Below are 121,896 nucleotides of genomic sequence, written 5' to 3' on the forward strand. Positions count from 1 at the left end.
CTGAGCCCCTGGTCCTAGAGAGCCCACTTGCCTGAAAGTTCTCAGAAATGGCAAGAGATGTCTTTCTACTTGGGAAAGTCAGCAAGGGCTGGCTGAAGGACTCCTTGTTCTTATGTACCCAGCTTTCTTAGCTTGTGTCCTTCCCACTTGAAAGCAGATCATGCCTACAGGCACATACCTTCTCTGCTCTTTTTCCTTGTGTGGTCTCCCTTCAAGGTCTTAGAGCCACGTAGGCCTGGGCAGGGACCAGCAGAGCTATTTTAGGTGCAGATGTGAAAATACCTTAATTCGTACCCAGTTCAAGAGCTGCATCCTGGGACAGGTGCAGCTATGGAGTATGAGCTCCCTTATGGCACGAATTTATTTCATGGTGAAGGTGGTACAGCTGTGTGGACAGAAAAGCTTCTCCAGACCCTCACATGCTCTTGAGCTACAATCAGAGCCTCATGCACTGATGGGAGAGGCTCGGATCTGCAGTAGTAATTGTCCCCATAGTGAGTCTTCTCACACCTGTGGAAATTCAAGGTTGTGAGAATGCTGGGAGGCTTTCCCAGCAAGCAGATGGGTATCTGGTAGCTATCACTGTTCCCCTTCATGTGTCAGTGTTGGCTGCTTGGACTGCACGTTGGAGGTGGGGTTGGCACAAGCTAATGAGCACCACTAGCCAACTGAGGGGCATCCAGCTTCCTGTGTGGCCACACTGCTGGAGTGCACCCGTGCTGGCACTTCTCCCGCAGCTGCGTTCAGCTGAGGGCTTATGTCAGGGCTGCTATTCAGGCAATAGAAAGGCTGCGTTTTGCTGGCTTACGTGAAAAGCAGTGCGTGGCCACATGCAGACATAGAGGCAACAAAAGCCACCCTTGCAACAAGGCTTTGTTGCACGGCCTCAGCATTGTTCTTGTAGCCCTCCAGCATCGTCCATGGAGCTTAGCTCAGCTTTGTGCTCCTCAGGGGGATGGTCTCAGACAGGAGGGAGGAGGGCTCCTGGTGTACCTGTCTCTGGAACCTTTCAGCCCCACCTAACCACACTCTCCTGTTCAGAGAAGAGGTGTTCCGAGTCCTGTTGAGGCTGTTTTGGTTGAAGATATTCATCACCCTGTTTGGTTTTCCTGGGAGAGGTTCTGTATTTGAGGCAAGCTGAGACTCATCTAGCACTAAATCACCAAACCTAATACATCTACAATGAACCTTTGTGCTCTAGCCCAGAAAATAAACAAGGGTTTGGGTGCCCTCTGGGACAAACTGCATCACTGCAATGTGAAATCTTCCCTCCTACATCTTTACCACCCTGGCTGAGCCTGTTCCAGGAGGTGGGGAAGAGGATGGGTTGGGGTAAGAAAGGGTTCATGGTCAGGTTACTGCTACTCTTGTGATGTTGGGGTAGTTGGGAGGATGGCTGAAGGAGGGACAAAGTTTTAGCAGAGGGGACAAACATATCCAAATAGTCACCCTCTCTCTGGAGTAAAGAGGTGGAACCTGCTGGTGTCTGTGCTTTCACGTGGGTTAAGGGTTAATTTGCTCCCATGTTTCTCAATCCCTGTTCCTTCCTCATGAAAAATCATGATCTAGTGATAAAACAGGCTCACTTGCTCTGCTTTGAGAAGGTAGAGCTGTTACTTGGAATGCCACTGAGGCTGTTCCTGTGTGGTGCCTTGTTGTGACTGCAAGACTGGATGGGAGTCTGTTGCAATACACTGGTTTTATTGCTCTACAAGCAGGTTCTAAGCAGCTTTAGTAGCTCTTACTAAATCTCTTGGTGAGGGAATTTGCAGGCTTCGTGAGAAAGCAGGCTGCTCAGGTCTCTTCTGGAAATGGTACTATGTGGCCTGCCTTACCAGTAAGCCCTCTCTGCTGTTTAAATTAATGCAGGATGACATTGAACTGTATTTGCTTTGGAGTATCAGGGTACAAGGCCACTGTCACCTACTGAACTTGCCTGTTCTGCACTAGGACATGCTATGAGGACTTACCAGCCTTCCCACTTGATGAGAAACATGACCCAGTCTGAGTCTGCATGCTGCCCTGTTCTCCTGTATAGTCTCCTAGACTTGTGTGGAGGTGCTTTGAGGGAGTTCAGAATGGAATATATGATGGTGATGGGAGTGCAGGGTCTTTGCAGGGGCTGGTAAGGGGATTGAAAGCCTCCAAGCCACCAGCAGGCTTTTGGGTCCATCCAGAATGACTGCAAAGTGTGAAATGTTTTCTAGCTACCTCTGAAGCTGTTGTTGCTTGTTCAGACCTTCATTTCCTTGCCTGCTGTGTAAAAGTAACTTTCCCATGCTGGCAGGGCAGAACAGCAGGATCTCAGATCCTGCTCCTTCAAGGAGATTCAGCTTTCATGAAACCTCAGTGAGAAGGCTTTGAAGGCTGCTGGCGTCTCTTGGAGTAGGTGGACAGTGTAATGTGCTTCCTACACTACAGGGATGCTTGTAACTCCTGAGCAACTTCCTTTGCAGAGATTAGAGAGAGCTGCACAGCATCTGTTTCACCTGTGTTCTGTTATCACTTGGCTGTGTGGAGGCCCATGGGAAGGAAAGCAGTCTGTATTTTAAATACAAACAAGGCAGTCAGTGAGCATCCCTATCAGAAAATAATCTACACATGGAGTCATTACAGCAATATTGCATTACAAAAATCCCATGGCACTTTCCCCACAGCTTTTCTATAATGTAGATGGTATAAACAGAATAAATAAGGAAATGTGATGACAGAAAAATAACCCCAAGCATATGCTGGTGAAGTATTTTTTTAATAACTAAGGAGTTGCCAGCAATTACTTCTGTGTCAGGTAATGATAGTTGTGGGAAGGAAAAAGTCTTACATAGGCCCTGGGTAAACTGCATCATGTATTTTGTGTCCAAACCCACTAACAATAAGTTAGAGCTGTTTGTTAGTGTGTTTTTAAAAAATGGGTTTCATTATGTGAAACAGGTGTGAGCTGCTTGTGTAATTTTTGTGGGCTTACAGTGTTTTCTAGCTTGGAGAATTCACATTAGCCATTCTCACTAGTTTTATATCTCTGTCCTTTGGTACTTGCTGTAGGCTTTTCAGGCCAGGTTTCTAATTACTAACCAGCAATAAAAGGGCTTGGCTTCTGAGTAAATAGGTGGTTTATATTGGCAAAACACTGTTGCCATCTGGCAGCTGCTGTTGGGTGCCAGGCCAGTTTGTCTTGTGCAGGACTGTTTTTTCCCCAAGGGCTCCTGAAAATGCCTGGACTTTCCAACAGCCTTGGTGTATAATGTGGGAAGCAGCAAGCACTGCACTACCTGTTCCTGTTGGTGAGACAGCTGTAGCAGCAAGGAGTGTGGGGGAAATCCTGTTTCTCACTAATATGATAGAATTGGTAATGTTAAATTGCTGTAGAGTATCCCTGCCTGTTGTCAGTGACCATTCCTGTTTAGCAGGTTAAGACAATATCATACTTGTATCATTTGGGATTTTGAAAGCACCTGGAAAGGCCCATGTGAACAACAGAACTGTATTAAACCAGCTTTCTCAGCTTCTGGATGTGCAGCTTCCATTGACAACGTGGTTGTTAATGTGTATATAATAACCAAGAGCTTGTGTGATTATTAACCACAGTCAATGTACTGTACACATTGCAAAAGTAGTAGGAAGACAAAAGCACAGTCTCCCAGCACATGCTATGAGCACAGGGCAGCCAGTCTGGATGGAGGGGAGGCTGGTGGGAGGCTAATACAGTCATGTCATTGCCTCTGTCCTCTTATGCCATGGAGCCTATGGACAGGAGGGAGTTGAGGACATCAAGAGAGATCCCTCCAGGGTCAACTGCTGAAAGCCAGTGGTCCTGGGAAAATGCTCACAATGCTGCTTTTTGTTCAGCTGCTTCTGCAAAGTTGTCATGGCATGTGTCCAGTTACTACTTGTACATCTTGAGATTTTTAGCAGGTTTCATAGCTAGGTCTTCTGAGGTCATTTTTCAAGCATCTTCCTGTGTTTGTCCCTTAGTACTGTGTTTGAAGGTGAGAGGTCTTTTCCCACCCGTATAACTAGTTTTCTAGTTGTTTTCAAGTTGTAATTTCTTCTGCAGCAAGACTAAGCCCAGTTTACTGCAGACTCAATTAAAAATATTTGGTACTTTGCAGGAAATGTCCTTTCTCATACAAAGTATGAACTAATGTGTAGAGACACTGGCCTCTCCAGAGCTCCTGCTGTAATGGACAATTTAGCCTTAAATGTATGGTTGCCTGGGTGGTAACCTGTCAGCTGAAAATTTACATAGTTTTCTGTAAGCTAGAAATAATTTTTAGAGTGTAATCTCTGACATTGGAGATAAATCTCTTATAAAGTGTTTGGATGCTGCTGTTGTGGTTGATGCTAAAGTGGTATGTAGCTTTGTAAATGGGTTTCTGTAATCAGTGCAACAGATGGGTTTTGATTAACACCTGATTGGGATTTTTCCCAAGGACTTTTTCCTTACAAAAGTGTTATTTCTTATTGCTCTGAATAATGCTTTTTTCATGATACTGGTTTTTAACTAGTTTCATAATCTGTTTGCAGAAGAATAAGGGGATGTGTATAGAGGTTGGTCCAGATCTCTCTTGCAGCAGGACTAGAGCCTGATAGCCTGTTGTTGGTCTCAGTCACAAGAATGTTTCTGCACAAGCAGTGCCATGGGGCAGAGTAGTAGGGAAGCTGCAGGATGATAGGTGTGGGGCTGTGCTACCCTCCTGGCCAGTATCAGACTTGAACTCCTGCCTGGACTCCAGGTTGAGCCAGAGCCTGTTGTTGTAGCACAGGCTCTGATGTGCTCACCACACCAGTGCTGAGTGATGAGTTTGCAGGTGCTCTGTTGCAGGCTAAAATCTTGCAGCTGCAGTTGTCCAAGCTTGAAGTGCTTTGCAGAGCTCTGGCAGAATGCAGTCAGTGTGCTTTCTGAGGGCGTTCTGAGAGCTCCAGACTTGAGAACAGATTCTGGTCCTACTTTGCTAAAACTGTACCTGTGTCATTGCTAGATAACCTGTGTCAGGGGACACTTTTTTCTTGGTTACAGCATTCTCCTCCCCTGGGAGCTTATTCCTTTGATTAACCAGCCCCGTGTGTTCCCAGATCTCAGCAGGACTGTGTATTAAAATCCATGTTGTTCAAACAAACCTCGTTTGCCAGGCAATAAAGCTCAGGCTTTTATTTCACTGTTATTCAGGTGTTTTCGCCTCCTGAGTTTTTTATCAATAATGGCTTCATTTATATCATTTTTTTCTCCCTTCACATAAAGAAAATCTGAAATGGGTAGCTCTCATGTCCATGGGGTTATTGTGACTGTGTCTTCAGATGAGTCATTATAAAGCTATATCTTGGATAAAGTGCATTGTGTCTTGTCTGCTGAGAAACCAGTCAGAGGCAACCCTGCCTATGGGAGGCATCACCCTAGGTTCTAAGTCTTCAAAAGCACAAGAAGCTCTTAAAACATTTTAACATTTTTGAATCTAATAAGTTAAATATTTTAGGCAGAAAAAAAATCCCTATTTTTCACTTGGCTGGGAAAATCCTGTTTCTGTTGCAACTGGTTTTTTTGTACCCTCTGGGACACAAACAGGATTAAACACACAAATCTCTAAGGTATTTGTATGACACCGGTTTTGGAAGCCTTGAGCAATAAAGGGGCCTTGCTGAGTAGAATGTGGGACTATTCATATGTATGGTGCTATTCATATTAAAACATGTGCCTAAATGCTTTGTCAAGGTAGAGCCTAAATCTGAATACTTCTTTTGATAAACAGATATGTTCTTCCAATTGGGATTCAAACGATCAAGGAACAAAAGATGTCTGAGGGCAATTCCCAGGTCATTTCCTGCAAAGAGCTGCATGCCCTTGTTTGCCATGCATTTTAGAAGAGTCAGACTCCTCTGATCTTGATGCATGACTCAGTTGAAGCTTAAAGAGAAATGTCTTGGTTGTATCCTGTGTGACACTGAGCAGAGTATTTTGATACATTATTACCGACCCCAGAAATCTAAATTTCTATTTGTATCTTGATTTTTTTTTTTCTTTGTGGTAACTCAAATCCTCCTGTCTTCCAGGCAACCTGCAGGCCACTCGGGCTTTGATGGTGGCTGCCATCGTCCTGGGCCTTATTGGGATATTTGTTGCTGTGATTGGTATGAAATGCATGAAGTGCATGGAAGACGACCAGGTGAAGAAGATGCGGATGGCTGTCTTCGGTGGGGTGATCATCCTCATTGCAGGTTGGTAACTATAGATGTGTTTAATGTTAAATGTGCAGCTTCCAAAATGGCATCTTTCATAGGATGTGAGAAGATGGGGAGGGTTTGCTGTTATTGCTCCAACGGCTTTTTGGGCTTGGAATTCCACAGTGGTCTTTGGCATAGTAGCTGCTGGGTATCTGAGGCATCAGGTGGGTCTCTTGGTACTAGCGTTATGCTTTCTATATGGACTGCATGCCTTCAGTTTCTACTAGCAGAGCTGAGTTTGACCTGTATGCCCTGCTTCAGTGAAAGGCAGTGGACAGCACTGCTTTTGGTGCAGTGTAACTGTGGGTGACTTTAAATACTTTCTCCCTGAACAAGCTCTAAGTAATGGCTCAGCTTCTCAGGGCAGCAGCTCAGCATCAGTCCAGATGCTGGTTTTGCTACACACTTATTTTTGCAGTGATTTTTGTGCCGTATTGTTTTTTCTTAATACATGACATTGTGTTCCCTTCATGTGCAGGCTTGGCAGCACTGGTGGCCACATCGTGGTATGGCAACAAAGTGGCTCGGGACTTCTATGACCCTTTCACCCCTGTCAACACCAGGTACTGACCCATTTGATACAACAGTACGGTATAGCGTACAAAAAATGCTCACAGGGTTAAGTTTTGAGTAACAGTGGCTCAAAACAAAGAAGAGGATTTCCTGAGCTAGCTGAGTTGACTTCATACTGTGCAGAAGGAGCATTAGAACCAGGTCTCATAATCCATGTACATCTTAAAGCCATGACTTCAGGAAGCATCCCTGCCGGAGACCTAATGGCTGTGACTTCTGCATTTTCCCTCCACTTAAAAGCTCAAAGGCTGGTTTGCACAGAGCTTGGCCCTGCTGCAGGTGTGCAGGGTGAGCTGACTGGACTAACCCACTGTGCAGAGCTCTGGGCTTTGAGGGTCAGTGGAGCTTCAGGCTGCTCCAGACTCCTGTCTTGCAGGAAGCCACTTCCATCCCAATTTCAGCTCTCTTCTGCTTTGCATGGACATGCTAACCCTGTAATCCAGAACAGTTATATGTAGTATTCATTTTCTTTCTTGTTTCTCCCCCAGATTTGAGTTTGGATCAGCTCTCTTTATTGGCTGGGCAGCTGCTTCTCTCACCATACTGGGGGGAGCCTTCCTCTGCTGCTCCTGTCCACGGAGAGAAACTTCATATCCACCCAGCCGAGGCTATCCAAAAAATGCCCCCTCCACAGGGAAGGATTATGTATAATGAAACAAAGAAGAGGAGCCCCCAGCACTGGTAGTGAAAACACTTTGGAGAGGACACTACAATGCCACTGTCCTGAGCAGAGTTCAGACTCTAGGTTCTGCCTTCCTCTTCTTCCAAAAATGTGTATATTTTTGTAATCCTCTTTGCTACTGGACATAACTTCCCCTTTCTCTCCCAGCCCATGGAGGAAGGCTAGCCTAGGTTCATAGGTGTTGCCACTGGAAATATGAAACCTCCAAGCTTGGGTTAAGTTTAGTATTTGGGAGTAAAAGGGAAAATGATACTGTTTTTTTAGATGGATGTTGGTGCTTTTTTTAGTTGTTTTTTTTAAAAAAATAGATGGTAACAATTCAGTCCCATATCCCACTAAGTTAGAGCCCAGTGTGAGGTGTGCAGAAATTAAAGGAGCATATACTATATACAAAGCAATGAAACCAATAGACTAAGGGGAAACATAATTTTAGGGAAAAAACTTGACATGTAGGAATGTTTGAAGAGATGTAAAATGCTCTTGTACTGTCTTACTGGCATCATCTCTAGCAACTTCCCTTCTGTGCAGATTGGCATGATAAAGGGCCAGACACAATTAAATTGCAGTAATTGAAATTGAAAGTTGTATCTGTCCATGCATATGCTGTTGGCTGACAGAAAAGGCAGCATAAGGTGACTTGGCTTCACAGGATGTCATTGCTCTTTTTGTCAAGATCTTGTAGGTTTATTGTGTCTGAGCCAAAGGCTGCAAAATTGAGACTGTAGAAGTTAACAGCTGCCTCCCAAAAAAGCTGCATGTTTCCCTGGTGCTGGGGAAGAGATCACAAAAATTATCTCTTTCTGTTTTCACTGGGTGTCTGTTTAGGCTGTTGCTGTTCCTTAGACACCAAGTGCTGCTGGTAACTATTTCTCCATGTTCCCACTCTAGTACCTAACTGAGCTTGAAGCTTTATCTCCTTGTGTGTCTTACAGGCCACTTTTTAACAAACTCTTCTATTTCCTTGAGTCTTTTTCATTTAGGCTTTGTTAGGGATCTTAATTTGCCTTATGCAGCTAAACGTGTTAAATTGAATGTACTGCTGCTCCCTGATGTTTCTCCAAGGATACCTCACATGTGGCCATTTGATCCTGTCTTTCTTGTAAACACTTTTATTGATGATATGAAGGCAAATTCCAAGGAAACTGACCCAAAGGTTATGGCATTTTATTTTAATCCAAGTTTACCAAAGAGGAAGTAACTAGCATTTTAAAGATAAAGCCATCTTTACCTATCAAGTAATAAAAAAAAAAAGCAGCTTGTCAAAGGTTCCCAACCCTTCCTCTGAAACACCCAGTCAGTCACTTGGTGTTTGACTAACACTGGCTGAGGCTGTCCAGGGTTAAGTTTTGTAATTCCTAGATGGATGGATGGTACTAGTTCTCCAAAGCTCAACCTTGCTTTTTCTACAGAAGGAAACTGGTTGCTTCTGACCAGGCTTTATAATTGTGTGTGTTCAGATGCATCAGATTTCTTGACTTGCTCCTGTAGATAGGGAGAATCTCTGGGGCTGAGCGATGTACAACCATGGCCTAGGTGGTTTGTAAAAGCCTTGTACCTCTGCTTGACCTGACTCTGCAACAACATAAATAAGTTACTAGAAGAAACCAACCAGAGCATTTGCTTCAGGCTGGAGTTATGTTGGCCTGTACTTGGAGCTGGGTCATGTGGCTTCCACTTCTCCATGGGGAACTGCCCGTGCACAGCAGCTGCCTCATGAGACCTTGTCTTACGAGATGGCAGCTCAGGTCACATTAAAGAGCAGCTGAAGCCTGTGCTTTTGTATTTGCATTAACCCTGAGCCAGGGAGCAGATGCTTGTATTGGGAACTTGTATAAATTGTTTAAATGATTTCAATAAATGGACTTTTTTAAGGAAAATCAGACTGCATTACTCCATTTCTTGTTTTTGAGCAAAACTTGGACAGTGTGCATGGAAGAGAAGATGGGGGCTTGGGGTATTGAAAGCCTGCCTGCCAGTGTGGAGCTTGTTTAGCTGTGTGTATCTACTGCAGACATAGGTGGGGACAGATCTTCTGCAGTGAGTCAGGCAGTTGTGGCCTCTGGCAGAAACTTACCCAGTAATCTGCCAGGGTTGCAGCCCGGGAACCAGAAGGTCTGCTCCTTGGCAAGGCAGGCTGCACCCTGGGTGGAGCAGGAAGGGGCAGGGGGGGCAGATGGCTCCTTCACAGGGGAGTGGGAGCAGCAGGAATGGGGAAGGGATGGGGTGTGGAGACAAGACACTCCCAGGGGAGGTGGTTTTACTGTCTCTAGCTTTATCTGGGGTAGGTATGTGCAGGCTGTGGCTATCTCTACAAGATGATCTGCCTCCAGGGCAGGAAGAGACCTGCTGATCTCTGTCTTTAAAAAAAAAAGAGGCAAAAAAAAAAACCCAACCAGACCCCAACAACAAGCTACCTGTTATGTGCAATTTCTTGACATTCTGGGTTAACAGGATCATGAAGAGATAGACCCTGGGAGGATCCACCTCACTAAACCCCCTTTGGGAGGGTACTGTGCTCCTCCCAGCTGTGACAAGAGCGCAACCAGGCAGGTATAGTTTTTGCAAGCCAGCTAGAGGATGGTTCCAGTTGGGGATGGTCTCTTCTAACTTGAACTGATACCTCCTCAGGGTAGTAAGGTTGTATCCCCATTCCTTCCACCTGGTCTATAACCCTTTTTCCATTCATTAGAGCTTTTGTGTTCATCCCTTTCATATTTTCAAGTACACGTGATGAGAGGCAAACTTCATTTAAAATATTTCTTAAGCTCAGTCAAGGAGCTGCCTCCTCTATTCCCTCTTTCCAAGGGCTGTTTGCTTTTGTAATTACAAACAAAAGGAATAGAGCTAATTAGGCCTTGTAAAGCTGGCAGAGCAAAACAGCCAGCCATGTGGCTGGCTGAGTGAGCTTGCAGTGCCTGGAGCAGACTGGTGGCCTGGCACAGTTTGGGGTCCATGGTCATTCTTATTCCAACCTGTCAATTAGTCAAGGATTTCTATTGAGATTAATTTTTTTCCCATGGTTTTGTGCACTCTCCAAGGCCTTTTGCAAAGTTCCAGTCTGAGGTGTCCTGGGCAGAAGAACAGGGAGGGAAAGCAATCAAGCAATCCCACTTATAAAATGGACAGCAGGACTGTCAAAAATAAGCTGACTGTAAGAAAGGTAGATATGTGTGTGAGGAAACAGGCAGAGAAAGGCTTGCTTGTTTGATATGCTTTTCATGTCACAATATTCACAGCCAAACTTATATTTGGATATGGTTTGTGGATTGCCAGCTGGCTGGAAAGCCAAGGATGAAGTTTGGGGGTAAACAATTTCATGTGACACATCTTAATTCTCGTCCAGGGTTGACAAGGAGCAGCGTATCTCTTGGGGGGGGCTGATGTCTTGAGATGACCCTGCTGCTGCTTAGGAGGGAGCTTTGCCTTTCATACATGATCAGCAATTCCACTTGGCTATGTTTTCTACAGCCCTTTGACTATCTCTGCTGTAGGTTGCATAGAAAAGGAGTAACAGGTTGAAAGCTGGGGGAGAGTTTCCCACTGTTTTCAATCCTTGCATGTGACTTTCCTGCTGCTCAAGCTATCTTGCAATGAAATTGTAGCATTTGTCTGTACAGACAATGGGAACTTTGCTTCTTGGCATCTTCTTCCACACCATTATTCACATGGTGCCAGAGCTCTGCATACTGTGCCAGGAACTTCACTGTTGGTGGGAATTAAATGCTTGTTTATATTGCTTAGGTATTTTGAAGAAATAAGAGAGCTGAAGATGTTTTTGGAATAGCATCAGCCTGCTGCATTTCTTGGCTTCTCCAACTCAAAAATTTTAAGAAACTGTGCTAATGTTTTTATCAGATTCAGCTCCTAATTTACACGAGTTTCTTATATTAAATTTGCCTTTGTTTTCTGTATTGCTCTGAGCATATAGATGTAGTATATTGAAGCACTGGAAGCTCTTTGGCAACTGAGATCCCAGAAGTAACCAATAGGGCTGGTGATAAGTGTTTGTGAAATGTTCATGGAAGCTCAGAATCTTTAAAATCTAAGGCAGAAGAAGATATAAAGGCATTACTGAGGGAAAGAAGTTAATAGTGCACTTAAGAGCAAACTTTAGCAATGCCAGTGACTTTCTGACATTGCTCAAATGTACCAGAGTTGAAAATCTACGTTAAGTAACCAGACTAAAAGAACTTGAATCTCTATCCTGAGCAGGGAGTCATATGGAATAATTCTGGGACAGCCAGTGAGTTGACAGTGATTTAAAATTGTCTCAATGTTTTCACAAAGGACATGCAAAAGATGCCAACAGTAGCAGCATCTTCCAGGGTTTTATACCAGTGCCAAGTTGAAAAGGCATCCCATGGAGTCAGCTGTTTGTACAGTGGCAGAGCTGCAGTCAAATCTTGCAGAGTAAGACCTCTCATGTGGCCAAACACAGTCCTGCCAGCAAGTACCACCCATGTACATGCTGTTACGATTTCTCCTCCAAGACCCTGTTGCCCACCACCTTAGCACCCACCAACTGGCAGAGGAGATATCTGATGTCACCCAGAGTAGACACAGGATTGCTCACCACAGGCCTTGTCCAGATGCACTAATTTTTGTGTTTCAGCCAAGGTGTTGCATCCGACTGGGCAAATGACCTGGACTTTCCAAACTGATCCTTTTATTGCAACAGAAACAACATCACAAGGACTTCCTCATTATCCCCATTTATTAAACTCTTCATTCCTCCAATCCCACTGGCTCTATAATTTGCCTGGTTGCTGTTTCTTGTCTTCAAGAAGCCTAGCCTGCAACAAGCAGCTTGTTCTTCTGTGGCACGTTGCTTTGCACCCTGTCTACTGTTCCTGCAGAAGTCCTGCATGCTGTGGCATCTGCATCACTGAGCAGAAAGGGAAAAATGCTCCTTTGTTGAGCCTCATGTGCTTGATTGGAAAACATCCCAACTCCTACAGCTTTTCTAGAAGAGCCCTGCCTGGATTCCTAGCATACTGTCTCAGGAACTTGATGTTTCTAGGGTCTACATTTTCTACAGAGACCTACAAAAGACACCAGGCACCCTCAACCATGACAACCTGTGGGTGCTTCTGCTTTGCTGCTTCAGGACCTGCAGGCAGCTGCCAGCTGGGGGGTCCTGCCCAGGCAAGGGGGCAAGCACCAGGCAACCCATCTGCTGGGTTTGGCCTGTGGCACAGAAACTGCCCTCCATTTCCATCCTGTTCATCAGCCAGGCCCAGGAGCAGGTTTCATGTCAGGAACCTGAATTTTGATGTTAAGTTTTGTATATTTAGATATTTTTGTATGTTTGGTTTTTTGCCCTTTGAAATTGAGTTCTACTCCTTGGCTGCCCCTCTTCTCTACAGTTGTCCAGGTCCTCCTCCTTGAAGAAGGACTTTCCCAAAGTGCTTGCATCACCAGGTGCACCTGACTGTACCAGACTGTTCCTGACGAGCACAGCCAGGCTGGGTTAGATGAGTTGGTGGCACATTCTGTCTGGGAACATTGCACAAGTCCCATTCTTACCATGATATTTTTGTATTTCACCTACCACATCATAAAATACCAGACCTGTGAAATGTACATCACTGGCTCTTGTCTGGGAAGGATGTGACTGACATAAAAACCCCCGACATTTCACATCAGGGCTGAGAACAAACTCTTTCATCACAGTTAAGGACCTCCATCTGCATTGCCAACAAGGATCTCTAGGTTTGAGGGGTAGAAAGGCAGCCTTTGCCAAATTCACCCTATAGTTTGCATGGTGGGAAGAAAGGGGGGGAAAAAAAAAATTGAGAAAGACTCAATCCCATGGGAGGGAGGCAGGCACACTACCTTGCCTAGACAGTGCCAAGTTTTCCTGCTCCCCTGGCTCCTATGAAAGATCCAGCTTTGTGGGAGCTACTCAGTGATAGTATTAGTGCTTTGTCCTGCCATGGATTCACCTTCCACTGCAGCCAAGGGCTTTTCTTTTTAATTTGGGAACCACCCAGCAACGTTCAGCAGGTGGGAGGGGTGGGATGCTGGTACTCTCAGCCCAGCACTCCTGGCTACCCTCAGAGCCAGCTCCCCCAGCAGGAAAGCAGCAGGGGAGCCATGAAAACAAGCTCAGCCAAGGAAAAAAAAAAAGCAAGAAATAGCATTCTTATTACAAGGTAAACAGCATTAACTCCATCTTGGGGGAGTTGAAACGCCACGGCAGTGACAGGCTTTTCTGCCCACAAGCAGTGGAAGAGCAGTGGAACGTGCTCCACCCTCTTCTTGTGTAACACTCCCCACACAGCAGCTGTAAATAATCATTTACCTGTGTGCTGCTCTTTTGCTGCTTTATTTAGGACCTTTCTTCTTAAATGCAGCTCCTGGAGGGGTGACTGCACTGAGTTGTTCATGGCTCAGCCTTGGCACTGGAGCTGGCAGAGCTCTGCCACACGCGACAGAAGCTGGAGCCAGTGGCCCCTGGTTACTCCTGCAAGCAAAGCTGCCAGCTGCAGTAAGGGGGGATGGGAGAGTGTGGGCTGCATTTGTTGTTTTTCCAGTGAAAAGAGCTCAACGGTTTAATTATTGTTTTTCCCAGACCTGCAATAGCATTTCTCCACACTTTGCAGTTCTCTAGAAAAGGTCTGGTAAAAATACATCGGCTGAAACACATCTGTCAGCGAGCCAGGTCTGCATGTTTACTTGATCCCAGGACTTCAAACCAGGTGCTCTGGGGACTTGTTCAAACCTCTCCTTACTTCAGGTGCTCAGAAGCTAGGGACAGAAAGGGGAAGCCAGCCCCTTCCTTTGTGCTCTTTTTTAACGGGTAAAAAAATGCCCTACCACTGACCCAGGCTGTCTCTTTTGTGGAGGTTTACTGGTCACCAGCATGGTGTAAAGGGACAGAAGCATCCTTGGGAGAGTATGCATGGGATGGATGCTCTGGGAGCATGAGCAGAAATGCAGCCATACCCATGTCCAAGCCCACAGCCCTCTGCAAGGAGCAGGGGAGCCAGAGGAGTAACGAAGCCCTCTGCTACTGCCTTCCTTTGGGAAAGGATGTGGCCTTGGCCCAGCAAGCAGAGTCTGCACAAGAGGGAGTCTAATTTACAGTGCCCTGTAATTTGCTGATGCTGTAATATGTTTAGCTTGGGGAAAAGGCTGTTGATATTAGCCTGTTCGCTCACATCGGAGCTGTGGTATGTTCCACCGACATGGAAAACAGCACATGGGGCTGTGGCCACATCATCCTTGTGAAAATAATGGAGCAGTAGCTCAGCTTGAGCTAAGCTGTCTGAGCTTCCATGAAGTGGGAGCAGCCCCCTGAACCCTCCAGAGCCAGGTAGGCTGTGCCAGTCCAGCATCTGCTGTAGTAATGCTCTCTTTTCATTAAGAACTACTGCCCAGGTTAATTAAACCATCTGCACGGGATCAAGCAGTATTTCCTAAAACATTTGAACTGGCCCTAAGTCACTGATGACAGTGCAAAAAACCAAAGCTCAGTCCCTCATCTACAATCTTTCCCCTAACTGCTGCTTTTTGAGTCCAGGCAATGTTGGTGAGGATATTGTTAGTACCAACAATGAAAGTAGAAATAATACAAATAATACAAATCAAGGCACAGACACTGAACAGACAGACTTGCACTGAGACTGAGTAATTACTCCTATGTGACCTGGTCCTGCTTTGGGATACAATATTGTCCTGCCTCAAACACACCTCCCTGTTTGCCCAGTAGATTTATTATTAATAATTGCTTACACCTAGGCAGGACTTGAGCTCATGGGACTGCTCCAGGCTGTCTGTTTTGTGTTTCAGGATAAGTCTGCAGGACTAAGCCCTGCAGATAGAGAAAAGACTTGTTTGAAATTCAAGCAGACTCCAGAGCAAGTATTTATCTCCATGGGATGTACATGGCTCTTTACAGTTTTATCTGCTGTCCTAAATTCTTCATCATCCTCAGAGCAGCCTGGTGGGTTAGGACAGTGTGTTGACTCTGCTTACAGATGGACAGCAGGCAGACTATAGCCCTGAACCTTAAATCCCTGAAATCAAGGTAGATGTCCATAGATCCATGAGGATTTGAACTTGAGACTCCTGTCATCTGTGCTGGTGCTCTAACCTTCCTTCTCCTCCTCCACAAATCCACCATGCACTCTGAGAGCTCCATGTGTTGGTTTGGGACTGACCAGCTGTGACGAGTTACTTGTCTGTGGGTGCAGGCACAGGCTAAAGATGGAGCATTTTGTTCTCAAGCTGCTCTGGAACAGGGGAGGTCTCCCTCCCTTCATCCTTGCTGGTAATGCTCTCTTGCCTCCTTCTTTTTGTCATCTCTGGAGCACATTGAGCTGAGCAAATAGTTCTTGGCCAGGTTTGTTGTGTGGGTGGTCAGAGCAGCAGAAGGCAGGGAGGAGGGCTGAGACCCTTCAGCTCTGAGGCGGAGGAGAACAGCGGAGCACAGGGGTAGGGCCACGCTTTTGGCACCAGTGAGCCCTGGGGCCCTGCAGGCCAGCAAAGCTCCCAGGCTTTCTGCAGAATTTCTCAGAAAATGTAACATAAATCAAGTAAGACTCGGTCTGCTGTTCTGTGCTGCAGAGAAATGACCAAGCTTTCCTTGCACACACTTGGTTCTCCTGAAGGCATAAATTAGCCCTGATGCAGAGCAGCTCTTATCACCACAAGACCATGCTTTGACAGGAATTTCCTTACGATTTTTCCCCAGAATCAGGCTCAGGCCAGTTTCAAAAGGTGATTACATCATGACCCAAGTTAGGAGCAGATGAAATTTGCGTAAACCTTTTTGCAAAGGAGTCAGATTAGGTGCTTCAGATTGAGTTTAAACCATTAATTACAGCAAAAGCAGCAGTTCAAAATGTGATGGGCCTTTTACAACTTGTTTGTTACCATGGATCACAATGTCAGTATTACAAAAGTGTATTTTGTTTCCATCATAATCAAGTTGTCTAGCACTGAATAATGGACTAGTGGAGGCTGCCTCTTTTTATCTTGGCATGCAGGGAGCTCAGCATTGTGTGTCAACACTAAGAACACTCAAAGGATTGCGTTGCTTTGTCTGCTTGGACCCAAAAACACAGGGGCTTTGGAGGGGATTCAAGCTGATTCGTAAAGTACCTGCTCTAAGCAAGTTTACCCCCTCCTAATACTGGCAAACTTGCTTATCTGTGTCCTGGCATTCCAGTTAGCCCTCCCTTTCCTCCTATTATTCACCTGGATAATGAAATCCATGCTGTGTGAAAGGGGCAATGACAAACTGCGTGCCAACTCTCAGAGGTTTCCATCAGCATTTTGCTAACCCCATTTTTTTCAGTATAATACAAATGTTATTGTTCCCCAACCCCTCTGAGCAGTGGCTTCAGTTTAGCTGTGCCAGGTGCCGTGTGAACAGCTCAGAGCCTGAAAAAATAATTCATGTGTTAAGGGTGGGACAGAACCAAGTACATACAATTAAATCAACTTGTTCATGCATGACAGCTGTGCAGTGATAGCTCTGGTGAAGCAGGCACTATCGCCTTTGGTGTCCCTGAGCCTGTGCCGGGAATTGCAGCACCTGAACTCCCCTGTGAGACACAACTTGCCTGTGTCCTACTGATTTTAAAGAAGAGATGTTTATGGAAATGACAGGATCAATAAAGCCCGCATGGCTGACCACAGTCCCTCCGCTGTTTTGGTAAGTTAAACAGTTCCTACAGAAGAGCTGCAGATGACACCTGAAGTGCTCCCTTCCTTCCAGGGGGTGATGTGCAAGGAAAGCAGCTTGAGTATTTCCATGAAGAGATTTAGAGAAAGGCTTGTTGGGGGCTCCCCTGTGACGTGGATAATTTTGATTCACATCTGCTGGATAAATGGGAGCTAAATGCAGTGAGTACAACATCCATGACTTCCCATGGGAGATTCTTGCAGAATGTTTGAGTTTTTGCTTTTTTGCAGAGCTGGAAGGAGCTCCAAAGAAATTCTGATAAAAGCTAAACAAACGTTTTTCCTTCTTCACTGGAATTTATCTGCGAAACAACTCACAATCCAGCTATCGAAACCAGAAAGATTCCTCTCCGAGTCCTGCTTCTTCCTCTCTAGAGCAAGTGAGGTTATTTCCTACCAAAAGCTGTTTCTGTAGTGTCTGTAGCAGTGTTTTTCTTCTCAGAATAGGTGCCCACATGCATTTGTGGAGACCACCAGGGCACTTGCTGATGGATGTGCCATGACACCCAGCCTGAGATGCGACAAGGTGTCTCTCCTCAGAATCGTGGCACATGGATCTGGTCCTAACACCACTAGATCCATACTGGCTCCTTTCCTTCCTTCCTGTGCTCTTTGGAGCACCCTTGGCAGTGCAAACTCTTCCACTCAGAGATATTTTTTCTCCTGATGGATGTTTCTCATGTGGATTTAATTCTGACAAAAGGCAATGAACTCAGGCTTGTGGAGGCTGCTGTATGCTCGGACCAGAGGAACAGGGTAGGGGCACTGTCAGCTTCCCATACATGATCTCTGGTTGACCAGGGCAGGTGGGAAAAGGAAGCTCTGGGCAAAAACCTGTGGGATGGCTAAGGATGATTACTGTAATTATGATTTCTACTTCCAGAGAAGATTAGAAGAATGTGGTGGGTGCAATCTGGGACACATTCCCACACCTGCCTCTGTATACTTACACTCATTCAGCTTGAACACCCAATTAAGCTTGATGGTAGCAATTAAAAAAGGTAGCAGTATCTGTTCTTACTGATCTGTGAAAGCCAATTAGTGAGATTCTGTTAGAGATGATCAGTCAAATTTTAATCTGACTGGTGAAGTCAGACTCTCAGGGTTATTCTGCCTTTTGGAAACACTGTGCATGTGTGTCAAACACAGCACAGGCAACCTTCCAGCAGGGTGAAGTTTAACTACTCATTGATGTGGAGAATGAGTGAGTATCTGTTCTGGGACCTGCAGGAGTAAGAGTGTGTTTGTGTGAGGGTGCACGTGTGGATGACGTACGCACAGGGGACTGACTTTGCAAGGGCAAAAGCTGGAACGTTAGAGAAGATCACAGCACCTGCCTGAAAAAGGCCTCTAGCAGCATCAGAAGAGTAGTGAAAGCTTGGGACTGCTGCCATTTGTGGGGCAATTTCTGTTATTTTTATATAGGGCTCCTACTGGGAAAAAGGCTAAGTTCTGTTTGTTGTAACAACACAGGAAGGGAAGAGGTTTTCCTTTTATCCTGCTATTACAGGAACCTCTGTCATCACATCCCTTTTCTCATCTGTATTGAGGCCTGTATTCAAACCAGCAAACACCTCGTCCATAGCTACCATTCAGTAAACAGCAACAAGCTACAGCCAGCTTTTATCTAGATTGAATTAAACAAGTAGCAGATTAAAGATGTAGCACATTTACCTTTCCTTAAGGTAGTGTAGGAAGGAGTAGATTGGAATGCAGGTATATTGCCCCATTAGGAAAGGGTTTAGATGATAGAAACTCATTACTGTGGCTGATTGAATAGAAAGCTCTTGAGTTCTCAATTGTGGTTGATGAGCTTCTGACTAGTGGTGAGCCCCTGCTTCATTGGGGTGCTCACATCGGTTCAAATCCAGAAATGATCCCAATCTCTCCAGACTGTTACTATTGGAAAATGCCATCTGGTTTTCAGATCTGGAAGTGTCCCAAGGCAATCCTCAGCTATCCATTCTGGACTCTCATCAGCCACCAAAACTCTGACGAATCCCTTTCTCTTTTGGATAAAGAAACCACCCTTTGACTCCCTGATCCCCATCCAACAGAACAATCACTCCCGAAAAAGAAAGCAAACTAATTTACTGATCTAAACTGCTCGTTTCCCAGCATGACTCATCCAGAAAGACTCTCCCCTTTTCCGTTAGGGTCAGAGGCAGTTTCACAGGGAGCAGGCAGGGCTGGCTCCTGAGCACAGCACCAGCCAGAGCTGGCAGCACTGGCAGCAGCATCCAGGTGGAGGAAGGCTTCCTGCCTCTGCCTCTGCCACAGCCCCTCCCTGGCACTGCTCAGGGAAGTACAACCTTTGCCTCCATAAATGTGACCATCAGTTTAGTTACACTGCACCAATGCCAGAATGACTCCGCTGGAATCAAGTGCCAGAGAAGCAGAAATAAAATCCAAAGTCGACTGTAATCTTAAAGAAGGTCAGGTGAACAAGACCAGTAGCATTGCCTGAAACTTATTTTTTAATTACTCTTTTTGGATGCAAATAACTCAGTTTAATAAAGGTAGGTGGTGCCCCAGGACTTAACCTAATTTGGGTGACAAATGAGGGATGGCTGGGAGGCTGGGAGCTTCCCCTAACTTTAGAAACAGTTTCATCTCTCCCTTGGAGCTTCAACAAGAGGACTTTTCTTTGTGTTTCTGTCCTCAGACAAACTTCCTTTGTTCTGGTGCAGTTTCTCCTCCCCCGGTATTTGCTGTCCCGACTGCCTCTCTCAGTCAAGCTCAGGCTTGCTCCAATGCCAGCTCCAATGCCAGCGTCTTAGAAGTCTGATGAAACCCTAATGATCCCCAGCTCCCTCTCATGCCTGTACCCAGCCACCCAAAGAGAAGCTGGAGACATTTCCTTGTGACAACCTGGCCCAGTAGCAATGTGTGGGGAGTGGGAAAGGAGGAATGGCACCTGCTGGAGCCCGACCTTTGGGTACAAATATTGAGTGATTCAGGTGCCCAGAGTGGTGGTTGACTCACCAGAAACATGGAGTCTTGTCTGAGTCCTGTCTTTCCTGATGAGTATTTTCACACCCAGGTATACCTCAACTGGAGCAGAGAGCAGGAACCACCCAGATCAGCCACCAGCCTAAGGGTAGGCCACTCCCTTGGGAGGACATTTGCAGCCTCCAAACTGACCAGAGCAGGAACATGAATGAAGTCTTCCATCCCTCATGTGGCCACCCCAACTGCCAGCTTTGTTCATGCTAGCCTTATGTTTTGGCTTTGAGACTGGGGCACAAGCTGGGAAAATGTCCCTGAGTTCTCTTTCTTCTTCCCTTTTCTCCATCCAGCTTGAGCTGATCCTTTGCAGGACCTCAGCTCTTCGGCACCTTGGCACAGCTTGGTGGAAGCTTGGGATCCTGCTGGGTATGCAGACACCCTTGAATGAGGCTGGAAACCCAGCCCATTCCCACCAGCTTAGTCCAGGGATCAGCAGTCTCGGTGGCTGACTCAGCCTAACTCTCCCATTTGATTTTACTGAGGAGCACCTCTTAAAATCATGATGTGACTTCAGACTGTGGTGAATCAGACACTCACTGAGGGAGTTACTCTAGGATTTATGGATTTGGGTGTAAGCTTAACTGCTGCCTTCAGCTGGGGTCATTGTCCAAAGGGCAACACACCACATGCAAAGTCCAAGGCAGCAAGATGGCTGCTGTAAACACCCTCCTCCATTTCATTGCTGTTTGCAGATCAGGCCTAGAGTGAAAAAGCAGCCCTGTGTTCAGCAAGGGAATTCTCCCTGCCAGTGTCAGAGCCATGTTGCTCGAAGGGCCAGTCTGAGGCCACACTAGACAGGAGCTGGCGTCATTGGAGAGAGCAAAGTTTCACCTGGAGAGGTGAGAGAGAGCGCCAGCGCTGCCTGCACCTGCCTGTGCGATGCTCACTTTGAATTTACAAGGAGGGGGAGCAGAAAGGGACTGGACTCTTGTCTCTGGTTGAGACTGTATCTACACCCTTGTCTCAGCTTCTTGCTTTATTCTAGTTTGCTTTTGCTCCCGTGCTTTGTGGGAGCAAAACTCAAGTTTCAGGAAGTATCTAATGAATTTTTCCATATTTTGAAATGGAGTGAGTCACTCTTACCGAGCCAGCCACTGTTTTGTCCTTGCTCTGTGTGCTGAACCGAGCACACAACTCACCTCTGCCCCTCAACTGGCCCCAGGAGCCCAGGGAGCTGAGGGTCCGGTCAACAGCCAATGCTCCTCACCTCCCCCTCAAAAAATGTCCCTTTGTGGCTTTTAGACACAAACATGAATGTACATGAAAGGGCAGTGGGTGGGGGTTTGTGCTGAATAATAAGCAGGTCTCATAGCAGTGGCCAAACAAGTCGAGCAGGTCTGTGGAAGCAATTTGAGGCAGGCAAGCCAAAAAGATCAGTAAGGTGAGATGTAATTATAATCTCTAAGCTGGGACATGAGGAGCTGAAGGATCCATGACACAAACATCAGCCGTGCAGCCATGTTACTCCAAGGGGAATCAGGCCCCATGTAACAACATGTTTACAACTTCACATTTGTCCAATCCGAGCCAGTCCTGTGATGTAAGTGTGAGTGTGTTGTACCTTGGCCAGGGCAAAATCTTTTTTGATTTTTGATGAGGAGATGGAGAATAGGGACAAAAGGAACACAGGACACTTTTTCCCACCCCCCACCCCCCTTTCTTGTGTCCTATCCTAAAAGTATTTAACTAGAGAACAATTTATTCAGGATTTTTCCCCTGTTTCCACTGTGTGTCATGTGCTTTGCTGGTGTTATCAATGATGAAGGGACTGCAGAGCAACAGCTCACATCAAACAAAAGTAAAATGAAGGTTCAGAGCCCAAGTGAATGGTCCCCAAACCTCTGCTCCCCTGTTAGATACCAAAGAGGCCAAAAAGTACCTTGGTTTTAATCAGAAAATAGCCTATGGAAGCATCCTGTTCATTGAGCTGTCACTCCTTCTCTTTCTTGAACTGTATGGAATTTGCAGTCTTGGCTTTACAGTGGCACAGCCTGAAAGGATGAAAAGGTGGCCATCGTCAGCCAAGTGCCTAACCAAAAGCTAAAAGAAAACCCTAAGCTATAGCCAAAGCTTAAACTAAATGAGCATCGTCGTCAGAGTAAAATATCGAAAGCCTCAGAGTTTCAAATTGTCCAGTCACTTCAGATAGGACGTGACTTTTTACAGGTAAAAAGGGAAATAAAATCAAAGAGGAAAAAGGAAAGAAAAGGAAAGAAAAGAAAAGAAAAGAAAAGAAAAGAAAAGAAAAGAAAAGAAAAGAAAAGAAAAGAAAAGAAAAGAAAAGAAAAGAAAAGAAAAGAAAAGAAAAGAAAAGAAAAGAAAAGAAAGAAATATAAAGAAGGTGGGGAAATGCTGAAAGCTTTCAGGCTTTGTTCTTTCATCACAAGCAGGAAAAAAAGAGGGGCACGTTGGCCCCTTTGTAAGTTGTATTTAAGAGCTAGACCCTTCTTCATTTCGAGCCAAGGGAATTTTTGCTTTTGAGTTTGAAAAAAGCAGAATCAGGGTCATGATTTTAAAAAAGCTTAAATCCCAGGCGTGTTTTAGAAACAGATTCAAAAGCACATGCTCGCTGCAATTATCTAGCCTGCGGTGTTTTCGGACATGCGGACTTCGGGAAAACAATAGCCAGCCCTGTTATCAGCACAAAGGAGGATCAGTTTGGAATTACCATACCTGTAACGTCGGCAGCCCTCAGCTCTGAGGGTTTCCATCCCCACTGTTGTTCAGCTGTGAATTTACTTAAAACATTCCCGAAAATAAATGACTAAATAAAATAAAATAAAAAGAGGGGCATTCCTGGCTGAAGTGGACAGCAACTGCGAGAGCTGGCACCCTCTACACAGTAATTCTTAGCACGGGTCTTGCCTAAAACCAGGGGATATTCTGCCAGTAGAAACTGATTGCTTTTGAAGCTGGAAACAAAATCAGATAGGGAGGAGGGACCTGAGCACTGGGCTGCTCCAGCTTGAGTGCAGGCACTGCACAAGGGAAAAGAGGTGATGGATGTGTCCCTGGCTGCAGTATTCCCCTGTACAGCAGCCAAGACTGTTTCCATCCATATAAAACACAGGACCAGGATGAAGCATTGCAGCCCCAGTAGGTGGTTTAATAGAAAGGTTTGGAGATGATGGCAAATATCCTGGTGTTACCTGGTGTGATCACTTAGAGGCACACACATCTTGGGTAGCTGAGTTGGTCTGGTGAGGAAGTATCTCTTGGAAGTTTGTTATTAACAAGATCTGCTTGTTATTTAGGTTAACCACATGTGACTCTGTGTGGTTGAGTTGAACACTAACACTCCCAAGGATAATATTGTTGAATCTCAGAAAGCTGGGTGAGACACAGGTAGGCATGGGCAGTCAAGCCTTAAAGACTGAGCTGGAAAAACAAACAAACAAACAAAAAGTTTGGTGAATTTTATCAGGTTCTGGCTCCCAAGAGCAGGAGCTTCAGAGGAAGTGATCCGTCTACACTGTTCACACTGCAGAGATCTTGGGTCTCTGTCCCAAAGGCTGCAAATCCTCAGTGTCACAGGCCTCTGTGGTGTGTCACTGTAGAGTGATGGTGATGGGCCACCCTGTGGGTGACTGCTGCAGCAGAGCAGAGCCCACGGCTGGGGGATTCGGCTGTCAGCAGGTGTTGGTATCTGCCACAGCCATCTCGGCTCCTTTCATAATTGATGAGGAGAAACTGGGAGGAAGGCATGATTCACCCAGCCTGCCTGACACTCCACCTGAGCACCACATGGATCGCAGCCCTTCTGACTGGAATCTGCCCTGCCAGACTCTACTGCCACTCCCCTGCCTGTGCAGGGTGTCACCTGCACCCTGTGACACCACGTGCATCCTCTGCAGGTGGACCCTGAAACCCAGATTCAGGGCAGGACATTGCAGCCTCCCTTTCCAGCAGCTTCTGCTGTGAGTGCTATGGTGCAGGGCAGTGCATCCTGCCTCCTGCATGGGTGATCCTTTGGCACCTTGAAGTGGGAACAAGTTTGTGTTACTCTTATCCACCTGATCTCAGCTGTGCCTTTCCTTTCTCCATCTGCCAGAGGAAGAGCTGAGAACTGCACCAGGTGTGATTCATGTGCTGTTACTCCAAGTCCCTGGGGATGAGTAACAGTCACTTATATAAAACACCAGGTTTCTAAGGTACTGGGGACTTGTGAATTGACACAAGTGAAGGGCAGAGTGCTGAGCAGCTCCTGGACCTTCCTGTTGTTTTGTGTTGGGGTTTTTTTTGGTGGTTTTTTTTGGTGGTTTTTTTTGGCAGAGGCACCCATGGGCTCACCTCTTCTCTGGGCTCACCAAAACTGTGATGCTGCATGGCAGGGAGCCAAGGTAACAGCCCTTCCAGAGGGCTTTCCCCTGTGTAGGGAGTGGACACTTGTACCTCCCTAGCAGGCTTATCTTGAGAGACAACCAAGCCAGCAAGAAAGGACTTGGGAGGAGGTAGGCAAGAGTGATCTTGGGAGGAGGCAGAACAGGCTGCACTGAAGGGGAGGATTTGGAGAGGGGGGAGAAAGTGACAGTGGAATATGGGGGACACTGGGAGAAGCCTTGCTGAGGTGGTAAGATGGAGCTGAAGGACGAGCCAGTGGAGAAAGGGAAATGTGGCAGATTGTTTCCCAGCTTTCTGCCACAGATGAACAGAGGTGGGAGATGCTATGAGGACAGGCACAGAGATTCAGCTTATCTCTATCAACCCTTTTCTTGCTGCAGGAGCCAGCCCTGGTGCCTCATCCTTCTGCACCAGGTAGAAACATACTGCTTGTTGCTAACTCCGTGTGTGCAGAGACACCGAGTGAGTCCAGGCTGGATGAGGGATGAGAGTACCTGGTGCCAGACTCACCCCCCAGGGGAACACACTGAATCTTGATGAAGATGGATAACAGGGTCTGGGTGAACTGGTCCTGCAGGGAGCCTGGCAGAGCTGAACAGCCAGCTTGTGCCCAGCTCTGCAATGCCCTGGTTAAAGTCAGCTTCATTCTCAGCCAGAAAACCCCTCTGATAAGTAAGTCATCCAGCTACATATTTACCTTCCAATGCTGGCCAGCTCTGACACACTTTGCAGAGCCAGGCCCAGCTCCGCTGAGAGGGGGAGAGCCTGGGAATGCTGTGGTAGGGAAGCAGGAGGATTTATAGCTGTTTGCAATGGGGGTCGGGTGGGTCACCTGAGCTGAGGGGGCCTCCCAGGTCCTTTTTCTCCCTTGCCAAGAAAGGCTTTCCTTGTTTGGCCTCCTGGATTGTTGGATCCCTCAGCCCCTCCCAGGGAGTGGGGTCACTTCAGAGCAGCAAAGCCTGGGAAATGAACCCCTGGGTAGGGCTCATATCTCATGGGGAGCAGGGTCCTGTGCTCCCAGTGTGGAAACAGGCTTGGAGAACTGCAGGGGCTTCAGCAGAGAAATAAGTTGGGCTGTGGATCTGCTCTGTTGCTGACCATTTCTCTCCTGCCAGCTGACTACTTATTTGTACACCCCACCCTTCCTGGCTGCTCTCACACTAAATAACAGCATTAAAAATACATTTTTGGGGTGAGATGGGGCCAGTGCCTGACCAGGGAGGGGTACATGAGGATGGGCTGATTTCTGGGTTCAGTGGCTTAGAGAGACTAAGCATTTTACCAGCCAGCAGAGCATTCTGCAGGGACAGTAGCATCCTGTTGTTTACCCCGCCAGACTGACACACTAGAGCTGAGCAGCCCTCACCTCTGCTCACACCACCATCATTGCTCACTTGCTGATTTTTTTTTTTATTTTTTTTTTTTCCTTTTGCCAAGAATGCAGGAACCTGCTGCTCCTGGTCAGCTCTGAGACTTTCTGCTTCAAGCCTCCAACTTCCAAAGTGGAGCTGAGAGTGCAGCCAGCTGAGTCGCTGGAGAACTGCACTAGGCAAGTACTTGGCAGGGGCTGCTGGAGCACCCAGAAGTGCCTGGAGCTGCCAGCCTTGTGTAGGGAAGGGACGTGGGGCAGGAAATGTGGGGGTGATGCATGGGAAACCCTCCATCTTACCTGCTGGGTGGTACAGCTGGGGGTGGGGGGCATCCCCCCAACTGCTGCTGTAGGGAAGGCTGTGCAGGAGGAGGTAACAATTTTCCACAAAACTAGAAAAGTTTGCAAATTGTTTCATGACAATAGGTGGCATTTAGGTTTTTTGCTTTGGGAAATTTCTATGGTTTTGGAAGGAGTTTTTGCAGGAAAAGACAGAAATCTGAGGAAGTCTAGCAAGATCTCCCATAGCCAGACCCTGGGGACAAGGTCAATCTTTCTGGGTCAGTGAGTATTGAATATTTATGCTAATGGCAAGGCCTGGCGAGGTGAAGGCTGCCTCTACAGCACCATGTGGTGGCAGTCCCACTCCCTGCCTTAAACTGCACAGAACATGAATTTCAGCCTGTTTTCTAAGCAAACACCCTGACAGTTGGGTCAGTGCCTGTTGGTTTGTGTACTTGTGCCGTTGGCAGGACCTTTTCTCACTATCTCTGGGATTTGTCTCCTATCCTAGTTAGGAAATCGCCTGCAATGCATTCCCGGATTCTTCCAAACACAGATTTCCAGCCTGGGAAGCCCCAAGCTTCCCGTGCCAAGCTCTGTGGCCAGGTAAGGGTCAATGTGCTCCCCTCCACCCCTGCCTAGCCCAGCGCCCTCGCGGGCTGTACAGGCAGGGGGTGCTGCCCACAGCCCAGGGCTGCTGCTTCACCAGAGCCGCTCTCGCAGCTCCATCTGCAGGTGCTCAGCCCAAGCTGTGCCTGCACAGAGCTCAGCTCCCCGGAGCGTGGATTTTCCATCCAGGCTACACTGGTCACGCTGGGCTTGCGCAGCCCGTTGATGTCTTGCCCTTTCCATCGGGTTCCTGCCCTGGGTTGCAACACGGGGTGCTGCTCCACCCGCTGTCCCACTGACTGCTCCATCACGCAGCGTGTTCTCATGCTTTGCCTTCCAAACTCTTTGAACTGGTCTGTAAGATCCTGCTTATCCTCCTTGAGATCTTCTGTTGACACAGGATTTCACTGGAACACTGAGGAGAAGTTCATCGTCTAGCTATGAGGACAGGAAGGGTGTGTGGTGGTACCTTTAGCCCTGGTCCCTGCTGGGACGTGGGTTGCTGATGTGATGTGAACCATTTGCTGACATCCACATTTTTAAGCTCTAGCAATTGCTCATTGCCAGGTTTCTCTGGAGAATCAGGACCACAAAGACATGGGCAGCAAGTCCAGGGAATGTGGTCTAAGGAGCATGCAGAGATTCCTGTCCCCATCTGCCTGTGTAACTCCCTGCCACGTGTCCCTGGAGCATGCAGGTGTATTTGGCCTCAGTGCAAAGTCCATCAACAGTTAAACCAGAGCCTATAACAACATTTCATCATCCTGGTGTCTCGGTGCTCCTCAGGCCAGGCAGGGGACTGTGACAGCCTGTTCCCAGCTCCTTGCAGAGCTGTGGTTACTCCCTTTGCCTACAGCTGGTCAAAGGGAGAGCCTGCATCAAGCAAAGACTGGAGCAGCACCAACTGCTTCTTTGGTGCTTGCAGTGGTTGTGATGGTGGCTCTGCACCCCTGTGAAACCACAGCTGCAGGATTACTGCATTGATGCAGGTGGTATATGATTAGATGAGCACTCCACAAGGAAAGGATATGAGGATTGGGAAGACCTTGAACATCCTCATCTGCAACTAAAACCAGTATTCTGGGAGCGGCCACGACTGAGGAAGGGCCTTCTGGTTTTGTATTATTAACAGAAACAATGCAAAGTTTTTAACAGCAATCCTGCAAAACGTAGTGTGGGGCTTGCATATGCAATTTGTGTCTAGTTTGCTGTATGTTGTGAGAAGTACCTACTCTGAAATGTCTGTGGGCAGATCTTGGCAGACTTTCCACAGGTGAGGACATTGTGATACTGGAGGACACTATGGAAAAACTGCCCAGGAAGAAGAAGGCTCATCAGCCCAGAGCTGACTCACTGTTAAATTAGATTTCACATTTGCTGCTTTTGCTGGACAAGATTACAAGATAAACAGGAGCATTGGCCTACAAGGCTTTTAATTCAACAATTTTTCCTTGGTACATGAAAACAAAGCTGAGAAAATGAGCCAGAGATGCTCAGTTCATCAGGTTTCCAGCTCTGTTTGAAGCAAACCATTCAGGCTGGGCTGTTCATGTTTGTGCCATTAGCCTAAAAAACATGAGCAGGGTGCTCCCTGGCAGCCACATGAACACTTTACACCCCGTCTCTTGTTCCTGAGTGCACACCCCTTGCTCATCCATACCTCTGGAGAAGATGGCAGCAGGGACAGTTTAGACTGACCACCAGCCCAGAATCTGAGAACTTCTTGCTCTGAAGTTTAGGCTTGGAGAAATCCCACCACCTGAGATATATAAAATGGGGATAATGCTGCTTAGGCACAAGTTGCTTAGAGCTGTCATGGGGATTAACTAGTTAATCCCTGCAAAGTGCTGTAGACATCTGAAATACAATGTTAATATTACTGCCTTCCATGCAGGCAAACAATGTTCACTTCTTTTAAGAACTTAAAGCAGGCTGCTCTTACTAAGACTCCAGAAGAGTTTTGGCAACCTTTTGTGTATATGACCTTGTCAGGGCTGATGTGACCAGCCTGTGTGAAATAAATTGCCATGATCCTGTTCATTTTTTTTTTAGCAATCAAGCATGGTTCTTTCATCAGCTCATTTGTCTCATGGAGAGATCAGTGCTTGGGATTTCAGGCCCCTGGACCAAACCTGTTGTCTTTCTTGGCACGGCTGGGCTGCTGTTGGCATGGCTTCACCTGCACGTTTGCAAGCTCTCCATCCTGAGTAAACTGGCAAGAGGCACATAAATAGCATCTATCCACCTACACAGGTGGCAACTGCAAGCAGTACAGTCTGGAGCAGAGTGTGCCATAATTGCTTCAAAACTAGAAGAGGACAATTAGGAAGGTACCATGTGATACCCTGCGATGGGCAAAGGGCTGTTGCACGCAGCTGGGAAAGCCAGTAAAGAGGATCTTTGAGAAACCCCAGGGAAGTGAAGCTGCTTCCCAGCCCCAGGACAGCTTCGCGCACATCGGTGGGGTGGCTTTCTTGGCATTGCCAAGGAGCCAGGAGGGTGTCTGGGGACACGCTGAGAGCAGGGCTGAGCTGGGCTGTGGAGGGACCTGCCGGCACTGCTGCAGCAGCTGTGCCGTGAGGAAAGGCCAGTAGATGGTGGTGTCTGATCTTGGCACCTCTTTGGGAAAGCTCTGATGCAGCCAGGATGGATCATTGTGCAGGGAGCAGAAGCTATTACCCAGGTTACCGGGCCCTCAGCCCAAAATCCTGCCATGCAGAGCCCTGTGCCCTCAGCTACAAGAATCCCGGAGTCCCAAAAGTCCACCGTATCCCAAACCCCCCTGGGTGAGCTGCTTACAGCCAGTCTTTGTTCTGTCGTGTCCCCGGCGCTTGTTACCAGCCTCCAGCCGAATGAGTGTGTGGGGGAAGAAGGCAGGAATTCGCCTCCCAGCTGGTTCTGACCTTCCTACCCTTGCCCCTTTCTTCCTCCCCCGAAAGCAGGGGCGGCTGCTTACCCGCCTTGCAGGGAATGACGAGTGACTCAGAAGGGAGGCCTTGTACCCTGCTAATCCCCTTGAGCCAACGCTCCCCAATGAAAGGTGTGACTTTGGTCTCAGAGCGTGTTTGCTGCCTCCTCGGTACCACCAGGCAGCTTTGTCCCCAAAATGCTGACTGGCCTTGTGGAGAGGCTGCCAGCTGTAACTTCAGACATCAGTGTAGGATGGTTCAACCCATCTCTGCCTCACCTGGAATATCGCTCCTCCTTTCCCTGGGTTTTGTTTGCCTTATGCAGCATCCAGCTCTGTGACGCAAGGATTAAGGCAAACTTAATCTTTATCCTTTCACCAAATCAATTTTCCTTTTTATATTTCCTCCTTAGAGTGAGGTGCTTCCCAGGCAGCAGGGGTTCAACTTTCTCCTCCAAGAGGGGATGGACTCCATGCCGAGGCACTGGAGCGCTTGTGTGGGAGTGGACGAGATACCAGAGAGCAGGGGAATGTGAGGGGCAGCAGAATGTCTGCTGGCCGTGGTACCGCTCTGGCAGGATCAGGCAGTGCTGGGTGGAACCATCCATGGGAAGAGAAATGGAGGGACTTCCTACCATCCACTGGTATTTTTTGACCTTGTATTTTAGAGCTTTAAATTCTGCCAAGATGGGAGCCTGGCAAGTACCCCCACACCTAGAAGCAGGGAGGAAACCCTCATAGTCATCTCCTGTCCTGTGACACCCTGGGTTTTCTGTGTCCCCTCGGGATTGCCTGCACTCAGCCACACTCCCTAACACCTTTCTCTCTGCTATCCTCATCCCTCCTTTGCTCTGGTATCAATTTTCAGGAGTTCTTTCCCCAGGGGAAGCGCTGTAGGAGGAAGGCAGTGGGTGGGGAGGCAAGGACTTGGAAAAGAAGTTAGGGAAGAGAATGACCAGGGAAACCATAACTTCTCTCCAGTAGTTCAATCTCCTGCCATGCCATCCACAAATCACTGCACCCAAAATTTCTTCTGCAATACAGACCCCTTACTTACTTGCTACCCTTCACATCCTCCAGTAGCTCCCCAAATACTCCTGATATACTCCTGTACTCCACCAGATAAAATATTCATCAGCAATGAGTTTTGGAAAGGGTTGTGTTTCACTCAAGTGACTTTCATGCAGAAAACCTCAAAACAACAAAAAAATCAAACAAAAAAACCCCAAAATCTTCCGAATGCAGGAAAAAGGAAAAAAAAGAAACTCTGGGCATTCAGAGCACCATGAGTCACCTTAGAGCTCTGACTGGTTTGGAGATCAAGGTGTTTCTTAAGCCCGGTTCATGATGGGATCATGCAGTCCAGGTCAGACAAGTTGGCATTTCTGTTCTAAGCAAAGAGCTTACCTGGCAAACTACAGAAAGGGTCCATGTTTTTCACAGTCCTGTGGCACAACACAGTCCCAGTGTCACTCCATGGTCTCATGCAGATGTGTATGCAGCAGACCTCGGTTTGGGAGGACCTTTAAGGTGCAGATTTCCAGGAGGTCCACACTGCCCATGGGATGCTTCTTTCCCACCTTGTGGGTGATCCCATGCCCCTAGCTCACATCAGACTCATGGGGGCTGTGTCTTCTCCTCAGTCACCCAGGGAAAGCTGCAACCTCAGAGTTAAAGGGTGAGAGTCAAACCTTTGCTGCACTTTTTCTTCTTCTGGTCTGTTTTACCATGCTTTCCCTTCCTCCAATAAGGAAGTTACTTTTTTCACTCTGAAAATGGATTGAGAAGAGGGAAGAAGAGCCCTCCATACAAAAGCCAAACCTCCTGCATGGATGGCACGAAGCTGATTTGCCTCCTGTTAACTGATAGGTGTCCCCTGCATGGTAGGGAGATATTTCTAGGATAGCTTAGGAATCTTGGATGAGATACAGAAATACCTTGCTGCAGAAATTTTGTTCATTCGTGAGACATCAGATGCTCTTGAAAGTCAGGAAAGAAACATCCCTTTGAGCTTGTTGCTCAAGGAACTGCATGTTTTCCTAAAGCAGGAATAGGTGACAGAAAAGCCACCTTCCGTTATCAAATCCTTACAACTGCCTCCAGCCAGGGGGGATGTTTTCCCTGTAACTTTTTTTCCCCCTTTTTATTGTGTTATTTCATTACTTTATTATCCTTTGCTTGTGTTTCTTCAGTTCATAGCTGCAGAAAGTAACTTCAGTTGTAGCTCTCCTGCAGCCAAACTGATGTGCTCCACGTAGGAGGCAGTATCCTGTGAGTGACCTTATGATGACTTCACTTGGTGCCTCGCAGTAACTTATAGATACTGGTGCTGTACAAATGTTTTTGTGAGAAGTATAAATACAAACACCATGAGATCATATATTCTGAACTATAACTGAATGCAGACTCTTGGAAAAAAAACCACTCAAATTCCTCCTGGAAAAATCTGTCAAGCACAGCATGCTTTAGAAATTTTTCCACAATCCCAAATGTACCATGCATCAAACAGACCTCTTTTAGAAAGTGGTGCCATGAACCCCACAGTGCCCAGACATTAGATAGATTATTTGTAGTCCATTCAGGATGGGGAGAGGGAAGGGCTATCTCAAGTCCTCTGTGGTCATGGTGTCCTGAGATGCCTGTCCTTGAGGACCTTCATGGGAACCATTGTCGAAGACCACCAACGAGGAGTCAATTGCTTGCTCTGCAAAATGAGCCTGATGACTTCAATCTTGTGCATACAACAGCTCTTCTTGCCCAGGAAATGGTACTGAACCTGGCTGCTTGAGAGCAACCCAGCAGTACAACTGGAGACTGAGTGGATCATGAGATGGACCCAAGCCAGCATTGACTATGGGTAACAAAGACATATACTGTGCAGGAGACCTTGCTGAAGCTGAGTCTTTCTGGACTCAAGTGCCATCAGTGGATCTGAAATTCATACACATACCTACCCACCAGTTTAGTTTTTCCTGTCTTTCTCTGTATTTCTAAGAAAAGCCAGAGCAATGACAGTCCAAGCAGGACTCCTAAAAGTTTATTACCCTTCTCTGGAGACATCACCCTTCATATTTCATTGGAGAAGATTAACCATCCTGGCAGATGCACCTGCTTGCCATCAGAATAGCCAACTGCTCCTGTGCAAATGATTTAGTGTCAGTTAACCTGGCTATAAAAGGTGCCACAGTGATAACAATTACAGTATAGCCATGGGGATCTCAGAGCTCTTTACATCTCCCATTTGTCTGTTAGTGTCCAATGATGTCACACAGAGCCTGGAGAGGGCAATCGAAAAGAGTTATGAGTTTAATTAAAAGTCACAATGACCATTTAACTAGGCATAATGATGCTGTCCTACCTGCGATTTGCCCAGCACTCAAGCACTTGCTATTTCACATGAATAAAGATAGTCAGAAGCTGTTTTATATTTTGGGGGCTAAAATGGCACATCCAGACCTACAGCCCCTCTAAATCCATGCCAAGGCCTTGGTCCAACATAATCTTTATGCATCTCCCATGGTGCAGAAGCTGGGCACGGGGCCACCCTAGCACAGCCCCTGCCAGGAGTGTGGCCCCAGCTCTGTGTGCTGCACACCAGCCTCTGCTACACTGCATTTTTTTCTCCCTCTTTCCAGCTGTTATTCTTTCATTATTCATAGGAGCAGGGACTGGATGCTGTGACAACAAAGTCTGTGCTGTAACCCTGCAGAGTCTGTCCCAGAGCAGTAAATAGTTGTTGATATTGAAAATAATCCATGTGGGCTTCTGTTCAGCATCAGAGGAGGGGAATACAGAGGCTGTACAGGGCCTCCCATGCCACCTCCTACTCATGCTGCTTTTAATGAGGGTTGGCCATGCTCGTCAAGGCTCTGTCTCAGCAAGGGGCAGCAGTACAGGAACATCTGGCTTGGGAGGGATGCCAGAGCTTAGCCATGATGCAGGACCCCATCCCTCAGTGGGGTCAGCCCTGGTGACTGCTGCAGTGTGTGCCCTGTAGGCACCATAGGCACAGAGTATGGGCTGAGTGGCCACCTGTGCTTCTGAGCAGCACCTCCCAGCAGAAAACCTTCCTCTATGACTCTGTCAAACACTCTGAGCTAGAGGTTTGCATGTAGTCTATCTACCTCAGGCATTTCCTTGTTTTTGGAAGGTTTCAGCTATAATTGTCCTGTTCTCTGTGACTAAGATTTGGGACACGTAGTTTGGAGCATTCTTGTCTCTGGTTTGTTGAAAGAACAAAGTTCTGCCCAAGCCTGGAGGTTGGGCAGGAGGTGCCCACCTTGAGTGCCTCAGAAAGCACACCAAAATTTGTTGCTATATTTCATCCTCATTTTGTGTGGATTAATTTTATACAGCCAACAAAGAACTAACAGTATTTCCTTCTTGTGCAAAGAAATTAATGAATGGCAGGACTGAATTTAGGGACAGCATGGGACAGTCAGAGAAAAGCCTAAGATGAAGTTGTATCCTCAGAGCAATATCTAAATGCTTGCACTGAATAAGACCTGAAGGTCCATGCTGAAGGATGAGGAGAATACCAAACACAAAATTATTTAATACGACATGAACGTCTACTCTGTGGGCTGTGCAAACCACAACACTGAGAGGAAAGGAGGCAGGAAGAGTAAATAATGATCAATAAGACCTGGAGGCCTCCTCCAGTGCCTTTATCTCATGGGTACAGCTGGAAGCAAAATAAAGCAGCCTTAGCTCTGATACCGCCTAATTCCACACTGTCAGGCAGCACAACTCTCACATTCTCATAGTATTTTAATTTTTGTAGTAAGTGAATATACACAGCCAAAACTTTTTTGTTATGTCTCCCAAAAATATCTGTGTGCTTGTCTAGGGATGCATAAAACCCATTATTCTTCCATTATTCTGTTTACCCTAAAGGTCCACTTCAGGTGTGTGTCTGCAAAGTGGGGTCTCCATTGTGTTTCACCTCTTTCTATGAGAGCCCTGGCAAGATCTCTTCCACAAAGAAGCCACCTTTGCACAACATTAAGCTCATTTTCATAATAAATTAGTCCCAGGGTTTTTGATTACTGTGGGTTGGAGAAAAATTATCCTTCACTTTGCTTAGCCAATTTATGGACAGAGAACTTGGTTGCATGACATGATAAAGCCATTTATTTGTGGAGCTCTTTGACCTCCCTCATGCTTGCTTTAATCCTGTGCGTCTCTGAGGCCTTAGGCTCTTTCAGAAACTTGGCCAGGCTCCATCATGTTGTCTCTTCAGCTTTCTAGTAGACTAGATGAATGTCAAAACCACCTAATTTATCACTGATTCTGGGGTTAATTTCTCTCCTCCTGCCCCGAGATGCCAGGTTAGGACCAAGGGGAAGGAAGGCAGCTGGAGGCTGGGACCCTTCTCCATTACTTGGGACTGGGTGAGGTGATGAGGAGGGGGAGGTTTCCCTAGATTTGTTTGTCATCATGAACACATGATTCTGGATTGCAAACCTTTCACCCACCTTCTCCAAAGGCAGGTCAAATTTTGAGTAAGTTTACATTAAGCTCCCAAAGAACCTGGTGTGATTTATAGGTTAGGAAGGAAAACATGCAAACCCAGGTGCTTTTTGGCACAAATGCAGGCAATTACACACCTATGGCTTCCAATTAGAAACAGTATTTAGCACATCTCTAGCACCTGTAGCCTTTGCAGTAACCAGAGTTCTGGGAATATGGCTCCAGAGGGGTAAGAGGCCTATATAGGACCTGGCCCTCAGTCTGTGCTTTTTGTCTGCTAGCTTGGATGCATGTAGAAGATTTTTCCATATAACCATGATCTTTCTCTTCCCAGGTCATGCCAAACTGCCTAATCACAGCAAGAGTATCACAGAGAGCAGCAGCCTTCAGGTGGCAGCCAGTAATCTATCCAGCTCCAGTGCAGCAGCTTTATTTGACCTTAGAGAGTCTGGAAGATTTTGTTTCCTTTTGTGGCAAAACCCTATAGAAAATTTTTTCTTTAAGACTTAATATAGTCAAAGTATTCCTAAAAAGATTTTACTCTCCACCTTTCAGTGTCCCATCTCAAGGCCAGTCCCTACACAATGCTCCTAGCAACAATAACCTGCTCTCACCAGCTTGGTCGTCCTGCTGTGGAACTAGACCTGACTGCAGACCCAAGGGAATGGGTGCCCATCAATGTGGTGAGTAAATCAGATGTATACTGGTGAGATTTTTTGAAGCATCACAAGTTTCTTTTTAATCTCCTTTTCTCTCTGCCTAGCTGCTTTCTGGTTTTATGTTGTGACATCCTGAGAGAAGGGGCTGTTTGTTTTGTTTTTTTTATTCTGCATTTGTACAGCACTTTGCACAAGTCTGAAGTGCTGCCATAACACATATATATTCCCAAAATTCCTGTGTATATAATAGATTATGTTGCTTCCTGGTCTCATGATGAGGTGCATGGTTAACCTATCCATCTAACACCTGGACCAGCTCCATAGCTGGTGTAAACCAATAGAGATGCCTGGCTCTTGTCTTGTGGCAGCAGGGTTACTATATTTAACCTGACAGTCACTGAAATATTATGAATGCCTAGAGATTTCTGTCTGAATTTTTTTGTATGCACCTGTCACTCCAAGAGAACATTTGGTACTGGGCAGTGCTGGTTATTTCTTACCAACTCTTAGCCCTTCAGGGAGAAGTGGCTGCCCTGGGGACCTGATCCCAGCTCTGTGCTTCACTGACCCTACTGACTGTACTGGGAGTCAGCAGAAATCTCTTAGAAATAAATAGGTAGCACTGATGCATGAGAAAAATGTAGCTCAAAATATGTGTAGGGGAGGGACACCTTGTTCTTTTCTCTCCTAGCTGTTTGGGTAAAGGAGGAAAAAAAAAAAAAGCTAAGACATAAATAAGACAAGGATTTATAGTCTCAGTGTTGGGTTGCAGAGTGTCACTGAAATGTCTGGCACTAGTAGCTGATTCCCCTTGTATTTGGGGCTAACTCTGCCCACTTCTGCATGGACCCTACTCTGTGTTCAGGGCAGAAGGAGTTCAGCCTAGACATAGATTTTAAGCTGGACAAATGCAAACCTCAAGTAATGCTTTCTTGAGCACAGAAGCTCACTCTCTTTGCACAGAAATGTTTGTGTGTGTGTGCAAAGCCGTGGGTGCAACGTAGGGCAGAACAAGCTGCTGTGATGTTTTGTGATGAAAAAGGACAGTGAAAGAAAAAGGTCCCATTTTCTCCTGGCCAAGCCTCACTGGGGAAACTCCAACAAAATCAGTGATGTTTGGCCCAGAAAGCAAGCATGTTGGCATAAGCATAAAAGGAAGCAACCAAACACTCACAGATGATTTATGAGAATTCCTAATGCCTTTACTGCTATTTCCTCCAGCTGCCCAAAATCCTTCCACACCATCTTCCCATCTGAGAGCAGGAATTAGCCTCCTTTTTCCTAAATGCTAAATTTATGGAAGACATCCCTGCAGGTGCCCATGGAGATGGGTTCAAATATCAAAGGGTTTCTCTTAAAATAAACATGCTCAAGCACCCCTGGAAAACCAAACACCTCCCTTGGGCTCCTTTAGTGGGCAGTGTTTACCCTTGTGGAAGCACAAAGTCTGTGTGTAATGGATACATCAACTAGGGAAAATCTAGCACAAGCAGATGGGCTGTGTGATTTGATATCTCCCTCACTGCAACATGGCAGTGTTATTTTGCCTCAGATTCTCTGCTTGTTTGTTCATCTCTTCCTGGCAGTACCTGATGCTCATTTTGTTCAAGAGCTGTAGTATGCTTTTACATGGGTCCTTCAGTTTCCATCTACATCTCCTGTTCTTAGGGCAAGAGGCCTCTGGGACCTCTGCAAAACCATTGTTAAAGCGCTGCAGAAACTTGCCACAGTTTAGAAGAAGGTCACAGACCTTTGGTCTTCCTGTCAACCTGACCATTGTGAGCTTGTAAAGTCAGTGTAGCTTCTCATCTCACCTGGGGAACTGGGCTCCTGGTAGATCTTACTGACTCCTTATTTCTAGGGACAGATGCTCAAAACAGGCTTCTTTGCTCCCATGTAACTTCCAGTTGGAGGTATATCATATGATCATATGATTCCATGTGCTGTACTGAGGACAGGAACCAAAGGTGGTAACAGTTTTTTAAGCAGCTGGGGAGTTGACAGTGGCTCACCAAGACCACAGGCCTGAGGAGATGCCCTTCCTCACTGCCAGCTGGCACTGAATCTACTGTCAATGACAACTTTCAGCACTGTAATCAGAGCTGGATTGTGCTATCTTCTCTCCTCAGGCTCTGTCTCTAGTTGCCATGTAGTCGGTGAGCCATCCCACCTGGCCCAGGGACTGACCCTTGCATCTCTATCAGGGTGTCATTTTCTGGGAGAGAAGGGTTGAAGAAAAAGCTGTGGGTACAGCCTCTTTGTGTGCCTCTGATGTGCAGGATCCTGATCAGCAAGCCTCTTTCATGGAGTCAGAGAAAATCCCCTGAAGCCCTACCTGGCAGCCAAGCTCTAGCCAATGCAGCATGAGCTGTTCTGCTCAGATGGTTAGTACAGAGGGAGAAAAGTTTCCCAGAGATGACTCACAGATTCCTGGTGATGAATGTGCTGACGTTTTTCTGAGGTGAGGTCAGCTTTCATGAAGCACAAATGCTGCAGAAGGGGCTTAGCTGTTGGCTTGGGCTCTATCCCATGCATGTACAAAGAGGCACCAGCAACAGCCCCAGTGCAGAGTCCAGCACTGGTATACATCCCTCTCCAAGGGCTGAGCTCTGCCAGCCTCTCCTTTGCCATTTTTTCCTACTGGATTAATATCTGTAGATTTTTCTGGAAGCAGAATATCAGCAGTTCCTTGAGATTTGGTCAGCTCTGATAAACAGCATGTCATGTGCTTATAGGCAGAGGTGGAAGCAGAAAGAAAAACAAGGAAATGCTGCAGGCATTGCTAACATCAGACTTCTATTTTAGCTTTCAAGGTGGTTTTCCAGATTTAATTGCATTCAGTAGTTAAAAAGCACATTCATTTCTTCATTACCTGCAGCATATTGGGTGTCCCTGTTCTTAAGTTGTTTTGATTTCAAGGTATTTGAGAGTTTAATAAGGGTTTGTGTTTGTTTAAGGAATCATTGCCCACCCAATTGAAAGATAATGGGATGCTGTAGCCTTGCCAAGAGTTTTTATGCTTCAATAAAACAACAAGCAATTCACACAAGGCAGTAAAACAGTACCCTGTGTCCCCAGTGAAGAAACACAAAGCCATGTTTGAAATGATGTCTAGCTTAGAAAACAAATCCACTCTTACTCAAGGCACTCCATAAAATTAAGTAGGTAGAAAATACCTCACATACTCTCCTTTTCCCAGAAGTTTGGAGACTTAGAATAAAATGTGCTTGAAAATCCTGTAACATATCAGCAGATTGATTATTCAGTATGACTTTCAAAGGGGCATAGGCTTGATCACATACTCCATCATCCCTGATTTCTTCTATTTTTGGTCTCTCTTACTTTTAGAGCCCCACTCAGTTATATGAAAGGTTGGAAGAGCCCATCTGATGTGATGGACTCTGTCTCTTTACCCATTCTGCTGCAGGGCTCAGGCATTTGATGGCATTTCCTGCACTGGCATTAAAAAAATGTTGGAGGCTCTACTGTCCTTCTGCCTTTTGAACTGTTCTATTGCCACCTGTATCCCAGGGCTGAGAGCATTCCTGATCCCCCTGAATGGCCTCTTGTTGCCTTGCCTGCTTATTTTGTAGCAGCAAAGGAGGATTTTGGAGTGTCACAGTGAGCACTTGTGTCCCATGGAGAATTATGGTAGTAGGGAAGTAAGAGCCCTGTGTCCTCAGAAGTATGCTGTTGCATGTCTTGCCTCCGTGTGAGTCTTGAGCTTCAAAAGCTCAAGATGGAGCAAAAGCTGGGGCTCCATCCAAAAGACCTCCCAGCCATAAGGATGCTCAGCCCTGCCCCTTCAGGGACTGCTGTAGAGAAGAGAATTCAAGTTCTGTCTTAACTAAAGTGGCAAGAAGAGGCCTGAGCACCAAATGGGGTACAAACCCCATCTTGTTCTCACACCCTGCTTACTCTTGGCAGAAAAAGGTTTCTGCTAGCTCTTCCAGTGGGAATGCTGCAATGAAGATTGAGCTTTATATTTTGCCTATATGCAGCCATTTACACCATAAGTGTTGCTGTTGGCAGTGCAGCAGGGACAGCACTGATGAAAAAAGACTCAGTTTTGCAGATGACAACTGAACTGAGACCCTGAAGCACAGGATGGCAAAAAGCATGGCAGAAAACCATAGAAACACTGCCCTTGATTACAGTTGTGAGCCAGCAGGAAAACACACTGGGGCTGTTCTTGCAGCACCTTTCAAAAAAAATTGATCCCAGCATTCCCAAGTGTGCTTTATTTCAGAAGCTTGTAGTCATTTATAACAGCGTTAGCCCTATGGGCATGAGACACCCCCAGATCAGCATCCAGCTGTGGCCAAGGACCTTCTGAGAAGCTTTTTAGGACTGCACCTTCACCCAACCAGCTGCTAATCCCTTGGAAATGCCCTACACCCTGCTGGGAAATGCTCTGCTGACCTTTGGCTCTGGGCGCCCGCCAGCCTCTTCAGCAGCTGCTGCTCTGAGTGACCCTCCTGGCTTTGAACAACCGAGGCTGTTTAAAGAAATAAATACACAGTCCAGCCAGTTGCAAAGCCAGGTTCACAGCAATCTTTCCTGACAAATAAGGTCAGAATCTCCTTAAACAGAAACGCTTCCTGGCACAAAGATTAAAGCTTTCACATATGTCTTTTGCCATTAAAATCCCACTTCTCATAAGAAACCTTCTTCCTTCTCCTCTCGTAAAATATCGGCACATTCGAGCCATCCACTTGTCAGGGTATGATGGATTAATGCAGCAAGAGGTTGCTGGAGTTTTTAGCTCTCCTTGTCTGGTCATATACTTTAAACAGCACTCTTGGCCTGGCAGACTGAGCCAATTTCACTCATAGTCCTGAAGGCTTGGCCAGGGGGATGCTTGTGAGACCAGATCACTGTTCTCTGCAGAAATTACAGGGGTCAAAGAAGTAACCGCACTCTAATTTCTAACAGCTGAGATCTTCAGTGCAAGGAGCACATACAAAAGCAGCACTGTGACTTATTTTTCACTAGAAGATATTTTACAGAAATTAAAAAATTAAGGAAAACAGAGTCCTTGCTACTGTACTCGGAGATCTCCTCTTGGCTACCAACCTAAATCTTTTTTTGGACAAGTCCCAAAGGTAAGACAATCTAGGAGAGAGGGAGCAAATGCACACTTGGGTCTATTTTTAGTGATTACAGTAAAGCTGAGATCTTTTTCTGCCCCCAACCCCCAATTCATCCTCAGCCAAAAAAAGCCCTGGAGAAACTGCTGAAGGTCTAGTGAACATCCTATGACAGTGACGCCCTCTCTGCTGGGTGCTCACCCTTCATGCCTGACCGAGCAAAGGGCGCCCCCAGAAGATGCCTCAGGGAAGAGAGTCAGGAGAGCTGGTTCTTCTGTCTGGAGTGATTTCAGGTTATATTTCCCTGCCTGGGTTCACAACACCTTGTGTGTTGGGAATCAGCTCCCACCGAAGCCTTCTCCTGCTCCCCTTGGAGGAACAGCCACTAATCACAGCATCAGCTTTCACAGAGCACTGCACCACAGGGAATACAGAGGCACTTTCATTTCCCATTCTTCAGCAGTGTTTCTCTTCTGCAGTTCCTCTAATTACAGGGAACACTTTCATGAGACAGAATATTTGCTTCTCTCCGTTATCACCATCTGGATTTGCTGCTCTTGCCATATGTTTCCCAGCTGATGTGACAGTCACCCTCTGCAGTGCCACTACTGGCAGGCATGCAGCTGGCATTCCTGGTGCTTGGCACTCCTTAGCAGTGAAGGAGAGGGTGGCAGAGGGGACCTCAAGGTAGAATTTCATCTTGCAGGTTTCACTGTTGACATTGAGCAAACTAGAGTCATTCTGCATTCTTACCCCACTGATCCACTCTATCCCACAGTTTCAATGCCCAACTTGTCTGTAATTTATACTACCATGAAACCGGAGTAAATATGATGCTGCTGCAGGAGAATTATTCAGCTCTACTTCAGCTTTAACAAAGGCTAAAAATTGGCCATGGGGTAAGAGAAGGAAAGAGAAAAGAGGATGATGGAACATGTCATTGTTTGGATTGTCAGAATTGTTCCCAAACTGAATGTTTTACACTGGCCTAGAGCAGCTCTTCAAACAACCATGTTATTCAGCCACTGATTCGAGTCTTCTTCTTCCACTCAGCCCTTCCAGCCCTCCCATCCTGTCCTCTAGCAGGTACAGGTACAAAGGATGGAGTGAGATGAGGAATAATGGTGCAATCTCCTGCATGACCTAGCTGGGAACAGACCCTCAGTCTCCTGTTTCCCTTTGACCAGGCTTCACTGTTGTGCCTGAACAACTGTTGAGAAGTATCTCACGGGCTGGGAGCCAGGATGTACCCCTGCTGCTGGGTGTTATCAAGCTGGTACTGAGCAATGCAAAGTAGCTGCTATGGACCCACCCCCAGATGAGTCCAAGCTTTGTCTCTTGCACTCTCCCAGCCTAACTCTGAATTTTTTTTTTTTTTTTTTGTCATTTGCCCCAGGACTACACAGTTGACTTCAGTGCTCCACCTCCAGAATGACATCTGTGAGGAGAGACCAGGACCCCAGAGGTCTGTGTATTACACAAAATGTCAAGAATTCAAGTTCTGCTTCCTTTCCCAGGAGTAATTTCCCTTAAGACAGGATTTTGCTGAGATGTTCTGGGCTGGTTATTCCCTTCCCACATCTGGGTGGGAAGCAGTGTGCCAGCAGACTGCCTGCCTAGCAGCTGTGGTAAAGTGAGTTTTATGTGTATAGTATTAGCAGAGCATTTTAGGATTCTCTAGGATGAAAGCTACTATAAAAACCTAGCACCTTGCAGTAAGAATGGTTCTGCCAAATGCACTTTGGAGTATACTTGTTTTTAACCTCCTCTGGGCCTCTGTCTCTGCATGTGCAGTGTCCTTGATCTGCCCCAACATCACTTTACCCTCATTAAGATGTTTTACTTTTAAGTGGGGCAGATCTTTGAGGACATCAGGGAACCAGTACAGACATACACTGGCTTATACTTAACTGTACACCATTTCTTCCAGTTTCCCTTGTGTTGCAGATGAGCAGGCTGGGGATGTCGATTTATGCTTCTTGGTCAGATTAGTCAGAAGTACATTAATGTACAAGGAAGATGAACTGAGAAAGGGTAAAAATTATATAAAGTGAGAAAATTCAATCATCAAATCATATGACAGTTATTTTCAATGCATAGTCTGGATTTAATGAGACACAAGGAACCCAGTACTTGTGAAAGTGAGCTGAATGTCTTTTGTAGTGTGTCAGCCCCCCACCTTTTCACTGAATAATGAAAATTAAAACTGCAAAAGACTGGTACGTCAGAGCTCCTCTCTGCTTCTGCCACGGTGCCAGCAGTAAGAGCTGCTGCTGTTTGCTGTGGTCCTGCCAAGGGCTGATCCTGGTCATCACTGCCGGTGCTGAGCCATGCCGCTTCCAGGGACTTCCTCTCCACAGCACGTGTCCTACCATTGCCAAATTTGTTCTTAATCTCCTCAGTGGACTCTCTGCCTCTTGGCCTTCCCCTGCAGCTCTCTTCCCTCCTCTGATTTCATGGGCAGGATGCTGGGTGTCGCCCTGTGACAACCCTCCTTTCTCTCCCATCTGGTTACCCTCCTAGCGGGCCTTCTCCCCCTGCCTGATGTTTTCTTCTTTCTTCCCACAGTAAGTTGGGGTCTGGCTCACATGGAGAGCTCTGAGAGGAAAATAAATATATTCTCTCTCTGTTTTTCACTGCTGGACAACTCATGGAGAAAGGAACTCAGGGAGAAAGGTCTGTGGACAAAACCTTGCTGTTTGCAGGTTACATTTCAGAGAGGGATGCTACATCTACCTGAGCTGGCTCAGCAGCCACATGGCTTTCACCTAATCTTATTTTAAAATGTTTTCTAAGTGATGTTGTAGGACTAGACAAGAACAGATTATGGGAATGACAAAAATAATAAATGGATCCAGGTGCCCAAAGTATGACTTAATGTGTAGTAAAAACAAGCACAAGGTCGTGCAGAGGAAAACATGGCCACACTAGATTTGGGGATAGTTTTAATTGGGCCTCATTTGACATTTCCACTAAAAGATACAAGCTGTGTCAAAACAGCTATTGAGTGGTCTTTCAATATTTTCTCTGTTGTCCTACTTTGATGTCCACATCTTGCAGCAGAGCTGCCAGAACAAGGAAACCTGGGAATCAGAGCCACCAGATGTTTACCCCAAAGATTTTCACTGTCATGCTTTTCATGGGGAGCTCTTCTCTGGAGATGTGGTAAGTCCACAAATATCCACACCAGCTACACAGAAGCCAGGGTTACTCCATCCACACATTCTCATCTTCACCAACAACCTTTTTTTGGGCAGAAGAGAAGGTTTGCTGTGTGTGGCATGTCTCCTCCATCCCCTGTTTGTCTTCTCCCTTCTCACAGCACTGTAGGATACCACAGTCATGTCGGAGAGAAGTGTCACCTGTAGCTCTGCCCTTCCTAGATGACTTTCATGTTCTTCAAACCTTACTCGATCAGGCCACTTCATCCAGCCTGTCCCACCACCATCCTTTCACCATGTGAGGGACCTCCTAGAGCTGCAGCCAGCCTCCAACTGTGCATGCACACGCTCTGCACTTGACCCATCAAGTCAAGGAATGTCACCAACTTTGGTCCAATTACAGCCATCATGAATTGGACCCTGTTCATATTCTGAAACTGAAACTGCCACAGCTTACAGCAAAAGTTCAGACTGTTACACAATGAAACCATTCACACGTCTCATTAACTCCAGACTATGCATTGAAAAGAACTGTGTCATGTGATTCGATGATTAAATTTTCACAGTTTGTATAATTTATAGGTACCTTCATCTTCATAACAGCAGCTCTCTCTAAATATGTAAGACTTCTTGTGCTTTTGATCTTTGTCAGGGTAGGAAAATTGCTATGTAGAACACAATGCAATAATTCCTTAGTGTTATTAATTGTTGTCATCTTAAATAATGTAGGCCATGGAGGTATTTTAAATCCAAGTTCAAAAACACAGGCTTGTGGACAACCTCTCCAAGACACAGTGCACCTGTGGGTGTGTATTTTGTACTTTTTGAACTTTATTTTTGTTGTTTTGTTGGGGTTTTTTTTTGTTTTAATTTATAATGGCAGTGAAGCAGAGTCCAAGTTTCTGAGTAAGCAGAGGCACTTGGAATGTAATAAGGTTATATTGTTGCCTACACATGGGAAGACACAAGAATCTCCTGCTTATGTGATTTATATTATTGTGTTTCTTTGAGTGCCAGCAAAGAGCCTTGTGTTGTGCTTGTCTCTGCTGTTGCGTTAAGGTTTTATAACAGATCCAGCCAGGGAGTTTCTGTGTATCACAAAGCACCTGCAAACTACAGCACTTTGAGGCACAATGAAGGGAACATTTCAGAGGTGGTTTTGAGGAGTTAGTTTTGGTTTGCACTGCAAAAGAGAAGTGATGACAAATTCTAGGGCACAAAACCTTGTCCAAAAGAGGCAGAGGTACAGTAAGTCCCATGAAACAAAGCAGAGAAACAGGCCAGACCAGGACAAAGAGAAGAATAAGCTGTCAAAGCTGGTAATAGTAATGAAGTTTAGCAGAGAGAGCTGTAAACAAGCATGTGTCTTCTGCCTGGGCTGAGGCAACTTTACTGGATGCTGAAAAGGAGAACATGAGAAGGCTTTGACACTGTGTGAGGAAGGACACAAAAGTGTGTGATGCATTTAGAGGAACATTGTAAGCAGAGCTTTGCTGGCAATCATTTTGTTCATCTGCAGAGGCAATGTCTCTGCAGATGTCAAGAGAAAGCAGTAAAGAAGAGCCAGTTGTCAGCAAGTTAACGAGACGGACATGCCTTGGAGAAATGTCAGGATAGAGGCCTGCTAGGACAGAGGATATCCTAGGGTCTAGAGATTGTAGGGTTATGGAAGAAGAACATACAGCATTTGATCATAGGTCAGACGTTTGTGAGAAAATTATGGAGTTAGTTGCTCCCAGGCTCTCAGTCTACAGAAATAACACTATATGGGAGTAAAAGTGAAAAAGTGTAGGAGGAAAAATTAAAGGCCCTTCTGTCCACCTGTGATGAACTCAAGGTGACTCATCCAGAGCAATATGTCAGAGGCAGGCACAAATATTCAGTGAAACAGCTGCAGGGAAGCAGCTTTGCAAGTCAGCAGCAAAGAAACAACAGATGCAACCTGGAGTGGATAGGGTGGCTTCCCCAGCACGCCCCTTGGATACCCTCCATCCATATCGTGCTCTGTTGCAATGTGCTGCATGTTGGTATAACCAGAATAACAATTTAAAGTGAAAATTACTCCTTGGTCACTCAGCCTTTCACCCCTCTCAAACCTAAACTGGTTTTATTGTGACTCTGATGGTGATTTTTTCCTAGAAGGAGACCGGACACCTGGTAATTATTGCTGCACATGTATTTATTTGGTATCAATTTCCTGCCATCTACTGACATTCATGACCACTCTCACACCTTCTTGAATGAAAAAGATGTTGGACAGATGGAGGCATTCTACAGAATGCAGACCTGGCTTTGGGTCTAAATCACAAAGTACTGCAGTAAAGGTTTTGATATATTCAACTAACTTGCACTTTCGTACATGAGGCAAGAACCTAAGCTCTTTAGTGAGGGTGTGTTGTACTTTTCCATCTGATTCAGAGCTCTCTCTTACTGAGGTACATGGCTGAAGAGGTCACCTGTGTTTGATTTGGGAATTATAAAGTTTGTCCATGAATTAAGTACTAAGGCACATCTACAAATGAAACAGAGAGGGCTTGAAACTTAGGTCTGCTTGTAATGTGCATGTTGAAAAGCCATTTTGAAAGGCATTCTAAAATTTGCTCTTATCTGGTTGCCAAATCATCAGTGGTTTGACCCACATATTGGGGTTTTCCTAAAGAAAAAAAAAAAAGCTTCAGATGAATCTATTTACGTAGGAAAAGATCTTGAAAAACAACTGCATAGGGGCCAGGATCAACATCTGAACACGGGCTGAGTTGTTACATTTTTAAAATTATTCCTTTCATTAGAGGCATGAGGGATATCTCAGGCATCTTGGGGCCTGATTCAGAGTTGTAAAATCCTAAACTAATAATTGCTCTTCTGGGTGAAATCCCACCTTTATATCTGCTAGGCTTCTAAACCCAGCTCCTTCCCAACTCCAATAAGGGAAGCCCACTTTGCCTGTTGTGCTGCTGGCTGTAGCAGCTGCAGTGCTGCATTTTTGTGGTTCAGATCTTCCACAGGAACATGACCCCCAACAAGGGGACCAGCACATTTCTTTACATCTGGTTGCTGCCTTTGCATTTAGTCAGTGACCAGAGCTACAAAAATAAGAGTGGTTGCTCAAGCCACTGCACTGCACACCCTAGAGATATCCTGGGTTGAGTGCTTTGTATGTGCCAAATATTTTTGAGCTCTTTGCTGCCATCAGGTAGCAAGGAAGCATCAAGGTGAGGGAAAGCACAAACTTTTGTGAACAAAGAAAGCATGACCCTAGGCAAGAGGGCTGCAAAGCTGGGGTAGTGGCATTCTGGTCCTAGAGTGTGTGGGCACCTACAGAAAAAACCCTGGAGGAAGTGCAGCAGAGTTGGGCTGCAGGCTGCCAGAACTAAGAACTTTTCCTTTACTCTTTGAAAAAGGATTTTCAGTTAAACAAATATCTGGATGAGAAAATTGTAGAATCATAGAATGGTTTGGGTTAGAAGGGACCTTAAAGATCATCTAATTTCAACTCATCTGCATGGGCAAGGACACTTACATATGAAACAGGTTGCTCAAAGACCCATCCAACCTGGCCTTGAACACTTCCAGGGATGGGACATCCACATCTTCCCTGGGGCAACCTGTGCCAGTGCCTCAACGCTCTCACAGGAAAGCATTTCTCCCTCATATCTGAACTAAATTTGCTCTCTTTTGGCTTAAAAACATTTACCCCCTGACGCATCACTATGTGCCCTTGGAAAATGCAGCAGGATGAAGTAAATCGGTTTGTTTGACTTTATTTTCTCTCCAGACATCCATGTACTTTCTGCAATCCTTCTTATGCAGGGTCTCAATGTTATCATTGCATGGACAGAGACACTGGTGACTTGGAAAAAATATGGAATTGCACACAACACTTCTGCAAATAGATTATTATCTGAGGTGCATCATAATGCTAGATAACTCACCCAGAGCTGGGTGAGTTATCTCTGTGATCTGGGGCAGAGCTGAATCCCACTCTAACCTTGTGCAGTCAGTGGTGACACCTCTGTCACATATAGGCAGCAAATCCTCAAGTGACCCTTGAGAAGGTTGAAGTAGCCCTAACCTAATGTTACCTTCATTCCCCAGGAGTGCCCATAACCCTTCCCTTGCAAAAGGCTTTTTCTGGACCTGAGAACTTACATTGCATGGGTTTCGGCACATACCTCTGCTGATGGAGATCTCCCTTTAGGGTGTTTGGTTCCCCTGTTGCCAGCACCCACCCCAGCATGCCACTCTGGCAGGGCAGAACGATGGAGGGACACCCAAACCTTTACAATTTCTGTTCCAATTTGCAAGAAAGCAACAGGGAAGACTGTTTCCCAGATGGAAAGCTCTTCCCCAAGAACTCTAGTGATTCTCCAGCCATGTGGGAAAAAACTTGTCTTAAGTGAAAGTATCATAAACCAGACTCAATAAATTGATAATTTGCCCAAAAAGCAAGTGCTCAGCCCTATTTTGATCCTGGACACAGCAGCATAAATGAGAAACAATTTGATCAAAGCCGTTAAGCAGCAGAGGTGAAAGCCCAGAGGAACATCTGGCTTAATGCAGCAACAGAATCTGGACCAAATGGATTTCAAGCATCTGCATTTGCAGTTATTCTACTCCATGAAAAGATAACCAACAGCTATAGAGATATTCCTGAAATGTTTAAAACACCTAAGGTCACGATCCCTGGCGACAGGCTGTGCTGTACACACAGGCTTGGAGTACTTAAGCCCAGAACAGCTTACACTAAACCATCTAATGGGATCCAGGATTTGCACTTCTCCCTTTCACTCAGGAGCAGCTGATTTCAGCCAAATTCACTGTATTAATATGAAAAACTTCTTGCTGACAGGTGTTCAACACTGAGATTATTTAAAATGCCAACTAAGATTTTTTGTGTGTGTGTGTGTCACTGGACTGCATTGCCAAACATCTCATCACAAGAGTGCCTGAATATTCAAAAATGAGTAACATTTTTGGCAGGGCAAGGCTTTGCAGCATTGGAACAGAGAAATCTTGGAGGAAGAGAGACAAACACACAGCTGGGAGCTGAAAAGGCTTCACCAGCCACTCACTGTGCCCATCCCAGATGATTTATTTGCAGACTTCCCAGCAGTGGAAAGCTGTTAGGGCAAGAGGGGCCAGGGGTGGAGAACCCAGCAGGAAACATCTTCAACCAATAGCCTCACAGAAGGGGTAAAAAAAGCATCCTGGGCTGCATCTCAAGAAGCATGACCAGGAGGTCGAAGGAGGTGATTCTTCCCCTCTAAGGGTAGATTTAGTTTAGATATAAGGAAAAAATGCTTTCCTGTGAGGGTGGGGAGGCACTGGCACAGGTTGCCCAGGGGAGTGATGGATGACCCATCCCTAGAAGTGTTCAAGGTTGGAAGGGACTTTAAGCAACCTGGTCTAGTGGGAGGTTTCCCTACCCATGCAGAGGGGTTGGAAGCAGATGATTTTTAAGGTCCTTTCCAGCCCAAACCTTTCCATGGTCCTCCAAATAACGACGCCAGCCGCGGGGATGTGGGGAAGCAGGAGGAGCTGTGGGGCACGGAAGGGAGAAGCGGCTGCAGCTGCTGCCATTTAAATCACCCCGGAGCGATTTAAATTTCACGACGTCATGTAAAAAAAAAACAAACAAAAAAACACCCCGCAGCCACGGGGTGACCCGGGGAGCAGGGATGCTCCGAGCCGCCCCCGGTGGCTGCGCCGGCCCTCCCGAACCGGCCCCGCCTGGCTGCGGGGGGGCCGGGCCGGGCCGGGCGGGGCGGGGCGGGGCGGTCCGGCGGCGCGGGGCCCTTTAAGAGGTGCCGGGAGGGCGGCACCGGGCCCGGCGTGCGGGAGCTACCGACACTGGGGCAGAGCCGCCGCCGGAGCCCTCGCCCCGAGATCCCCCCGCACGGACCCCCGGGCTCCGCCTCGCCGGCGCCCACCGCACGGACCCCGCTACACCGAGATTCGTTGCACCGCGCCTGGCTCCTGTTCCGCGGACCCCCGGACTGGCTACACCTAGATCCGCTGCACGGCGCCCGGCTCCCCTCCCACAGACCCCCGGACCCTTCCGCGGCGTGTTCCACTGCGCGGACCCCCGGACCCTACCGCACCTCCCAGTCTGCGGATCCCACAGCACCGAGCCCCGCTACGCGGTTCCCGGCCCCCCCGTTGCAGGGGACCCCCGGGCCCCATAGCACATCCCGCCGGTGCGGCGGGCATGGCATCCGGGAGCCGGCCCCGCGGGGGGACCCTGCTGCTGCTGCTGCCGCTGCTGGCGGCGTGCGGGGCGGGCGGCGGGTGCGGGGGGGAAGGCGGGAGGCTGGAGCCCTTCGATGCGCTGTACGCCAGCGGCGTGGAGGCTTATTACGGCGGTGACTTCGCGGGTGCGGCGCGGTGCTTGGAGCGGGCGCTGCGCAGCCGGCGGGAGCTGCGGGCCGCCCGCTTGCGGTGCCGCCGGCGCTGCCGCGGGCAGGTGCGGTTGGTGGCAGCGAGCCCGGGAGCCGGCGGCGATCTGCCCTTCTTCAGCTCGGTGCTGCGGAGAGCCGGCTGCGTGAGGAGCTGCGAGGAACCGCGGCTGGGAGCCGCCTCCCGCCACCGCGCCGCGGAGGAGGTGCGCGCAGACTTCCAGCGCAGGGTGCCCTACAGCTACCTGCAGCGCGCCTACATCCAGGTAAGCACCGCCCGGCCCCCCGAGATGGGCTGTCACCCGCCCCTCCTCACATCCTCCCTCCAAAAGGCGTCTCCTCTCTTCCATCCTCCCGAAACATCCCAGGTGTGTTCCCCCCTTTCATCTCAAGCCGTCCAGGTATGGTCCCACCCCCCCCTCTCTCACTGATGTGTACGTGTGGTGATGGCCTGTTCCCGACAAACAGCATCCAGCAGGACAACGCAGACTCTGTCCAGCCTTTGCTTACCCGTGCTTTTTGTTTTGCGGGAGGGATGTTTTTGTTTTCTTTTGGTGGAACATAGTATCGTTGTGAAGCTGATCTGCCTTTGGTAGAGAGTTTGAGGGGGAAAAACCTCAGCAACACCGCAATGTCCTCTGCCAGGGGTGGTTTCCCTTTCAGAGAGAGTGACCTGATGCTGTGTTCCAGGAGCTGGGAGCGTGTGCAGAGCTGGGAGGTAGACACCCACTGCTGCTGGGATCTAACAATGTTAGATGAAATACTTCACAGGACACTGCACAGTCAGTATGTGGCAGCCACTGACTTCTGATGTATCATCTTTTTATCCCAGTAACTTCTTGCCTTGTAGCTGTTACCTTCCCTGAGGAAAATGGTATTATTATTTGAATTTCCTTGCCAAAAAGAAGAAAAAAACACAAACAACTTAAAAAAAAAAAAAAAAGACGACACTAAACCACCCAGAATAGTTAAGGGTATTTTTCTTTTAGTTCAATACTTGTGCTATGTCAATCTAGGTACTTGTAGTAAGTCTTCCTGTTAGTGACTACTGAGGACAGAAACTGTAGGAATTTTATTTCATCCCAAACAGAACGTTTAAAACATTTCTGGAACATTTCCCTCTGGATTTCTGCTTTACATTCATAACCTTTCAGTTGCTATAGGTAACTTAATAGGTGAAGACCTGCACAGGGGGGCACGGGGAATGTGATTCTGCTGAAATCCATTTCCTGTTGGAGAAGCAAACATCTGTCCTAAGCAGTGCCAGTGCCTGTGGTGCAGGGCCTACACAACAGCAGAACAAGGCAAATCACCAGCTACTGCATTTTAAAATATTTTGGAAGATTACAGTCATGTTGCCTTTTCTGTGCTTCCTTTTCTGTCATTGCCTTAATGTCATTTTTACATGTCAGGGACTAGAACTGCATTGGGTTCATCTCTAGTGTCTCTGTGCTGCATGGAGTTCCTGAAAGAAATCCAGGGAGTGGGACGAGGTAATTTGGCTTCTATGTGATCCCAGGGAAGCTGGCAGAATTTTCCTGTGGTCCTTACCCTGAAAGATGCTCTGTGTAATGTCACCACGTGTGGGAAGTGACACTAAATTTGCCATGCTAAAAAAGTGATTTCTTCTTCTGAATTCAAAGCCTTTCCCAGAGTCACAAAGGTTTGCTCACATCAAGCTCATCACCAAAAAACTTTCCTCAGAATTAGAGAATGGGATTTTTGTCTCCCATTTCAGTAAAATTGATATACAAAAATCCAAATGATTTCTGGGTATGGTCTGTTCTCCCTTTTCTGCTTCTGCTGGGTCTGCAATTTTTTCTTTTCCTCATTTAAAAATGCATTGTAAGCTTATCAAAGCAATGTGTTGAAAACACTCATTTTTCTTATATGTGACTCATCTGAAATTGGTTTCGAAATGTCTAGGGAGGTTATATTCATGCTAACACTTGGATTTTCCTGCTGTCTGATGGAATAGTGGACGTTCCTGCTATCTGCACAGATGCCCAGGTTTCAGGCAGCGTACCCAAGGGAAGGCACTCTTCATGCTGTTTGTTTTCAATAACTTTTTCTATAACCCTTTCTCTTGGGTTTTGTAAGTAGCACTCATCTCACATCCTCACCCCACTGCTGCCTGGGTGTGAGCTCTTTTCCTGGGATTGATCTTTTGATCTGGCTCAACAAGTCTGTGCATGGAAGAAAATGCCCCACGACACATTTGCCTGCACTTGCACAGCACACAAGGTCTAATGTCTACTTACATACTCTCGGATGCGAACCACCCCTTGTGCCAAGGCCTTGGCATGTTCCCTGAGGGCTGGGATGCATTGGCACAAGCACCCTCCAGGGAGACCTTGGCTGCAGCATCCGCTCCATGTTTTGTCTGAGAAGGGGAGCTGCAAAGTGGGGCTTGTGCAGAGCCCCCCTGCCATGCTGTGGGCACATGGGCAGGCTGTGTGGCTCCGGGGGTGGCTGTTTGACCCCCTTGTTTTGCTCCTTGAAACAGAAAAGGAAATGAGATGAGGTTAAACATCCTGCTGTGTATCCTGTCCAGCCCCTCCTCATGCTGCATGGAGGGGGCCCTGCATGCTGGGTGCTTGCACTGGGTGCCAGCCAGACTGGACAGATGGCATGGGTTGGTGTCATTTGTGGTTGGAGAGTGGAGGAGCAGCCTGGAATGTGCTTCCCACCTCCCACTCCTGCTGACCTCGTGCTTGTTTGTTTCTCAGGAGGAGAGAAACACATCCCTTCGGGAGGGAGTGAAAAAGCAGGGAACAGATTTAAAAAAAAAAAAAAAAAAAAGTTAAAAAAAAAAAAAAAAGTGAAGGGTTTGGCTCTTGTGCAGTGCTTTGAAAAATAGTGCTGAATAAACATGAGCTAATCCTTGCAACACTCCGGTGGGGTATGAAAAGCAAAGGCTTTTAGTCCTGTTGGGCAGATGCACAAGCCAAATGTTGGCCAGCACCACGTGTGCCTCTACTAGTTTTGGGGCGGCAGAGCCACCCTAGCTGCTGCTAGTGGTAGACTTGGCAGTGCTTCAGTGGGTTAATGGTTCAACTTGGTGATCTTATACGTATTTCCAACCAAAATTATTATATGATTCTCCTGCTGCCTCTGGTCTCTCACTGCAGAGCAAGTGCCAGCACAGCCTGGCCCAGTTGTGGTGACATGCATTAGTGTCTGCAGTGAACTGGTGGAAAACAGGTGTTAGAACTGGAGGTTTTGGACTTTCTTTGCTGCATACTGGACCATAGCAGTGGGTGCCCTGAACGGCATTAATCCTGCGGATGCTCGAGACACTGCTGCATGGAGTAAAGGGGCAGGGAGGTGAGGACATGGTTAGGTGAAATACTGACGGTGTCCCTCTGTAAGAGTATGTTCCATTGGCCTCTAAATCCATGTCGTCCTATCAATTCCCCAAATAATGTCATAATTTTGTTCTTTTCTATGTGCTTCTCTGAAATCTGTTTCACTGATGGGATCTGAGCGGTTTTGGTGACTCTAGCATGATTTGGGGGGTGCACTGCAGGACTGGGATGGCTTGTGGATTTAGCTGAAATTTTCTCTGAGGTCGATTGCCTTCGCTGCAGAGACTGTAGACAAATTGCATTGAACAAGCAACCCAAGTCCAGATGTACTCACAAGTCATCTTTGCAGTTTCCAAACATGTTTTGTAAGTGGGAAGCCTCCCCCTTTTCACAGGATAGCTGATGTTTTCAGGTAACTTAGTAATGTATTTGGTACAGCTAGCTGAGGTGGTTGGAGTAGAATGGGCTTTGAGAAGACCTGGAAACAGAGAAGGTGATGAGAACCTGGGATTTAACTCTTACGGTGCATGTAGTGGGCTCTACAGTCCTCAAAGGGAAAAGGTCCTTCCATGGGTTTCTGATGTCCCATGGCAGAGGGGCAGTTTACCTTGTGCTGGTGGCTCTCTGCTGTGTGCTGGCTGCTTGTTCTTTGTTAATGAAGTGCCTCTAGGCTTGGTAGATGGGTATGGGGGGATCTTTTTGCCCTTTTAATATTTTTTTTATCACAACCTCCTTGCTTTGCTGCCTTACTCATCTTGTTTCTGTTAAAACCTAGCCTGCAGGTCATGATGTCTCTAACTCCTCCTTTTTGGGGGTTTCTAGCTCTGAGAATGAGTGGAGAAGGAGGAAACGGCATACATGGTGAGTGTGTTTGCTGGCCTCAAGCTGCTGACTCAGTAACCCCATTGGAGCTTGCAGCAGACAGTCTGCCATGAACCCTGTGACAGACTGTCACTTCCAGTCCCCATGCTGACTCCTGCAAGCCAGCTTGGTCCAAAAATAACAAGTAACCTGGAAAAGCTGATCACTGTATCAATTATAAAACCGGGTCTTTTTTATCTTCTATCCTACTGACCCTTCCTTTGAGGTTTCTTTCCCTCATCTAATCTTGTTCCCAGACACAGCATCCCCTGGCCTGGCTGCTGGGTGACTGCTATATCCCATTTGAATTGTCTCTGTAAACTGGTGTGCTGTTACTGAGCACTTCCTACGTCCATTGCAAAATGGAGGGTATTGCTTCTCTCTTAGTAATGTCAGGTTGTAGGTGGACTAAAGGTGCAACAGTCTGACTGTATCTGGCTTTTTCTGCCTCTGTCTTGAGTTTACCTGTGCCATGTCTGAGATGTGCTTCACTTCTGTTATCATCTTGATTTCATGTCTTGCAAGCAGAAAACAATGTTTAGGTTTCAGTTTTCCATGTTGTAGGAGAGGCTGTTTGTTTGTTCTTCAAAGCTGTTTCTTTTTAAATACAACTTTTTTCTGGTAACATAAACTCTACACAAAGAACTTGCACTTTCTAATGGTGTTGTTTGGGGAGAACTTTGTCTTTGCACCATTATCTTCTCTGCTACAGCTGATGGGGCAGTGCTGGGAACACGTCCTTGGGTCTCACTGTGCTCTTCTGCCTGCCCACACTTTGAAGATTTCTGAAATACAGAACAGACACAATAATGACTCCATAAAAGACCACAGGAAGAGTGAGGAGGGAGAAGAGACAGAGTGGGATCCCAAACTTAAGAAACTTCTGAGATACAGATTACTGTCCTACTCCAGTTCTGCCTTTGAAAACTCTCAGATTATGAGAATCCAAACTCAAGAGACGTGTGTACAGAAAACCAAGCCTCTAATCACTCCAGATTAATTGTTGTCTTCTACCAGTGCTCATGTGAGTCTTAACATGAGCCACGCTTGGGTGTCTGTCTCTGAGCACCTGTGGCAAGCTGTAGGATGGTTAAGACATCTACACCAAATTCCTTCCACTTCAAGTAACTATTCTCTGCTGCCCATCTCTGTGCTGGGCCAGAGTATTTCATCTTCTTGGCAGACGTCTGGATTACCTTCCTAGGGATTGTGGAGTAACTCTGGATTCACACCAATGTAGTTGCTTTGGGAATTTGGTTTATTTCACTCGAAGGCTGATATTTTCCATGAACATTTTGTTCCATTTTCCTTCATACAGCAGTGCTGCATGGACTTAAGCAGATGACAGTGTCCTGTCTGGGGGGCAAAGATGGGGATTTCACTTATGGCATCTCATGGGTAGTGACAGAATAATGAACAAAACCCCACCATGTAAAAGTCTTTGCAAGAGCAGCCAACTGAGGCTATTTCTCACCACAAATACCACCTGTTCTGCAAGGTCTGTCTGGTCACTTGGTCTTGTTTTTCTAGGATTTATATAACACAGACAAAGACCTATAGTAGAACTGTCAGATAATCATTATTATTTGGATTATTACTATTAGCGGTGTTTATTTATCTTTAATCTTGAGAATTGCTATTATTCAGACACTGGATAAATAAATAGATCCCAGAACTAATCTCTTGGAACGTCTCTTTATTTACGTTTTTCTGAGAGAGCATTCCTAGTCCTCACCAGAGGGTAAATGTTAGTGCTCAGAAAGTTAAAATTATGTAGACAAAAATAAACTCAGTTTATGGGATGGAAAACTCTGAGTCTTGAGGGTTGGGTCAGTGTCCCAGGTTTAGATCAGAACTAAATATCCTGCCCTAACCCCAGCACACTGACCCAACTGTCCCTGCCCCTGTTCTCATTGACCGCTTCAAATGAAAGCTTCTGAAATGTTTCATTTTGGGTTGAAAGTTTTATCAGAGAGAGAAGGAAGTGCCCCAGTTCTTTAGAGCTGATGATAGCAAATGCAGACTAGATACGTGTTTTCGTGGTGAAGATGAGCTAGCAGTTGAAACCAATGTATCAAAACTTACACTGAGCTCCCTCACTGTCTTCACAGGACACTCAGTCTCAAAGTTTTTTTTTATTAGAGTTGGTGCTGTACTTAAAGTCAGACTAGAAAGTTGTAGTGAGTTTCTGTGTTTTTTGGTTTTGTTTGTTTGTTTTTTCTTGTTTTGTTTGTTTGTTTTTTCTCTTTTTTTGTTTGTTTGTTTTTTGTTTTGTTTTGTTTTTGTCAGAGCAAGTCCAAAAGCAAAGTTATGATGTTTGCAGGTTCCCACATAATTTTAGCTGATAGCTAATTAGCACGGCCCTGCTCAGCACTGCTGTGAATCAGGATACAATCAGTTAGCAGAAGCTGATTTTAGACCTACTAAGCTTATTTCATATAGGGTAGTAATCAGTAATTTGATGGCCAGGGCTACTTTTTTGTCCTGCCAAGTTCTTCTTTCTGACCTCATATCTATGCAGTCATGCTAGGACTCCAAAATACACTGCTGGCAGGTCCAGCCTACAAAATTCCTGTATCTTTTGGAGGAAAAAAGGTAAGCCTGGATTCCTCCTTAATTCTTGGCAATCCCTGGTGCCCATGGTATGGATGATGAAGAGGGGTGTGACTCTCATGGTTTCATTGGGTCTTGTGAGGTCTGGTTCTAAAGGCATCCCAGCACGTGAGCTGGGTTGACATCCCAACTCAGGCAAAGCAGGGCACTGATAGCACAGGAGAGCCCCTTGGCTTTGGGGAACAGACTCTTGCTGCTGTGCTGTAATCTGAGAACATGCCCCTGCCCTGTCCTTTTATCTCCTTAGTTTCCTGTGTTTTTTTGCCCCTTGCTCCTCACTCAGCTCACAATGGTTTCCTCTGCTGACTGCTCCCTGGCAGAGCCTTGCTGCTGAGCTGCCCTGTCCGTGTGTCATGTTGCACTGGGGTTTGTTAAATGGCTTTGTGTGCTGCCTCTTAAAGCTCATCCATACATCCTAGTGAGCTCTGCTCTGGCTTCTTCTGAGTCCTTTTGTTGTCCTTGGCCACAGGAATAACTAGTGGCAGTTGATAATGAACTGCATGTGAATGAGCAATGTAATTTAGCCCTGCTAAGGAGATTTATGCCCAGTACTCACTAGCTGTGCTTGAGGTTTCAACAAGGATTATTCCCATTTCCTCGTACAACTGGTGATTTCATCATGGATGGTGTGGGCAGTAATGAGAAACCTTCATGTCAGTAACTGAGCCCTTGGCTGCCAACCCCTTGCGTGTTGCAGGAGCCTTGATAGCAAGACTCTGGACTCCAAGCAGTGCTTGACATCTGGAGCAAGGGATTCAGGGGTTATTTATCTTAGTTTTTTCCTTTGGAGGTGATACAAATTAGTCATTGTGATTGGGTTTGTTCCTGAGGAGTAGGGACCTCTGTACTCTGCACATGGCATATTTCCATGTGTGTAGTCTGGACTAGGGCCAGGCTGAGCTTGGATGAATCAATGTGAACCCGGAGTGACCCAGCTGAGGGCCGTGGAGTTTCTCTGCCTTTACACTGAGGGAGCTGAGATCAGGATTTGGCCTGTGCTTTTTAACAGTAACCCATGGCAGAAAGGAGGGTGCAAAGTTCCCTGGATGCTTTTATTTCCAGCCAATGTATTGGCAATAAGGTATTGACATTTTTATTTCTTGGCTGTGAGCTGGTGATGACTAACGAAGGCAGGGGGTCTGCCTGTGGGTGGGTTCAGGCAGCAAAGAGCTGTACCTCTCAACCAGTCCTTCTTTCCATGACAACTGGCCAGTTAAACAGACCCTCCAGAACTGACGTCAAGGGTTAGGGATTTGGCCACCAAATAATTACAGCAACAAAAATAGCATCCACTCCCCATCCCTTCCTTCCCACATGCTTCTGCTGAATCCCGGCTCATAAATGTCCTTTTTTCCCTTTCTTGGATGGGAAGCAAAATCCACATGTATTAGCTAGAACATATGGCAGAGTTTGGCTGCAGCCCATTGGCTACGAAGGCCAAATTCTGGCTTGTAGCTTCTTGGTCTTCCCCTCCCCCCTGAAAAAAAAAAAAAAAAAAAAAAAAAAAAGAAAAAAAAAGAAAAAGAAAAAGAGGAAAACATTCTTTTGGGATTGGATGAAAGGCTGAGTCTATGCTCATGCTGAGATGGGAAGCAGATAGGATGCAGGACAGCACACTGACCATGCTATCATGCTGAGAAATGTGTCCCCTCAAAGCAAGGAGGTGACAGACTGGCCACTGAGAGGTGGTCTGGTGGCAGCTACCACTGCCCTCCACTCCGTGCCCTGATGCTGGTTCTCAGGTCAGGCAGAGTTTGTAGACAGGCTGCTCAGGAGACTGTCATTATCACTGGGGCAGCCAGGAGACATTCCATGTGGGGTAGCCACAAGCAGGAGAAATTTGTCTTTTTATCACTGAAGGTTTTATTAAGCATGGGGAACAGCTGGGAGGTGACAGAAAACCCATGAAGGAGGAGAAAATGAAGTGACATTTTCAGAAATTGACTTGTCTGCATCACCAAAATACCTCTGTCTCAAGAGTTTCACACCAAGGCACTAACATCAAATTTGTGCAGTGAACAGTTTCCCTGAAGGTGCTGAATGATGTGGTCTCCTACACCTTCACTGCTCAAAAACCGGAATTTAGGTCTGAAGCCAAACTCAGGTTTGTCCCTTTGAAAACATGTTGCTTCCACTACAGCAAATTGCATCCTTAGGATATGGAGTTATAATTTGGTAGCAGATCAGAAACATATTTTGGGGATGCTGTTGGATCCAGGGAACAGTGTGAGGTGCTCTGCTGCTTCTCTCCCATCTCAGGATTGTTCAGGGCAATACCAAGCTGTGTAGATCCCTGCTAGAGCAGGATCTCCTAGAGCAGATTACACAGGAACAAATCCAGGCTGGTTTTGAATATCTCCAGGGACGGAGACTCAACAGTCTCCCTGAGCAGCCTGTTCCAGTGCTCTGTTGCCCTCAAAGAAAAGAAGTATTTTCTCATCTTCAGGTTAAATCTCTTGTGTACCTCTGCTCCTCTTCAGTGCAAAGCCAACCCGGACCCTGCATGTGCTCCTCTCCCTCCCAGCACACAGGGATTTTGTGATGGAATAAAAGAATAAAAGAAAAAAAGAAATGAAATGGTTGTTAGAGACAACATGGTGCTCTTCAAGTTTTTTTCCAAAACAGCTGCAGTGGTGGCCTTGATCTCACATTGTGTCCCTGCAGAAAGAGGAGCCTGAGACCGTACTGTGTCCTGTCAAGGTTAGAGGCAGGAACACTTGAATCCAGAGCCTTCTGCCTGAAGCTTTGCTGCAAAAACAGAGGTGGGCAAATCCTGCATGACAGTATTGCAGGTAGTGTACTGCCTGAACTCACAGCTCTTGGAGGTCAGGGCTGGACTCTTGAGGGTGTGATGGGGAGATGTGCTGAAGTTCATAGCCCAGGGTTGCTGGTGCAGCTTCTTTTGAAGGTGGAGCTCCCCATATCCCTTCCCAGAAAAAAATCAATGTGGTACAGAGAGAAAGAGCTTGGAAAATATCCCTCAAAATATTTGCTGAAGGTGTTGCTGTGACTGCTGAGGGACTGAAGCAGAGCCTGTTGGTTCCCTTGCTTAGAAAGCTCTGCTTTTAAAGTGGTTTTTGCCAAGGCACTGCCTGTTCTAAAGCTTATATATATTCTGGGGCATCCCTGTCCTGAGTTACTCTGTCTCTTTGGAAGCAAAAGAGAAACTGAAAAGTTTCGTTGAAGCAGTCTGAAAGGAAGAGCACTGACTTGTGGTACATTGCGCTGCACTGCTGCTGGAAAACACTCTTTCATCTAGGGCTGCCAGCCTCATCCAAGGATGTGTGATGGAACAAAATACCCAAGTGATCAGGAGGAAACAGTGCTGTGTCTTATCCCCGCTTTTCTTACTCACAGAGCTGTGTAATGAGGGATTTTTTTTTTTTTTTTTTTTAATGCACTGGTATTCCTGAAATGCTTCACTGAACAAAAGCTTTCCTTTTGTTATTGTTTTTTTCTAGGGATAAAAAAGGCAAAAGCACTCCTGGAGATGTGTAGGTAGGTGATAATGGATTGGGTGTTTTTTAAGGACTCTATTAGACCCTCTTCTACTTTTAGGAGGTCAGAATTAGCTAAAAAATGTGATTTCCAGAGATTTCACCCCACCCATGTCTCTTTCAGGGCTTGCAAAGAACAACACCCTCTTGAGACCTGGGATAGGTTTGCACTTGGGACCTGGGGTAGTGAAAATGGAGTTTGGAGAAAGATAAGGAAGGGAGAAGCTGCTTTTCTTTTAACAGTGTTTCCTATGTTCCAGGAGAACCATCAGGCCTTTTGGAGGTTATCCTTGTAGATTCTCCAATTTCACAGCTGCAGTAGGTTTAGGCTGTTCTATACTCTCCCTTTTATGTGCCAGTAAGGTTTGCCCACTGCTCTTATACACACTTAGTGCTTTAGCAATCATGAGCATGGAGAACTAGATCTGCTTTTACATAAGGAGTTGTAAAGCAGTGCTCAGCTTTACAAAAGTCTCTTCTTTTGGAGCCAGGATGCTGCTCTGTGCAAGCAGAGACTTGGGAGTGGTGACAACAGAAGTGTGTCAGCATTAGGGAATTTCAGGCAGAGGTATGTACCAAATGCTGATGAAAACAGCAGGGTTTGGAGCCTCCTGAATTGCACACTTTGTTCCTGGTCTGTCCTGAGGACAACTGCTCCGACTGCCAGACTGCACTGTAAGTTGGTGATGGATTTAGCAGTATCCTCACAGATGTCTGGATTTGAAATCTGATTATATTAGCAGTATAACTCAGTCTTATACTGTGTAATGACACAGGTGTGTCTGTCCTTTTATCTGAAAGCACTGAGCTGGAGGTTGTTATTATAAATGGGAGTGTGACTTAGCTTTGGCAGAAAGAAGGAGTTAGCTGAGGTGGTACCTCTATTTGCTGTGGACTTAATTGCATCAGTTCTAATGGTTGATGCCTGATGACTTACTAAAACACAACTGCATTGTTTGAACCATGTATTTTGAGTCCAGCATCTTGGATTTTCATTCTGCACAGCACTCAAATGTCATCTTACAGACCTCATCCTTATATGTAGCAATGGTCTGATGGTCCCAGCTGGGTTCTACTTAGGAGTGTGTGACCCAGACCAGTGGCCACCAGCAGCAGCTCCTGAGGCAGGACAGAAGTGGCTGGGCTTGGTCCAGCCCAGCATTCAATGCCCTCATTTGCCCATCTGTGGAATGAGTTGGATGTGCAGTAATTATACAGCAGGCACTCAGCATTGTAAGACATAACTGACATCACGTTTGGAGGGTGTCAGATGCACTGCATGATGTCCATGCACTGCAAGTGAGCTCTGACGGGAATAGCACACATCAACAGTAGCAAATTAATTAAAGATGTCCTGTACTGCAAGAGAAAAGCCCAATTATGGCAGCAGTTTGCTCAGAGCCAATAGTGCTGCCTGGCAGAGCAAAGCTAACTGTCCACTCAGTGGAAACCAGTCACACAGCAGTAAGAACAGTCGCAACTGTCCTGCCTGTGAAAGAGGAGACACACAGGACAGCCATGCAGGTCCAGGACAGGTCACCTTCAGACACAACTTGTCATTACAGCTCCTTTGCAGGGAGCAGTGTCTGTGTTTCAGCAGCACAGGGCTCCATACAGCAAACAGTTGTGGTTAGAAATTCCTCATTAGCTTTGCAGAGTTCTTTTTTACTTCAGGACCTTCAGCATATTTTATTCCAGATGTTTTTCCCTCAGCTGCTGCTGCTGTTTAAAGGGCCTTCAAAACCTGACGACATCCGTGGGATCTGGGGGAAATTGAGCATCTTGGATGAGTGGGAGTCCTAAATTATTACCAGGCTGCAGAATAATGGTGGTTCTTGTTTTGGGCCTTTAAAGCCTGATAGGATCACTGTAAGAAATGTGACCCATGGGGTTTTTTATTGGAGTGGTTCCTGAATTACAGACACTTTCTGGTTGGGACCTGGACTGAATTTGGAAAACTGGCTGCCTTGTGCAGTGGCAGCAGCTTTTATTTCACAGAGCAGTATGCCTCTGTCTGAGCATGAAAGGTGAAGTGGAGGTCCTTAATATCTTGAACCCAGTCCCATCCCTCTGTCACATCAACACACCATGCCATAAATCCCATCCCATCATCACATACAAATTCTCATGTGAATCTGCTCTGCACACCTTTCTTTCTGCTAAATCTCACCAGCATATCCCCTACAATCAGCATGAGCTTGTGCAAGGAGAGTCAGACCCATCTTCATAGCTCAACCAGCCATGGGGCTGAGCAGAGCTGGCAGCTTGTCCTGTCTGCAACTGTGCTGCTCAAGGAGACTTGCTGAGAGTGACTCTTCTTTTGCAGCAAGACTTTTATCTATTTTTCTTATTGCTTTGCTTTAAAAGAAAAAAAAAAATCACATCTGGAAAAATAGTTATTTCCACATTCATTTAAAGGTTTTCGAAAGTTGATATTCTGCTTAATTTCAAATCCATGGAATGAACTGTAGTTTCAGATCTGGAGCATGTTTCAGTTTGTCTTCCTCCCATGGGAGAGTCAAAAGAGAAATGTAAGTGAGAAGAGTGGAGCAGAAATAGCAGAGGAATCACAGTGTCAAATGTGCTTGGCAGACTCTTGTGCCAAACCAGAGGGGGAGGTTGTGGGGATGCACCTGAAACCAGTTTTGAGGAGGATGAGTAGTGATGGATTTGGTTTGTTTTCAAAGGAGAAACTTGCAAAAAAGTTGGATTTGGACTTCTTTGTAGAGAAATCTGGAGCAAGAGTTCATGCTAGGACTGAGGCAGCCAGGCAGGCTGTGCTGTGGCTGGGAAAGAGGGGGCTGATGGCAATATCTTGCAGGGTCTCCAGCTGTCGTTTGTGTCTTTTGTCAGCTATCTTGTCTACATCATGGTTTTGAAGGCTGTGAAGCTTTTCTTCCACCCCTGTAAAGCCTGTGTGTCAGCATCAGGCAAAGCCAGCACTGTCTCACACGGTATTTAGTCCTTCCTCCAGGAGGGACAGGTCCTTCAGGCCAGGACGCTGGGAGAGGTTTCACCAGGGTTGCTCTCAGTTACTGCACATCAGGTTTTCCAGTCACTGAAGCATGTCCAATATTTGGTATTTCTTTTTTTCTTTTTGATCCTGATAGAAGATTTCATACTTATAACTTCTCTTTTGAAGGACATCAGTCTGCAGCAGCAAGCATAGACAACTTTCTTTTCTGAACTACAGTTACATGTATAGTTACAAAAGAAAATAGTAGTTGAGAGCATCTTAGCCTGTTCATAAACACCCTTTCTACTACAAAGTGAGGATTTCCAGGAGCTTTTGACCCTTGCTTTAGCCAAAGGGGGATGTTTACCTGGCACGTGATGCAGTATCCCAAACTCTGCTTTACTTGAGACATAAGTCTTGCGTCAAAGTACAAGTGTTAGTGTGTTAAACTGCTCTTGATGTCTTCTGCAGAGCTGTGCATGGAGTCTTGTGGATTTGGGAGATCTCAGAGCCTGCTTGTGCATACACACCCATGTACACTTGCAGGCACAGAGGTTTAGGAAAGAAGATAGCAGTTGTATTCCTTGAATCCTTTGGAGTTCCTCTCTGGAAGTAAATTTGGCAAAAATATGGCATCCTTAATTTGTAAATGTTTGCTTCTTTGTTCACATTTGCTCATATCCCCAGAGGAATGAAGTCATTTATTTGATTTGCCTTGCTGCTTCACACGCCTGCTTATGAATGGGAGGGAACAAGACTGGGAGCATGAATAGCCTGGCCACATGTGGTTTTGAAAGACGTGTTCACTTGCACATTAGTGTCCACACAGAGTAGCTGGCTCTGAGATCCTATCAGTAAGGCTTTTGAGTAACTTAAAACCTTTCTAGTAGATGCTTAGAATTTCTTCCACTCTGACATTGTGTAAGCCCCTGTTGAAGTTTCATTACCTCAGTAACCACAAAAAGGCAGCCAGCCTTTTCACTGGAACCTTCCCCACAAAGGTCTGGATTCAGGGTTTGGGTTTTTGTATTTTTTTTTCCTTGAATATAGAGCTTAGCTTATTGCAGTTTAAATACAGGGTTAGAAGGCCAAGATCACATATGGATCTGGGTGGCAGTTGTGCTAAAGATGGAGTATGAATGTGTCTTGTCCCCTGGCTACCTCCATGCAACTCTGCACTAAATATGGATGGTGACCTGTATAATTTTCAACATAAGCAGGGTGTTTAGACCTTTCTTTACAGTAGCTTATAAAAGACAAGTCTAAAACAGCTGCTGTTTCATGGACTGTTCTTGGTATTTTCCATGCTTTAAATAACTCCAGAGCTTCATGTCAGGCTCTGATGGGAGCTTTCCCACTTTCTCTCTACAGGTATTTCCAGAAGCTCATGTGTTGCTTCAGTGATTTGACACTGGGTTAATAGGACATTGTGGTGTGGACAGTCACAGTTTCTCTATCTCTCCTCCTCCCAGGTGCATGTTTCCTTGCAGAGGGATATTATCCCTTCCCAGAATGGCACATCCCCTTCCTGTGGTCACCACTGAGCCCCATCAAGGCTGCTTCCAACCTGACTCCTGCTACTGGTAACATAGACCAGAAGACCCAGGAACAAAAAACCATTTGTTTGTTTGCTTGTTTTTTCCCAGCTTTTTGTCCCAGCTGGTTTCACACCAGGACACAGTGACAGTGTATGCCACTGCTATGCAGAGAGCCTGAAATCTTCTCTTAAAAATTTTAGGCATACCTGTGCCAGTGTGGACTTAGGAAAGTCTGCTACGACTTGGGGAAGATTTTAATTTTTTCTTTTTTTTTTTTTTTTTTTGATGGTCTGATTCCAGACGACTGAAATCAGTGGCAAAATGGCAAACTGAACATCAAGTGAAAAGGTTTTGAATTAAAACCCCCTAAACTCTCAATTTAAATCTGGTTAAGTTCCACTTGCTGACACTTGGAGAGAGGCAAAGACCTTTTGAGGCACCAGGCATTGCATTACATGTGTCTCCCCAGACACTTCCATTTTCAGTTGTTTTTTAAAAAAATATTTTATTTTATTTTTTTTATTCATTCCGACACTTATAAAATTAAGTTATTATTTTATTTGGCATGAGATCTTGCCTATTTTCAGAAGCATCCAGAGCTGCTCCACATGCTGCAGTTACTGCTGCTGGGGGAATTGGTGCCAGGCAGCTGCTCTTCATTTTTAGGGAATTCAAGAAAAGTTCATAGTGCTTAGCTGGTGTTTTATGTTCAGTAAAGCCTCTGTTTTCTCCCACAGAGGTTCGTTAATCACATAATTTGTTGCTTAAGCAGCAAGGTAGCAATCAGACAGGAGTGATTTATATTATTTGCTCATATCCAATACAAAGTTGTTGGAGCATGAAAAAAAGATGAGAAGACTTCTTGGTCCTGAGAAAGAAAAACTGTTACTTCTGTCTGTGCTGTGGGGGGTCCGAGGCAAGAAGCTTACCTTAGCTGAGTAAATAAGCTCACAAAGCTCATCTAACAGCTTTCCTCTTTCATGGCAAAGTGATGGTTTTTTTTTTTTTTTTTTTTTTTTCCTCCAGCTCATGGTTTTTCTTGTGTGACCTGCACAGAGCCAGGGTGCAGTTCTGCTCTGTGCTGGCAGATGCAATGCTCAGAGCCAGTGACAGGCGTACAGACTTCTGGAGTTGATGGATTTTGATCTCAAAGAGCCTGCAGTGCTTGCATTGATGTGGTAGTTACATTACTGTGCATGTACAAGTTCACCAAGGTGAAGGGAGGAAGGAGATTTCCCTGGTCTCTGTTTGTGACTCTTGGTAGATTCTGCCAGGCATCAGACACCCACCACCCCAATAAAACTAAAAGATAAGAAGAGGCTAGAAGTTTGATCATGTGGTTTGCTACAGATCACACCACAACTTGTTAGAGTTACCTGGTTCAGAAGACTAGTAGACTCCATTAAATTGACTTCCATAGAAGATGTAAAAAAACCCAACTAACAAACACCTAAAAGATGCTAGAAATGTAGCAATGGCAAATGGACCAGCAGGGCTGCTGTGTGCACAGGTCTCTCCAATGACTTGAAGCCAATCCCCCTTTCTTGATTTCTAAATATATTTCAGTCATACAGGTATAACTATTCAAGCTTATGTGCAGGTGGGAGTTTTTGCTGTATGTTTTCATTGCAGATAATTGCAGAAGGAACAAGGCTTCACCATGGGGATCAGGCTGAACTGTGTGTTGGAAGGTAGACAAGAATTACCTCTTCATTAGCAAGCTGTGAATGTTTGTTCCAAACCTGTGGGAATACAGGTGTGAATTGCCACCTGCAATTCATGTTGTATTTCTTCTGTATCTCCTTCCCATGCCAGATGCTCTCTAGTTCATCAGCACAACCACTTGTTTCCACCCTGAGTTTCTGGTTACACCTAACCAAATCCACAAGCAGGGTGAAAGGGAGAAGCAACTCCTGGTGTTTCCTTAATATTTCCAAGACAAAGGGGATGCTGACATTGCTACCTGGTCCCCCTCTGGCTGTCTCAAGCATGATATGCAGTAGAGAGGGCAATGAAACCATTTCACCATAAAAGCTGTGGTGCTGGAACTGTTTCCTGGAGAAAGCTAACATTTTACACTCCCTGAGAGAGTCTTGCTGTAATCTGCTAGATAAGGAAAGTATTTTTATTTCACCTCCCTTTCACCTCGAAATGCACTGCTTGCTAAGAATCTGGCTGTGCCACAATTGCACATTTTTGCAAGTGGAGGAGGAGGCTCTCTCTTACTCCCTTACAGCTTGCTGAGTCAAGCAGATACAACGCAGAGATGATGTAGGTTCCATCTCAGACTTCACAGGCTTTTTCACCCTTGCACACCTCCCAGTTGGTCATTGTGGTTTCAGCTAAAAATAGAGTTAAGGGAATTGACTGATCCTTCAAGGAAGAAGCAGAGGAAGGACCTGGATTTTCATGTCTTTTCCATGCAGGAAGCATGGTTGATCCTATGGCTTCAGGAGCTCATCACCTGAAGCCTGGTGATGTATGGAATCTGGGAACTGCTCCCAACTCCTAGCCATTTACTGGAATATGAGGATTGCTGTACTGGCACTGTGTTAACAGAAGCAACACTGAATAGGTCAGAGTAGAAATACCAACATGGCTTTGCTTGGAAAGTCACTGAAAGGACCAAGCTCTCACTGAGAGTCATTTGGTCACAACGTTTTGAAACCAGGAGCCTGCAGTTTGGCATTTCACCTTGTAGGAGAGCAAATGAGTTTTCAGAAGCTCTGAGTACTGCCTGCTGCCATCAGCCTCACATTGAACTACCAAACATTGACCTCTTGAAGAGCTGATCACCTTCCTGCTTCAGCCTTGGGGAGTCAGAACACTTTCTGGCTGTGACATTTCAGGCTGTGATGCTGGTTGCTGTGGGACCTGGAACTGGGAAATCTTGCTGTGCTGAGAAGTTACTGTGATGCTAATGCAGAAAAGCAGACTGGGAAGATGCTAGAAGATGCCTATATTGTGACTTTTGTCCTAAAGAGATTGTTTCTGGGAAAAGAGTTGCTATAATTTGAAAATTTCAGTTACAAGCAACCAGATTGGAATGGAGCCTGGAAAACATAAAGTCATGGGCTTTTTCAGTCTTGGTCATACATAGTCTCTTCATCTTGGCCTTGAGAAGGAACAGAGCAGAGTTCAGGTTTATTTTCTAGCACATAGCCAAGGCTATGGAAACTGGATCCTTGCAGAATAAAAATGTAGAGGGTGTTGGTTTGTTTTCTTTGCAATTTATCTTGCTAGAGAAGAGGAGATGTAAGATTGGAAATAAGACAGGTATATCATCCCCTGATTAATGTGAATTCTCTGATGTGTTTTAGGATTAATCCAAATTTCCTTTGGTTATTTTTATTCTAAAAGATGTTAAGTGCTAATCTGAATTACATCAAGTGGTTTGTTGATGCTTCTCACACAATAAGTGCTTCAGCTGAAATGGCCCAGTATGAAGAAACAAAGAGAGGCTCTATGGGTGTTCTGAGGGAGAGCAGTACATTTGGCAGAAGCTTGAGGTACCAGCTGAGGAGAAGGCTGCTGAAAGCAGTGGCCGCCTGCCTGTCCCTGATGCACTGATCTTGCCCTACAGCTTGATTTTCTGCTCCTGTGTTTTCAAAGACATCCACAATATCTGTCAAGCAACTTATTTTCATCTTCCTCTTTCCTGAGTCTGTAGTCCTGGGTTCAGCAGGATGCCAATGAGCAGCACAAAATCAGAGGTCACATGCTGCCTGGCCAACACAGGGCACCTTTCCCTTCTGGTTTCAGGAGGAGGCAGAGTTGGAAAAGAAGCAATTTCCCACCTGGAATTTCCTGTTTGGGTGCTGGGAAGGTTGTTAGGCATTCCAATCTTAATTAGTAATTCTCTGTTTCAATTAAGATCCCTTCCAGATAAACTTGAGCCCCATACCAGATGTGTCATAAACTCTTCCCTGCAATTCTGCTCCTTTGAAGCTCCTCACAATAACAGACTATGAACGTGCAGGGCAGAAACCACATTTGGATTTTCTAGTGAGAAAACCTATTTGTCCCAGGCTTTTTGTTATTGCTGTTGTTACTCTTAGTAACATTGTGTGCACTAGAAACCAGATGATTAATGGTATGGTGGGAGGGGGAGGCTTGTTTTTGTTTTTTGTTTTCAGGCAGCTGACACAAGAGCAGCTGTATCCAGTTAGAATAAAGGTCCCTAAGAATGGCCAGCACTGGGCAGTCAAGGAAGGACAGAAGAACAGTGAAAATGTTGTGATACTTGCCTCAAATGCTTGCCCAGCCCCCAGAAGTGGGAGCTGTGGGGCATCCTAGCTCTGAGATTGGTGTCTGTGCCTGTGAGAGCCCCCACTGGAGTTCCCCTCTATGAATTTATCTCATTGTTCTTTGAACTTTCATAAAGGTTTTTTTTTCATCCACCCCTGTTCCAAAGTGTAATGATGCTCTGTGTGAGGACTTGTCACCTTGCCTTTGGCCTGCAATAGTCACCTTCTTCCTCTTGCTGCCCTTCACTGTAATTAACTATTTATTCATTAATTATTAATTAATGTATTAATGTATTTATTTATTGGTTACTTAGTCAAGTCCTTCTGAAGTCTAGAAGCTGGGGAGGTTGATGGGTTGGAGGGTGTCACAGGGCAGTGTGGGAAACTCAAAATGCCAGGAGAAGGCTCTGAGGTCCACCCGACAGACCTGCAATAGGGTCTGCTGGGAGCTGGAACTGGGCGAGTCCAGAGCACAAATAGGATGCTTATTTCCATTATTAAGGGCAGTTAGCAATTGCTGCAGTGATCCATTAAGAACTAGGGAAAATTGTATGTCCTGGGAAATTTGGTGAACTAAAAGCACCCAGTAATTTCAGAAATTTGAATGAATTCTGCAAAGTCATAAATTTGTGCGGATGTTGGCACAATGGGAGGTACTTTGAAAATTTATGCATTCCAACCACCTGCTATGAGATAGGCACATGCCAGATACTTATCAGATGTGCTTTTAAAGTTCTCTTGAGAGGGAGAATCCTGAATTCCCAAAGGAAAAATCCCTGAGATTACTAGTCCTTGAAGTTGGAATTTTTTTGTGTGATACCTAGATTTTTTAATGCTACAAACAAAGCCAGTTGGTTAGACTGTGGTTCCTCATCAGCCTTCTTTTTGTCTCAGCCTTTTATACGTTTGAAAGCTGTTTTCAGCTCCATTAATTTTTTTCATTTCTAAAAAACCCACTACTTCCAGCTGTCCTTCATGGACAGCTCCAGACCCTCTAGAGACATTTTATCCATCTCTTTCCCCATCCTTCCAGCCCAATTGTGCTGGACTTGGTTTAGCTGGTGTTCACTTTTTCCAAAAGACTGCATTTCTTGCTGCTCGTGTCCTGCAGTGGGACTGCTAAGACTGATATTACTGTGAGACACACTGATTGCAAGAGCAGCCCACATTCTTCAAGCTATCCTAGCAGTTATGTTTTTGCAGAATGAGATGATGTGCCATGCAGGTGTATCTTCTTTGTTTGTAAATCCATCACTGGGCTAAAACTATTCAAGGCTGAAGAGGTATTTTTTTTTTTCCCTGGAAGAGAGTGCTTGAGGAAAGGGCTCTTCCTGCGAGGGACCTGTCACATATACAGACCAAGGGGTGAGGACACCTACTCAAGAACGCTGACAGCATGTGCAGATGCGCAGATGTTTTGGAGGCCACAGGACAGACAAAGGCAGCATTTCCTGTTTGAGATGGTTAATTTGCTTAGGAAGCTGGATTCAGGGCCAGAAGAGCAAGAGCAGAAGAGTCTCGTGGGTGGTTTCTTGTGGTATTTTTCCAAAGGAGATTCTGATTTAATACTTCCTGTTGTTCAGTGTCACAGTGGGATTCTCTGGTTCCCAGGGCAAGGGGGTTCATGGTGTGGAGCTCTTGCTTAACTGTGTGCAGTGCAATAGCTTAGTGTGCTCTGCTGTGCCAGCAGATATGGGAGATGTGAGCTGCTGCCTGTCAATCAGATTGGAAAATATGGCTCAGCTCATGAGAAGGAGTCCAGAGAGCAGGGGCAGAGCTGCAGGGTATTGCTCTGAAAGAAGCTGCTACTCAAGGAGCATCTTGCAGGGAGCTGGTTAATGGGGTCTGAGCTGGCTGTGCAGCAACATGAAGCTGCAACTGGTGTTGAAGACAATTAGTTCCTTAGTGTTTTACTGAGTGTCCTGTGGTCACCCTCACAAGTAAATTCCCCTACACTGGGTAATGACTTATCAGATCCAGACAGAGGAAGTCTCTCATCATTCTCACCCTCTGAGGTAACTCAGATTCTTTGTAAACTGACTTGTATTACAGACTGGAAGCACAGGATACAAGAACAGTGGTTAAGAATTTCCTCCAAGTAGTACCGAATGGATGGAAACTTAATATAGGTCAGATTGCTATGCCAAATTCCAACTAAACAAATAGGGTAGCTGACTTTCAGCTTTCCTAAATACCTTCTCAGATGTAAGCAGCTCAACCCATGTGTCTCTGTTGCAGTCATGTCTGTGGAAAAAGCCACACAGAATGTGCTCCTTTGGGCTGAAGCTCTTTGATGAGCTCTCTAGAAAACCGGAGACATGTTTTACACCTTTCCCTCCTTACTCTGTTATCTCTGACTACAAAGAGAGATAATAACCTGTCTTCCTCTCATCCTGGCTTCATACTTACCATAAACTGCAGGCACATTATAGCAGACCAGTCTGCAAGTGGGCTGTCATTCTACAGCAGAGTATAATCCTTTTTTCCTTTTCCTTTTTCAATTTTCCGGTCCTTTCCTGTAGTGGAGTTGAAGTTCATTTGTTCATGAACACATTTTGTCAGCTTTCCAAGCAGCAAGTACTGCTGGCAGGGTGATGCTGAGACTGTGTGGGCCAAAAATTATAAATACCTTGAAATTAAGGTTGCGTGCTCCCAATTTCAGTTTTATAGGGAAAAAGTATTGCTTCATGTTACAGAAGGGAAGTAGAAAACATGGAGAAAATCCAGTGTTACAAGCAAGGTTTGATCCAAGAAAGGGATCCAAACAAGTGCTGTCAGCTTGTGGCTTCTACAGACCGAGGCAATTCAGTAAGAGGACGTGAGCTCTGCAACGTGCTTCTGTGTCCAGGGACTTGGCTCTGCTGCTGCTGGAATATGGGCAGAAAGGGCCAGTGATAACATGAAGATGTTATTTTCAAAACGAGTAAGTCTCCTCTGGAAGAGGGATTGGATGACAGGGGCTGTTCACACTGATTAGGTAAAGATTTGGGGATGAGATGGACAGGGATGGGTGTCCTTCATAGATGACATCTGAGAGTAGTGACCAGTGATGGAGAAGAGGGTGCATGCAGGAAGTCCAGTCTGGAAAGTATTTCTCCTGTAAATTCCAGCTTGCAATAAATCCTAGGTGGGAAGAGGGCACTTGTGGGTATGACAATGAGCCTGAGGAGGTGTGGGACACTCTGGAGACCTGCTGCTGTTTCTACTACCTGGATTTATCCCTCGGATGTAAACCACTGAAGATATCACCAAGTGCACGTCTGTGCTCCCCAGTGTCTCAGTGCCTTACTTGTAAAATGATGCTTGTAGCTATAGTTAAATTCATTCTATTTGGAAAATCTCATGATACATATGTATTAAAAAAGGGCAGATACAAACCTGCATAAGGTTCTGGGTGATAACTGTTGCAAAGAAACTTTAGTAGGAGATGAGCAGTGACTTAGGGGAGAGATGATAGTAGGGATTATGGAAGAGTAAAGCTGGTGTGTTCCTTCATTGTTAATTGAAAAAAGATCCTGGGATTAAAAAAAAAAAAAAGGCAACAAACCCAAAGTACATATCTAGGAGGAGCTGGCCACCAACGTTTAAATACTGCCTTGGTTTTGTCCTGTTGTGTGAGACAGCAAGCTCAGTCAGCAATATGTTTTAATTAATGTGTCAGTTCCCTCCTCTGGAACACAGAGATCAAAGGTTTTTAGAAAATGCTTCCTTCTCACACAGAGGGCTATTCCTAGAATTATTTTTGGAACTCGGGTTACCCAAAGTTTTCCAGGAAGAAAATTGCAAGTCTCAGTGCTTCACAGGCCATCTGCTTAATTTCTTCTTAGGTTTTTTAAATTTATTTTTAAAGTTATTTATTTTTAGTACATAAGACATTTTGGAGCCTGTGTGTAATCTGACAGTCGTGTTGACTGATTCTGGCATGTTGCAGAACAAACACCTTGTAGCCTGGACCAGATGTGGAGAGGCTAATGAGGTGTGTGTAACCAGAGTGTGAAAACCTGAAGCTGCAGCAAAGATTTGGAATTTGATACCTCTTGAGGTAATGGAAATTAGTGCTTTAGGCAGAAGAGAGAGTACAGACTTGGAGTAAAGTGCTATTAAAGGCAATGAAGCAGTACATGAATTATAAACGAGGGATGTTTTTTTGAGAGTTGAAGACTGGCTAGAAAGGGAGGTCTCTGGAGAAGCTTTCCTGGTGCTTCTTTATATTTGATCATTTTGACTGCTGAGAAAACACAGCTTGGAAACATGTAATTTAAATCCATATTCTGCTTGCACCTGGAGTGTGATTTCATACCTTGCACCAAGATCCTGAGTCTCTGCGCTGAGTCTGGAGCAATTAAGTGGGTGCTGGTTATGGGACATGAGAGCTGTCACACAGCCACTTCTCCCTTTGGTCACATAGAGATAGAAATGGAGATGGTTAAAAAAATGACATCTTGTGGAAATTACTAAGGGATGCTGGATTTTCTTCTGCTTTGGCAGAACCAAGAAAACTCAGCTTTCCACCTGTATGCAGACTGCTCTTACTCTTTTTGATGTGCTTTGTCCTACAGCCCCATAACTCCTGTGTAGAACTGTTGGTGATCATATGTTCCTCTTCACTTGATCTTTTGACATCTCCCTTGGAGTGTGACAGCATGTTGGGCTACACAAGTGGTATGGGCAAAACTAGCTGGTCTCATACCTGGGGATGTGGCTCTGCCTTTGCCTCACTGGTACTGGATCCTTGAAATGCACGTGGTGGGGCATGTCTCACCCATTCCTGGATAGCTAAGGGTCTTCATGCCATCATCCCAGAGCTGAGGCAGGTCCTCCATGCTCCCAGTGCCCATTGCCTTCCCGAGAACCAAACCCAAGGAGCAGTACAGATGGGGTAGAGGGAGCACAGGACATGCAGTGCATGCTGTTGCCCATTTTGGTGCCTATCCAGTGCAAGTGACTTTTAATCTGGAACCTGCTATTTGGTGTTTTTAGTAATTTCAGGCTCTAAAGTCCTCCCCATTTTTCAGGGTGGGATTCCTGCCCAGGCAGCTGTGCTCTCAGTGTAACATGGTAGTTGTGGGCTGGACTCAGGGAGAAGCCTCTTGGGGCTGTCCTGGGGCTGCCAAAGACGTGCAAAAATGCATTTGATTTTGAATATAATTTTTTTATGGTGATATTCTCCCAAAATAACAAGGTATGTTTCAATACCCCTTGGAAATACACGGAAAACCCAGATCACTTGAGGTGTCTAGCTTACACCCAGGCACTGCATGTGTTGTCATTATTTAGACAGATAGGAGTAATCATTTGAAGTTATCCTTTCTAGTACAGGGATTTTGCTTTCCTTTGGGACAGGGCTCTTCATTCATCTTCCTTTGGGAGGCCATATGTTTGTTTTCCTCTTGCCTATTTGGCATGTTGAAGCAAAATGATGTGATTGACTTTCAGGGTTACAGATGAAGCCTAGTTTCCGATCTTTGTTAATCTGGGATAGCTGCAGGAAAATCTCAGAAGCAGTACAGATATTACAGATGAAAGCAGAAGCAGAATGGCTTGAAGAGGTTCAGCACTTTGGAAATTTGTAAATATTCAGCTGAGAGAGAAGTGCAGCATGTGCATGTGATAGATTTACTGGGTGTCCTTGGCAACCTTCACCGTTATTGAAGTAAAGAAAGATCAGCCATTAGTTGTTGTTTTTTTAAAAAAACACAAACAACGGGAAATCTCCTTGGATTGTACTTGCAGAGTCCCTGAACACATAGGTTAGATGTCCTTTCTCTTTCACCCCAGTGAGATGTCAGGCACGGAGCAGTGGTGCTGCCCGGTGCTGCGTGGCTGTTGCATGCAGCTGCTTCCCGGTGCATCACAGCCGGAGCCGCGGCGCCTCGGACACTGTCCTCCAGGCATTGCTTATTTAGCAGCTGCTGAGTGCTGTCTGTGGGAGAGTCGCTCAGCGTTTTTCTCAGGGATTTTGGAACATGCTTTCGGCACCACATGGATCCCATGAAGTCACTGGTTCCTCCTGGAGTGAGGAGGAAAGCTGGGTGCCATTCCCTGCCAGTACAATGGAGTCCTCCCATTCCCACTGCTCTGCTCGGTCCCACCTGAGGACGCTCTGAGGAGGGGGCAGCAATCTCTGAATTCGGCTCCAAAGGACTTGGGAAAGAAACCTCTGTCCTATGCATTCTGCTGTAATAAATGTCAGCCCAGAGCCTGTGGGACAGATGGGTAGATCTCCAAGCCCATGTTGACAGGGACCACTCCGTGTAACTGGCTTTTGGTGCCTGTGTTTGTACAACACTAAATATTCAGTAAGGCTGTTCCTGTTACATCTCCCAAGCTCTGGTTTAACCATTAGACAAACTCCTGCTCCTCACACCATCCCTGCTTGCTCACCCTGCCCCTGAGGAAGTGGAGGCTCCAGTGGAGCAAGGCCACAGCAATTCACTGAAAGGCAAGGGGTAATTAGTGACAAGGCTGTTTACATATCAAGCTCCCTCTTTCTGACCCGGTGATTTGGCACTCTGAACACAGCTGCTGGTTTAATGCTGAAGCCAGCCTTTTCCCAAGGAACAGCAAGCTTGGCTGTGAGAGAACCGCTTAAAAATGTGTTGCCTAATTGCTGTTGCTTAATTAAACATAAGAGCATGCCAGCTCTGCATTCTAGCTGTGCTGGGGAAGGGAGGCAAGCAAAGCTGGGAAGGGGAAAGCTCAAAGGCAGCCTGGAGCAAAGTGGTTTTGTGCAGGTCTTAATGGTCTGCCAAACACTGCTGAATTTTTTCAGTGGGCTGCAAAAGCTGTGACAAATTTTTCTTTCTCCTGACCCTTCTGTTTTTTTCTGTGCCAACTCCAAGAGCCAGCAGCTTGTTCTGGTATAAATTGGATGGGAAGGCGTTGGGCTTAGCAAGTCCTGGAGGTTTGTTTCTAGCTATTCCCTACTGGTTGCTGTGAGTACAAGGAAGGTGAGTGTCCTGGGGCAGCCAGCACCTGTGCCAGCAAGTCAGCCTGGAGCAGTGAGGCACCATGCAGAGTTTCCCACATGGGTCTGGGAACAAAACAGTTGTGTTGGCATATTGCTGTGCCCTCAACTGAGAAACACTCCAGGCAGAACTTCTCTTGTTTCAGCACAGCATCCTGGAAATTTGCTTATTTTGTCTCAACTGCATTTCCCTGATGTACAGTCCTACTGCTTCCAGGTCTGTGGTTAGTGTGTGTTACATAAAAGTCTGGTGTCTGCACCCATTGAGTGGACATGCCTGGTACTTCACTGTTCTAACTCTTTGGGACTATTTTAACAGGAATTTTTGTTTAGTTGGTTGTTTTTGTTGTTGTTGTTTTTTGTTTGTTTGTTTTTGATTTTTTGTTGTTGTTTTTTTCATTTTGTTTTGTTTCTTGGTTTTGAGTGGTTTTGGTAGCATTTTACTACCTTGCATTACTGTACTTTGAGATCTAAGGGTAGGAAAGGCTTGCATAGTCTTGGTGTCATCACTGCCAGCAGAGGGGTCCTCTCCTGCGAAGCTGGAGGGTTCTGGCAGTGCTGACCTGGCTATGCTCACCAGTGGGAAGCTCAAACAGGAAGGTATTGATGCCCAAACTCAGTAGCCAGCTCCTAGTCAGCTTGTTTATAGCATTAACCATCTGCTGCCATGAAAGGCCGTGCTCAAGCAGAATGTGCATGTGTGAGTCTTGGATGACAGTGACGTGAGGGTATGAATGAGTGGGTGTTCTCTTCTGCTGCCTGGAGATTAGTATGTTCAGCTCCTACCCTTCCAAGTTCAGAGAGCAGTTTAGAACCATGTGCACAAGTGCACAGAGCCACTCCAGAGGTTAAATGGCTGTTTAGACTTGGAAGGAAGGACTGGAACATAAGATCAAAGGTGGTTGGATGAGGTTGTGAGTCTCTGCCATCTGCTAAATGCATAGCAGGTAGCGGGGCTGGCTGTGCTGCAACTTTGAATTCCCAGTGGCTCTTACAGGGCAGAATTCCCATTGTCTGCATCGCTTTGCAGCCCAAGTACGCAGACTGTACCGTGCTGCAATGAGCCTTAATTACTTTTCCAGACCAGCTTTTAATCCACTTATTTTTCAGGAGGCCTCTTTGAACATAAATTAATGTAATTAAATGTGTGTTTCCCAGTTGGACAAAGACAAGGAAGAGGAAGGCAGCTGGCCTGGAAGGAGGTGCAAAGGCTTGAAACAAGCTGTTGTGAGGTGCTCAGATGCTCTTTTTGGAGTTCTTGAGTATTCAGTGAGGAAGATGCCAGGGAAAATGTGGCTTCTACCCATGCAGCTTGCCTTCATCAGAATCCTGTTCATTGTGGAAGTGTGTGGAACACAGCAGGGGAAGTGGTGGGAAAATGAATGTCTCTGGGATCTCAGTTATTGCTATTATGTGTACATGTGTGTATGTACATGTTGTGCTGTTGCTGTAGATCTGTTGTGGCTGTATCATCTGATGAGGTGCTGAGCAAAGAGATTCTAAGGTCAAGTAATATTGGTGTCACTCAGGGTTTCACAGGATTTGACCTGCATGAGGAAGCTAATGAGATACCTCAGTGCATGTGTGTTATCACTCCAGGACACTGATTGTTTATCAAACATGGTCATGGAACTCCTCTGGAACATCAGACAGTGATGTGAAAAAGACCAAGTCAGATGTCTAGATATCTTCTCATTTACTTCCTCACTACATTTTATTGTGACTCCAGTTAAACAACAACTGAGCCTTCAAATGAGAGGGTTATAGTAGAGCCATGTTCTGTGGTGCACGTGAGACGGGTCTGCACCTGTATATGAGCACCAGGAAGAACTGTGGTCCCACCCTGGTCTTTTCTAAGAACCCAGTAGTTAGCAAATTTGCAGGAAAAGGGAAAATCTGATGTGGCCAAAAATAAATCCACCTCACTGACCAACCAGGAGTAGATGTCTGGCCATCACATCATCACTGACACCGCTCTTAGGCTTGCAAGTTGGAAGGTGGGTTTGCTGCCAAATGTTTTAAGGATAATTTTTGAAACATGAAGGTATTTTCTGTATCCTACCTGTGGGTTCAGTACAAGCTGAATGTCCCTTACTTGCTGTTGCCTTCAGGATGCCTTCTCCCTAGATCTCGGTTCCTCCCTGTGGTGTTCTCAGACTCAGGTTGGCACCAGATAATTTTCAGACTGCTGCTGGGAGTAGGTCAGTAGCCAGCCTGCATGTGAGGAACATGGTGTGAGTTCAGGCTCAGCTGCTAGAAGGTAACCTGAAGGCTTAGTGATAGCTGTTGATATCTGTAGAGCTGTTGACAACTGCTGGCTGGTGGAAGCTGATGCCTGTCTCTTAAGCTCTGGAATTTTCTCTTTTCATACAGCCTTTCTCTTCTTATACATTCTTTCATACAGCCAATGCTTAAACATCCGCAGACATGCCTACTGAAACAGTAATGTAAGGAACCTTTCTCAGGTTGCAGAGGACTGGTTTTGTGTCAGCTGGTGACCAGCAGCTCTTTGGGTCTGTAACATCTCTCACCAGTGGAGCTGGCAGAAGGGGCAGGAGCAATGTTTCTGAGGTTTTGGTGTTGGGAGGGTGTAGCTGGCTGGCTCCATCCCTCCTAGTGGCAGCTCAGTGGGGACGGAAGCTGCACTAAAGTGGTTTGCTTACCCCGTGGTGTTGGCAGCAACATCAGTGCTGTGTGGGGAGACAGAGCACAAGTGCTCTGAGAGGGTGAAAGATGAGAAAGCTTCTGCTGAGGCCTCCCCAGGACTCTCAGCACCAAGCCTGGAGACACTGCCTCAAATCAATGAGGGTAAACGAGGGCAGGGGACAGGGGTGTGGGGAAGCCCATGAGCTGGGGCTAGGTGAGATCAGAGCTGTCCTGTTCCCTTGTGGGGGAGTAGCAGGGCAGAGAGGGAAGTCACCGTTTCCAGTCTTGACTTTTATGCTTTATTACTGCCGCTTTTAGCAGACTTGTTTGGCACGACGAGCTGTCAGGGGGCTGCAAACAATGGCTGCTCACATTTTCCAGCTGTCAGATACTTAGTGACATTAATTCCCTAGCCCAGAATTTTTTTAACTTTATTTTATTTTTTGTCTCTGGCTCAGCTGGCTGAAGTGCTGCCAGCAGCCAGCTTGACCTGAATCCTAGTCCCAGCTGCTGCTCTTCACCTTCCCAAGGGACCCCACTACCCTCCAGCAGCAAAGGGGCTGCTTGCTCCTAGGAAGAAAAGTGCTGAGCAGCTGCTGTGGGATGGGGGGCCCTGGTCTTTCTCTCCCCTTGGCGAGCTGTAAATGTACATTAACTAAATATATGTGTGGGAGGGAAGTGTCTCCTCCTTGAGAGCAAGGAAATAATTTGTTTTGTGTATAGAAAAGGCATCTGTTTTCTGCATTGGCTACTGAAAGCAGCAAAAGCCATCTGGACTTAGCACTCCAGAGAAGGGGATAGCTTAGAGGTTTGCCAGGTCCATCATCTTGCTCACCCACAGCCACCAGTGTCCCTACCTTTAACACTTTGTACCCCCTTCCTGTAAAGGCTGGCAGAGCTGTGTGGCTCACACACAGTCTGGTCCCACCATCCCAGCCTCTTCAGCTCAGGCTGTGGGTTCAGTCCCAGCTCTGAGCAGGCTGAAGTTTGAGGATGTTTCCAGCTGCTTACTTGAGCCTTGCTGATGCTGGTTGGGGTTGAAGGGCAATTGAGCTCAGGAGTGCCCTAAGCCCTGCTGCAGCCCAGTTTGTTCAGCAATTCTTGTGAATCAGTAGACAATTTCTCTTCAGCCTTTCCTAGGGGCAAGGATGATGGGGGAGGAGGTGGAGAGGAAATAAGTACCTTTGGACTCTATCCAGCTCTTTGAATTCTGACGCTGAGGTGCATTGAGCTACCTCTAAAATTATCCTTTCCACCTAGCTTTGACTCCAGACATACAATTTGCCCTTGTTGTGAGATACATGCATCATATATAAGTGTGTGTATGTATGTCTGTACAAACATTGTACACAGTTTGAATGCTGCTGCAATGTGCTTGCTGCTGTCTATGAGCTCGCTTGTGTGCTTAGATGATAAGAGCTCTAATGCTTTCAGGAATCTGTGACCTGGGAAACATCATCCTGAAGATTTACAGTGCCTTTATCCCCCACTGCAGGGTATCTGCTAGGTGTGTGCTCTCAAGTGCATGCTGGCTCCCTCCCTTCATGGGCTCTGGGTTTAGCACAGCGTTTGCAGGTTAAAAATAAATATTAATAACATTTAGGAACACTCCAGAGAATTCAAGTAAGTTGCTTGAATTAATTCTCTGGTATTCCTGCTTTTATTTATTTTTGCTGCCATAGCAACAGGGAGTCACAAAAGGTCAATTATTTAGTTTGTTAATCAGTGTACAGGCATGTTTCTAAACCCTCCCTGCCCCAGAGAGCCCAGGTTCTGTCCAGGCTGTGAGGCAGGGGGCATGTGATGGACGCAGTGTGTGAGAACCAAGGCATCAAAGTCTGGAAAAGTCTAAGCTGTCATTCTGTGTAGCAGCAAGATGTCCTCTGCAGGTTTTGATTTGTAGCTGAGAGTCTACGGGTCACACTCCTGAGCCACAATTCATTGCTGGGGTTAAATGCCTGCCAAAAGCATTTTTGTTCCCCTTTACACTGAAGAAAGTGCACTTTAATGGCTCTCAGAGGTGGAAAGTGAGGATGTCTTTTCTCCAGTGCATCTGAGTGGGCTGGGACCATCCGGCTTGGGTTTCCCAAGGGTTTGCTGTAACTTGGAGGAGACACTTTCCAATTTACCAGCAATGCAAAGGCACAAGCGTGGGAGGATTCCCATGGGGTGATGAGTAGGAGTTGATAGCTTGTACCTCACAGACCTCCCGATGTGCAAGAGAAAAACTCCAGTATGAAGGGCAATTGAAGGCTGCTGTTTCTGCAGACACCACATTATTCCAGTCCACTTCACCTGTGGCTTCTCCTTTTTACACCATTCCATTTTCTGCTTGACTGTCAGTGAAAGCAATATGCTATTTTGATATTATTAGTGGTAGAAACGCCTAATCAGACCTTTTCTTTCCTTGACAATATCTGCCCTGTCTGCCTGGGAGCTGATCCAGCCTGCCTGGCCATTCATGCAGTGAAATTGCCCAAGGACTGCAGCATGGCACCCTCCTCCCATTCTTGATGCTTGTCCCACTTACCAGGCACAGAGGGCTATGGGGAAAAAGTGAACGTGACTTTATCGTCTCCTTGCTCTGGACTGACACCTCCCTGGGTATTTAACTTGGCTGTCAAACCTTGGCTGTGGGCTGAAACTTGGCAAAGAAGGTATTTGGGCAAAGTGTGTGTGTGACAGGATACAATGCATTTTCCTGTTGGAAGCATCCTGGATCAGGGACATAAGCGTGGGAAGAGGGGTCAGGTTTGCCTTAGTTCTAAGTGCTCTGGATGTGTATCCTGTAATGACTGTAAACCCCAAAAGCAAGGGTCTGCTTACTCCATCAGCTCAGAGCTGGTCTAGGTCCATTTCCATGGCCAAAACCAACTTGACCCAAGTGACTCATCTTCATTTCACAGCAGTTTCAATGACAGATTTCTACCTTAAAAGCTGGCTGGGAGAATTATTAGGAGAGGTTCTGTGCTGGAACTCTGCCTGCTGATGCTTAGAGGTGCAGTTGTTGTGGTTTATTTTGCATGTTAAAATAGAGGTTATATTGGCAAATGCTGGAGTTGTAACATCTGGGTTTATATTGGGAATTGGGGTAGGTGAGAAGACACAACCCTTCCCTGACCAGGGCTGAGCTACTCTGCACACTGACCACACTGGTGCTGAGTTGCTGTGACCAAGTCCTGCTGGAAGAGCTCCCTAGGACTTGCCAGCACATGTCCCTGCAAGCATAGCTGTGCTGTGGTAGGCTGGCATCATGCTCAGTGCTGACTGCAGCCACAGGCACTTCTCTCAGCTCTGGGCACACTGAGCCTGTGGACGTGGCTTGTGGGTCCCAGCACAGTGGTCTCTTGGGTCAGTGTGATGATTGTAAGTCCAAGTCACTGGCATGCATTTTTTTTCCTAATCTTTATTAATAGGACATTATATGTTTCATCTGACTAAGCAGACTTTAACCTGAGGGACTAGAAAATGGAGTCTGCCTTAAACCAGCAAAAAGTAAGACATCTTACAAGTCTAATGCCAGTCCCAACCACCATCACCACAACTCTGGCTTTCTTCACAGCAGTGGGATTTATGAGCAGCGTATTTGTCCTAGTTTTAGATTTCTCCCATCAGTTATTTGTGGGCTGCACTTTCCACTGATCTGCTGTAACTCTGACCCCTTCTCGCTACTAAATACGTGGTTGAATCTTGTCAAGGTCATTCGTTAAGATACAGTAAGAGAAATACGGATTTCTCCTAGGGTTTCTCCCCATCTGCAGATCTGATATAACTGTCTAAGCAAGCTGTGGAGTTAACCCTTGGCCGCAGAAGGCAGAAGGTGTGTAATGACCTCCATGACCCAGCCTGTTTCTGCTGATGCTCAGAGGTGGCTGCATCCTTCTTGGGAGGGTTCCCAAGTTGATGAAGGGAGAGGTGTGAACTGAAGGGGAGTAGAGCCATTGGCTGAGCCCTGTCTGCTTCTGTGTGCCCATGTCTCTGCTGCTGCAGGACTGCCAGGCTGGCTAGTGTGGAGCTGGCTATGTGTAAGAAACAGCTGGATTTAGACTGCTATACTGAGAGAGCTTGGGGAGTGGCTTTTTAGGGACAGGCAGATCTAGAGCATCTCTTTTTTTTGGGCCACTTCACCTGTGGTTGTATTTTGAGCCCCCATTGACTGCAGTGGTTCCAAGTCCTGATGCTTTCCTCACCTCTATGTAGGCTCAGAAACATTCAGCATTATAAGTAGTGGTGGGGGGAAGTATTTGGGGTGTATTTTACTTCTTCCAGTGTTCTACAGCAGAGGGTCATGAGGGAAACCCCAGCGCCAGCATGGTTGGCAGCACCCTATAGAGAACGCTGACATGCCCATACAGTGCATCAGCTCACACGCTGTGTGCAAAACAGCAGTGTGGACACAGTCGACTGCTGCTCCACTAGAGCAGGTGGTGAAATGCTGGAAAAGATCTTTCACTTGGGTAGAAGAAAAGACCACTTGGCTTGTCTCTGTGCAAGTGCAGCCCCACACTGTACTCTGACACCTCTCACGCTTTGCACACCCTTTCCCCTTTTTCCGTGCTGGACCCAAGCAAGGAGAGCTCAGGAGGATTTTATTTCATTTTATTTCACCAGCTTTCTAACTTAAGTCTCCCTGTCACTTTCTCACTCCAAAACTACTTCTTTGGCAGGGTTGGGAGTGAGTCACAGCCATGGCCCAGGATCCTGCCTCCCGCTTTGGCCGGCAGCGCTGGGGCTGGTTCAGCAGGAACCTGCCAGGGGTGCTTGGCTGCTCCCACTTGCTGCTGGGGATGGGGGCATCAGCCTGGAACAAGGGGGAGGTTTGGCTGGGGAGAATCAATGCACAGGTTAATAGGCAAAAAAATCTTACTCTGATGTATGAGCCCAGATTGTTTTCTAACATGTTGCTTTCCAGGGAGAGAATTTCGTGTGCCTACTTGGTAATTCCAGCAAACTTTTCCTGAAGGCAGGATCACTCTGAAAGCGAAACCATCCAGGAGATGTTTAAAATCACGGGCTGGAAAATGAGACCAGATTGTAAACAAAGCTGAATGGGTCTTGCAGAATTTGTGCTGTCTAGGGGTGGCTTTTCCACAAGGCTCGCAGGGAGTGTGGGTTTTGCTCCTTCTGCTGAAATCTGAGTATGTGCCTTTGCTGAACCCACTGCTGGAAGCAGAAACACACTTCCAGTTGGCAGTGCTATGAAATTCAACATTTCTGGGAGATATGCCTCTTGGTTTCTGGCAAGGCAAGGGTCCTGTGGGCTGGTCCTCAAGGATCTGGCTCCTCTGCCACACTGGTGAAATAAAGCAGAGAAAGTAAATATGCAGACCCTGGGAAAAACAGCCAGGTGATTGTGTTGGTGAAAATGCCAGTGGCTGCTTCTGATAAGAAAGAGGGAGAGAAGCAGGAAGGGAGAATGTTGTGTTTCTGGTTTATGATGTTAAAAACAAACAAAAAGCCCCTCTTAATGATAAAGGAGATTCTCAGAAGTGTTGGAGACATGCAGAACTTTGTCCACAACCTTGAGGACTTCCAGCCTGGCTTCAAACATTTTGTGTGCCAGCCAGACAACAATGAAACCTTTGAACACGTTTTGGGTCACAGCACTGTTTTCTAGGAGGGGGAAAAGGAAGGGAGGCTCATGCTTTGGTCTTGTATCAGCAGCTGTCTGTGGTGAGCCCCCGATGTCTGCTGTGGATGGCAGGGCTGGCTGCAGCTCCTCTGTGCAGGCTGGTTCCTGAGGGACTATGGTGTCCCACAGCAGTAGGAGAGACATTTCTCTGCAAGGCTTGAAGCTCCTCAGCTGTAGTGCTGCAATTTTGAAGAGAGCTTTTAAAGTAATCTGGGAGTCCGTGAAGTTATCCTGCTGCGACGTGTCAGCTGTTGACACAGCAACATGACAGCATGTCATCACTTATTTCCTGCTTGAGGGATCGTAAAGCCTTCTTGCATGATTTGGGCCCATCTGCCTTTCAAAAGCTAAGCTTTATTGTATCTCTCTCAGTCTCATTGTCCTCTCTTTCTAGACTTGATCTTTGGTGCCTTCCCTTAACTTCATTCATAAGCTCTTCAGGGTCAGGTCATCATAAACCCCTTGGTTTTCTTGGGAATGGGAGAAGCATTTACTTACCTTCTTGTACGTGTTGGGAGCTGCACTGGCCAGCTGGCACAGAGGGCCCTGCTCTGGCTGTTTGGGCAAACATAATCAGATACAGAAGTCTAACAACTTTTCCATGGTAAGGCTGATGAAGAGGACTATTACTCTGCCCAGTTAAAGAGCGTATAAGTCTGACACTTCTTTCCCTGCATAGCCTGGGACCAGGAGTGCTTGTAAGTCAGTTGCCAAGAGCACAAGAGAAAAATCATAGAATCATAGAATGGTTTGGGTTGGAAGAGACCTCAAAGATCATCTAGTTCTAACCCCCCCTGCATGGGCAGGGACACCTTCCACTAGACCAAGTTACTCAAAGCCCCATCCAACCTGGCCCTGAACACTTCCCAGGAGGGGGCATCCATAACCTCCCTGGGCAAAAATGTGTGATGTGGCACAGGAGTGAGGTAGGGCACTTGCCTTGCAGCCCTGGTTTGAGGCATCCAGCCATGGTGGGCAGCCCTCAGCTCATGCCTGAAGAAGAATTTTAATCTTGAGCTGCAGTGAGAAGGTTCAAACTCTCCTTCCACCCTGTCCTGCCTCACATGCCTGGGCAAACCTAGTTGTGCAGCTCGTTAGAAGCTCAGCTGGAGCTCTGGCCCTGCCTGGTGTTTCATTCAAAGCATCTTTTTTTCTTCCAGAGGAGTCAAAAGCTGCTACTGCTGTTGTTGGTCTGGTGTAACATCCAGTCTGGACTTGCTGGAAAATTGGAGGTCAGTGTTGTCCCTCCTGAGCTATCACAAGACAGTGCTTTTGCTGCTACCAGTGCCCTATAAATCAGAGCCTTTTCAGCTTGTCAAAGCAAGGACAGGTCTGTGTGCAACCAGGACTCAGACATATGGATGGTGTCATGGTAAACCCTTTGGAGAGCTGCTGAAGCAGGAGTTTGGCTCAGGACTCGTGTCAAGTAGGATGAGGGAGGGAAACATCTCCAACTTGTTTGTGGTCTGGCAGCCAGAGAACTTTCTGCTGCTGTCACTGGAAACCCTTTTTTTTTTTCTTTTTCTTTTATTTTCTTTTTTTTTTTCTTTTTCCTTTTTAGTATTTGCATCATTCCTGGGATGTTTCTGCTGCGTGCGCTGGTGCCGCAGCCTGGCAATGGGAGCTGAACTTCCTCTGCCAGCCCTTGAGGGTTCAAAGATACAGCCCATGGCCCCAAAACAGGCTGAGCTCTTCTGTGCCACACTTTGTTGGGCTTTGCAGTGCACCTGAAACACCTGTGCCCTGTTTCTTGCTCCGTGGGCTTGCAGAGCATATTGAGCTTGGTGAGCTGTGCGTCCCCATGTGGGGATGCTCCAGGAAAGCACTCCTGAAAAGCAGGAAATACTGTCATCATAGGAAGCAGCTGTAAATAATAACCCAGAGGGTTGAATGAAATACTGGTGCTAGCTATGTAAGTCTGCCCTTGCCCCCATTTGCCAATCAAGTCACCATTTATGTCATGCGGATTTTATTCTGTGGCCCAGATTTATTTTGGATGGAAAGCTGAATGTTTCCAGCAAAGTTACACCTGCGTTGATTTCTGTTTTGAATTAGCCTCAGCAATGACCACAACACATTTGTCAAAAGCTCTCAATATTTATACTTTTTAAAGCTTTTTTTTTTTTTAATTTTAGAAGTACAATCTGCTTTTTTAACAGTAGTCTGGGCTGGGAGCGGATGCATATTTTTCCAACAGCTCCTTGAAATGAACAGCTGTTGTGAACTCAGTCAAACAGAAGGACTTTGTGGAAAGTAATTCCAAAGTTATTCTTTTTAAAAACCCAAACCAAAATTAGATGCAGTATTATGGTTAGGTGCATGTGCCAGGAGACTTGAGTGAATAAATAAGACAATAGACTTGTGACTTGATCTCCTCCCTCATATTTAATCCATCAAGAGCTGGATGTAAATTTATGTCTGGGACAGAAATTTTGGGAAGTGGTGCAGCTCCCGCACTCCGCAGCATGGGATGCTCTGGGATGTAGTTAGTGGTGTGTGGTGGTGTCTGGGGCCTGGAAAACACACCCTTTGCTGCATGGCCTGTGGTGTAGCATTGCCTGCTGTGACAGGAGCACAGGTTCAGGTTTTCTGGGAAGCAACACATGCTGGTTAGGCTCTAGGTTTTATGGATTACTCAGGCTGAACCAGTGTGTTTTGGATCTTAGAGATGAGATATGGAGTTATAGATGATTTCCTAAGTGATGTCTTTTTAAAGTTAATAGTGGAATAACCTCTGAGCTGTTTCTAAGGGGCTGCTATCCCAGAGAAGCTGTCTTTAGACTGAGGTGCAAAATGCAGGTCCTTTTCACTGGTTGTGGCATTTTGCAGGACTCATGGTTTCTTCTCAGGTGTTTGGGATGAGTCCTACATGATGTCTTTACATCCTGGCTACTTCACTGCCTTCTGTGCCTTCTGTTTCAGTCTCTGACCCTCTTGGTTGTGCCCTGGATTGTCTTTAAGCAAGTTAAAGGACCTTTGTGAACCAGGTGATGATTAGAATCCTTAGCAATAAGGTTTATTAATATAGTTAGTAATATTTTCTTTTAAAAATCCCTGCATTAAGATGTCTGTTTTTTTAAGCATTGACTTCTCTGTGCCAGGGAAAACCCAGATTGGTACCAGACAGTGAGGGAGCGACAGGTTCAGTTCTACTGCTCCAGGCCAAGGAAAAGTTAACAGCATGAAGTCTGCTAGATGGCACAGTTCCTTTGCCTTCATCAACATCATGTGCTGTCATTGGAGCTGCTTGCAGGTTTTCTTTTCTAAAAAAAACCAACAAAACAACAAAAAACTTTTTTGAGGGTTCCTGGGTTTGCAAAGTGGGTTTTCAACAAAATGGAAACATTTGCAGAAAGCAAGGGTGAATCAACATCTGGCAGCTTTCTCAGCCACCAGATTTTTTTCTTCTTGTGGATAAATGCAAAAAATAATTTAAGTGAAGTCTCTGTGCACATAAAAACCTCACTGTCCAAGCGTGATTGATTAGGGATGCCTGCTATTTTCCTAATTCCTTTACTTAATCTTGGCATCATTCACCGTTTCCCTCTTAGCAATTTCCACTGGAGATGAAAGGTTTCTTTGCAAAGAGGCAGGAGACACCCACCCACGTCGCAGGCTCCTCAGACAGTCAAGCTGCTGTTCCCCACGGATCATGGAGGGAGTAGGAAGCCACCCCTCCCTGGCCACAGCTCAGGGCAGCAAAGCCATAGTGAGCCTGACCCTGTTTGACTTCTCCTTTCTAGATCTCAGTCTCTATAAACAGCCTTTTATGGCATTTCCCTTTCAAAGGGGAACCAGGGTGTGGATGGGATCAGTGACAAAGAGCCACTTATAAGGATTGAGTGAGCTCTTACAGGAGACCCGGTGCATGATTTTAAGATCAACAGAAAAACCTTGCAATGTCTTAAGCCCTGAAACATCATCTGAGGTATTTAAATGGTGTCATTCAGCAGCCAGAGCCAGGAGGTTCATGCTCCTGTTTAATAGGGAAACTGAGTCATGGAGATGCTTAGTGACTGGTAGAAGAATTCCCAGTAAGTCAGACCCAGAGACAGGAATTAAAAGCAGAAAACCAGACTCCTCTCGGAAGTGTTTGGAAAACACTGGTTCTGGCAGGAGCATTACTTCAGCCATGTCCTCAGCAAGGGCAAGACAGCTTCTCATTTTTTTGCTTACCGGGAAACAGTTTTGCCCCAGACAGCAGGTATCATCTCTCAGCCCTTCAGGCAGACATCAGTGATGGGGCTGCAGCTGGGATGCGGAATATTGGTTCTGTGACGGGCTGTGCTCGGGGAGATCCCTGCCGGAATCCCTGTGAGGGACACCCCTCTCCGTGCACACTGACCTGCAATATTAGTTTCTGGCTCCCTACAGGCCCTAGGCTGCCATTTATCCCACTGCTGCTGGCAAGACTTCTTCTCTGGAGAGCTGACATCCTTCACTGGAGCTGCACCAAGCAGCTGCTTTCCCTGTCTGAGGCAGGCAGAGAAAAGCAACCAGTAATGGAATAGACACCTGTGTTGTTCCTACAAGTGATACATGCATCCTTTAGGATGTTGCTTCCTGGTGTCGATGAGAGCTGAGAAACTAAGGGGCTTGGATTAGAGTCCAGTGAATATCATCCACTATTGTGCATGCTTTTCAGCCCCTGAAGTGGAGTAGGCTGTGGAGGAATGTGTCTCTGGGGATTCCAGTGACTAGTGCATAATAGTGTCAGCAGTTGGAGCTGAGCACTATATGTTTATCAGTTTGTCCAGGTTGTGGCTGCCATCCAGCCTGGCTCTATCCATATCTGCTCCCAGTACAGGGCTCTGTGCAGACCAAGCACTTATCTGTTCAGACATGGATATCAGTGTATTTTGTCTCTATGTTTTTTTCCAGTAGTGAACACAAGTCTCCTCTCTCAGGTCTTGTTCTGCAAGCAGCCATGCACTGTGTTTGAGCAGCAGCCCATGTGGGACATGGTGTCAGGGCTCAGCAGCCGCCCTGCCCAAGGACTGAGCTATATCCCCAGGCAAAGCACTGTGCTCCCAAAACTGTCTGTTGGCCTGAAATTGAGAGACCTGTATGGCTTTAGAGCCACAGAAGTTGCTACAAGCACAGCAGAGCTGCAGGGTCAGGACTTAATATATATTGGGGTAAGAAGTACTCTGCCAAAGCACCTTGAACCTGAAGCACTTCCCTGGTGTGCTAGATCTACAGGGAAACTCCATGCAGGCATACCAAGGAAATATAAGCACATGCTTGAAATCTCAGAGCAATGTGTCTTAGGTACTGTGGGTTATAAATAAACTGCATCACTGGCAACATGTTTGTGAGAGAGGCCAGAGAGGATGGTGGTGCAAAACAACTCAACTCCGTTTCATTCGGGCTGTTTGGTGCTTCCAACTTGGTACTTGTTCACCAGCGCTGGAGCGATCAAAGGAAAGGGCAAGCTCTTGTATTCTGACCTCCCTTCTGGATTATATGAGGCCCCAGAAGTCCTGTCTGCGGACTGCTCTTGCCTGGGGTAATAGGTCTGTGTCCTAGTTCCAGCTTTTGGCTGGGAGGAAGAAGGGTGAAGGTATATACCTGTAGGAGAGCAACCCAGAGTCAGAAATGTGGGACGTGCTGCTGATCAGCCCTCTGCAGAGGACACGTCTCTTGGTTGCTCCCATGGAGAGACACCTCCTCATGTCCTCCTGGGTCACCCTTTTGGCCCCATGTACAATGGTCACACTGGGAGCTGACTCCCCTGTCCTTCTACTTCCCTTGTGAAGGGAAAACTGCATCACTGGGGAGGCCCACAGCTCTGCTCTGCATGTCTGTAGGCTTTTTCCCAAGCCAGGATAATAGGATTAGTGAGACTGCCTAGAAACCCTGGTCAGAGGAAGCACAGGTCTTCCTCATCTTGCTTCCTCCAGGCAGGTTTGCTGCAGGTGGGGATGCAGCACCTTCAGCTGCTGCTTGGCTGCCCGCCAGGATGGACAGCAGCTCTCAGGGTAAAAATGCTGCTCCTGCAGCAGCAGATCTTGTGATTTGGTGCTACTACCATTATACCTCCATTACTGTGCATTTGTAGGGGTTTTTATACACTAATTAACCTACAGTTTGATTGGATGGTGATATCCTGAACTCTATTACAAGCAAACGATTGTAACTTAACATCCCAGCCAGCCCCTTTGCACAAAGGAGGGGTCTGAAAGTGCTGCTCTGTCTGCAGCACATTTAGCAAAGGCTCTTTCATCCCACCACTGGATCAAATGTCATGATAAAGAAATGGAGTTGAGGGGGCTTGTTTCACTCCTTTGAGGAATGGTGTTAGGACCTGTTGACCTCAGGATCTGGTTCTGATTTTCTGTGAGACATCAGACTCCTTACCTGCAAGCTGAGGAAAATGATACCTCTTTGCAGGGGCCTCCCAGGACTCAGCTAAGATTAATAAGGGAGGGAGGGGAGATGAAAGAACTGTGACATTTTATTGGTATTATTAATGATAGAGAGTGAAGCCAGGGCATCTCTCTGAATAACCACTGCAGTTTACCTTTTGAGATTTGGCTGCCTTTTTTCCCCTCCCTTCTATTAATCAGAGCAAAGTTGGACTTTGTAGGTGGAGGGCTCAGTAATCAACATTTCTCAGTGTCTGAAGAAAAAGGTGCAGTGTTTCCTGGTGTAACTAGGTCCAGGCACTCAGGAAACGACGGCCATCTAGCTGATAAGTGTTTAGTAATGATTACCAAGCTATGGCTGGGGAAAGTGAGCAGTATTTTCATTTCAGAAGCAGCAAATCCAGCTGAGACTTGTGGTGTGTGTCACATATGGAGGCAACTGTCTAAGTAGTATGTGACCTTGGTAGCTGAACCATGAGCCAACCTGGTGTAACTCCACAGGAGACACTGGAGCTGCACCAAGAGCCTGAGCAGCAGCAGACACTGTCCATAATGTGCCCCTGGGCTAAGGGTCAGAGGTGTCATTCTGGAGACTGGTGTTACTTTTCTCTCAAAGCCAGTAATTCCTATCTCAAATTGGTAACAGTGCTCATCAAAGCTTGGGGAGCTGACGGAGGGTAAGGGTCACATTTGCAAGGGTAGAATTCCATTCTCTCAAAATGAAATACCTTTCTTTGGTAGTGCTGGATAAGCTGAAGGTGGAAGTGCATGATGGTGGGTCCTTCAGCATGCCTTGATTCTGTGTGTCAACCTCAGCTGCAGCAGTCAGAAGCTTTTGAGAAAGAGGACCCCTCCTCCAGAATTTGCAGGGTCAGATTTTGCTGATAACGCATCTGGCAATTGCTGCGCTGTGAAATCAACACAGTCCGTCACATGTCAGTGTATTCATCTTGTCCATCAAGAGAGCATCCTTGAGACCTGGTGAGTGCTCTTAGTGTCCTGAACGAGAGGGTGGGTTGCAGGCCCCTTCCCTGCCCTGTTTCATCTGCCATCATTTCGGAAGATGCATTTTTGTGGGAAACCCCATCCTTGTTTGACTCAAATGGGTTTGAGTTTTATTGTAATGAGATTGGAGGAATCTGAAGAAGTTTGCAGTGCTGCTGCAATGGCTCTTGCCTTCCAGGCATGTAGGAGTGTGTGCAGGTGTATTTAGCAGCAGGCCCTCTGTCTTATGAAAACTCTAACACAGCCTAGCAGAAGGTCTTTCTCAGCCACACTTCTGCTCTGATAAAAATAATATACTGATGTCTTAAAATCTCCCAAATCTCTTATTTATTACAGCTTGTAAATTGTGTTCTAGAAGGGATTACACAGCTCCCTGGAGGATAGGTCCGTCAGTGGCTTTTAAGCACAGCGGTCCAGAGGCAAATCTTGATTCAGGAAGCCTGTAAGCTGCTGCTTTTGCTGACAGTACCCTGTGTGTCCACCCCAGCCATTGCTGGGGTAAAGTTTCTGGGACACATGAAACTTTGGCCTGAACTAGCTTGGTAGCCCATACAGGTCATGCCCTTTGCAAGACCTTCCCTTTACTTCCCAGACCAACTGATAATATAATGCCAAACTATGGATATATTTTTCACTTCCCTCTCTTTCTCTACAAGCATTGCTTCCTTGTAGAGAGTAAATACAGTGCCTTGATGCTGTCCCAGCACTAGTGAATCTATCTGATCAGCACATGGAATTTCCTTTTAAAGATGGCACTTTTCTCCAAAGTCACCTAAAGCATAAGCTCAGTTTGCTTCCCCTTGGCATCAGTCAGTCACCCTCATGGTGAACAGAGCCCACCCCTGATTTGTAGGCCTTCTTCAGTCTTTGCAAAATGCTTGTTGAATTGGAATGGCGAGCTGATGATTTATTTAATCAAGTCTGCACTGCCCTTGTGTCCATCACCAGCATGATGGTTTCCATCAGTTGTGAGCATTCAGCAGTTGCGAGTCACAATCCATTGTTTTGACTTGAGCCCTGGAAAAGGTATTCCAGAAACACTGAGTCTGGAAAAAAACATGGTAATTAAAACCATTTCCTTGAAGACTGTCAAAGATTTTGACGCATAGTTACGCTATGAGTCTGTTTTCTCCTGGGATTCAAGATTTGTTTGCTTCTCCCATTGCTGTTTCATCCTGGCTCAGGTCAGTGGGAGATAACCTCTGCTTTCTCAGATAGCACAGTCCTGTTTGCAGCCCACCCTCACTCAGCTTTCCAAACAAATGCTCTCATGTTAATAAAATAAACTGACCATTATCACTCTTAGGGTCAGTTGATACCTTCTGTAGGAGATGACCTTTCTGTTGCTCCAGGAAAAGGTAGGGAGGGGCAGTCTGCAGGCTTGGGACAAGGTTTAGATAAGCCATTTTAACAAAACTCTATTTACATCAGGAAAAGACTGCAAAAAGGAATATAATTTTATCACCAGGTCAGTATGGCTTCCTGGCTCCAGGATGGTCATGAGTTGTCCCTGTGTCCTCTCAGAAAGGCATTTTCTAGGGGCACTTGTAGCTGTTTTGATGATATTGTAACAGCAGACAAGCATATGCATTTTCACAGGAAACTTTGGCTCCCAAATGTTGTTCAACAGCTCATTTTGTCTGGCTCTTTTAAAAGGTGCTGAGCCTTTGCTAAACCCTGGAAAAGGAGGAAAGTTTCTTCTGTAAGAATTTTTCTGTTTGTTTTGGATTTTTCTGTTGTGTTTTTCTTAGGTGTTTTAGTAATTATTTCTGTAGAGATGTCAACGTGGGGGCAGCTTGGTTCACAGTCTGCCCCAGAGCCAATTATTATCAACCAACACAGCTCAACTAGTTGCAGTGCCCAGGGAGGCAGGATGCTAGAGAAAATTCCTGTCTTAACTGTAAAATTGCTGCTTTATGGGTCTCAGAGGGGGAAGATACATAAAAGCAAGAAAAACGCAGAAGCTGAAAAACAGAGAATATGTGACAGTTCTGCTAATTTTGGGTCCAGTCTCTGACTTGTGTTGCTGCGTTTTTGCAAACATACCAGAGAAATGCCATTGATCCTCTCCACACAAAAGTACTGGTGTCCAGAAGTTTACCAGAATAAGTTCCTTTGCCTTATTCTTGTAGGCACATGGATGGCATCAGCTTGTTGTGCACAGCTCCCAGGTTATTCACTGTCACTTTTGTGGTATTTGTTAATCACTTCAGTCACAAGAGCATAACTCTGATCCCCTTATTGGGAAAGGAGGTTGTGGGTCACTGTTGGTTATTTTTAATTAAATGCTTTACTGATGGGAAGGCTTTTGATAGAGATGTGCTGCAGTGTGCTTTGGCTTTTGTCCTTCATAAAATAAACACTGTGAAGTTGGTTTCCATGCCGATAACTCTGTGTTGTGGATTATACTTGTGCTGGGATCTCAGACACTGTAAGACTGCCTGCAAAAGCACTGTCCAGTGATCCACTCCCAAGCATTCCCCATTCCATTTCTTTGTCATCAGTTCTTTCATCACAGATGAGTTTGCTTTGTTTCTGGCCCAAGGCTTTCAGGTTCCTTTGTCTGGAAGACTTTGTGGAAATGCAGAATATTGTTGTGTTCCTGTGGCATCTCTTGGATGAGGACTGGAGAGAGTGCTCTGTCTGCTGCCTCCTGTGACTCACACTTACATGATGCACCCCCCAGCCCTTCTAACTGCCTGCCAGGTTTGTTTTGTTCTGTTTTTTCCCTGAAAGCATGAGATCAGTTTTAACCTTAAGCAGATGGACAAAGGGCTCCCTCACTACTTGCTGATGGGGTTAGCAAGATTCTCTTCCCCCAGGTATTTCTGAGACACTGCAAGGGACCATCTCTGTTATCAGTCAGTATATTAGATGAAAGCTCATTATTTGTCTAACAGGCTGTGGACCACAGGACTCTTGCTGGTGTTCCTTGAGAAGAGGATAGTCATGTACTGCTTGTTTCCAGATGCTTGATTTCATGAGCTGACTCATCTTTGATACTTTCCCAGGTGTGCAATAACTGGGGCTACCACAGGGATGCTACAACAACAGGGAGAAAGACATGCATGAGAAAACCTTTGCTCTGGAAACCCTGCCTGACTTTATACTCCCCACCTTTTAGGATCGAGTGCTGCTTGTTGCCGTTGGTCTGTAAGCACATTGCTTCTCCCATGCTGCTCATCTCCAAGGGCCACTGTCTCATCTCTAATTACTTGACCAAGGAAAACTCTAGTGTGTAGGAACCTCATGGGTAACCCCCTGCACACATTGCTGAGGGCTGAATACATCACACCTCTTCCAAGGAAAAATAAGAGAAGCTCTTACCTAGCCTTCAAATTCTGCTAGTATCCTTAAAAATGGAGAAGGAGCCCATTTCTAGCCAGACACAGCTTTTGGAGGAGCAGCTCAGAGCCCTTTCATGGCCCAGGGCACAGGATGCTCTGCACCACTGGCTCTGGTGTGGCTGCTGTGTGCTGGCAGCAGAGTCATGTGTTTGCAGCTGGAGGGAGGAGGACAACTGGCCAGCTCCCCACTGATAGGCACTTGTTTTTTGCACAGAGGTAGGGTGCTGAAATACATGTCCTGCCAGCTCCTCTGTGTGATCTCGACTGTAATGTACTGGTTCAGAGAGAAGAATCCCATCTACAAGGAGTTTCCTGCCCAAACTTAAAAAACAGTTCTAGGGGGGTTGGTTTTTGCTAGGAGATCCCACATTGCATATTCTAGGAATTATTCCTTGTTGAAAATGCTGTTTCACACATAACTTAGTTATTATCAGAGTATGTTAGACAGAACTGAGTGTTCACACAGGCCAAAATATGGCTCAGAGTGTTTTTCACAGTGAGATTAGTGGTTCAGTAAGCACAAAGACATTTGCCACTGCTTGCTCCACAGATGAATCCTGGGATGCCTCAGTGAGGTTGAAATTTATGTGGGAAGGGTCCTTCCTGTGGGAACTGCTTTTGCAAGTCTCTGGCTGTGAGTAATGCCCTGCTCCTTGTGCAGTATTTGCTACACCACGTGTGCACTGAAGTATATAATGCTCAGCCAGAAATGTGTGAAAAACCTTCATTCTTACCTGGTTGTGAACAGTTTAAGAAGAGCATGTCAGAGAGGGAAGGAAGGAAGGAAGCATCTCAGTCTAATTTGCTTTCTCAATACAAAATGGCCTCTCCTGGCAGGGGGATGCAGTCAGTCCACTTGGCACATACATATGTACACTAATGTAAAATGGTGCCAGCATGGCCCAAGTGTGAGGTTCATTATGAAATCTGATGTCTCAGAATTTGCTGCATGAAGAATATTGAAGTGTTTCTGAGGGGTCACTGAATGCCATTGTGGGTTGCAGACAGCTCAGCTCACATTCTGTGAATGTGCAATCCCATCAGCAGGGGGAAAAATTCCTGATTAACTTCTCTGGAGAATTTCTTCCTTCTCTATTTGCAATAATAAAACAGTTGAGACGAGGTCACATACTATTTATAGCCATCTCACTACTACTTGCTTCTACTCGCCCAGGCAGTAAGCTCTGCACAGACGCAACGAGATTAATCCTTCATGACACTGAACCTTTTATTTCTGTTGTTATCTGTGCTTCCCAGCTCCTCTGCAGAGCTCAGTGCACTAAGCCTTTGACACAACACAGCAGCAGCAGAACTATGGAAATGATTAAAAAAACAGTGTGTGCAGCAAACCAGGAGTTGTCTAAAAGTTTGAGACCTTGGTTTCTAGGTCAGCTAAATGGTGTGATTTTTTTTCTTTTTATTTTCTCACAAGCTCCGTGCCAGGCTCGTGCACTCAGCAATTAATGGAGGTTATGTTCAGGTAGGTCCAGTCTTGGCATGGCAAGAACCACTGGGGCTTTGAGGGACCTGACATAATTTCCAATGTATAAGTCTTACTTCTATTCCCCTCCCCCCAAAAAATGTTTTTAATTCAAACTATGTCTTACATGCTGAAGATACCTTAATAGTGAAACAAACTGGATTACATCAGTCACACAGAATTCCCAGCAATTGCCAATATCTGAGAATATGTTCAGTGAAATGGGAACTCGCTATGTGTAATAGTCTGAGGTCTTGGTTACATTATGCACTGTGACCCCTTGTCGCAGGCAGTCAAAATTGATATTGCTTTAGCTACATTATCTCTAAAATCTCTGACTTTTGCACCTCTTTTATCCTTTAAAAGTATTTAAAAGATGTGTAGATGTGGTGCTTAGGGACATGGTTTGGTGCTGGACTTGGCAGTGCTGGGTTAACAGTTGGATGTGATGATCTCAAAGGTCTTTTCCTATAAAAATGATTCTGTGATTTATTTATTTTTTTGCTGTGAAAACTGCAGGGTGAGCTGGGAGCACCTTAGCACATGTAGATGTTCTGGCTACATCTGCTTCCCCCGTAAATGACACTATGTCAGTGTGAAATGTATCACTCCTAACATTTGAGTGAGGAAAATAAATATTTTTCAGCATCAAAGCCCGGAAGAATTTAAATGTTGTGATTTCCCCTTCTTGACTCTAGCTGTTTGCGTGGTAAGATCAAAATGGACAGGGTGTTCCCAGGGCTCTCTTGGTGCTGGTGTTCTCATTCAGTCATGGTTGTACAAAGATCAAAATAACCCTGTGTTACATGTTTGCTCATGCTTATGGTACCCGAGTTGTTTGCCATCTAAACAAACAAAATGGTTACCCGATGGGAGAAATGCTCTAATTTTTATTGTTATTAGTTTAAAACAATGGAAAATCAGGCACAAAGAAAACAAAATGGTTTGGGTTAGGTTGTTGTTGTTTTTTTTTTTTCCAGTGCCTGCACAGTGAGATTGCTACAGGGCCAGGAACTGAGACCAGGTGTCCTGAGTCCCAGCCCAGACCTTTAAGCACCAAAATATCCTACTCCTTTTGAATCCAGAGTGTTTTGGCAAAAGTTTTCCCAGTGTTTCATAATTAAGGTCAGTCTTAGTCCCTGAATGTGTCTTACCAGTTAGGAATTTGCTTTTATATACACGCATCCACTTAAAAACTCCTCAAGACGTAGCAGCTGTTGGCTTTTCTGTGTTACTCGATGTTTCTAAGGCAAATAGGGGACATGATAAATTGAAAAGTGTTGCATTGAAATGTTCTGCTTTGTGTCTACTTCCCAAAATCCAAAGGTCACCTCTGCTGTGAAGAGCCAGCAGGACTAGACACAGTATGAGTGAGCCTTGTTTCAAGGATAGGAAAGCAATTTTCTCTTGTGTCTAGAAATCAGACTCTTCCTTTCTTAATGGGATGGATTTTATCTGGGAAGAACTAATCCCATCTTAGGATCAATGACAGTTTTTGACAGCTCTCTGAAAAGGAGCTAGAACCAAAGGAAAAAAGAACATCCCACAGTAGGCTATTGCAGCTTGTGTCTCAAGGGACCAGTTCCCTGTCCAAGATGGATTTGGTCCCTTTTAAGTCTGCACTGGCAGGATGCTGTCTGTGAACAGAAATCTGTAGTGTGGAAGAATGCAATTCTCCCAAGTGACACAAATAGTAGTTTAATAGCAGTCCTGTGGATCAGATCAGCAGAAGCTCTCCAACAAACCTCTTGCCCCACCTTGATCTCTTTAATCACTGGCTGCAGTGACAGTCCCCCCTACACTCGGCATAACCTGAAAATTGCCATCCTAAGATGCTCTGGTAGTTTCTTTATCCTGGATCAATCAGATGCTGCCCAGCTGCTATGAGCTTTTCCAGGATGGGATTATGTTGAGATGAGTTTTTTCAGGATGGGATGTATGTTTCTGAATAGAAATGTGTTTTGAAAAAAAAAAAAAAGATTTCTACACTGAAGGGGCTTCAGGTTCTTTGTGCTGTCCTGGATGAAAAATTCTTAGAGTCAGTTTGCTTGCCTGCTGGGAAGCCAGGGGATTATGCTGGAGAGTGGTGTCCTTAGGAGAGCTCCAAGTGAAGGCCTGGAATAGATCTTGTTTTTGCAGTCAAAGCTGGCTTCCCTGCACACGCTGTCAGCACAGAGCTAATCTTGAAAAACTTCTGAAGTTTACACAAGGCAAATGTTTTGCATGTCTGTGGGCATTGCAGCACAGCGGTGCTTTGGTGCTCAAAGGGCAGATCTGGGCAGTGGGCTGAGATGCTGTCTGACCAGAGCTTTCATCTTCCTTTCAGAGGTATTCATGCATGCTTCTTTGTCCAGCTCTTCTCTGGCCTTTCTGGGACCCAGACAAGCAGTTTTGGCTGTGCTGGAGCAGTGGAGCAGCAGAGGGGGTTTAGGAAAGCACCCGTCTAGTGTGGGTCTGGCTCATGGTGATGGCTGAGCTTTTCCTCCAAAAGGTCTTTGTGTATCTGGGCACCTGCTTTCAAAACATCTCCATGCCCCAGTGAGCAACATGACAGTGTGTCCAGAACAGCTTGTCTGATATAGAAGTGCCAATTTCACAAATCCCCTGGTAGATTTGGGTATCTGCTTCTATTCAATGTCTCCCCGTCAGAATGACCCAGGCATCCTTGACAAGCTCAGCCAGTGATTTCCAACAGCTGTGATGTCTCCAGTTGCCACCAGTTTGACTCTTGTTTTCTCTGCAGACTGTATTTGCACTCGTCCTAATCTAAACAGCCCAGAAGAAAGAGCTGGGTACTTCTCTATGGGATTTGCTGTGTGCCAGGATGCTCTGTACGTGTCCTGATGTGCTCCACATCATCCCCACTTCTCTCACCTTTAAGTTGGACTCCCAAACACCATCCATCCATCTATCTATCTATCTATCTATCTATCTATCTATCTATCTATCTATCTATCTATCAATCATCTTCTTTTTTTAATGCAAAAATTGTTTTCAGCTGCTTGCTGCACTTTCTAGTTTAATTTAATTTCTAATCTAGTTCTTGTTTTGAGGAAAAGCCAAAGAAAACCCGTTACAGTAATTTTTCAGTATTTGCCACTTGGAACTTGTGTTTGAGAATGAAGATTCACAGGGCTTTGGCTGCTTCCTTCACAGCCAAAATGCTCTCCTTCTGTGCTGCCCTCAGGGAAGGTTACCTCACAAAAATAATGCATGTCTTCATCTTGTATTTTCCTGAGTCTTGCCAAGCTTTACATGCAGTAGGAAAGGAGGCATCATTCTGCCAGCTCAACAACTGGGGTATTTTATTACCACTGGCAGACAGCTCCACTTTCCAAATAGGAACAGATTTGCTGCGTGATTTGATGTGGGCTCCGTGCTTCTAGGTGGACTCTCCTTGTCCAGCCAAATTGACCCTGTTGCTCTTTCCCTACTCCAGCTACTCCTGCTCAGAGAATTGGGATATAAAAGGACTTTTTGCAGTGCTGTTGCTGCAGCCAAGCACCCAGAGCAAATCCGTCACCTTTTTTTTCCCCTTAGTATTTCATCCAAAAGCATTCACAAGCTGCACATGCAACATTGCCATAGGATATACATATGGAGGGGCATCCCTCAAGGAGAAGACCCCATAATTTCCCCCAGATATCAATCCCTCTTGGTTCAACAGGAGTTTGTGTGTTATCAGATGTATATTTTAATTTTAGAGATGGTTGCAAACACTTCTGTGGATGTAATGCACAACCTGCTGCTGAGGCAGCTGCTCAGACAATTGACAGTTCAGCCACATTTCTGAAGTTAATTTTATGTTAGAGATGAAAGTAGTTGTTATTATTATGTGTGGCTGGTGATGAGTGTTTGCGTGTCCCCTCTGAGTTCCTAAGAAATGCAGAGTATTCGACAGATCATGGGGACTCACTGAAAGAGGTCTTGGGTGTTTCTCATGGCTTGGCTGAAGGACAAGCTGCAGTTGATGCTCATTAAATACATGAGAGTGTTAAGGAGCCCCAAGGAAGCTGCTGTTGTCTCCAGGGAATGAGCAGAGCAGCCATAATCTCACATCACATGGCCCCTCTGCCCTGCTCCAGGCATAGGATAATTGGGTGTGAAGCTTGTGCTTCTCTGCAGGTCTCTTTTTCAGGTGCTGTAATTTTGCTAATCTAGTTGTCTGGTGGGTATGTGTGCTGGATGCTGCAGGTGAGCTGCCATACCAGACAACTAGATTGCTGGTACTCAGTGGAGTTGGTTTTCTTTCAGAGCAAATGGAAGCCATGGAAGCAGCCTCTCTCTTGCTGGGTCATGCAGATGCTTCACTTGAACATCTGTCCTGCTCCCTGCGCTCCCAGCAGCTGCTGTGGGTGTGTTTAGCACCAGAATTTCTGTTTATTTATGAGGCTTTCTCCAGGGTGAAACTAATGTCTGGTCCCAGTTCTGAATTTCTAACTGCAAATTAACTTGATATACCAAGATAAACTCCTCTTCAAGTCTCTGCCATCATCAGCAGAGTCTGGCCTTTTGCAGTTGTATGCAGCTGAGTTTTACAAATGGCCCCAACTCCCCACTTACAAGCAGAAGCCCTTAACCTGGTGATGGCTCAGCCTCCCAGGCTCGTAGAGAGAGCAACCTCAGCAGCTGCTTTCCCTTGCTCTCTCCATCTTATATCTCATAGAAGTGTATCTCCACCTGGGACTGTGCAGGGGGTTGGAGTAGCTGAATTCAGAGGATGTGCAGCTGGAAAATAGGCCGGACTCCATCACTGATAGACCACATTGCAGACAGATAAGTGACCTGTCTGGCTTTCAGGAACTCCAGCTCTTCTGATCTCCCTTTCTCTGGACTTTCCCCTCATTTCAGCTGTTTTCTTTAGCCTCTGCATTCAGGTTTTCCTTGGTTACCCATCACTGCCCAGCCCAGTGGTGTCAGAAGGGTATCAGAGGTACAGGTCAGAAGGTGCAGCATAAACTGCTGTATTTACTGCCCTGTATCACCAACACGCTTGGTTTTTCTTATCTTCTTACAGCTGAACAAGTTGGAGGAGGCAGCAGATGCAGCTCACACCTTCTTCATGGCAAACCCTGAGCACATGGAGATACAGCAGGACATTGAGAACTACAAGACCACGGCAGGGAAAGTCACCTTGATTGACCGGGAGGCCAGGCAGCACATGGTGAGTCTGATCTAAAGAGGTGCCTGGGTTAAGTGTCAGGCAGTCTGGAGAAAAGGGATTTGGGAGGCCAAGAGAGCATCATCTGTGAATGGGGAGTGTCTTGCCGAGCTCCACATTACAATACAACAAAACAAGTTATCCATTTCAGAGCTCTCCTTTAAGGCAAGTCAGCTCCTGTTTTTTCAAGACACTTATTTGATGGCTACATCCCCAACATGGTCTCTGTGTTCAGAGGACTCTGGGGACATCCATGGCTGTGAACACACCAGCAGCCAGCTTTGATCTTTGATGGATGCTTCCATAGGCACTGACAGACAGATCTTGTCTTATGTGTGTTGCTTTTTGAGCTGGGCTGTCCCACCTGGGCAGGGTACAAGCACATGAGTGGTTGTGCTGGTGAGGGTGCAGGCAGGAGAGCCACAGCTCTTTTTAACTCCACAACTGGAAGGCCAACACAAATGCCAGGGCCACCCTCAACTTTCTGATTTCACAAGACACAAGGAAGCAGGAGTGGCATTTGGTGTAATTAATGGAGGTTCTAAAACAGATCTTCTTGGGTCGAGTTCAGTCTTTTCCCTTGATATTCAGTGTAGTTGTTGCATAGGAGAATTAAAGTAAAGAAAAAGAGTGTTTTTTCACATAATGTATAATCCAGCTGTGTCACTGAGGATGCCCTAATTACGGAGGAGTTCAGAAGAGCATTTAGGCAGCTTTTTGAGGTTTCACCAGTTCAAAAGTCCATTGATGCCTTAAACATGGTTTGGTGCAATCACTTAGCCCTGGTAGGAACCCAAGGAGATAATTCTATCCCTGCCTGCTTGTACTTTGTTTTGAGAAGCACCTGCAGCTGATAAGGGCAGGGTGCTGTGGCTGAGCAGCCACACTCATGATCTTGTCTTCTGCCTACCTATTTTGCAGGAGGACTACAGTGCTGGAGTAAGGCACTATGACAAAGAGGAGTATGAACTGGCCATTGACCTCTTGGAGCGTGCATTGAAAGGGTACTACTCTGAGGATGAAGATTGCCAGATCATGTGTGAGGGACCACAGAGATTTGAAGAACACGAGTACCTGGAATATAAGGCTGGCCTCTATGAAGCGATTGCAGGTAAGATGTTTTTACATCTTTAGTTTTCTCCCACTTTGGAGAACGATTGAATTTGGGCTTTTGGCTGGATTTGGTGTCTTCCATTCCATCACTGCTGCTGGTGAGTAGCGCTAGAGGAGGCACTTGGAAAGCCAGAAGATGCAAATTCAGAAGACAGGGAACTAGAACATCTCATTTTCATTCTGAATAGAAGCTGGGCTGGAAGAATTGCATTTCCAGATGTGTGTATCATTTACAGCTTTTCTGGCAGTGATTTAACATAAGCTGCCTCAGTTTCCCACTGTAGGCAGTCTCACATACCTCTCTGGAATCTGGACATCCCTAGCCCCTGTTTGTATTTTATGTTTTTCAGTGCACATGAATAAAGCAGCAAAGTCCTCTTGGCCACACTCCACATGGCCAGGAAAATTGCCAAAAAGGCTCAGACCGTAGCTTTTCTCTCCATCCAAGGGGATGGATTTGTCATTAGTGGAGGCCCACCTAATTATGATCTTGACTGAAATCTCTGGAGAGAATCGAACGTTGCTATGTGTTCTTCAGATTTACATGTGTGACTCTGAGCCAGAGAGGATTAAAATGGTTCATTCTTAGTAGCAATGAGATTACGTTTGATTAGTTGTAAGGGAAAGAAGAGCAATAAATTTAGGTTTGTTTGGTGACAGAAATCTTATTTATCCGCTCATGGTCTTGGAGTTACATCAAGCTCTGAAATTTTGCTTCTTGTGTGGAAAACACTTCACTCAGATACAGATTGTTTTTCCTTTTTGCATAAATCTGTTTGAGCTGAAGCAGGAAACCTAATTGAAACAACCAAGATGGGAAACTACCAACATACCAGATGGGAAGATGCCTTTGCTGGGTTTATTTACCCGTGCAAAAATCTGAGAAGTGTTGTAAGGGCTGACTTGGTAGCAGTGTAACTGTCAGCTGATCATGCCTACTTTTAAAGCCATGACCAGGATGCCAAGGGCCATATCAAGCTCTCAAAAAAAGCAGCCTTTAGTGACAAAGGAAACCCACCTTCCTTCTCACAGAAAGCTGCTGCATTGTACAGGTTTTGGTCTCCGTTATATTGTTTCTGTGCTGTGCAAATTGAGTGCAGCCCCAGCAAGCAGAGGTGTTTCTGTGCTGGACCATGCAGAGTGCAGATGTGGTCATAGTGTGGTGGTCTTCAAACTGTCAAATCACCTGGGGGTGAGGACAAGCCAGATGATCTCTGCAAGTGCTGTAACTTGGCTTGGCCAGATATGCCTGGGAATAACAACTCCAAACCCCAGGGCCATTCAGGTACCCAAAGAAAAAGGGAAGTGAGGGAACAAAGAGGGAAATGAGGTAGGTAACACAACTGCTTTGCTATAAGGAACTATGTGGTTCCTTACAGGACAGCATAATCCAGTGTTTACCTTTCAATCCAGGACTCTCAGCCCCAGATGTTTCAGCAAGGAGTGGGAACACTAATACACCAGGAAAAAAGAGTTTCAGTTTCTTCAAAACTCATTCCTCTGTTCAATCCCAAACTGATTTGCTGTGCTGCTGCATGGGGTTGAAAGTCTCTCACCTCTTTCCCCCCAGATGCATTCAGTGAATTGATTCCAGTCTGTTTAGCCTACATAGTTTCTAGGGCGCTTTGACAGTAACAAGAAAATGCAGTATTTTTCTTGGTAGCATCATCTCAGTGATGGATTATTTTAGGTCTAAGATGCTTAAATAGATTTAAATTACAACAAAATTATTTATGTCCTTTCCCTTCTTATTTTCCTTAATGTAATACCCTGGATGTGTATGGTAAATCACATTGCTACTCAGACTACCTGCCCAGAGCAAATGGGAACTGTTTTGAGTTTCCACTTGATTTCATTGCAAAATCCTGAGGTTGTTTTTTTGGCAGCTCTGAAAAATGCTTTGGTAGTTGAGCACATGTTTTTTTTCAAGTTTGTGTTTGTTTCTTAAGGTTTTTAATGGTGTACAGAGACAGTGCAAGCAAAGTAAATTTGTACGTGCATTGCAGCAAAGGCTCCAAACTGGAATCAGATGTCAGCATTGGCTTCAAAATTGTAAAGCTGATAGAATGCCTATATTGTGGACTCCCACCAGTTAAGAAACTCTGCTAATGGCAGATGTTTGTCACGTGCTTGCACTTCTCTAGGAGATACTTAATTTTTGAGAAGCCACAAACACAGGGATTTTGCTGCCAATGTTTGCACCTTAGACCTTTCATACTCCCAGTGCAGGTGCCTTGCTCGGCGGTGCTTGAAAAGCTGCACTGACCCCTCTTACCTAAACCTCCCTTGTGCTCCCTCAGGAGCTTAGTTGTTCCAGAAAGGAGAGAACTAAAGATGAGCTGAAGGGGGAGGGAATGAAAATGTCTTTCGTGTGGTAACACATGTGGCCACCCTGTCATCACATCTCCACTTGCCTTGTGAGTGTCTTTGCCCTTGGTATGGCTGTGGAGGTCGAAAGTGCCACCTGTGTGTCCCTGCACCCATCCACTTTCCTGGGCAGAAGCCGCAGCTCCCGGCACACAAAATAGATGCTCAAGCTCCCCCTGCAGTTGATAGAAGGAGATAGGCATTTCTCAAGGGGGGGCAAGAATGTGACTGCAACTCTCCATTTGCTTTGGGAAGGATCCTTAGCTCTTTCTTAAAGTGCACAGTCACCTGCTGGACCAGAGCAACATGGTTTTCCTGTCATTGAGTTGGGGAGATTTAACTTCTGTCTGTCCTCATCTGAGCACCACCACCATCCTTCTCAGTGCAGTCCATCTTCTTCTTTCCTGGGCAGATCACTACATGCAAGTCCTGGCGTGCAAACATGACTGTGTCCGAGAACTCGCCACGCGTTCAGGCCGGATCTCACCCATTGAAAATTTCCTTCCCCTCCATTATGACTACTTGCAGTTTGCCTATTACAGAGGTAAAGGCTTTCTTTCTGTTCCTTATAGTGCTTGCAGGGTTTTGTTACATTTTGTACAAGGTTGAATTGCTTCATGCAGGAATCAGGATATTTCCCCATGATATTTGTGCTAAAGCCACACAGTGACATGGTCTGATAGAGTCAGGAAGCACAGGACATTGGAAACTGTCTCTTCGAAAGTCATTTGCCTTTCAGGTTGACTTAAATGCAATTAAGTATTTTTGTAAAAGTGTTGTAATTAATCAGTCAGGTTTTAAAAACCCAGCCTTTAGCTTAAACATTACTATTCTTTAAATAGTGTTTTCGCAGAGTCCTTTCATTTGTCTTTTGATATTAAAGTTCTGGGGATGTGTTTCACATTTTCTGAAACCAATAGATTTTTTTTTTAAAAGATAATATATAACAGCTATACAAGTTAGCCCAAACTTATCCCAGGTTTCCAGTTTTTCTAATTACTAAATATTTTAAGATTCACAGTAAACCTGCAACATTGCAAAATATCAGGAGTTGGCAGTGCTATAAAATATTGCCAGTTGTGTGGCCCTATGTGGCATTTTATTATGTTCTGTTACCTAAAGGAAAATCTAAGCAGAATTTTGCTATCTCAGGCTTGTGCTAAGAGCTTCCCTGAAAAGGGCAAATTGTAGGAGGGTCAAAATTGCTACTCAGACCTAAAGCTTCTTCATTCATCAATGCAATGGGAGGAATGCTGGAGGAGTCAGCAGTGTTTTGTGCACGGTGTACAGGCTGTTTGATTTCTTAGCCCAGTTAGAGGTTTAGTATAGTGAGTAAAGCCTCCAGAGCCCTGAAAGATGCTGCACAGAAGAGAGGCACTTTGCTGCCAGAGGGCATCCACCTCCTGCCCATACAGTTGGATCCAATTTGGTTACCATCCGACCTGTGCATGAGCTCAGAGAAGTCATGTGTCTGTGCCTCGGTTTCCCTGTTGGTGAAATGGAGTGGTTAAGAGCAAGCTGCACCAAAAGAGCCTTGTGAAGAGCTGGGCTCCCCTGTCAGCTGATGGAGAGCAAGCTCAGGCTGAACCCTCCTTCTGGGCAGAGCCAAGGAGTGGCTGTGCTCTGTGTGAGCCCCCTGGCACCACCAGTGGGGCTGTGCTCTTCTCTGCCTCCCCTGACAACTCTTGTGTTGCCTCCCAGTTGGTGACTATGTAAAAGCCCTGGAGTGTGCCAAGACCTACCTCCTCTTCCACCCAGATGATGAAGATGTCTTAGAGAATGCAGGTTATTACGAGGGCCTCTTGGAAGGTACAACGGATCCAGACACCATCAAACCCAGAAAGGTGAGAGTGTCAACTAAGAACTGTTGGTGGGAGGCTTTAACAGAAACATCAGCTGGAAATAAAAGCAGCTTGACAGCTCTCCCGCAGTGGGAGCTCTCTGAAAACAGATGTGGAATTGCTGAACCAGCTGGTGATGCTAATTGTCAGGGTGCAAGTCCAGAGTCACTTGTGTGGGGGAGAAGTTGGAGGCCAGGATCTTCTTTAAATGGGGACTTCAGCATAGCAAAGCCCAAGCAAGGGCAGGGAGGGCCATGACCGAGTGCCTCAACAATGAAAACCCTCCTCCCAGTCATTGCTCCAGAGGTGAGCGAGGGAGGAAAGCAGCAAAGCACTGAGCAGAGGGCTGAGAAATATTTTCCCAAGGGAAGGGTGGGATGTCAGCATTACTCTCAAGTCATTGAGCTTGAGGTTCAGTGCTCGGTGGGTTCCGCAGGGAGCAGCTTTGCTATCACAGGGTTAGACTGGGGTCAAACATCCAAACAGTGTGGGACAACCACCCAGTGGGACAGGCTTCCTCTCTGGCCTGAGGAGCCTTCATCTACATACAGCCCTGGGGCTGCCTTTCTCACGATGTGAAAGAGAAGATCCTCCTGTCCCATTGCAGCCCTGCTGAGGCTCATTACCCTTGTGCCATAAGCAGAGGATAGACAGGAAGTGGATTTTCCATTCCCTTGGGAATTCCTTGATTTCTAGGAAAACAAAGGTGAATTTATTAAAATGCTACAAAAGAGGTATTATATAGAAAAAAAACAAACCAAACCAAAGCCAAACCAAAACAAAACAAAAAATCCCAAAAAATCAAACCCAAGAACAACTATTGTTTCTCCTCACAAAGTGAATCTAGGAAAAAACCTGTAGTTGCCAAAAACATTTTTTTGTTTGCAGTGTTTTGAAGTTTTTTTGTAAAAAAAAAAATTGATTTTTGCTTCTCAAAGTAATTTTCTGGGAGAAATCCCAGTGTTTTGTTTACAAATTTTTCATTTTAATTAAAGCCCTCTGATGGATGTTTTCCAGCTGGCTGTGCTTTGTGGTTCCCATCTGAGCACAGTGAGTGCGTCCCACGTACCCACCCACCCACTGCTGGACTATGGGCCCCGTGTTGCTGGTGGGGAATTGAGGCACAGCCCAGCCAGAGCCTCTGCTCCCCCAGCCTGAACTTACCTCCCTTGTCTGCAGCTGGAATTTCTCTGAGCAGCCAACCTCTTCCCCAGCTGTTTAGAGGCTTTCCAAGGTGTTCAGCATTCTCTGCCAACTATGGACATGTATTTTGGGGATTCAGGCTTCCCAAATGAGTTGCTGAACATCTTCCTTTCTGTAAGGTAGTGAGCTGCTCAGCCCTGTGTCCCAGGTTGTTCCTGGGACACAGCATGACCCAAGCATCCCTCACCCCATAGGAATCTGCAGAGTTGTGTGAAAAGAAAACCCTTCCTGAAGCAGAGGTGCATGGCCTGGGTCTCATGGAAGGTGCATGTGCAACTGCTTCCTTTTTTCCTCTTCTTTTTCAGGAAGCAAGGATGTTGCTGCGGCGCCATAAGCTGGAGTCTCACCTCTTGCATGTGGCTGCAGCCGGCCTCGGATACACCTACACGGAGCCGGTAATGCCTGGGTCTGCCATGGCAAGGACCTTTGGGAGTTCACAGCTGTAGGACCAGCTTCCCCTCTCCCCTGTCTTGTAAAGCAAGTCTTGGTTAGGTGGCCCAGGAGCTGGGTCCTGGCCTGGTTTGTTTCTTATGGGAGAAGGTGATAGCAGAGCAGGGAAGGCAGCTGTACCCAGGGGCAAGGAGAAGCAGACGCAGCCCAGTCCATCTCTTCTGCCATGGTGTCTGGCTGTGTCTCTGCCACTGGCCTGGTGATGGGGTGGGCCAGAGAAAGCTAAGCAAGGCAGGCTCCCACTTTGTGCATCATCTGATGCCAGTTTGGGTTGGGGTTACATTTTCAGTTTGGTGATGCCAGGCAATTGCCCAAAGTTGTATGGAATGGATCTGTTCCAGAGAGGCTGGCTGATGTCCCTGGGTGTGAGGCAGAGCAGGTAGCTCCCTGGCTTCAGCTGGAGCATTAAATTAAGAAGCACAACCTCTCTCTTTTCCTGCAGAACTACTGGAACCGATATGGTGCCCGCCAAGATGAGCACAGGTGAGCTAGCACCCATCCCATTTGCAGCTTCACCAGTCCCTGTAGTGGGGTGAAGGGGACATGCCCATGATGGGGTACCAGCCTGCTACTCGAGGGATGCTGCCCAGCCACCCCAGCACACCATCATCACTGAATTAGGGTTCTTTGCCCCTTACCATTACAAACATTTCCATAAGCACCTTATTTTTGCTGAGTGCCTCAAAACCAGCAATGGTCTAGAGGGACCTTGGTTGATAAGGCATGTGGTCCTGTGCAGGTTTGTTGGTGTCTGTGCTTTGCTGGTGGAAACTGTTTTCATTACCAGAAAAACATGGGTTGCCACAGGACAGGGTGAGGGCTTCCACTTGTATGGGTGTGACATTTGTACAAAGTACCAATTTGCCTTCTTTTCACTTATTGGTTTCCAAAAAGTGCAATTCCCAGAACTGGAGACCTATGGCAAAAGTCATGATGTTCCTCTTCTCTCTTGCTCCTCAGTGTCCCATCAAGCATCAGCAGTGAACCAGAGGATGGGCCTAGGCTGTCCCTGGCAAAGAAACCCATGCCAAAACCAGATCGAGAGCTGAAGGAGGGTAAGTCTGATTAAGATGTTTCAACAAAATCAGAAGTTTTTTTCCTATTGCTAGAGGCTGCAGACTGCAAGGGCTGGCTGCTGAGCAATGGGGGAAAATCCTATCTGAGGGGGCTGAAGTTTTGCTTAAAGGACAGAGGAGTCTTTGTTGGTACCACAGCATTTCTGAGTCTGGGGATCCCACCAGCACTTCCCTGCTCTTGAGTTTGCTTCTCCCACCTGCTGAACTGCTCAGTACAGAGCCTTGAGTTGTGTAGCTGGGAAGCTGGGTCCTCCTCACCATGGGAGAGGTGGCACCAGCAAACAGTAGTCTTTCCCTTAGATGTTTCTAAGTTTAAAATGTTCCCTGTTGTCCAGGCTGCAGAAGGATGGATGCTGGAGGCATTAGGTTTTGGGAATTCCCATCTTGATCCTTTGCTAAATGTGCTGCGTCACACCACAGTATCAAACATTTCTGTTAGCAAACTGGCTTGTGATTTCATGTCTTGGCTTACATCAAATCACTTGATTTTAAGGCCTGTTGGCAGACATTTCAACTGATTTCAGCACATTTTGGGCAACCACAGAAAATACCATAGCATCTTCTACTAAAGGCAAGAGTTCCCCCATAACAATTTTTAAAAACTGTATTGTAGCCAAATTCCAAAACACGCTCCTCAGTGCAAAACAACAGGATCTGCAGCCAGGAGGTGTCTTGTGTGTCTAGCTCCACAGGAGCAGGCAGTTAAACCCCCCTGTAATGCAGTGGATGGTTGTGCCTTTTTTGGAATTTCACAGCTTTCCATGGCCCAAGTCCTCTCTGGCTGCTCAGTGTCATATTCAGAGCACTGTTAGCCCTTCTCTAGCCATATGTAAAATAAGCAGACACTGCAGGAAGATCCTGAAGAGCTTGCTTAAGCCAAGAGCTGGTTGATTTATATCTGTTGGCCTGCTTGCCTTCCGTAATGGAATAATTTCAGGGTGCATCTTTCTCTGTTTTTTTCTTCTCTTTTTTTTTTTTTGTTTTTATTCTGGTTTACTTGCAGAATGTTTTGAAGTTTACAAGAAAACTGAAACCACTGAAAAAGAAAATGGGACTTTAGTGTATCCATCTGCTTCCTTTTGCCTTTTTGTCTTTCTTTTCACTTGGAAAAAGAAGATAAAAGGACAAAAGAGAAAAATGAGTCAATTTTAATTTTGTACTTCCATATTTCTCTCCTTTCTCCCTTCCTCCTTTCTGCCAATTTCTTCACTCCTGAAAGTTCAAAGAATTCTCCCGTTTCTTTGGGGTGTTTTTCACAGACCATATAAAGGTCTCTCTCTTGTGGTCCTTAGAGTCAGTGGGGAAGAGGCAGGCAGCCAGGAGCATGCTGCCCATGGGAAAAGGGCTCAGTGTGTTCATTTATAATACATGCTGTTATCAAGCATCAAGAACAGCAAAGTGAACATGAGGAACATCCCATCTTTTCTGTTTTCAAAAAACCTAAATCTTCAGAAATCAAGCCGTGGGCTCATGGCGAGGCTCTGTCCTCAGGGTTGTGTGCCCTCCATAGGCCAAGGAGACCTTCCAGAAACACCTAGTGTGCCTCAACAGACAGGGAAAATAGTAATTATAAAAGCAGTGTAACCGAGAAGAGTCCTTGTGTCATGTGGTGAGAGGAGCTCTCAAGCTCTGTTTCCTCTGGTTTATTGCGGTGCTGTGATAACAGAATTTTTTTCCCACAGTTTAGATGCATTTCACCTTCCTTCTGGAGGAATATCTGGTTCAGGTTTTTCTTATTTTTTTTTTCCTTTCATTCTCTCTCTTTGAGAAGATGAGGGGAAGAGGCTTTAGAAGATGGTGATTTAGTGGCCTCACCATGTTTGTTCTCATCAGGCAAATTTGATGGGGATAGATCCAAACTTCTTGTAAAGAGCTAATCTCTTTCTTCTCCTTGCCCATTCACTTAGCACATGGCAAGGCCCAGTTGCCCTGTACCAGGCAGGAGCCCAGCAATGCTGTGGCTGTATTCCCATCCCAGGGTACCTGGGACCTCCAAAATACAGCCAAGCCATTGGCCTCTGCCAGGAGGCAGCTTGGAGACAGGGAATGTGGGATGGGAGGGACAGCCATGGCAGCTCCTTTGCCTCTGCAGAGGAAGATTGTCCTCAAGGTCCTCTGGCTTGCCCACTCCCAACCCTTCTTTTTGGTGAAGAACTAGCAATGGCTTGATGCAAGCTCAGCACCACATTAGGGTTTTTTTTTAATGTAAAAGACCAAAAAACCCCACTGATGACAGTTGCAGGGAGCAGCTTTGCATGACAAGCTGGCTAGATCCAGACAGGGCAAATGCAATGGAAACTTATGACCTCCAGTATGCTGGCTGCTGGGCAGGGAAGCCAAGTCAGCTGGTGTCTGTGTTTCATCGTGTCCCATCAGGTTTTAGCGTTTTCAGGCTGTGGTCCCTGCATTTGCAAGGCAACTAATGAGAAGGTGGAAAATGCTGAGGCTCTTGCAGCAAATTGATTTCATCTCCGGGTGTTTCCATTCCTTCTGATTCTTTTGTTGTTGATGTGAGGCCAAACTCTTCTCTCTGCTGTGAAGCTCTTTCCCTGGCAGCACACCCGGGTGACTTCAGCTGGCCTTCAGCCACAGTACAAGATGTCAATTAGGCCAGGGCATGTTCAGCGGGGTGGTTTTGTGTCTCTCTTTCCACCAGGGGGGCCACTTCTCTACAGCGACGTGAAGTTTGTCTACAACTCGCAGCAGCTGAATGGCACCCAGCGAGTCCTGCTGGATAACGTCATCTCGGAGGAGCAGTGCCGAGAGCTTCACAGGGTGGCCAGCGTGAGTAGGCAATGCCCCTGGGGGGGACGTGAGTGCCACCTGGGCTGAGTGCCTGATGCTCTCCCCAGCGTCTGGCTTGTGAGAGCTGAATGTGTGATCAGCCCCTGGGGGAGGCTCTGGGTTCGTGTCTCACTCTTCAGTGTTGCAGCTGATGCCAGGATGCCCATGGAGGGCAGTCAGATGCTTTTCCCCATAACACACCTGTAGCTCAAGCACAGGAGCTGCTGCTCCATCTTGGGCTGTTCTTAGAAACATCTTGCAAGGCAGAGCCTGTGCAGAAATAGCTCTTTGCTGCATGTTATACACAGCTGCAAGGGATGCTCATCCACAAGCTTTGCTGAGCCTTCTCATTCATTAGCTGAGCCTGGGAAGGGACTGGGGGTGCCTGAACATCCTCAGTCAGGAGGTGTGTGGCTGTTTTCCAGCATCTCAGAATGGACTGTGTTCATGGAGAGCTGCCGTGCCTCCTCACCCAACCCATCTCTCCAAGTGAGTGCAGCCTTGGGGGATTTGGGGAAGAGGCTGCCAGGTGTTTCCATTGCAGCTCCCTGTTTCCTGGGGAACCAGTTGACCCCTCACCCATGTTCATGTCTTTCAGGGGATCATGTTGGCTGGAGATGGTTACAGGGGCAAAACCTCCCCCCACACCCCAAATGAAAGATTTGAAGGAGCCACAGTCCTCAAAGCCCTCAAGGTATGTCTTCCCTCCTCCTCCTCTCCAATACCCTCTCTCCCAGCTGACATGCAGTGCTGACCTTCTCTCACCCCTTCTTGCCCAGTATGGCTACGAGGGCCGTGTCCCACTGAAGAGTGCCCGGCTCTTCTACGACATCAGTGAGAAGGCTCGTAGGATCGTCGAGTCCTACTTCATGCTGAACTCCACACTCTACTTCTCCTACACCCACCTGGTGTGCCGCACTGCCCTCTCTGGTGAGGACTTGGGGTCTGGTGGCAGGGCAGGGCTGGGAGGACAGAAAGGGTTCAGCTCCTCATGGGGGGATTAACAAATGGGGGACTCAAGCCTGAGAATAGCTCTGAACTTTAGTGGCTGAGAACTGGGCAAAGTCACTGTCTTCACAGCAGCATAGGATGGGCACTGCTGTCTCAAAGAAGGTAACTTCTGGGGTGCCTCTTGTTTTTTTGTCTCCAACTCTTCCTCTTTTCTTCTTCCTCTTCTCTTGTCTCCTTTCACTGTCTCATCTCCTTTCCATTCCCCCAGCTCTCCATCTTGCTTCCCTGCAGTAAGGAACAAGCAGAGCTGTGCAGATGAGTCCTCAGATGTTGCCTTTTCTCCCCAGCCTTTTCTTTCCTCCTCTCACCTGTGAACATCACCTGGAGTGGGGTTGGGGCAGGCTCCCTACCGTGATGGACACCACAGAGCATGGCATTTCCATCTCATCCATCCCTTCTCCTTCCCCTTCCTCCACACGGTCTTGCATAGGCCAGCAGGAAAGGAGGAATGACCTGAGCCACCCCATCCATGCTGACAACTGCCTCTTGGACCCCGAGGCCAATGAGTGCTGGAAGGAGCCTCCTGCCTACACCTTTCGGGATTACAGGTAGGAATGAAGGAAGAGGGGCTGTTGCTGGGGACTCTCTCCAAGGCAGGGCATCCTGCTCCACAGACTGTGAGCCCTGGTATGTCCTAGCGTGGGGCTCTGGGTGGGGCTCTGAGCAACCTGATCTAGTGGAAGGTGTCCCTGCACACAGCCAAGCAGGTTGGACTAGATGACCTTTAAAGGCTTCTAACAACTCAAATGACCCAAACCATTCTATGATTCAAGCCAGAGTTTAATGTAATGGCTCTGTGCCGTTTTAGGACCAGGAGGTTCCAGCTGTGGCGCACAGAGCTATGTCTCTGTCAGGTGTTTTTGGAGCAAAACTGGAAGGTGGGAGCTGGTGGGACGGATGGGATATTATGAGAATTGTTCCCTAGTCAAAGAGAGATCTGCTGGTTCTCTGTGGCTCCAAAATGGAGGTGGTTTGGGTGGCCCCAACCAGCCCCACAGTAGCCCCCCACTGGCCAGCAGCCCCCCCCCCAACTCAGTGGAGCAGTGCAGGATCTGCCCCAAGGCAGGGGGCAGCCCTGAGGCCTCCCTGCTGCTTCCCTCACAGGGGTCTCCTGCTTCCTCCCCCAGTGCCCTCCTGTACATGAACGCAGATTTCGAAGGAGGCGAGTTCATTTTCACCGAGATGGATGCCAAAACTGTGACGGTGAGTCAGTGCTGTGAACTAAACACTGTTCCTCAGCAGCCTGTGCTGGGGCTAAGGGCTCTGGGCTGTACATCCTGCTGGCAGAGGCGCACAGAACGTTTTCGGTGCTCTCTCCAGAGGCCGAGCTGAGCAGGAAACCTACAGATCGGAGGGATGACTGAGAGTCCTCCCTGCCTGGAGGACAGCTGAGCTGCCACCCCATCTGGTGGCCAAACATGAAGCAGTGCCTCTGTACATGTGCAGTGTGTGGCCCAGAGCAGGTCACAGTGGTGGACAGCAGTCCCTGAGAGGGATAGGTCTCAGTCACAAGCCCCCACCCCTGCTTGGGACTGTTTGGGAGGCTGGGCACCCTGTCTGTGGTTGGACAGAGCTTCTGGGCACCATGCTGAGGCTTTAAAGCACAGTAGATGCTGAGGGGTAGATTGCACCTACCTAAAAGCAGTGCTAGAGGGATTCTGCCTCTAAGGTCCTGCTGAATACCTGTTGTGGACTCAGCAGAGAGAAGAAAGGCATTTCACAACCTGAGCCAGTGTTAGCCTGAGCCTCCCTGAGCTATGCCGTGGCCTTGTTTTGCCATAGGTAGTCACCTGCAGGCTTCACCATCTCCTTGCTGCATGATGGCTGCGCAGCAGGACCAAGCTTCACACCTCTCCATTTACTCCACACATTATTACAGCCATATCCAGAGTTCTGCATGTCCTTCAGAGCAGCTCACTGGATCTTGGGGGTGATGCAGAGATACCCAAGATATGGCCAGTGTGTGCAGCCATGCTCCTTGCCACCCTGTTGTTTGTTGTCTGTTTTCCTACAGGCCTCCATCAAACCCAAGTGTGGGCGAATGATCAGCTTCTCGTCGGGTGGTGAGAACCCTCATGGGGTGAAGGCAGTTACTAAAGGCCAGCGGTGTGCTGTGGCTCTCTGGTTCACCTTGGATCCACTTTACAGAGAGCTGGTGAGTTCCTCCATCATGATGTGAGGGGAGCTAGGGGCTAGCCAGCATCCTGGAGGAACCTGGACCATTTTCAGCCTCCAGTCTCAGCTATCACATCCCTAGCAGCTCCAAACTCCCCAGACTTTTTCCTGCCAGCCGTACCCTGGGCCCATGGGGTGCTGAGTGGACCCAGCTGAGTGGGGTGCAGGAGGGCTCTGCAGGGCTGGACTGGCCATTTCTGACACCTAGTGGCCGCAACCAGAGGAAAAGGCAAGTCCTTCACAGCCACCCGCAGCTCAGAGCCCAAGTGATGTGCAACTCCTGCCAGGTCCCCAAAGGCAGTTTCACAGCTGGAAGGCACCTGGGTCTGACACCCAGAGCCTTGGGAAATCTGGGCTGTGGTGCCTTGCAAGAGGAAAGCTCCAAGCAAAACTAAATGCAAGGAGAGAGTAAAACCCTTGTGTCTTTGCCTTGTGAAGCAGGTGGGCTGGGAGGTTTTGGAAGAAGCTTATTTTCAGACATGCACTTTACTTTCTAGCTGAAATTCCTCCATGCTTGGTGAATGTGTGGTAGGAGATCAGCCCTGGCCAGGGAGCTCAAAATCCATGTCAAGGGTAGGGGACAGGAGGAGGGGACATTGTGGCAGTGGCTGCCAGCTCTGCTGTTACAGTTTCTTCCCTTCCCCTCTCGCAGGAGCGAATCCAGGCAGATGAAGTGATCGCAATGTTGGACCAGGAGCATCTAGGACCCAGTGAAATGAACATCAACCCAAAGGATGAGCTATGAACTAGGCCAAAGACTTTTTCTATTAAATATTTATTTAATATTGTTAATCTTATTAGAACCCTTCTATTTTTGTACAGAGCCACTGTATAAATTAACAGGTTAATATGATAACGGAGTTTCAGGAGTGCCTCTTCTGTGTTTAGCACAGCTCTTGCTGGGACCCCTCATCCATGTGCCAGCATCTCCTGCTGCAGCTGCCTTTGCCTCTGGGATTCCCTGTCCTTCCCTAGCACTTCTCAGGACTTACTTAGGCCAACTTATCAGCCAGAAATAGCTGCTTATCTTTAGCCTCTGCTAGAGAGAATTTTCAGATGTTTCATTTGGAACATGTTTTAGGGGAAAAAAAAGCAAAACCTGGGTCTTAGCAAAACTGTGTATCTCTCTGTAGCCATGCAAAGCTGGCATTTGGGCATTAATTCAAAGCAGAGCTTTCAGAAATCCTCCACTGGGCAGGGGCATGAGCTGTGCACAGGCAAGAGGGGGTTTGATTTGCTGCTGGCTTGTGAAATAGGGTCTGTCACTCATGTTCAGGCCATGCTCTTGCCAATGGCCTGGGATGGATAAAAGAAACTGCTTCATACCTCATCCTTTGAGCTTCCAGTGCTGCTGCTGGTAAAACCCAAGGTTAGAAGTCATAATTTCCAGGTCCAAGTTGGAAAGCAGCTGAAAGGCTCAGGGATGTTACAGTGCCATGGTGTTGAGTGATCAAGGTGCAGCTTTGTACTCCAGATATCCTGGCTGCATCCTCTCATCCTGACAGCAGCAGATGTTTATGGTGTGGTAGCATCTATTTCCTCAGAGTATTTCTGCCCCAGCCTGAGAGTGCTGCAGTGAAAGCACATGCTGCTTATCACAAGAGGTTTACTATGCCAGTAATTGCTGCTCAGTTAGTAAATAATCCCTCTTCCACCATTAAATTATGTCCTGTGTGTGGGATCACAGCAGGCCCTGCTTAAGTCAGAGCAAACACAGAAGTCACAGAACTGCCCACATCTCAGACCTAGGGACAGCTTTTATTTTGACCCAACAACTGCTTCTGCTGATAGAGAGCAGTTCCTAAAAAGCAGGTTGCAGCAATCTTTACTGTTGAATTTACTGTAAGGCTGCTATCTCTTCAGAAAGCACTGCTGGAATCTTGGCTGGAGTTTGCATCCCTGACCAGCCTTACTCAGCTTCCTACTGCATTTGCATTTTCTCAGTCCTTTTCTGCTCCCCTTTGCCAGCTTTGGCATTTCCAGGACTACCTGCAATAGGGAATTGTCTTTTCCCTTTGTTCATGCAGCGTGTGCTTACCCAAATCTTCTAGGGTCAGCAGCACCTTCTTCTCATCCAGTCACTGGCTGCAAAGGCCATAAACAAGGATGGTCCTTCTGTAGAGACATCCTCAAAAGCTGGTCCTGGACAAGATAAAGGGGAGAAAATAAATGCCTGGGCTGTGAAGGGGTCATCATTAATGCCTAGAAAATGATGGAAGATTCATTTGCTGTACCTCCTCCAATGTGGAATCTGCAGTGGAGAAAGCTCTGAGTGTTTCTGAGCCACCAGTGTAGCTTGCTTCTTAGAGGCTATCTCCCTTTCTCACAGACTGTTGAAGAGATTCGTTGTACTGACTCTCCAAAGAACTGCCCACAGCTCTCTGCTTTCAGAGACCCTTCCCTGCTTAAATGACTCTTCTGTAAATGCTTAACTCTCCTTTTTTAAAATAGCTGGAGGAAAAGCTGGCGGGAAGAATGGGATAGTAGCTGGAGAACTGAAACACTGGTTATGTTGTCCTCCATCTGCACCATGCTATTGCATTCAAGGCTTGATTTCTACCACTGCACCTTCAGTATCAGTTTGTGCTGCCATCCCCCTGACAACCTCATCTGCCTGAGCACATCCTGCAGAGCTGCCCCCTCCACTGGGATCCCACCCACTGGTCCTCCTGCAGGGAGGTGGAGGGGGGGGACATCACAGGTCGTGGTTTGTTTGCTGCTGTGGAGGTTAGCCAGAGCTGTGTCTAAATCCAGGGGAAATAAACTAAACACAACATCTCGGCCTTTCTTTGCCTTTCTTTAGTCAAATATTAGAAGGGGTGACTGGGGGGTATGTGGTTTGTCTCATGGTGGTGCATCTCCCTTTGGGGTTTCCTGCCCAAGCCCCTTGAGTACATACATCCCTCATGCTGGAGGAGCATCAGAGACACCATCGTGGACAGGATTAAGCAAAGTTTTGTTTGTACTTTTGACTGCTTGTCCATCTCCTTTCCTCTGCATCCAGCTGCCTAATAGCTTGGCACACTTCAGGCACTTTGGAGAGCAGGAGGAGGGTGTTGCAGCCTCTGTGGGCTGCTGAGGTGTCCAGCAGGCTGGGGAGCAAAGTGGACCACTGGCCGGCTCCTGGTGAAACAACAGCTTTGGTGAGGTATGGTGGAGCAGCCTCAGAAGGATGCAACATTTTGGAACTCAATTGCAAATACGAACCCCAAATCCCCAAGAACAGGAAAGACTCTGGGCTGCTTGGGCTGTGCCAGTCCCCACACTGCTCTGCTGCCAAGACCTGCCTGTGTTCCCTGCCAGGCTGAAGCCAGGAAACAGGAATGCAGTGAGTCAAATGCACTTTTTACGTTTGTTTGTTTTTTCCAGCTCTCTGCTCTGGCAAAGTCTAGCTCAGAAGTGGATTTGTATTTCTGCTACAACAGCAGAGGCCATTGCCAAGTATATTGGCACACTGTGGCCTTGTAGGAGCAAGTTACAGAGCTCTTTCAGACATGCACTAAAATATAATGTAGGCTTTTGGGTCTCCTTTGTATGGGAGTGGGATGGGTTGCCACCAAGGTAGCTCGGCCTCTGAGAAATGAATTTTACCTCTTAGGCTTGATGTAGGAACCTGGCATCTGCTGGAGCTGATTGGGTCACATCCAGACTGCCCACAGAGCAGCAGCATTCCTGGGGAAAAAAACAACCACAGATGTATACACTCCTCTTTGGTCAAATATGCCCCAGGGACAACCTGGTGCACTAACATTTTTTGCTTCCTGCTACATTGGCTCACATGGGTTATTCCCTTTTTGCCCCATCAGGATGGTAATTGCTGCTCTCCAAAGTCCCTTTGAGAAGCAGCTTCCCAAGGAGGCAGTGCCCGAAGTCACCCCACTGCCAATAAAGCTGATGTATGTTTCAGAGCAATGGTCATGGCTCTCAAGCCATCCCCTCTAGTCAAGGCTTGGCCACCAAAGGGAACCACAACCTACTTACATGTTGGCCATTTGTTATACGTGCCCCAGTTCTATCACTGGCTGTGGGAGTGGTTTGGATATGGAGATGCTTGAACCGTGTCTTAGTTCCTTCTCAATGCTGCCATGCCCCTCCTAATACTAATAATAAATGCAAGCTGGGATTGGCAGGGTTGATTTATGGCATTCAATGAGAGGGGAAAAAAAAATATAAAGAAAAGAAAACGACTCAAAGAAAACATAAGAGAATTAAATAGCATTTAAAACAACAACTGGAGTGGCTCTGTGTATGTGTGTGTGTGTGCTTGGGTGTGGCCATTGCTTGAAGCGAAGCCCTGCATGGTGTTACTCAATGCCAGGGGATCTTTACGAGCAAGGAGCATTGGTTTTGTTTTGACATTCAATGGGCCCAAGCCAAGACTGCTTGCCCCTTGCACAAGGCTGCTGCTAGGCATTGTTGTGGGGGGTGCTGGAGGAGCCCAGTCTGTGCCCCAGGCATTCCTTCAGCACCGGGAGCCAGTAAAGTTTTAGGAAAAAGCACAGATGAAATGGATGCTGTTGTTAAGAAGATGAATCATTTCAATCATTGCACTTTGCAGTCAGGGATGCAGCATCAGTGTGTGGGGCTGGCAGCAGTGAGGGCACCCTGGTGTGGGGAGCAGTGGCTAACAGGGGCCACAACAGCCTAACAAAGCACCCAGTGCCTTGTGCAGAGGGTAGGAACATGGAAAACTCCTTCTACAAGAAGAGAACCACCAAAAGGGGGGCAAGCAGAAAGTCTGAGGCTGAGCCCCTTTGGGTTGTAAATGCCTCGCTGCAAGTGGCTTCTGGAAACTTCCCTCCAGCTAAAAGCTCAGCTCTGAAACCTCATCAGAAAATAAGACTTGTGGGTATTTACAGTTTCTTGAAAACACCATCAAGGCTGAAATACCTAAAGCTCTTTATGTACAGTGGCTACACAGTCTAATCAAACCTGAGCATTTCCATAGGCTGTGAGACTTTTTTAAGCAACTGAACCTCATCTGTATTACTGTGGAGGTTTAGGGCCATGTGGACAAGTTAATCTCCAGCAGCTCCACTGAATGATGACTAATCTCCATTAATTCCAAGATGAGGCATGATAAGCTTACAAAATATGATGTATTTGGAGCTTTTCTATGTCCTCTGTTTTCCTCAGGAGCCAGTCTGACAGCCCAAAAAATACAACAGATTTGAGGAGCCTTGGAGACCCAGAAACAAGCCTTGAAAGCAACCAGCTTGGCTGAAGACCCTCTTCTGCTGCCACTCCATCCCACCCTGCAGCTGTGTCCCTCTTGTCATCTTCCCACTCCACCGCTCGGTCTCTGCCCTGGTGATGGAGGATTTGGGCGGCACCATCCACACCAACTGCTGCACGTAAGTTTGTCCAGTCCCTGTGTAAGTGTCTCCTCACCTCGAAAGGCAGCTGCTGTTGGTTCTTGGGGGGAGCAGAGCCTGGAATGGCTTGTCAGCTTCACATTGCAGCTGCTGGCTGCCTGCACGCTGCAGTGATTTAGCCAAGGGAAAGATGAGAGCAGAGGAAGGAGATGGAATTTGCACTGAGCAGTGCTCAGCCCTCCTGTTTAAACCTGGGCAGAGCCAAGCTGAGCATTTGCAGGAACCTGAACATCTTCCCATGAAAACCTGTCATAAAAAAAAAAAAAAAAAGAGAAAGGTTGTTTCCTCCTGTCCACACCCTTTGCCCAACCTGGGGCAAAAAAAGAACAAAAAACAGCTGGCTCTAATAGTGCTGGCAGTGAGATAAAAATGGGCTAGTCCTGCTTTGGGGAAGAACTATATTTTAAAATGAAATG

The 121,896-nt window shown here is 46.4% G+C and overlaps 2 protein-coding genes across 5 annotated transcripts in view; both read left to right on the forward strand.

The window, feature by feature from the left end:
- The window catches only part of CLDN1 (claudin 1), an 11,500-nt gene extending 2,152 nt beyond the window's left edge, over positions 1 to 9,348 (forward strand). The window contains exons 2-4 of the mRNA XM_051626897.1: positions 6,046 to 6,210; positions 6,695 to 6,779; positions 7,278 to 9,348. Coding sequence (XP_051482857.1) covers positions 6,046 to 6,210; positions 6,695 to 6,779; positions 7,278 to 7,440 — 413 coding nt within the window. The 3' untranslated portion in view covers positions 7,441 to 9,348. The remainder of the gene's footprint in view (positions 1 to 6,045; positions 6,211 to 6,694; positions 6,780 to 7,277) is intronic.
- A 40,558-nt stretch (positions 9,349 to 49,906) lies between these two features.
- On the forward strand, positions 49,907 to 118,874 carry P3H2 (prolyl 3-hydroxylase 2). 4 transcript variants are annotated; one of them, XM_051626575.1, is made up of 15 exons: positions 49,907 to 50,725; positions 101,942 to 102,088; positions 103,007 to 103,196; positions 105,978 to 106,109; positions 107,267 to 107,409; positions 108,915 to 109,004; positions 109,502 to 109,542; positions 110,020 to 110,114; positions 112,792 to 112,919; positions 113,518 to 113,613; positions 113,699 to 113,849; positions 114,361 to 114,478; positions 115,058 to 115,133; positions 115,945 to 116,085; positions 116,758 to 118,874. In XM_051626575.1, exons 1-15 carry the CDS (start codon positions 50,273 to 50,275, stop codon positions 116,848 to 116,850), a joined length of 2,094 nt encoding a protein of 697 aa, XP_051482535.1. In that variant the 5' UTR covers positions 49,907 to 50,272; the 3' UTR covers positions 116,851 to 118,874. The 4 variants fall into 4 exon arrangements, with proteins under 4 accessions (XP_051482535.1, XP_051482536.1, XP_051482537.1 ...); XM_051626578.1 differs by lacking the exon at positions 49,907 to 50,725 and adding an exon at positions 94,691 to 94,803; XM_051626576.1 differs by lacking the exons at positions 115,058 to 115,133; positions 115,945 to 116,085; positions 116,758 to 118,874 and having other exon boundaries at positions 114,218 to 114,374.
- The last annotated feature ends 3,022 nt before the right edge of the window (positions 118,875 to 121,896 follow it).

The sequence above is a fragment of the Apus apus genome, chromosome 8, assembly GCF_020740795.1.
Source record: "Apus apus isolate bApuApu2 chromosome 8, bApuApu2.pri.cur, whole genome shotgun sequence".
In the NCBI taxonomy this organism is placed as follows: Eukaryota; Metazoa; Chordata; class Aves; order Apodiformes; family Apodidae; genus Apus; species Apus apus.

What these genes read in the sequence shown, in the direction of transcription:
- P3H2 (XM_051626575.1), top strand. Translation starts at nt 50,273, where the DNA reads ATGGCATCCGGGAGCCGGCCCCGCGGGGGGACCCTGCTGCTGCTGCTG. An exon ending in TGCAGCGCGCCTACATCCAG is followed by an intron (nt 50,726 to 101,941) that starts GTAAGCACCGCC and finishes ATCTTCTTACAG; the next exon opens with CTGAACAAGTTGGAGGAGGC. An exon ending in ATCCACTTTACAGAGAGCTG is followed by an intron (nt 116,086 to 116,757) that starts GTGAGTTCCTCC and finishes CCCCTCTCGCAG; the next exon opens with GAGCGAATCCAGGCAGATGA.